Source organism: Akebia trifoliata, chromosome 9 (genome assembly GCF_017979445.1).
Source record: "Akebia trifoliata isolate Shusen 1 chromosome 9, ASM1797944v1, whole genome shotgun sequence".
Taxonomy (NCBI): Eukaryota; Viridiplantae; Streptophyta; class Magnoliopsida; order Ranunculales; family Lardizabalaceae; genus Akebia; species Akebia trifoliata.
This window is the reverse complement of record NC_141383.1, coordinates 23,925,772-24,038,989: the sequence shown is the minus strand read 5'-3', so window position 1 is coordinate 24,038,989 and position 113,218 is coordinate 23,925,772. Positions and strand designations below refer to the sequence as shown.

The 113,218-nt window shown below is 34.8% G+C and overlaps 10 protein-coding genes and 3 pseudogenes across 29 annotated transcripts in view; 7 read left to right on the top strand and 6 right to left on the bottom strand.

Annotated features, from left to right (window-relative positions):
* LOC147394872 (protein RICE SALT SENSITIVE 3-like) overlaps positions 1-2,600 on the top strand; it is a 2,955-nt gene extending 355 nt beyond the window's left edge. Inside the window, exons 1-7 of the mRNA XM_086453944.1 lie at positions 1-338; positions 497-550; positions 783-956; positions 1,036-1,141; positions 1,237-1,278; positions 1,374-1,430; positions 1,803-2,600. The exon at positions 1-338 is cut by the window's left edge and continues 355 nt beyond it. Coding sequence (XP_086310070.1) covers positions 199-338; positions 497-550; positions 783-956; positions 1,036-1,141; positions 1,237-1,278; positions 1,374-1,430; positions 1,803-2,306 — 1,077 coding nt within the window. The 5' untranslated portion in view covers positions 1-198 and the 3' untranslated portion in view covers positions 2,307-2,600. The remainder of the gene's footprint in view (positions 339-496; positions 551-782; positions 957-1,035; positions 1,142-1,236; positions 1,279-1,373; positions 1,431-1,802) is intronic.
* Positions 2,601-4,641: 2,041 nt separating this feature from the next.
* On the top strand, positions 4,642-7,377 carry LOC147394871 (putative inactive receptor kinase At2g26730). Its single transcript, XM_086454268.1, has 2 exons — positions 4,642-6,083; positions 6,735-7,377. Exons 1-2 carry the CDS (start codon positions 4,784-4,786, stop codon positions 7,289-7,291), a joined length of 1,857 nt encoding a protein of 618 aa, XP_086310394.1. The 5' UTR covers positions 4,642-4,783; the 3' UTR covers positions 7,292-7,377.
* Positions 7,378-8,062: 685 nt separating this feature from the next.
* Positions 8,063-13,050, bottom strand: LOC147394870 (uncharacterized). Its single transcript, XM_086454532.1, has 7 exons — positions 12,794-13,050; positions 12,637-12,717; positions 12,380-12,556; positions 11,277-11,447; positions 9,559-9,771; positions 9,376-9,464; positions 8,063-8,911 (listed from the first exon to the last, which is right to left on the bottom strand). Exons 1-7 carry the CDS (start codon positions 12,879-12,881, stop codon positions 8,252-8,254), a joined length of 1,479 nt encoding a protein of 492 aa, XP_086310658.1. The 5' UTR covers positions 12,882-13,050; the 3' UTR covers positions 8,063-8,251.
* A 6,786-nt stretch (positions 13,051-19,836) lies between these two features.
* Positions 19,837-26,037, bottom strand: LOC147394869 (putative alpha,alpha-trehalose-phosphate synthase [UDP-forming] 9). Of its 2 annotated transcripts, none has more exons than XM_086453603.1 (5): positions 25,780-26,037; positions 25,621-25,685; positions 21,027-23,119; positions 20,678-20,951; positions 19,837-20,591 (listed from the first exon to the last, which is right to left on the bottom strand). In XM_086453603.1, exons 3-5 carry the CDS (start codon positions 23,048-23,050, stop codon positions 20,268-20,270), a joined length of 2,622 nt encoding a protein of 873 aa, XP_086309729.1. In that variant the 5' UTR covers positions 23,051-23,119; positions 25,621-25,685; positions 25,780-26,037; the 3' UTR covers positions 19,837-20,267. The 2 variants fall into 2 exon arrangements, with proteins under 2 accessions (XP_086309729.1, XP_086309728.1); XM_086453602.1 differs by having other exon boundaries at positions 25,784-26,037.
* Positions 26,038-36,227: 10,190 nt separating this feature from the next.
* Positions 36,228-44,488, bottom strand: LOC147394868 (potassium transporter 6-like). Its single transcript, XM_086453483.1, has 8 exons — positions 43,879-44,488; positions 43,280-43,766; positions 43,128-43,181; positions 39,613-39,873; positions 39,467-39,519; positions 38,824-38,947; positions 38,326-38,580; positions 36,228-37,351 (listed from the first exon to the last, which is right to left on the bottom strand). The coding sequence occupies exons 1-8, from the start codon at positions 43,915-43,917 to the stop codon at positions 36,291-36,293; spliced, it is 2,334 nt and encodes a 777-aa protein (XP_086309609.1). The 5' UTR covers positions 43,918-44,488; the 3' UTR covers positions 36,228-36,290.
* Positions 44,489-59,093: 14,605 nt separating this feature from the next.
* LOC147394867 (serine/arginine-rich splicing factor RSZ21-like) lies at positions 59,094-63,501 on the top strand. Of its 2 annotated transcripts, XR_015181377.1 has the most exons (7): positions 59,094-59,251; positions 59,341-59,449; positions 60,538-60,626; positions 61,781-62,027; positions 62,282-62,410; positions 62,543-62,820; positions 62,957-63,501. XR_015181377.1 is itself a non-coding variant. In XM_086453535.1 (6 exons), exons 2-6 carry the CDS (start codon positions 59,361-59,363, stop codon positions 62,583-62,585), a joined length of 597 nt encoding a protein of 198 aa, XP_086309661.1. In that variant the 5' UTR covers positions 59,094-59,251; positions 59,341-59,360; the 3' UTR covers positions 62,586-63,501. The 2 variants fall into 2 exon arrangements, 1 of the variants encoding a protein (XP_086309661.1); XM_086453535.1 differs by having other exon boundaries at positions 62,543-63,501.
* A 2,738-nt stretch (positions 63,502-66,239) lies between these two features.
* On the bottom strand, positions 66,240-68,551 carry LOC147394866 (putative serine/threonine-protein kinase PBL1). The gene is made up of 7 exons (XM_086453334.1): positions 67,966-68,551; positions 67,648-67,758; positions 67,439-67,552; positions 67,098-67,316; positions 66,899-67,014; positions 66,547-66,807; positions 66,240-66,455 (listed from the first exon to the last, which is right to left on the bottom strand). Exons 1-7 carry the CDS (start codon positions 68,549-68,551, stop codon positions 66,246-66,248), a joined length of 1,617 nt encoding a protein of 538 aa, XP_086309460.1. The 3' UTR covers positions 66,240-66,245.
* A 3,128-nt stretch (positions 68,552-71,679) lies between these two features.
* On the top strand, positions 71,680-75,252 carry LOC147394865 (uncharacterized). 6 transcript variants are annotated; one of them, XM_086453640.1, is made up of 3 exons: positions 71,680-71,827; positions 72,208-72,330; positions 74,932-75,252. In XM_086453640.1, exons 2-3 carry the CDS (start codon positions 72,228-72,230, stop codon positions 75,060-75,062), a joined length of 234 nt encoding a protein of 77 aa, XP_086309766.1. In that variant the 5' UTR covers positions 71,680-71,827; positions 72,208-72,227; the 3' UTR covers positions 75,063-75,252. The 6 variants fall into 6 exon arrangements, with proteins under 6 accessions (XP_086309766.1, XP_086309762.1, XP_086309764.1 ...); XM_086453636.1 differs by having other exon boundaries at positions 71,768-71,904; XM_086453638.1 differs by lacking the exon at positions 71,680-71,827 and adding an exon at positions 71,834-71,967.
* A 2,048-nt stretch (positions 75,253-77,300) lies between these two features.
* On the bottom strand, positions 77,301-78,885 carry LOC147394864 (UDP-glycosyltransferase 90A1-like). Its single transcript, XM_086453635.1, has one exon. The coding sequence runs from the start codon at positions 78,830-78,832 to the stop codon at positions 77,447-77,449; it is 1,386 nt and encodes a 461-aa protein (XP_086309761.1). The 5' UTR covers positions 78,833-78,885; the 3' UTR covers positions 77,301-77,446.
* Positions 78,886-86,419: 7,534 nt separating this feature from the next.
* Positions 86,420-88,139, top strand: LOC147394863 (UDP-glycosyltransferase 90A1 pseudogene; annotated as a pseudogene).
* A 6,230-nt stretch (positions 88,140-94,369) lies between these two features.
* On the top strand, positions 94,370-95,845 carry LOC147394862 (UDP-glycosyltransferase 90A1 pseudogene; annotated as a pseudogene).
* A 5,437-nt stretch (positions 95,846-101,282) lies between these two features.
* On the top strand, positions 101,283-105,857 carry LOC147394861 (UDP-glycosyltransferase 90A1 pseudogene; annotated as a pseudogene). Of its 12 annotated transcripts, none has more exons than XR_015181411.1 (5): positions 101,283-103,231; positions 104,900-104,969; positions 105,068-105,133; positions 105,369-105,422; positions 105,517-105,857. The product of XR_015181411.1 is annotated as a UDP-glycosyltransferase 90A1 pseudogene, transcript variant X8 (transcript). The 12 variants fall into 12 exon arrangements; XR_015181409.1 differs by having other exon boundaries at positions 105,068-105,285; XR_015181406.1 differs by having other exon boundaries at positions 101,283-103,119; positions 105,068-105,422.
* A 4,830-nt stretch (positions 105,858-110,687) lies between these two features.
* Positions 110,688-112,434, bottom strand: LOC147394860 (UDP-glycosyltransferase 90A1-like). Its single transcript, XM_086454705.1, has 2 exons — positions 110,984-112,434; positions 110,688-110,902 (listed from the first exon to the last, which is right to left on the bottom strand). Exons 1-2 carry the CDS (start codon positions 112,373-112,375, stop codon positions 110,894-110,896), a joined length of 1,401 nt encoding a protein of 466 aa, XP_086310831.1. The 5' UTR covers positions 112,376-112,434; the 3' UTR covers positions 110,688-110,893.
* Positions 112,435-113,218: the final 784 nt, after the last annotated feature.

Here is a 113,218-nt window from a genome sequence, read left to right as displayed (position 1 = left end):
CCTTTTATCCAAGTTCAAGTAGTACTATTACTCAGAGAGAGAGAGAGAGAGAGAGGGAGGGAGGGAGAGGTATAAATATGGGGTTTTCCATGTTGGACTTACAATGAGGTTTGGATTTTGAGGTTTTTTTTTTTTTCTTCCTATAGACTTAGAAAGGGAGGAGGACAATAGATTTAAGTCTCTTTATAAGGGTTTTTGATGGATGATCAACATATGAACCCATTAGCTGTTACTCATCTCCTTCAACACACTTTGAGAAGCTTATGTGTTCATGAAAACTCTCAATGGGTTTATGCAGTCTTTTGGAGGATCTTGCCTAGAAACTACCCACCACCCAAGTGAGCTAAAAAAACATTTAAATATCCAAAGATTAATATATATTGTTTCCACCAAGTCATGTAGAAAGAAAGAACCCCACAAGTCTAATTCATGCATATATACATGTATGAGTTGTATTATTTTCTTTGTTTTCTAATATTTTATTTCCTTTTAACAGATGGGATGTTCAAGGAGGAGCTTATGACAGATCAAGAGGAAACAGGAGGAACTGGTATTGGTTCAATTATACATAATTTTTAAGTTTTATTGTTCAAAGTTTAAAATATAGTTTTGATGAAATATTTTGGTCAGGAGAAAATCTCCAAGAATCCTAACAATTCAAAATATTTTGAAATATTGAATGTTTTGTGATCAATTTTTGGACCTTAATCATGGTGTTTGTACTCTCTCTATGATATACCTACAATGCACTTGAGTGATACTTTCATGTTTCATATGTGAAGGATATTGCTTTGGGAAGATGGTTTCTGTAATTTTGCTGCTTCGACTGCCGAGGTCGAATCAGGCGATTGCGGGGGGTCGTCGGCTTACAACAACTGTGAGTTCCAACACCTTAGAGGTCTTCAACCTGAGCTCTTCTTCAAGATGTCTCATGAAATCTACAACTATGGAGAAGGGTAAGTAGAGCAAGTTATCAGTAGATATTGGTTTGATTTCAAAATTAAACAAAATATTTGCTATGGTTCTTGTTGGCAGTTTGATTGGAAAAGTGGCTGCAGATCATAATCATAAATGGATATATAAGGAACCTAGTGAACAAGATAACAACTTCTTGTCTGCATGGCATAACACAGGAGACACAGTAAGCAAGTCTTATATGAACATGAGTTCGTGGTTTTTTATGTTTCAAATTTAATTATTGAGAATCTATACTTGTTTTGTACTGTTAATTTTCAGCATCCAAGGACATGGGAAGCTCAGTTTCAGTCTGGTATAAAGGTTCATATACAAACATAACTTCTCTCTTTGCAACTATCATGCAAACTTCTAAGATTTAAGAATTCTTCCCCTCATTTGTTTGTCTAATCCTGCAGACTATAGCTTTGATTGCAGTTAGAGAAGGTGTTGTTCAATTAGGGGCAGTTCACAAGGTTCTCTCTCTCTCTCTCTCTCTCTCTCTCTCTCTCTTACACACACACATGTAATACTAATTTCATGTTTGTTGTTTATGTTAAAGGAAATGGCTTCTCTTGAATTGAATGAGACTACAAGAATCCAAAGAGGGTTTTTATTTAGAAAATTAAAATAACAAAAATTATTGAAAACCAACATAATTTGGGAAATCCTAATTAATTAATATTTTCAATTAGAAAATCATAGTTGATAGTAACATATATAAATCATTAGGATATGAGATAAACCATATAATAGAGTGCATTCATACACATTATTATAATAATGCACCTTATAACTTATCTCATTGTTTTTTTTTTTTTTTTAATGTTCCCCATTTTGTTCTCAAGGTAATGGAAGATCTTAGCTACATTGTTCTACTTCGAAAGAAGTTCAATTACCTCGAAAGCATACCCGGGGTCCTCCTCCCACACCCATCATCTCCTTCATTTCCATTCAAGGTCGATGGGTGCAGTGGACCCGACACTTGGCCCTTCCAAGCTAGTCTTCCTCCTCCGCCCATGGAATTCTACAATCACTTCAGTCAGCCAGTTAAGATTACTCCATCGATGAGTAGCCTCGAAGCACTTCTATCGAAGCTACCATCAGTTGTGCCCACACCATCACCGTCGTCGTCTGGATATTGTGAGTCACCGCCGCAATTTTTATCTTCTCAAAGGCCATTAGAACTTATGGGAATGGGGAAAGCAGCAAAAGAGGAGATAGATGAAGAGTATGGGCATGAGAGGGACATGGGTGAGAATAGTAGTTCCATGTCAATGTATCATCTTCATCATCAACATCAACATCACCAATTCAACATAACCAACAGTAGACCCAACAAGGGGTTTTGATCCAAGTTTCATTAAGAGGATTGAGATGATCAATCTTTGAGGTTTAGTTCTTACCAGTATCAGTCTCATTGTATGTCTTCTTTAGCACTATTTCAATGGAAACAAAACCTTCTAGTCTTAAATGTATAATCATGTTTCTACTTTCCACATACTCAACTACTTGTGCAGTTAGAGAGAGAGAGAGATCTGGAAGTATATATGTTATAAGTATGGTATTAGAGTATGGAGTGTAGTAAAAAAATTCTCTCCACAACTAAGAATCATGAAGGTCAATGAGGTAGAAACTATTATCTTAGAAATCAAGGATTGCCTACAATTTATAAAATTGGAACTTTTCTTTTATTAAGAAAATAAACAACAATCTTAGATTGATGTTATTTGGCTGACATTGGTATATTCGGGGACTAAAATGAAAAGAATTCCTCTGGAATGATTGGATACAAGATTCCTGTGACTTGGAGACTTGGGGTCTATCTAACCTAGACTGGGTAAAATAATAACTCTTTTGGGATTAAGTTAGCTAAAGTCATCTTTGCAACCAAACAGGCCGTACATGTCTTGAGAAGTTTGTGAAGATTAGAGGAGATACATGGGATATAATCTTTTAGATAGAGTAGAGCTGATATTTTCACATTAAAATTCTTTTACAACACCTCAAAGACTGAAATTTATTCACCAATGACACTCAATTAGATGTGATATATAAAAGAATGTTGATGTGGTAATATCAGTTCTTAGATAATGTTGGAAAGCTTATATTGCAATATAATATCCCTAATTTTACTTACTCATCCGGCCGGCTGTGGGAGCGTTGCAACTATGCAAATCACACCAACCGCAAAATAAACATAACAAGCAGGTATTTTGCTGTTTCCTTGCCATCCCAAACATGGTTTTAAAACTCATTTTTACATCTCTTCTTGTCCATGAATGAGATCGAGGTGTCCCGGACGAGATTTTAAAAAAATGCATTAGAATTAGAACAAACCATGTCTTTGAGTGGTGGACGATACCGAGACAACTCAGACAAGATTTAAAACCTTGATCCCAGATGGATTTGGACTTGGATTTGACAGAAATTTAGAGATTTGGGAAAATTATTTTCTTAAAAATAAAGACAATTTTCAATCGATGTAGATTGCATATTAATGAAAAAATAAATCATTTTACTCAAGAAAATATTCTTGGTGGAAAAATATTATTGCACCCAACTCCAAGGGTAATGAATCCATTCTCTAGGTCATGATTAGCCCTACATACAAAACTGAAAACCAACCATGGTTTTAAATCTTGTCCGAGACCGAGAAGACTCGTCCGATACGTCTCGGTATTGTCCACCAACGAGATGAATAGACAAGTCAATGTATCGGATGAGATTTAAAACCCACATTCAATTGTTGAAGGAGACGTCTCAAACATATCGAAAAACTCGTTTGAGATGACTCGGTCTCATTCAATGACAAGAAGAGGCATCAAAACGAGTTTTAAAACCATGAAACTAACACCCTTTGTGACATTTTCCTAGTTACAATCCATCATTGGCACATATTATTCTCTTATGAAATTGATTCTCTCGAAATAGTCTCCCCTATTTTATACACCCTTATGGCCTATATGATTTTATGAAATTCATTTTCAAGAGAACATAAATTCCTTGGGAGAAGGGTCATGGGATGGTGAATTTAAGGAAAATAAATTCCCGTCTGATTGCCCCAAGATCAAAAAGAGTTGATTTTTAATTTTCCTGATTTCGAGCAACAAAAATGAATCCCAACGAAATCCCACAATCATACCACATAAAAGTTGTATTTTCTAGGAAAAATACATCTTCATCCAAACACGTTCTAGTCAATGCCACCCAAACAATGGGTCCCATGTACAAGATTTCACAGATCAAATATCAATCAATTTAGATAATACTAACCATCTATTCTATTATGTTATTTCAGCCGGCCCAAGAGTCTTTAAAAAATTGCTTATAAAAATAATATTTTTATTAGATGGCTAAGATTACTCAATCAAACAAAGTTTTATTCTAGAAAGTCTTCTAAATGGGGCCCATTGATTGGTTAGTCCGAATCAATATTATATTAGTAAAATAGTACTTGAACCACCCAATAACACTTGAATCTCTTGATAGGCTGATTGAGGTGGGACATATGGCATTACAAATTCGACCGTTTCTACATGCCGGCAACTAATTTTTAAATGTTTGTTTTAAAACTTTTTTTTTTTTTTTTTTGCTCATTCAAAGGACTTCAATGGCAAAAACAGTAACAAAGATACAAAATCTCATTGAAGAAATCAGACAATTGGCATTCCCCTCGATTAAAAAACACCATCTCAACCTTGGAGTTTTCTCCTTATTTCACAATCCCAAGTAATCAAACCCACTTCATATCTTTCTCTCTATCTTTACCAATAGAGCCAAATCACAATACCCATTTGCACCAAATCACTGATCCCACATAGAAAAAATGGATAGAGTCGCCATATGGGTACTTTTCATCTCGCTCTTTCTCCTCCTCCACACAGCAATTTCAGAATCTGATGAAGTGAAGCGCTCACTAATAAAGTTCCTCGGACAACTATATCGTGGAAACGGTGAAATTGATCCCAATTGGGGTTGGAACATGAGCTCTGATCCTTGTAAGGATCAATGGAAGGGTGTGTTCTGCAATACCCAATTGACTAAAGTCAAGAGAATCGTCCTTGATGGTCTAGACCTCGTCGGAACATTCGATGGAGGGTCAGTGTGCACCGTGCAATCTCTTTCTGTTTTGAGCCTCAACAACAACAGTGTCAATGGAGAAATACCTGAAGAGATTGGTAATTGTACACAACTGACACATTTATATATAAGCGGTAACCGCTTCACGGGAAACCTTCCCGATTCTCTCTCCCAATTGAACAATTTGAAGAGGCTACATATCTCGAATAATAATTTGTCGGGCAGATTGCCTGATTTGCCAAGGATATCAGGTTTGATATCATTCGTTGCTGAAAACAATCAGCTTAGTGGGGAGATACCCAAATTCGATTTTTCCAATCTTCAAATGTTTAACGTCTCATTTAACAATTTTAGTGGACCCATTCCTGATCTCAAAGGTCGTTTCAATTTGAGTAGCTTAATGGGTAATCCTGAATTGTGTGGGAAGCCGTTGTCTAACGAATGTCCCCCTCAATCCCCACTGCAAAGAAAGAAATCTAAGCATCTTTCAATCAAATATGTTCTCATGTACACTGGCTATATTATTATAGGTTTGGGTTTTGTTAGCTTAGTTGCTTTCAAATTGATCAATAAAAACAAGAACAAAGTTGATGTTGTTAAGAAGGGAGTAGGTTTGGATGATAGTAGCAATAAGACTAGTAGAGGCCCTTCAAGTGACAATAAAAGTGGTGTGAGCAGATCGAGATCGGAATATTCGATAACGTCTACCGAAAGTGCTATGATGGCATCGCCGCTAGTCGTTCTTACTAGTCCAGTAGTGAAGGAGTTGAGGTTTGAGGATCTGCTTAGGGCACCCGCCGAGTTACTTGGGAGAGGAAGACATGGTAGCCTTTACAAGGTTACGTTGGACGACGGGACAACTCTTGCTGTGAAAAGGATTAAAGATTGGGATATTTCAAGCGAAAACTTCAATATGAGGATGAAAAAGATGGACCAAGTGAAACATCCAAATGTTTTGCCTATTGTTGCCTTTTATGTTTCTAAGCAAGAGAAGCTCTTAGTCTATGAGTACCAAAAGAATGGAAGTCTCTTCAAGCTTCTTCATGGTAACTTCATCATCTTCATACCTATGCATAGTAAAAAAAAAACTCTGTTTTTTTTTAAATCTCGTTTTAAACACATTACGTAACTAAAACAATAACAAAAAAGCTCGTTTTTTACTTTTAAAATGTGTTTTTTTTTTTACATTTTAAACATGTTTTTTTTTTTCAAAAAAGCATATGATAATTTTTTTAAGCCTTATGGTTGTTTGTAATTTGGTTTATAAATGTTGTTTAATGTGGTATTTGATGATGAAATCTTGATGTTATAATTTTAAATTTTTTCAAGTTTCTTATTCTGCTCAAAAGATACATTGATGATTAAAAAAAATTTAACATCATAAAATATATAATTATGTGTGCAAAAAATGTTATCATGCATATTTATTCAATAGTATTGTTTTTACTCAAAATTATATTAGAAACTTAGAATAAATGTCTAATGTATTATATACATTATATTTTTCATAATTTTAATATATATTTTTTATTTTTTATACTTATCATTTCATTTTCGTTTCTTTCCCATCCTTTTTGTTTTTTCCGAAGTTTTCTTGTGCCTTTCTAAATCCATATTCCAATTTGGTGACTATATGTAAATGTGTCTTTATTTGAGAATTTTTTGTTTTTGATTCTTTTTAGTTCTTAATTTTTCAGGATCCCAAAGCGAACAAATATTTGATTGGGGTGGTAGGCTAAATGTTGCAGCTAGTATTTCCGAGGCTTTGGCCTTCATGCACAAGGAGTTCCATGAAGATGAGATTATTCATGGGAACATAAAATCCTCAAATATTTTGTTGAGCAAAGACATGGAACCATGCATTAGTGAATATGGTCTAATAGTGGTAGACAACCAAGATAACTCACTATCCCATGGCAGTGGTCACAAGAACATGGAGGATCCGTTCAAGGTAGACGTATATGGTTTCGGTGTCATGCTACTTGAGCTATTAACAGGGAAGCTAGTGCAGAATAACGGGCTTGAATTGGCTAGTTGGGTACACTCGGTGGTAAGTGAAGAATGGACCGCGGAAGTCTTTGACACGACCTTGATCACCAATGGTGCGAGTGAAGAGAGGATGGTGAACTTGTTGCAAGTTGCACTCAAGTGCATAAATCCTTCCCTTGAAGCAAGGCCAAGTATGAATCAAGTTGCTTTCATGATCAATGCCATAAGGGAGGAAGAAGAGAGGTCCATAGTCTCTGAACCATGATAACTCAAAGAATTTCAAATGGGGCAACCATAACCATTTATTGTTTAAAAAAGCTAAATTATTTTTTGGAAATTTATAAATTAAGAATCGATACTGTTTATGTTTTTACCCCATTCAGTTGGGATGAAGCTTGTCGATGGAAACAATGAACATTGTAATGCGTGTATCAATATTTTGTAGGCCAATGATGTTTTTGGCAACATGACTTCTAATTTCCAACTGGTCTCATTCACATGGTATCATATTAAATTAGAAGCAGAATTAGATTGGAAAAACAAAATACCTCTCAAAATTTTCGTCGACTTCACCGTCAACACCTTCCCCAGCAGTGAAAGACTCAAGGCGCATGTTAAGGGCGCCCATATATTTAGTTGGGACACCCATTTTCGTCGGAGCACCCACGTTTTATTTCTGAGTAACTGAGTTTAGCAGGGGCACGCACAATCACACGGGCACCATTAATCAGAAAGTATTTTTTAGGCAATGTTGACATGATCCTAGCAACACCCTCAAGGCCATGTCGACACTAGCCAATTTTTTGAAAAAAATGTGCGGCTGCCCATCTGGCCCCAGTTATAAAAAAAAAAAATTGATTTTTCAAAAAAACGTGGACACCCAACCTAAATTGTTTGGTGCCTTTAACACTAACCAAGATTCAAATCCACCATTGGAGGGAAGGTTTTCTAACATGATAAGAGTTTGATTCAATTAAAGAGGCTTTGTAAAACTGAAGGGCGATTCACATTACACACATTGCTCCAACAAAATCCGGCACTGAAGCTGTTTCCCTACGATCATTACTTCACTTTTTTTCTATTTTGATAAAATTCCATACAGACATTAATATTTCCACTCGATACTTCCAAATCTTTAAAATTCGGAAGGTCAAATCACTTATAAAAAAAAATTTAAGAAAAAAACACCAAAAATATTTCAATCTTTTATATGTAGTAATGGTCATCAATAACCATGGGGGTGACCCATATAATTGCTGCGAGAGCGAATGTTGTTATTAGCATAAGCAGGACTTCCATAGTCTACGGGCTTTATCACCACTGTTTCACGCTGCCCATCTTGTTCTTGAACCGCCCCGAAGACGGTCTCATTGGTTGTCTCACTGTTCTGTTCATAGTATGTTTGTGGGCCTGACGGATAATGTCGCTGATGATGTTGCTGTTGCTGTTGTTGTTGTAAATCTCCATCCCACCCGTTATAAGCCCGACTTTGCCATAGATGGCGAGTCTTCTCTGAATCCTTAGACATGAATGGATAGGTCTTTTTTGGGGTTGGAGTCCTCGTTTCTATAGATGGAGGGTCATCTTCATCTGGTATAACAAAGCTTTCTTGCAAGGGCCAATCATTTGGACGCTTTTGTGGATATCGGTATTGGTGCTGATATTGATAAATCGGTGGCGGCTTCCTTCTAAAACCAAACAACCCTCCAACAATTTCCACCACAGATGCCCCAGCGTTCAGGAAGAGCCTCCCCATAGAACCCAAGAAGCCCTCTTCTTGCTTCTCTTGTTCATCTTCCGTTGGAATTAATGGTGATCTTACTGATGATTTCAGTGGCTTCTGATATGGACTCGATGAAATATTTTGTTTTCTAGTTATGGGATCCTAAAAGAAAAATAAAGGAAGAGCTTAATGATGCATGTTCTCATACATTACGAGAGCCCCCTATTACAAATTCTTGTGTTAGAGATTTGTTGAGTGTATATTTTCCGCCACTCTAGGGTGTGTCACACCCCAGTTAAGCCCCATGACCTCTTATATTCATAGTTCTCCCCCTCTCCAACAGATCAGTCTTTTGGAGTAGTTGGTTGCGTTGGTGAACATGGTATCAGAGTGCCAGATCCCTATAGGTCATGGGTTCGATTCTCTCCACTCTTATGGATGAGGGGGGTGTTGAGCGTATATTTTCCCCCCACTCACGGGTGTGTCACACCCCAGTTAAGTGCCATGACCCTCTTATATTCAAAGTTCTCCCCCTCTCCAACAGATTGGTCTTTTGGAATGGTTGGTTGGTCAACAAGATTAAAGATTGATTCTAAGAAAAGAAGAGTAACAAATTTAGTACTCACATTTTGGGGAGACACTATAGTACGCACTCTACGTTGCAGCAATGCAAGCATGTACCCAAAGAAGCCCGCCGCAAGAAGCACCGCAATACCTAAAACATAACAACTCAAAACCCATCTTAACCATCTCAAACAAGAACAAAGAACATAATCAAGTATAAAAGTTGGATGGCATGGCATGCTTACCAAGAGGAAAACTTGTTTCATATTGGTAGGCACAATTATCAAACTCAAGCTGGATATCTCGAATTGCTTGGTTTCCTCTGTCTATGACCAGAAGGGAGCAGCTACTTCCAATATAGACTACATCGAAATCAGTTGAAAACTTTGCATCTTCGGCTGGCCCATCAACATGACCCCCTCCTCGACTCCACTTTCCTCCGGCAATTGTTGTAACCCCTATAGAAAATTCAAAATTTAACCCGTAATAACAGTGAGAATCATACTTGTAATACTAAACTATCCCTAAAACTCATATCTAGTTTTATGCATATATCTTTGATGTACAATGTTTTCTCCTATAGGTAACTGTTTTTTAATTCTTGTCATATTGGCTACATCGATTGCCTCTTCTTCTGTTCCTTATGTTCCCATGTACCAAAAATATTCTATTCAGTTTGCCTAGACCAAAAAAAATAAAAAAAATCACCTATTGTGACATAGTCAATTACTACAAATTTAGAAAATCAAGTTTTTTTGAACTTCTTGATGGTTCTCCTATTCCTGCTGAATTTCTTCCTTCAAAAGATGATGATGATCCAATTGTTATCAATCTTTCCTCTTGTGATGAATGAAAGCACCTAAGATAATCTTCTCCTCCCCAAACCATGAGAGTATACTCTAACTTTGTCAACAGCTTCAGTTTATCAAGAAGGGATCCCAACTATTTCTAAGTATCTCAAGAAAATTAGGATTATTGCATATTCTCTTGTGGCTATCCAAAAGTCTGTTAGTGTAAGGTTGGGCACCAATCTCTCAGCTCTCACCAGTATAGAAACCACATGGATTCAATTTTTTGCCACACAATACTGGCGTTTTCACTCCTTCAACTCCGACTCTCTGAAATGATAATGGCGGCACTATATATCTCTCATCATTAATCCCATTCTCCACGTTCGAAGTAAGCATATGGAAATTTATTGTCATTTGTTTGCAAGAACAGGTGCGGGTAGCCAGGTGTTACTTGTTCCTAGAGCAGATCAGTTGGGAGACTATCTCGCAAAGGGCCTTTTTTTTCATTTATGAAGTGAGTCTTATCTTCACCTAACGGACCGTTCATCTAGAGAGGGGTAACATTTCATCTAATCGTTAACTGAGAGCTATACTTGTAATTTTAACATCCATCTCAAAAAATAAGTTAAACACACATTCAATAACTGCCTTGTGCACATTCAGAAACAACACCATGAATGAAAAAATGATAAGTCAAAGATTATTTATAAAAAGGCACGATCAAGGTGACTATACATGAAAACAACAAAAGTGGCAAGGAAACCAAAGACAAAACCCTGACTACAGAATAATACTACACACCCAATCCCAGTTTGTTACAAAATCTTCAAAGAAGACCCCATTTGATTCCTTAAATACCTTGCTCCAAAGAAAAATAAAACCAAAATGGAGAAGATGATTCCTTGTACCACTGTCTCCTTCCCCTCAAAAGTCCTAAGATTCCTCTCCTTCCAGACTAATTGTATTGTTTTTTGAGACAAGAAAGCCAAAATTACTTGGTCAAATTCTAAAGGTAATGTGAAAATCAAACTCAATTAGAAATTTGGAAAACAAGAATAGCAAACAGAGATAAATAACAAGTTCGTTCCATATATTATAAGTATGTAGCACATGGATCATCAAGACAGGTTCTCTTCTTTGGGCTCGTAATGTGCAATGGCCTACGGACTCACCTGCATCACTGATCTTTCTGATCGCCATGTTCATAGTGTCTGCAATGTAAATATTCCCTCTATCATCCAAAGTGAAACCCTTGGGGTGGTTCATCCTCGCTTCTCTCAGCTTCCCGTCAACATGACCCGAGTACCCTTCAGGTGAACCAGCAACCAGCTTTGGTCTGCTATCTGGCATTGTTCACACGCATTTTAATGGAGAAATCTTGGATTTGACTCAAAATATAAAATAAAAAAAGTAACATCAAGAGAAACTTAACTTGACCATGGCTCACAAACAGAATGGAGTTTTATTATGTGGGACTTTTAAATGGGTGATAAATTTTAGAGGAGAGTGTTTGCACAAACTAAACAAGGTCATAAGTTTGAGAAAATGAGGCAAGTGATATAAGAAGAAACTCAACAGCTAAAAAACCATTTTGTTTTGAAATTGTAGTTAAAATGCATGCACTGTAAAGTTAAACTCATGCACACTTGCACCCGTGCCATACCCACACCCATACCCTCAGACATGAAGATTAAAGATTAGAAAAAAAAAAAAGCCATTACATTTCATGTAGGATGTTTAAAGATTAAAAATATAAAAAGGGTCATAAATTGAAGAAAAATAGACAAAGTATGTTAGTCCCTCAAGAATCTTAGCTTCAAAAGAAAAATATATATAACATCACAAATTTCAAAAAATATGGAATTGGGTTTTGGAGAAATTGAACTAAATGGTACAATTTGCTCTGAAACCTGGAATTCTTCTTCTGCTAAACAAAATTAAAAATCAGATTCCCAAATTTAAAACAGGAAGCATGGACATCACAGAAACCTTTAAAATTTTAAATAAATAAAAAAGAGGAAAAAGGGGGAAATAGGACAAAATATCTGAGACACATGGAACTGGATTATTGCTCAAAATCAACGGAGACACCAAATTTCACTAAAAACTAAAGCTGGGTTTCCACCAAAACTTATAAAAAAAAACTAATCAAAACCTCAGAATGGATTCTGGGAATTTGTAACTTCTCAACAAACAAAACCAGAACAAAAATTTCCACAAAAATAAGATCCAATAAAAAGAAATACTGAGAAATTGAATCGAAATCCACAATTACAGCGAGATAGCGGAGGGATGATCTTATAAATGTTACTGTTAACAGAGTCCAAAACCAGAATCTCCCCATTTGAAGACACCTCAACCGAATACGGCTCAATGCCAAGCTTACTCCCATCAAACACTGTCTCCACAGTATATCCAACCTCGAATTTCATCATCGAACGTCCAGAAATCGCTAAAAAACAACAACCCATCCAACAATTTAGATCCCATTAACAAAGACAATGTGGGTTATGTTTGTCTTAGATTTTTTACCTGTTTTGGTGGTCGGAAAAAGCGACCAGAGCCATTTAAAAAGAGCAGAGAGGGCATTTGAGAAAAGCCCACTAACAATTCCTGCAAAACAGAGCAAAGATTGAAAGATCAAAGTAAGAGAAAAAAACAGAGAGAGAGTTTAAGCTTGTAGACTTACTTGCAGGAGGAGTAGCTGAAGCAGAAGAGAAAAAACCAAAGAAGACTATAAAGATGAGAAACAACACAAAACCATTGTTCCTCATCATTGTTAATCTCAAGAGACGAACGCAAAGTTAAGCTCAAATGAGAAAATCTAATAAGCTCTGCATTTTTGTAAGAAAAACCCTGTTAAAAACTCTCTGCTTTGTGTTCTTTTGGTTCCTTTTTGTTCCTCAATAAAACCCTTTATTGAGTGGTGAGAGAGAGAGAGATGACAGAGACAACTAGGGTAAATGTATTATATTTATATTATAGATTCTCAAAGGACACACAGAGTTCCTTGATCTGCTCAAATATATAAAAATAAAATTAAAAATAAAGGTAATTTATATTACGGAGTTTAGGACAAAATCTTCCCTCTTTAGTCCATATTTGAGATTTATAATGACATGACCCTTGACCTTGGTCTACTCGGAGAGACCAACTTAAAATGTCCTAAATTCCCTCACCCCTTCAACCTCTAGCCAATGGCCATTAATTTTTCTTCCCCCAAAATTTGTCATCTTCAAATTTTAGAGTAAATTTTTTACCCTTTTATTCAACCTGAAGATTCTTAATGTTTTAGTATTCAAAACTCAATAATAAAAATAAGATTTTTAATGATAGATTGACTCAAAAAAAAACTCAAATATATTCAATTGTAGTGGAATATGCATAGAGATATAGATTTTTCTTGTGTATCTCAAGAAAAAAAAGCTATGGTTCTATGCACATACCACATTAGTTGAATATGTTTGAGTATGACCATTTTGAGTCAATTTATCACGACTCAAGATTTTTTTTAATGAAGTAGGAGATGATGGATTTTTTTTTGTTAGAAAAAGAAAAGAAAAAAAAAATAAAGATTTTTCTATGAAGAGATTGAAAATATGAAATTAAATAAATTAAAAATATTTTATGCTAGAGATTGAGGATGAGGGTATTTAGGTTATTTTTTGAATTCTTTTAGAATAAATTGAGGTAAGAGGGGCACCTCATCAATTTGAAGAAAACTTATAACAATCTGACGCCCCCCTCTGTCATATGCCCCTCATCACAGAACCGTAGATCATTTGCCTTAGAATACATAAGAAAAAAGATTTATGGTTTTGCGTATCTTGAAGCAAATGATCTACAATTCTGTGATGGGGGCATATGTTAGAGGGGGGGCATCAGAAAATCATTATTTTTGAAGAAATAAAATTATCTTACTTATTCTCCAAAGCACGAAGGGTGTCTAAAAATAGAAAATTTAAAGAGAGAGTAGATGAAGATTGAGGGAATCTCATAGTCAAATTATGTCTTAACCCTGAGATTATGTATTTATTATATTATTTGAATTTCATTTTCAAAAATACATTTTAAAAAAATAATAATAATAACAAAACAACACACCCACACCCACACAAAAGTAAAGATAGACCTAACAAACACTTATTTGTTGTTGTTTTTTTTTATAACATAATCCGTATCTGAGCTTTGCCCTGTCCATAGACCATGGTCTTATCCAACAACTAATCTCGGGGTACATGCAACGCTCTCACATCACACACACTAGGTAAGTGAGTGTGTGCCCTCGCGGGTGACCCCTAAGGAATTAATGCTCATATTAGGTATCGGACTCACGACCTACGGACATTAACTGTTAATCCCACGGTCACACACAACACCCTCTCAAAATGTTATATGTGCAACTGGTTGAGTTGAGGATCAACTGGAGCCTAGAGGGTGATCTCAAGGATTTAATTGATTCGAATTTTGAAACTTGACCTTCCCTTCTTATGGAGCTTATCAAGGCTAGGCTTGCCAATAGGCCAATCCCCCTTAGGGTTTTTTGGGTTTTCAATATACAAATGTCACAATCTTTATGTCAACAACAACACCCGACAGTATAATTATCCTTATATGATGGATATTTTCTATCTTTTAAATATAAAAATATCTTTAATAGTGCTATACATTTATTTAACACCATTGAATATTACAATTATCATTTTGTAGGTTGTCCTTACCATTTAAAAAATTAATGATTTTGTAAAGAAAGAATTGAAAAAAAAAATGATTTGGAGAGACAGTAATCGTGCGAGAAAATGATTTTGTGAGAAAAAAAATTTAGAAAATAGAAAAAAAAAATTTAAGTTAACTAAAAAATATGTTTATATTTAGAGACTAAGAAATCCCAATTTCTCATTGGTCCACGTGTATTGAACTTTGATAGTAATTCGGAATACGGCAAAAATTCAATTGATAAAAAATTCAAGTTCTATTCGATTTTGGATTACAAAATTTGATTTAAAATCCGGCCAAAAATTCGATAAATGAAAAATATGGGGCATATGCTTCATACATGTATTATCCGTTTCATTTCAAAAATTTGACCATATGATAGTGATAATGCTAATGAAATTAGTTGTTAATGGTGATGATAATAATGATGGTAGTGATAATGAGGACATTGAGGCTATTGTTCCATTGATTTTTAAAAGAAGACCATAGTCAAGGGACAAATCATCAATTTTGAAAATTAAAGTGTAATCTCAAATAAATTTAGATAGGGCCATGTCATTATTTTTTTAAAGATAAAAATGACATTTATCACATAAAATGGTGGATTCCTCCAAAAATTTGAAGTATGGCCATACTTCAAAGTATACTTGTGTTACTCATCACAACTTAAAGTTTACAATTTGTAACATACAACAAGTTATAGAAGCATTTTTTTCCTACCAAATTTTATAAAAATTCATAAAAATTGTATAAAAAAAATGCATTTTTTTTTTCAAACTTAAAATCCGTGAATTATTCAAAATAGCTCAATAATCCGAAGAATAATACTTTCATTAAAAAAACGAAAATTTCGTGAATTTTTCAAGAATTAAACAGGAGATTGTTAACAAGGGTATTCAAGGGCATCTAAATTTATAAAAATACTCCTGTTGAGATGCACTTCAATACACGTGAACCAATGAGAGTGTGGGGTTTGCGGAGATCTCCAAAATAGAAGTCCAACCCACAAAAACTTCTTAACTTAAAAAAATTATTATTCTTTTTAAGTATATCCAAACGAGACCTAAGAGTTTAGGCAAGTTTAAAGAAAAATATTTAATACCAATATAAAAAAAGAAAAAATAGTGACATTTTCTCAATCAGATTCCAAGGTGAAACATGAGTGGATTTCCTTTTCTAACTCTTATCATGTTCTAAAGATGTTTTGCTCTTTTTTTCCTTTTGTTCTACTTATGTTGCTTGTGTGACTAAAGTTCTTACTTCTCTTCTTTATTTATTCTCTCTCTCTCTCTCTCTCACACACACACACACACAGCACATCCATCGATTCATGAAAAATACAAAATCCAACGTTGAGATTTATCTTAGAGCAACTCCAACCGAGGACTTCAAATTGGCATCCTCTTCATTTTGAAACCACCAAACCATTTTTGAATTCTAACCAGCCAAGGGCTTCAAAGCACTTTTTACATAAAAGAAGGGTAAAAATAACATTTATGAAAAATAAAGGATACAATAAGTATTATGAAAAAAGTGAACACTAATAGAGACAAGGGACATGGTTTTAAATCTCGTCCAAGACCGAGCGAGCTGTTTTGGTAGTGTCCACCAACGAGATGAGTTGACAAATCGTCTCAAAGACATGATTTGTTCTAATTTTAAGGTATTTTTTTAATTCTCGTACGAGACAACTCAAATAAATTGGATATCTTATACGAGACGTCAAATCAAGTTTTAAAACCATAGTAAATAGTGATATAGAGCCCAAATCTTCAAATAAAATCTAGTTGGAGCTTGGTTCAGAGGGTTTCATCTCCAAATATAGAGATTTTAAGCCCGACTAAAGTTGCTCTTAGGGATACATGTTTCATTCAATTTTTGGATTTCATGTGTTAAGAGTTGGGATTTCATGTTTTTTCAAGAGTCCCGACCCTTTGAACTATTTGCGAGAAAAAAATGATAACTGCATTGCAAGATGGAACATTAAGAGTGTTACTATTGCCACACCAATTAATTAAATTACATGTGTCACACCAAAAAAGGAAATGTGCACACCATTTATTGAAAAAATAAATTTACACACCATTTTGTTTTACTAAACACCAATGCTTTGAGGCAAAACAAAACAAATGAGATTGAGATTAGCATCCTAGATCCATCACCAATGAATGCATCACCCCAACATCTAGTGTTAATGTCTCACAACATCTATATGTGATTTAGGCTAAAATCTCAATTACCAATGCATCACCACAAACATTTGCCCAATACAATATCTCTCATAATTAAAATTATATAGTATTTTGACTAAAAATGCAGCAACAGTAAACAAAAAAACAACAAATAAATGTGCTAATCAGTCCATTTATGCATTTGCTTGAATTTTTCAAGTTGCATCCATTCTCTTGCACATTTCATGCCCTACTAAATCAACATAGATTAAAGTAAAAAAATTTACCCATAAAACCTTCTTTGTTGGAAATTATTCATAGATTCAAATAAGGAATTACTTGAATCTCTAATGATTGGAATGAAAATTAGAAATATAAAATAAACAATTGTACAAAAAAATCTTTTAGATCTAGATAACCCTAATCCCCAAATCGCAATAGTGCAACACACATGGAGAAAGAAAGAGAGAGAAACGAGTTCAAGAGGTATTGGTGCAGACAACTACATCAAAGGCATCGCTTGGTTGATAGAGGTTGATGTATGCAATTGTTCCACTTGTTAAAGGTGTTGAAACTTGGAAGGTGATGAGGACGGATGCATCTCAACCTAGGACCATACTTTCATGGAAGAAGAGACAAAGGTGATGAGGTTGATGATTCGTTTGTTTGTAATGGCCTCTTTGATGATTTGTTAGAGTTTTGGGTATGATTTGGTATGGTAGTTTGTGGTGAATCTTGATTAGGATGGAGAGAAATAGAGAGAACAGGTGAAGGAAAGGTGAGGTCCTGGTTGGAGAGAGAGAGGGTGTTTCTAAATCCCACCATGGTCCGAGAAGCCACTCCCCCTTGACAATGAAGAAGGTGGGGTGCTCAAACTTTTTTTGGGAGTTACTTCTCACACCCCATAATGTTTATTAAAGATTTTTAATTGGTGTGGCAATGATAGCTCTCAACATTAATAATAGCTTTATTACATGATGAAATGACATTAAATGGTGAATAGTTTTATAATCTAATGTTACATGAGTGAGAAATTGTTCTTCTAGAGTGGACTTGGCAAAATAATGGAGGAGCTCATGTTCACACTCACTTCATCAAGGGAAACTCTCAGACCCTTTCTTTAACTCTTCTTCAAGTCAACCAAACTCTCACCCGACATGGCATGTGTATCCCGAGGAAAAATCTAAGGTTCTAACCCATGCCACATCAAGGAACGTATGTAAGAGGGGGTGGCAGAAAATCACAACTCAACAAAATATAATGGAAAATGTGAATTTTCATTGTTTTCTTGCATCTCCAAAAATAAACTAATGGACACACATAGATATGAAAGCATTAACATAAATAATCGATAAAATATAAAATAGGAGTAATATAAAAGTACAAAACACATAAGTTAATACTATATCACATTAATTTCATGGTCACAAAAATACCGAGGGGATTGTGAGCGCGATACACATTCTGCTTAAGTAATGGCATAATATAAAATTTAAAAAAAAATGTTCATAGAAAATAACTGTAGAATCACATAAGATAGGATTGTCCCTCATTTAAGAGGATTTCTTTCTTTCTTGTATCAAAAATCAACTCCCATGGATGATCCCAACCATCTAAAAGAATGGTTTTCTTTTTGTATTATTGGAAATACAACATAAAGAGTTTAGATAAAGTGTTGATTTTAGAGTGGTGAAAATAAACTTATTAGTCCAAATCTCAGTCTAAGTAGGTATTATAACATCTTATCTATAATCAAGTCTTCTGTTATTATTATAAATGAGTTAATATTTGTTTTCATTGCCTTAAATGAGGGACAGATACATCCAAATCTAACTCCAACCAATCTCTATTTTAGAGAAATCGCTGATCACATCTTCAAATATAGAGATCTTGAAAAATTTTAGAGTGCCTCTCTAAATCACTATTTATGTTTTTTAAATACCTATTTTATCTCTTTTTTTAAATAAATGTCATTTTTCACATTCCCTTTTTATGAAACATGTTTTAAATCTTTTCAATTTTTTCAATTTAATGAATGGAGAAGGGACCATTGGAGTTCAAATAGATTCAGTGGTAAGCATCTTCTTCAAATTTAGAGAAGATGTCAATTTGGAGCAAAAAGTTAAAGATGTGGGTGGGCTTAGCTCTTATTCAAACTGATAATTTATCATTTGACCTTGATCTTCCCAAAGAAACTAAAAGAATATGACCTAAATACTCCCCCTTTTCAACGAGTAATCAAAAATCCCTTGATTTTTTCTGATAAAATTCCATAAACTCAAACCAGAAGGTTAGAATTTTGATGCTCTTCAACCTCAAGATTCCATCTGCTTCTATCTTCAAACCTTTAGAACGAGATAGGATTTTCGGAATAATTATTATAGAAAAATCAAAGCTTTTAAGCAAGAAGTTGAAGACGAAGTATTGAAGACAATGTGAAATATGATGTCTACATGGAACGTTTTGGTTGGAAGTTAAAACACATTGGACTGCATGCCACATAGAAAATGGCTTGTTTAGGAACCGATGTATTTTAAACACCAATCTAAACTTGCCACATAGACACTGTTCCTATTCTATAGCACTAGATCATGGTTCTTCTAGATAAATAGCAAGACTCCATCAAAACAAGGTCCTTAGGACCATAATTTTAAGAACCAGTTTTTGGAATCTGATATCATGATACCCACTAAATCCGGTTTGAACCGCCCTGATCAGATCCAAGTCGATCGAGTCAAATCTTCCAAAATCAATTCAGACCCATTCAACATCAATTGATATACAAAGAAAGGAAAAAAAAAAAATTGAGTTACGGTAAGATCAGTTATTCTACAAAAGTATTGAGTTAGCAAACAATATTTTGGTCTGTGCTTTGGACAATTTAACATGAACATGATTTTTTTGTATGAGTAAGAGTGACTATACAAATCAAAGGTTTACCTATCATGGAGATCTCCAAAAAGTATCTTATCGTCAAATTATGCTTCTCACTTGCACCCAAAAATACCAAGAACAGCATCACCCATCACTCGTGAGATTCTATAAATGTTAATTCTTCCATGCTCATCGCAGTATCCACCGTTAGCCCATTAGCAATATTATGAATAGTATGGAAGAGTTCAGTAGTGAAGGATCTTGAAATATTGTAACATATCTCACATCTCCCAACAAAACCAAAAACTAAGTTAATGTTATCTTGATTCTTGGTGGCAAACCCATTCACGAAGAAGATCAACAAAGCACAACCATTTGAGTATAAAGAACCAGTTAACCATCTCAAGCAGAACTTTCGAAGGAAAATTGAATATGGGAACTATATCTTGGCTTCAGATTTGAACCATTAGCGAGGCCTTGAAGCAATTTTACAACATCGACAGTGTCATCCAGGTAGTATTTAGCCTTGCTCGGCTTTCTCCCAACCGTGCACGCAAATATCTCTGGAACAGCTGGCAACAATGGACTAGAGATTGCACTCAATATGCTCTCAAACATATCCTCGTCAGATCTGTCATCTCCAATACACATTACGAAATCCGGTGGTTTCCCATTACTGACCATTGTTGAGAGAAGCTTCTCTGCAACCAACCCTTTACTTATTCCCTGCAAGTGATCCGATATTCGTTAGGAGCTTGAGCTAGTTAACTCTGAAAACAAATGAAACCAAAGAAGAAGAACCACATTCGTACCTGCGGCTTAATTTCAACAATATGCTGTCCCCTCTTAACTACCACCGGCTCATTTGCAAGTACATTCTCCAGATGATTCAACAGTTCCATCGCCTGACAGGATCCAAAATCGGGGTCTGCATCTTGATGGTGCCATACCAAGGCACTCTCCTTGGTTTCAATGTAGGACCCATCAGTTGTCTCAGTATATAGTTGCATTACAGGTTCTGCGATTCTTTTCCAATCAACATCAGCAGGTAATGGACTGGTTTCCCAATCGTAGTTCCTACTCCATCTGCAAAAAAGAAGAAAAACATTAATCTCAGTCTAGAAAGAAAGCATTTGAAATGCCAAGCTTTTGGAGTAATACCTTACAAAGTAACCGTGCTCAGCAGCTATTCCCAACATCTCACATGGAGCAAACCACTCATTCAGAGAATCCCTCCCTCTACCACTGATAATAAACACATTGTTGTTTGGATTGCTGCAGAGGTTGTTCAGAACAGAAATAACTTCAGTACTGGGAGTTTTAATAAGAGATGCCTGGGGCACAATGGTTCCATCATAGTCCAGAAATATCGCCCTTCTAGTAGTTCTCTTGTAAGCAGAGACAACGTGGTCAATCGACAACTTCCTAAAATTTGGCGAAAGAGAAATAACTCTGAAACCCAGACCAAAACCAATACCCCAGCACCGTTTACTGTAGTGATCCTTGCATGCCCTCTCCATGTCCAACACAAAGCTGCGTGCCCAGTAACTGACATCGTGAGAACTAACGTATCTATAGTGCTTTTCATGCCGTAATTGCTTCTCGGCTTCTGGAGTGGTAATGGCCAAATTTAAGGCGTCGGCGACAGCATCAATGTCCCAAGGGTTGACCCTAATAGCCCCACTTAGAGATGGTGAGCAACCAATGAACTCAGAGACAACAAGCATGCTTGTGCGAGCAGTACCCACACCGATACCCATAGCTTCATCCATGGTTGGAGTTCCTTGCCTGCACACAATATACTTGTATGGGACTAGATTCATCCCATCCCTCACAGCATTTACAATGCAACATTCTGCCACAGCATAAAATGCAATTTTCTCGGAAAGAGGAACGGGGCGGTCAATCAAGATAATTGGTTCGTAATCTTTAGAAGCATACATCTCATTGATCCTTTTGGCAGTCGAATATGTCTCTCTTTTTGCTTCCTGGACATCTTTTCCAGTGCTCCGGGCAGGATTCACGATTTGAACCAGGACTAGCTTTCCCTGCAACTCGGGATGTTGCTGCAAAAGATGCTCCACTGCTAGTAACTTCAGACTGATTCCTTTAAATATGTCCATGTCATCAACACCCAGAATCAACCTTTTACCCTTAAACTGTTCTTGTATCTCTTTGGTTTTGATGAATGTAGAGGGGAGATTTAATACAGATTCAAGCCGACCCATATGAACACCGACTGGCAGAATTTTAATGTACACTCTACGACCAAAGTATTCAAGTCCAATGTATCCTCGCTTACATTCATAGTCAAGTCCCAGCATTCTACTGCAACAAGATAAGAAGTGACGAGCATAATCAAATGTGTGAAAACCGATTAGATCTGAATTCAGTAATCCCCTCAGAATTTCATCTCTGACAGGTAGAGTCCGGTAGATTTCTGAAGATGGGAAGGGGCTGTGAAGGAAGAATCCTAGCTTGATTCGATTAAATCGCTTCCTTAAGAAAGTGGGGAGAACCATAAGGTGATAATCATGAACCCAAACATAATCTTCATCAGGGTTGATCACCTCCATGACCCTATCTGCAAATATTTTATTTGCGGAAACGTAGGCTTGCCATAGTGTTCGCTCAAAGCGATTGCCATGATCTGGGTAAATGGGCAGCATGTAATGGAAAGTAGGCCACAACTGCTGTTTACAGAATCCATGGTAGAATTTTTTCTGAAGTTCAGGAGGTAGAAATGTTGGCACACAGCTAAAATCCTCCAACAGTTTCTGTGAAACTTCTTCCTGTTCAGTGGTATCTATATCAGCTTTCAGAGAGCCCACATAAATAACATCTGTTTCAGATGACAAACCATCCTTCATTTGTAAGAGAAGTGAATCCTCATCCAAACTGAAGCGCCATCCACCAGTTTTTGTATCTCTTTGAGCATGAAGTGGGAGAAAATTTGCTACCATAATAATCCGCTTACGGCAAACAGTCAAAAGAACGTCAGCATGTCCATCATTATTACCGTCACCATCCAAGTCAGATATAATTCCAGGGACAGTCATCACCCGTGGAAGGGTTCGAGGAGTTGGAGGGAAATCCAATTGGTCTCCAGAAATCAAGTCCAAAAAGCTTGTGCACGATCTTGAAAACATGTTTTCCAGCAAGAGTTTTGTTGTCTTGATACTCATACAAGTGCAGTTCAATTAATTTATGACCAACACTCCACTTTCCACCAGAAGTACCTTGTTTTCAAAATCCTGCAAAATGAAATGCCCACATGACTAAATGTCAGCCCACTCACAACCCTGAATAACTCATGCACTTGAGATCTGTACAAAACATTAACATACTTCAAAGGCAATGTAAGTATTGTATTGCAAGAACAAACACGGAGTAAATAGAAGCTATGTCAACTACATGGAGAATATTGTACTAACTAGGGGTGCAACTTTGTCTGGTTCAAACCGATAGCTTTGGTCTGGTTTGGAACAAGTTGGGGTTAAGAAAATGTAGAACCGATCAATTAGGTCCAGTTCCCGGTTCAAGGCTTGTATAGAACCAAACCAAACTGAGAACCGAAGCCTTATAAAATAAATAAATATATATTAAGTTATTATGGATTGAAGTATGAAGATAGGTGGAGAATGATTGGTTTTTTTATATTGTTCTTACTTGTTAGGAGGAGTTAGGACATAGATTAATGACTTATTAAATGAAATATTTCATATTTATTATATAATTGTTTTGTTTTTCTTTAAAATATATATTACTTCCAAGCAGGTTTAGACGATAATATTGACAACCTATAGAGGTTAGTTTGGTTTGGTTCGGTTCAGTTCTATGGGCAATTCGATTTGGTTCTGGTTCTTGTTTAGTGGAACTGACCTAGGCCAGTTTGGTTTTGATTTGGCCTCAAACCGAACGAATTTGTACCTCTAGTACTAAGACAGACTGTTGTAGCTAGAATCTTTTGTTTCTGGTGCCACTATTGCATCGAGATCTAAAGATTTCCAGGCATCATATAGAGCACATTTTCTGCTCTTTGTTACGCTCCCACACTACAACATTACCTGCCTTTGAGTACCGTTGATAACAGTGATAAATGCATAATACATCCAACGCAATCAGCCCTTAACACTGAACAAAGGGCATAAACTAGATAACAAAAACAAAAACTTAATGGCTTTAAAATTAAAATTATGAAGATGGAGGAATTGAAAAAAGGCACATGGTTGTAAACTTCACAAAAGTTTGAATTGTTATTGAAGAGGAATTTCACAGATAGGGGAAGGCCCCTATAAGCAAGGCAAGTCATGAAGCGGGAAAATCCAAGGCAAGCAAGCAATATCAAATGAAAGACACGACAATCATAGGATGTTCTATGCTGAAAGCCAGTAAAACATGCTATTAATATCAAAGATATCCATTTTTATCATTTGGAACAATAATCCAAATGAACTAAAATGGCATCAAAACTGATATTTTGACTAATATTGTTAGATACATACATGGAATTATCTTTTATAGATGACAACCTTCCACTTGTAAATGACCCATGGAATTATCTTTTATGATGACAACCTTCCACATGTAAATAAACCACGTATGACCAACTGAAATAGCTTATAAACAGTTTTCTTTTCTATAAATATCTGATTTCATAATGCTAATTATAACCATCATGATAAAATTCCCCGATTTATTTTTTAAAATATCGTGATAATTCAATATTCTTTCAATCGGCAAATTTAACACGACTTGTCACTATGATCTACATAAACCATTAATCCTGACAAACAAATCAACAGCTCTATCGTAATTGAGTCGTACTATAAAAAAAATTAAATCAAAAATCAAAACGAAAGAAAATACGAAAGAAAATCGCACTAATCAGATTACCCCAATAATTCTTATCAATCATCAGATATCAACAATAGACAAAATTGTGACCCACTGATCCTAGAAAAGGGACATAGATTGGAATTGGATGGTTGAAGACCATCTGATCGGTGGGTACCCCAATCCAAAAGGCCCCATCATCAACATTTTTTTAATCCAAGGAGGGAACAATATTCAGTCCAAGAAAAGAAAGAATCTAATACTTTACCCATGTATACAGTTGGATTTGTCTGGTTCAGATGAATTTGATCCAAAACTACAGATTTTTTTACTCGGATGTAACATGTAAATATGTAATCTAATATTATCGTGCAAACAATCATATCTAACACCCATCAAAAATATAATAATATCTTACTCCAATAAGATATTAGAGCATCATCAAATCAAAACGCCAAAGAAACAGAGGTATCTGTTCTACTCGAATCCCAGAGTAATAAAATCCCATAAAACTCTTTAAAAAATCCTCAAAATCGTTAAAAAAATAAGTACTCGCCTTTTTTCTATTAGTAGAAAAGTTCGTTCTGTAGTATCTCAATAAAGAGGGAAAATCATAACTTTTATTTTTTAAAGGATAGAATCTTTCAAAAAATTACAAAAATGCTCTTTTCCTCCATTTTCTCTGTTTTGGTCTTCAAATATCCGTTTAAAACCTTTTTTTTTCTCTAAAATTTCCTTCTAAGACGTCATTTCTTTGATATTTATCTAAATCGCAGATAGAGATCTGATACTAAACTCGAATTCTTATCGAATGCTCCACCAAAAACCAGACTTTCGGATCTCAACAGAAACACGAATATATATAATAAAAAATTTAAGAAAATAAAAAAAAATAAAAACCTATATACAAAGATCTCACCTGAAACGAAATCAAACAGAAGATCACTGTACTTCTACCAAGCTACGCTGACTCCTAGAGATTTCCTGTGAAATTAAGATGAGTTGAGACGAAGAAATCAAGCCTAGAATTTCAGCATATAGAACGAAAACAAGAGTATTAAACAGGATTCAAGCGTACCTACCGATAAAAAAGCGATCAAGAACTAAATAAACCAGAGAAATGGATCGCTTCACGAGCAGAAATCAAATTTCAAAGTTTCTGGTGAGAATCCGGAGACTTTCAACTGAAATTTGGACGAAATCTGTCCAAAATGTAAGGGTTTTGAGAGTTCAAAACGATCGAAATCGCGAAAAAATGGAGATTTTTCGTTCAAAAGAGGAGCGAAGTTAGACGGATCAAAATAAAGGCAGAAAATATGAACTTTTAGAGAGAGAGAGAAAGAGAGACAGATAGGGGTCTTACTGTAAATATAAACCAACCTAGAAGTTGTTTTTTAACCCTGGTTTGGATAACGTTTCAGTCCTTATCTTTCATCATTAAATGCCCTTGCTTTACCCATTTATTACATAAATATCCTTCTCTCGTTTTTTATTTAAATGTTTTTCTTTAAAATAATGTCGTTATGGATAATGCTGCGTTCACTCCCGATTCTTGACCTACCGTATAATGGAATATTCGATGATACCACACCCTATGATGACACGTGGCATTATTCTTTTGGGTCATGTAATGTATGAGTTCATGCCCATATGTGTGAGATCAAAGCGACATATATCGATTCCACTAAATAAAAACCATGATCGAGTTGCCCATCAAATCAAATTGATTTAAGGTCAATTTGGCTTGATTTGATTCTAATGAAGAAAATAAAAATAAATAAATAAATAATGAACATGAAATTCCATACGACAAGTCATTAATCCATTTATTAAAAAAATTATTTTATTTATCTATTATAAAAAAACATTAATATATATCATAAATCCTTAGAAGGTAGTAAGTCATCAAGAGTTCGATTCTCGATTTGGTTTGATTATATACAAGTCTTGAATTAAGAATTTAATCAAATTGATCAGTTCTCCATTTTCTTAACCCGAATTGCAACTTATTCCAAACCAATCCCAATCCATCGATTTGTAATGATCACGATTTGCTAGAAAAAAAAATATTTTTTATGGGACAAAACAAGTGATCGAGGAGTGACTCAAAGACAAAGTTATATAATTTTCTCTATTAAAAAATGCATTGTTATATTAAAATTATGACTAACTTAATCTTCAAAATATAATCCTAAGATCAACAAGGATGATATAAACGATCGTAACGACTGAGAAACGAATACTTATACGTAATTATTTGTTGAGGGCAATGCCTAAAACTTACTTGTTAGGAAATAACATTTTGGATAAGTTAATAATTATATGAAAAAATTTAGATCATCTGGCCTCTAGTCATTGAGTGAGGGCATTTTCTCCTAAAAAAATCACAACTTTAAGTTCAGTCGATTTTTTGTAAAAAAAAAAAAAAAAAAAGTTGATCTGAACAATTTCTATTTCTCGCATAGTTTCTACTTTTCTACTTGATAAACTAAAATTTAAACACCCTAAGCAAGCCTAAATGATACCAAAATTGTAGTGGAAACACACACCCTAGAGGAGTGGGTTATAAAGGTGAAATTATGAATGTTATTAGGTAAATTGAACAACCAAATTAGAAAGTAAAAGTAGTTTAACAAGACTAGGAAAATCAGGTAAAATCTCAATTTGGGGGTCCATGAATAGTTTGGTTCACCTAAACACCTAATAATTTAGGTACAAAAAAGAAATATTCATTAGCCCACTAAACAACATTATCCTCCAATGGCATGCTTCTTTATATAAGAATTTTTTTTTTTTCTAAAAAATATTTTTAAAATTTCAAGATCCCTACATAACTTAATTTAAAATGATTTTGTGTGCTTTGTTTTAGTGAATCAAGGTGCTTAGGTCAAATGTTGATAAGATATAATTAGTGATTAGATTTGCTGAGTTTTTAAATTTTATTTGGATTATGTTTCAATTAGCATATTTTAGTAACCAAATGAACAACAAAAAACCATCATTAATTATCATAATAAAAATTAAAAAGAAAATCTAGCATAACAAAGAACTAGATTTATACACGTCGGTAACGTAATTCTAAACGTCATCTAGCTCATTAATTACTAACCATGAAAAAGGGCAATACAATCGGATTTCTTTGTTTATAATGAAATTAAACAAATTCATCACATATTTTTAACAAGGTATCCCTGCAAACAACAAACCGACTTTGCCCGATCCATAAATCATGGTCTTGTCCAAGGACTAGTCTCGCGGTACATGCAATGCTCAAGTTAACTATATCTCAAAAGAACTGTAGAAATACTAAAAATGAAAGTAGATGAAAAAGAGTTAAACATATATATATATATATATATATATATATATATATATATTTTTGCTTAGCAAACAAGGGATATAGTGGTTAATGGAGGTGAAGATGGGTTCAATAAGATTTGAACCTAGGTCATGAGATTAACTCTCCTCAAGCCTTCACAAGTACTTAACCAAGTGGCACCTGGAGGAACACAAACGTTTCTATTTAGCCAACTCTAAATATTTAGGCTTTATTGTTGTTGTTATTAGGACATAAAATGAGTTCAATTATATCTTAAATCTGAATTTAGTGGGTTTGGGTTCTTGGGATAGATCCGAATTAAAAAAAAAAAAAAAAGGTTGAACATGATTTCATTTCCTATGATCTGAGTCAAATACAAATCCATTCATATATCCACCTAGATCTGAATTATACCTTGCATTAAAAATTATATTTTTAGATTTTTTAAAATATCATTTTCTACTACTTTAATATAACATAAATTCTTATAAATAAAATGATTATAATGATAAAATAGAATAGTATTGATTAGAAAAAATGTTGAATTATTTGAAATTATTTGACTCGATCTGACTTGAATCAAGTAATTCAATCGAGTTGGATCTAAATTAAATGAAATCAAAATTATTTAGATATGATTTATCTAATAGATTCAAGTCAGATTTGAATACGGGTCCAGATTCAAATAAAGAAATTTGGATCTGAATCTAGATATACTCAAAATCGAGTCGAATCCAACCTATTTTAAGCCCTAATTGTTTATCATACTTTATTGTTGTTCTTATCCTAATTTATCACATTTAAATTAAAATATAATCTTAAAATTATTGCTTGACCCAGGCTTTTTCAAGATGGGAACTTGGGATTAGTTGACTATTCTATCAAATAAATTATCAATTGTGAGGAGTTAGGTAGATTATTAGAAACTAAAATTTGGAGGACACTTGGATTGGTGAGGGGCTTTTGATTGTAAATTTATGCTTAAGCAAAGGGTTTTTTGAAAATGGGGGGGAAATAAATTAAGAAAAAATATGATTAAAAGGGAAAGAGAGTTGGGATCAGCTGTTTATTAATAAATGACAGCTGGGGACAGAGGTGGAAATAACAGGTTTACTGACGCTTTTAACGGCACAATGGATTTACGGACTCGGCAAGCGTGACTCTGACTGCACGCGCCAGCCGACCATGTTTCTTCCTAGCTGTCATTGGATAAGCACGTACTGCTCACCTCATTCCTCTTTCGAATTTACAATATTGCCCCTATTTCCCTAACAATAATTATATTACCTATTTATGATTTACCTCTTTAAAAAAAAATATAATTAATTGAAGAGCTTTTTTGTCAATATAACTTTTATTTATATTTATAATGGATCAATTATTGAAATTAAATATTATACATCAAGAAAAAATAATAATAAAAATCAAATATTTATTTTTAATCTTTTTTCTACCTAAGATTTTTTAGAAAATTATATATAAAAAAAGGGCAATGTTAAAAGTAACGATGAAATTGACATCGTTTCACACATTACTAGCCTGGATGTGTATATAGATCCCTAGATGTTTTTCATCGAGATACAAGGGAAAAGCATTTATGGTTCTCTGCACGCCAATATGCAAAACAATGTCAATTTCAATGTTACTGCATCACGACGTAAGAAAAAAATATTGAAAGAAAGAAAATAAAGAGAGAGAGAGAGGGAAAAAAAGCATCAGAGTATACCATAGAGAGAGAAAGAGATCACAAAATGCTTAATAAACGACTCAATATGATAATAAATCATGATAGATTATTATAATCTAATTTAAGGCTAGATGATCGTTCTTACCTTCGATTCCAGATTCATTTGATGTGAAAATCAATCGCTCCCTCCCACCAATCAAAGCGTTCCTTCAAATATCAAATGTTGATGGAAGATGTTATGTAGATTTGCATCTATAAGAAAGTAGATTTAGTTCGAAGATGGTACCTATATAGGAGTTCTCTTAATCTCAATATTCAAGCATTCTAAAACAGGACATAAAATGGGTCTAAATTGTACACAATCCAAGTATATTCATATTCAAATCTGAATAAAAATTTGGATCTAGACTCAGATCATACTATTAAGACCATATTTGAATTCATTGGATTAGTCGGTCTAGTCGAATCAAGTAGAGTTGCATTTCATGTTAGAAACATCACAAGATTCCAAGAAATCATCCATATATTTGGGTCAACCGACATAAAATCATATTTGACCAATTTTTTATATACAACTATTCCAAGGATCCAAACTAAATTCGATTTTCAATCACTTTGATTTCGGGTCAAGTCTGACCCATTTTCTTCCCTATTTTAAAATCTAGAATGTCCGATCGATTGTGACCATTGAATGATCTGGACTACTTAACAAAGGGTCTAGAATAAAGAGAGTGCCTAGCCTTACTAAGTTGGTAAGGATTTCACCCTCACTAAGGGCCATGTCAGCCCACCTTGTGGCATCATAAACACGATCGAATGCTTCAAGGTTCTAAAGGACAAAATTCTATGAATTTTGAAAAATAAATTCTAAAAAAGTTATTTTTTATCGTTGAATTTCAATTTTAAGTTTGGGAGTTATGTGGAAGTTCGGTAACAATCAATTTTCAAAACCTTGGATCAATCCCAAACGATTTTTTTATTTTTATTTTTTATCTGAGTTTTTTTGAGAAACTCAGAGGGCCGTGGTGTTAGATTGCTGATGTAGTAATCCATTTGAACAAAACAACCCTTAGTAAGGATGAAATTCTTAGTAATCCATTTGAACAAAACAACCCTTAGTAAGGATGAAATTCTTAGTAATCCATTTGAACAAAACAACCCTTAGTAAGGATGAAATTCTTACTAATTTAGTAAGGAAATGTTTTCTCTAAAATAAAAGGACAGATATCCAAACAAACCCCCCCCCCCTCCTCTCCTCTCCTCTCCTCTCCTCTCCTAAGTGTCCCTAATCCAATTTTATGTTGGGGTGTTAGAAGTAAAATATTGGTGTGCAAATAGATGTCTTTTAAATTTGAGTCAGTCCATACTTCCCATCATTCTTACTTTATATTTGTATTATGTTTATAATATTAATTATGAGATTAAATGTTTAATGAGAAAGTATTTATTAACTCAAAGAAAAAGCATTATACATTTTTATCAAAAATAGCCAATTATAAGAGTTTTTTTTTTTTTTCCTCTATATGGATGATTTTTTTAGCATAAAAGATAGAGTTGTGATAAATCAACATGGTTTGTACGTAGATGACATGGCAAGGGCACAAAACCATAAATCTTTTTCTTCGGGATACACAAAGAAAAGAACTATGATTATGTGCCTTTGCCATGTCATCCATGTATAGACCGCGTAATTTGATGTATGTAAATTTTTTAAAATAAGACAATGTTCTAAAAATTGGATCGAAACCATGGTCCAATCAAGTATATTTGAACTCTGTAACAAAGTTAGATTATTTCAATTAGAATTGGGTAGCAATTAAATATAATTGAACTAGAATTGAAAATCTCAAGTCTAGATCCCTTGTAATCAAATTGGCTAGGGTTGTGTCTCTTGGAACCGAATAGATTGAGAACTAAAAAAATATTGGAACCATTAAGAATGTAAAAAAAATCGAAATTGTTCAAAGAGAAAATGTTTTGTAATTCCAATTCTGATTCCATTAATTTGAAAATGGAAAGCAAAATCAATTAAAAATCAAAATCGATAAAATTTAATGATATTAAGTTTGATTCGTAGATGATTTGAATTGAAACTGACCCATTGACACCCTATCACGATCATTGAAAGGACTATTACCTTTTACAAAATTGATTGCTCAACTCTTCAACCAATTGAATTGACAAATTTGTGACCAATTCAAAATTTAAATTTAAATATTTCATTTTTCAAGATTTTTTTCTTTTTTTGAAGAGGTTATGATTTCTCTTATAGAAATGTTATAATTAACACATAATATTATCTATATATATGGAAATAAAAGAATTAATTTTTTTAATAATTTAGATCGATTCAATCAAATCAAAGATCACAAAATAATAAATTAAGATGTAGGGTCCATAACTTTTTAGAATATTCTCTTGTGATATAAGGTATATTCTAACTCACATTCTAATATATGGGTGATAAGTGTCTTAAAATTTGAGAAGATATTAAATTTTCCTAATAATTATGGTGGGCCATTGCACCATAATATCATCCTCGTAATTTCTTTTTAAAATATAGGCATAAAGGGTAAAATCGCAATTAGGAAGAAAGCAAAGGGCACAAGTAAAGTTGCATTATTAAAAGTGGATAATTTCGTGTGGACAAGGATTTAGGATTCTGTCAACTTTTATTTTCTTCTCTCGACTCTTTCCGTTTTCCTCATCTTCCTCCACTACCATGTACGACGTTTCACACGTGGACCGAATCTTCGTATGCCACGTATGTCAAATCAAAACACGTCATCATAATAATAGATTATGGTTGGTCGTTGGGGAATCACGTGGCACCAAGTTGTAGGAATAGTGGTGAGGGTAGGAGAAAAGATGGTAGTGGGACCCACTTTATCTAGTCGCCGCGTTTCTCGGCAGTATCTTGATGGCGTGATGAGTGGTAAAAGCGGTTGGGGCTCGTCCCTATCCAAAACATTAAAAAAAAAAAAAGGTAGGGGTGGGGGTGGGGGTGGTGGGTCCCACATTGATGGAATGTTCTAAACGTATCTTTCACGTTCAGAAATACTTCTTCTTAATTTAATATTTAATTACCACTATTAATATTATTTTAATTTCACGTGTGTCTTCAAGTTTCTTCTTGAACCGGGGATGGCTGAATGGTAGTAACTTAGGGTCAAGGAATTTGCTCTTTTTATGGTCTCAAGTTCAAATCCCACTACCCATAAAAAACCTTGGTGGCCACGCACCGCTCCATGTAGTAGGGTATAGCCTGAGTGCGGAGCGTAGGGACTAGTCTGGTGCGCGCAAGCTGGCCCGGATAACCTTTGTTATCAAAAAAAAAAAAAAAAATTTCTTCTTGAAATATATTTTTTTTTCACATAAAAGGGGATTTGCGTAATCTGGATCAAATCTACACCGTACATCCTGTCATCCATCCAGACAGGCAATATCACAATCATTGATCATGATTAGATAGACTAATGTTGAGAAAGAGGTGAGTTAATCTTAAGAGTTTGGTGGGCTAACTAGAAGGCATTCGATGTAATTTACAAATATTATTGTCATGTTAATCACATAATAATAATAATAATAATAATAATAATAATAATAATAATAATAATAATAAGAGAGATTAGTATTATCATGGATAGCATCCTGGTCAATTTTTTGATCTTTAAGTGAAACATGAATAGAAAAATTGATCCATTTAAGATATTGTTGAAGTTAAAGCATCATTTTAAAGATATGGTAGCGTGTAGATCGCCTTTAGTGTTGTGGTTTGTAGAATCTGATAGTACTGATCAACCCTAGTTAAGTTTCTTGGAGTATTTATATTTCTTGATTTTTGGTGAAAGGGTATAATCTGTAACTCTGAGTTTTTTCTTTATGGTGAAATCAATGTGATTCATGGACATACCTCAATCTTAAGGGAACCATATAAAAATATGTCTTTCTGAGTGATTTGTGTTTTATTTTAATTCAGTTCTTGGTTCATATTGTCCTTGTTTTATCAATATTTAGTGTGTCATGTTCAATTACAAGATCTACAGTCATCCTATTTTCTTGATATTGTACGATTTTCCCATACCTTTTTAGGATAGAACTAATCCCTACTGTACCATGCCCCAATCCCATAGAAGTTTCACAATGTGTGCAACAAAGCAAGTCAAGAGACCACCATGATTAAAACACATGGCTAATTAAAGGGAGCAGAGTAGTAACCCTCGTTGCAAGTTTACTACCATCAAGCCAACCACCGAGAGATTCTCCCACCTTGGTTATTGCTTGAATGGTATAGCCGATATATATATATAATCTATAAATATCATAATTTCCAATTACGTACCACCAAACTATTTTTGAGTATATTAATATTTGTTAGTAATAATGTCTAATATATTTTTAGCATTTGAGAATTTTCTTGTACTTAAATGGTTTTAATAAATTTTGTAGTTTTTTAAATATTTTAGTTCCTTACACTATCATACCATTGTTATCTCATAATTTCAATAATTATTAATATTTCATTATAATTATTGCTTCTAAGTATATAAATAATAAATATTTTAAAAATAAAAGAAGTTAACAAGGTGGATGGAACAATTTTTTTTTTTTTTTAAGAACAAGTTTCCAACATATAGGGGTGAAAATCCAATTTTTAATAAATTATTTATTTAAAAAATAAAAGAAGTTAACAAGGTGATATAAAGTCCATTTATTCTTGGAATAATGGTGCAAATAGGGTTTGAACAAGAGGTAGAACATGAAGATGAAAATTAGTTTCTTTGACTTTAAGATAAAGAGTTGTTATTTGACCTAAAATTTCAAAAGAGGCGCTCTGTTTGTTTTTTGTTGTTCTTCTTCAATAAAAGTCTCTTGACCATATAGTATAGTATAGTATAAAAAATAATAATATAATACAAATATATGTTTCTTTGCACTAATACAAATGTATTTTACCAACTTAGGGAGACAAATGAAGCTTTGAATTATATGTATAAAAGAAACATATTAATGTGATGTTGACCAAATATAATATTTTAATTATAAGATGGAGATAAGGGCATAATTGGTAGTGGTTTGAATAGGTAGGAATGGGTGATGGTCTTCTTATATCTATATTCTTTTAAGAATTTGATGGCTCTATCTCTTATCCAATCTTTGTGCATGTCTCTCTCAGGGTTGTAAATGGATCGGAGCTTACCCGAAATCCAATTCGATAATCGTGATTCCGAATTTTGGATACAGTATTTGGGTTTTTTTAATAAGGAAATGTTTGGATCTAATAAGAATCCATTCCACTAAGGACCCAATCCAAAAAAGTATTATATTGATTTTGGGTCGGGTATAGGGTTGGCAATCAGATCCCTCCTAATACAATCCGAACCCGAACCTGATCCTGATCCATTGATCTCTCTCTCAAAAGCCCATTTCAAGATCTAGAAAAGTCAACCCAGTTCCCATAGGAGCTACAACTCATAGACCAAGCCCAATTGGGTTAGGTAGAAGGTATGCCACGTGGAAGGTTTTGGACCCCAAGTGGTAATTGTCAATTTAGTGATCCCATTTTGGGTAGGTGGGTGTTGAAGCAAAAAAGCACTATAGGGACGTTTAGATGTTTGGGTTATTTTATTTTATATTTTCCAAAGGAGATCTTGAAATCTACTAATGATCTCACAATTGAATGCCACGTGGAAATTCTTGTGGGTCCATTGACCTATGATTCTTTGACTCACCTCATGCCCCCACAAGTATCAATGGGTTTGTTTTAGTTCGATTCTTATGAAACTTAGAATCATAACCATTATGTTTAGTTCAATTTCTGGTCTGATTCCAAAATAAATGAAATAGAAATCAGAATTAGAACTAGAATTGTAAAAAATCACAGGTATCCATTGATTTCGATTCTCAAGAATTGAATTAGAAAAAAAAAAGTATTTCGAATCATTATAAAAAATTTTAAAAAAAGAAATAACATATTATCAATAAAATTATTAACTTATTTATAATTTGTTATACTAAAGATACAAATTAATGATTTCTTTTTCAAAAATAAAAATTTATCTTAGTTAAAAGTAATAAATTATTAGAAGAGATCGATAATTTATATGAAAAATTAAAGAATTTTATAGAACATGTATTTATTTTTAAATTTTAAAAATACCTTAAATCACCTATAGTATGAAAAGAAATGACAAAACAAATTAATTCCAGGTACCCATTGGATAGAACCTAATGGTTCCGATTCCTATCGGTTCAATTCCATTTTAGACCCGGCTCTAACGTGTTCCAATAAAAAGGAACCAGAACCGGGGTTTTTTATTTCAATCCCAATTCAATTTCGGTTAAATAGGTACCCAAGTTGATTGTGATTTCAAAGATAGTAACCAAGTTCGCATTCGGTAATTATTTGACAAGGGTTCCTCAAAATTATGTTAAATGGGAAATATTTTAGGATTTCTACCAGTTGGATCCACGAATTGTTTATCATGGGCTTGGGATCCGGCCCAATGGCCAATGACTATTTCAGAAATCAACTCTATCTATATATGATTAGAATTCATGATCATACAATATACAACAAAAATTAAACATAGTAAATCATCCCCACCTCTAGAGTAGAGGCATGAGGGACATTCAATGCATAGGTGGGCCCTCTACAGTTCCTCCTCAAGAAATCGTACCCAACGTCGATCACCAACTTCTTCATGAAACTTGATCCTCGTTTCGATCTTACATACGAGTGCCCCAATATGTATGCCATCCCCGCTTCCCTTGCTTCCATCAGCTCGTGCAACTCTTCTCGTGCACCCACGTTTATTTCCGGACTCTCAGGCACCACAAACCTCACTCTTTTCCTTGGGCCCACCGGAGACTGTATCTCTCTCAGCTCTGATGTGCCCGCAATTTCAGTCGGATCCTCATCATCATCGTCATCACACATATGGATACCTTCCGTATGTGTTGAAGATGTACCAACAACCGTCATTTTCTCGTCCTCAGTCTCCAAGTCTACTACTCTTCCATTTGGTTCCTCTCTTCCTGACCGTATAAATTCTGCTATACTACAAACTAGGTCCTTTTCGAACTCCGAGTCGTCTTTATGGATGTCATGGTACCCGTATCGTACAATGCACCTATACATCCTATATTCTTTCGGACCAATACGACCTACAAGGAATCTTTCCTCGGGCTGAACGTATGGCACAGGGACAGACTTGATGCAAAGGAAGACTAAGACTTGGTGGAAGGCTGGGAGGTTAGTAACAAAGTGGGAGAAAATTGCGGGGATGCCGGAGACGAGTTCGGCATGAATTAGACCGATTCCTCGTACTCGGACAATGCCTAAGCTGGGGCCAAGGCTGAGGAGCCAATTTATGGAAACCTTGTTTTGGACATCGAACTCGTATTTCTTGAGAGTGCCATAGTGCCAGACATACATGACAACCATGAATATGAAGGAAAGGACAATCGGAACCCATGCCCCTTCGAGGAATTTGATGAGGGAGGCCGAGAAGTAGAGCGCCTCGATGGAACCAAAGAAGAGTATGAAGCAAATGGCAAGGAAGATGCTTCGGTGCCAGCAGAGGACCATAACCAGGGACATCAGGCAGGTGGTGACCAGCATGACAGTTATAACTGCCAACCCTGTTACAGAAGGAGCGATGTTAAAAAGTCGTTAAGCCTAAAATCATGACTACCCAAATCCTTCTATTTGGAGAATTGCTATTGGCACCCCAACTTTTACTTATTACACCCCGATTAAAATTATAAGTCAACGGTTGAGAAACAGCAAAAGTTGGGGTGCAAAAAGCAACTCTTTTATAGAGCTGCTATTAGCACCCCAACTTTTACAAATTACACCCCCAACTAAAAATATAAAATTAAGTGAAGAGTTGAGAATAAGTAAAAGTTAGGGTGCCAATAGAAGCACTCTTTTTTTTTTAGCTTTAGGATTTTATGAGCCTAATCCTAATCCTAAATGTAAACAACTACTGAAATTGTTTGAATGAGTCATATAATGTTTTGTAATGCTGAGACAATAATTTGAGTCAAACCTTTATAAAGTTTGAATAGTTTGTTTTAATCTTTAACATACATCTGATAAATAGTTTAAGAAATTGGGATGTAACAAGTAAAATTTGGGGTGTCAATAGCATCTCTATTTACTTTTACTTTTTTGGTGTAAATTTCTCTTTGTAAGATTTAGGATTTTAAATATAGCCTACTATTCTTAATTGTAAACAATGGCTGAAGTTGTTTGAATGTGTTATAATTCTTTATAATGTTGAGGCAAGTAGGTAACAACATGAATCAAACACTTGTAATGTTTGAATGGTGTGCTTTAATCTTTAATTAGGATGTGATAAATAATTTAAGAAATTGGGTGTAACAAGTAAGTTGGGGTGCCCGTATCAGTTCTCTTATTTTGTTTCATACATGAAGTTTAGATATTCTGACTAAGATACCCAAAGAGTAGAGTTAAACCAGTCTCAAGTAACTCGAACTGTTCCGTGGATTCCGAGCCCACAGAAAAATCAAAAGCAGTAGATAAGATTGAAATCGAAGATAAAATTGAGTTAAAAATGATATTTTTTTTCTTCTTCTAATTACGTTCATACCTGACGCATTACCCATGCGTTTTGTGTCTCTGAAACCAATTGTAACAGCCAAGCACAACAGCATTAAAGTCCAGTTGATCTCGGGGATGTAAATCTGGCCGTGAATCTTAGACGACGTGTGGATTATTTTGACCCTCGGAAAGCACCCTAAAGCCGAACATTGTTTGATGATAGAAAAAGTTCCCGTGATGATAGCTTGGCTTCCCACAACTGCTGCAAGTATAGCAATTGCTAGAACTGGCCATCTTATCCGCTCTGACACGTAGAAATCAGTTATTTCAATTAGCTAAACTCACTCGGCAACTTACAATGTCTACGTGTCTCATTTTGGTTGGATATTAAATACATTGGGCTGTGTGTCATGTAGAAAACAGCTTATTTAGAAGCCCAAAGTGTTTTAAACTCAAACCAAAACATGACACATACACACCATTCCCATCCTATAGAAACAGGACACCTTACAAGTGCTCAAAAATAGAGAAGTCCATGGGTAACAACCTGGTACAGATACATAGAAACCAATGTGGTAATTGCTTTCGACAATGTGATGCTTAGATAGATATGCGGCTTGTCCCATATATGCAAGAACCAAAGACGGATAAACCACGGAGGTGAAAGCAATCTGCAATAGTGTAATAGCCTATTAGAAAAAGTTTCAACTTTCAATACCCATTAATTCCAAGATGAAATAGACGAGATTATGTGATAGATATGCCGTGTCAGAATTAGAACTCAATCTGAAATTTTATGTCGCAAATTCTTTCTTTTCCAAATCAGAAACAATTGGATTGATAAAGTAAGAGAGCTTCTATTGGCACCCTGACGTTTATTTATTACACCCCAATTTCTTAAATTATTTGTCACATCCCAATTAAAACATAACTCTTCAGATTATAATCCCTACATTACAAAACATAATAACACTCCATTCAAACAATTTCAGTAATTGCTTACAATTATGATTAGGCTCACATAAAATCCTAAACCCAAAAATAGAAATCTAGCAAAAAAAAACAAACGAGAGAGCTTCTACTGGCACCCCAACTTTTACTTATTTATTTATATTAATTGGGGTGTAATAAGTAAAAGTTGGGGTGCCAATAGCAGCTCTCTAAAGTAATCCAGAAAAAATATTCCATACCTTGATTGATAACTGTGAGAAGTGTCCAAGGTCAGCAAACATAGCTTCTGAGCCTGCAAGGATGGAAAAAATAAAACACATGCACAAAGAAGTTTAAGGGTAAATGGCATGTAAACCACATTCATTTTTAAAAAAAAAATACGTACCCGTTATACACAATAGTATTCCACCTAATGACATCCAGCCTCCCCTTTGGGTCTTCTTTAAAAACTTGTACATATAATAGGGAGATAGTGCTTGATATACTTGGGGATTCCAGTGGACAATATTATATACACCGATTACACTGATGCATAGAAGCCATGTTATGACGATTGGTGCAAATAAGAATCCAACTCGGTGGGTGCCGTAGTGTTGGAGGGCAAACAAACATACCAGTATGATACAGGCAACAGGAACTTCTACATCTGCAAAATTGCTGAGTTTTTTTAGGACCCAAATGAATAAACTAGAACTAAAGAACATAAATTTTATGCATAAAATATGAGTAGATGAATGACAACATTACAATGCAAATGCATTTACATGATAAAAGTTTTTGAGATGAAGTTCTTAGTAAGGGTTCTTCTCAACGTTCCACGGTTTCTTCCTTTTCAGTTTTCACTTTCTCCTTTCTTTAAAATTCCTTTTTCTCATCTAGAATTTGCTTCTCATGGACGCTTTTTTCTTGCATCCACTTCAAATAAATTATTATTTGTCATATAACATCAAAAGGGGCACTCGAGTTCCTCCAAACCTTCTGGTTCCTCACACAGTCATGGTAATTGAAGCCTTATTCCAAAGATTTGGGGAGTTTCTTTGATAGCTTTAAACAATTTAATACATTCTAGAGTCTCTGCATATGAAAAGGAACTCACAACAGTATGAAAGTACATTATTTTCTTTACCACATTTTTCTTCTCTCTAAACATTAGTCTCTCACATCCTATCCAAAGTACCTTGAAATTCCACTTCAAGAACTGTTTCAGTTTTTTTTTTTTTTTTTGTCGCTCATTTATCCATGTTGGCTTCTTATGAGAAAGCAGGTTTGAAAAATGTCCACAGAAATCTAATAGGTATTTCATCCCCCATACATCCACCTTACTCTCACAAATAAATTTGTAGCTATCTCATGCATCGACTGCTTCTTTTCCATAATGTATTAAAAGAAAAGTTCACGTATAGAAACAGGAGAGCAAAAATTAGTGTATTAGGCCAATTGTGACCAATACGAAACAGAACCAACTCAACCAAGCCATAGCCACATTTTATATAAACAACTCAGATCGACAAACTGGAACTGAGATGGAAGAGAAAGGGCCTACACTCTACTATCTCCTTGAGGGAAACTTATTACAATAACCAATGTACCCTTCATAAACAGATGGTTTGTAAACAAACAAAATGTTTTTTAAAAAATAAGAAGAAAAAACCTCGAAACCTATACTTCATAAACTATGTCAGTGCAGCTCACATAGAGATCATGCTGAACAATCCAACCATACATTGACCCATCCTCACTATTATGATCATCCTTGTAAATGTCCATTCCAATGTTATAAGCCATATGAAAAATTGACCTTAAGTAACAATACAATGAATAGTTTGGATTTTTAAGCTCAAAGTAAATATAAGGTGATGATTGTCAGAATAGGCTCTCTTTTCTTATTTTTCTGAAAATTGTCTCTACAATATGGAAAATTCTGTGTGGTTGGATTGTCCAACATGATCTTAATGTGGGCACCACTACCGGTTGTAAGAATTTGGTATAGATTTGTCCTAACTTCTTTCAAAATACATATTCTAAAACTTGTGATATGTACCAACCCCACCAGTGTCTTGAATTTTGGAAAACCAAATACAAGATGAGAGAGATTAGGCTTTTTTAATTTTATTTCATGACTATTTGACTAATTAGTGATGATATGGTCACTCTTTGTTTTGGATGTTAATATACTGTTGGGACATATAGCCATAAGCTACACATGAAATAGAGTTTTATGTTGAACCTTCCTGATTGATAAAAAGTACATAGTCACTACCGCATTAAAGTAACTATTTGAGGGGTTTGACATGTTTAGACAAAGTTACCAGGTGAGGTGATAAAGTGCCAAATTGCAAGTATGTAACAAAAAAATAAAATAAGAGCAGCCATCCTTAAGGGAAAAAACAAACAAACAAAAAAAGTCACTAGCAAGCTTGTCAAAATTGCTGAAGAGATTTCCAATGAATGACGTTCCAGTATCAAGGCATACAAAGATTGTACCCAGAAGACAAATGCGTCATAAGAAACAATTTTTTGAAGTTTCCGGATCCATAATAATATTCATTCAGAATATCTATTGGTGGGAAACGATGCTGAAGAAACGGTGAAATTTCAAAGCTTAGCGACTTGGTTATGCTATCCATACCAACCATGCCACCATTTCTTCTCATTTTGAGTGGTGGATCTAGAAGTATAATCACTTTTCACATTAGTTTAGTACCACCACAACAAAGCCTAGTCCCAAAGATTTGGAGTTAGTGAGTTCATATCTACTTGTAGTCTTCTACTACCTCCATCCACATCATTTTGGGTATTCCGCTCATTCTCTTAGGACCTTCAACTTGAGCACTTCTTCTAACTAGCGACTGGCATTCTAATCGGTTTTCATTGAACATGCCCACACCATCTCAATTGACTTTCTCTTAAGTTATTGCCATTAGGAGCTATTTCTACATTTTCTCAAATGTGTTCATTTTTAATTTTATTTTTTTTAGTCTTTTCACTCATCCATCTCAACATCTTTATCTCTGCTACACTCAATTTATTAACATTATATTTCTCGATTGCTTAACACTCAAGTCCATAAAGTAAAATTTTTCTTTTACGCATTTGTTTAGCACTGACCATGTAAAATAGGAGAGAAAAAGAACAAGCAAACATGCTATATGAAAAGATCTAGAAAGTAGTTCAAAATTTATGGGAAGTCCGCAAACATGCTATATGAAAAGATCTAGAAAGTAGTTCAAAATTTATGGGAAGTCCGCAAACATGCTATATGAAAAGATCTAGAAAGTAGTTCAAAATTTATGGGAAGTCCACTTGATCATCCTCTTTATAGGTGTGTGCTACGGTAATCGTAACTTCCATTTATTGACGGATTCTGTACCAATTAAATTGTTGTAGATTGATATGCCAATGCAATGTTTGCAAGCTATCTATGAACCTTATGTACCAGCACAATTAAAGGTTATGTACCAGCACAATTAAACGTGGGACGAACAACCAGCATCACGCATAGTTTGAAAGAGTACTCCAATGGTTGGTGCCAAGTGAAACAAAGCAGATCAAAGCAATAAGACAGGTAAACAATTTAAAAGACACTTATGAGGATTTGGAAGTGTTTCTCAACTACATTACTTACTAATCTCACACCTTCTGATCTATGTTAAATCATATCAACCCTTGTCAAGAACAAAATTTGGTTTCTACACACTGAGAATTTTATAGATTTTCTGCACTATTGAGTGTTAGGATTCTACAAATATAAGGTTGTTAATGGTATGTGATGTAGTGATGCCACTCTTAATTGATATCTGCCAACTCATGACATTGGAGTACAACTCTAGAAGCCCTGTGGCGCAATTGATTAACAATAAAAACATTTATGGATTAAAGGAACAAGGATAAGGATCTTACATTTGTGATGCTCTTTAGACATTGAAAGTTCGAGGCCTGAAACCGCAGAAAAAACTGCACAAATGATCACAAACCAATAATCCAGTAAGTAAAATAAAGTCCCAATTCTTAATTTTAGACTAATACCAATAACAACAGATCATCCAAAGTACCCGAAATTGCCGGGGTGAGGACTCCATCACCAATAACCATACAAGTCCCAATTAAAGCCAATATAAGCAACATCCTCTGCAACACCCTATGCTTCTCTAATGCCGATTTCAGCCTCGACCCAATACTTGTATTCGGTGTGCCATTGTTATCTGCTTTGTACGCTGATATCGACTCATCCGCGACTTGACAATTTGGCAAGAAGCTCACCTTGGCGTGCCGGCACAGCAACGAATACAGAGCAAACGTCCCGCCTTCACCATTATCGTCGGCACGAAGCACAATAAATACGTATTTCAGCAATGGAATCAGTGTAAGAGTCCAGAATACAAAAGACAACACCCCATAAATCTCCTCATTTGTTTCTGAATGTTGGATATCTTCGGCAAAAGTGCTTTTGTAAACATAGAGAGGTGAAGTACTCAAATCTCCATAAACAACACCCAAGCTTTGATAAGCTAAGGTCAAAACAGTTCTCCAAGATTCCTTCTGCAACAACAAAGAACAACAACACTAATCAGAAACTTAGAAGGGGAGACCAAGACAACATGAGAACGCTCTACAACACCTAGAGGCGCATATTAGTGGAGACCCATCTTACCTTCACAGAATTCCTGTAAACCCCAACTTCAAGATCCATGCCAGGATGACTCAGAATCCCCAAACGACCATTTTTACTGCAAATTAAAGAGAAACGAATGTGACCAAGATAGAGAAATCCTCTCCCCAAGAAGAATTTCTCAAAAAGACTGAATCTTCATACGTGTATAAAACAGTAGCTCAACAATCATCCATGCCAGGATGACTCAAAATCCCCAAACAACCATTTTTACTGCAAATTAAAGAGAAACGAATGTGACCCAGATAGAGAAAACCCCTCCACAATAAGAATTTCTCAAAAAAAATTATTCTTTTTACGAGTACAAAACAGTAGCTCAACAACCATAAATGGTGGCAACTGAAGAACAAACACGAAACGCCAAATACGAATATAGAAAGCCAGAAAGGTTCGAAACGTGAAGAGTGGAGAGTTGGTTGTGTAGTTGGGTGGATTTTTCTATTCTCTCTCTCTCTTCTCTCTTCTCTGTTTTGTGGAGCTCTTTGTGTGGGCAATCTTCTCCACTTGTCTGTCTGCAAATAAAAAGGTTGAAAGTGGGGGAATTTCTCTGAAAACGAGCAGACAAAACGGAAACTGGGTTACAAGTTACAACTAACGCAGAATGTTACTTTAGCGGAACATTTTGTAAGACTTGATAGTGGGATGAGGGATGGACTCAGTGATTCAAACGATTTGACTCAGAGAGTTTACATGAGGTTTATCACTCGGTGTAAATAATTTAAGAGATATGTTATCGCAAAATGAACTTTTACTAATGTCACACCAATTCCTAAGTAAATCACCAAAGAACTGTACATAGTTGGTGGTGTGGCAATAGTAACCCTCTTATTTAAACTTAATATATTTTATTGAGATGAACGTGGATGAAACTCTTTCCATTTTCCCTAAATAAGTGGCTAAGAACGAGGGCATTGCATTTTCTTTTCTAATTATAGGATTATCCACATTTCATTTCGACAATCAAGTCAATTTTTATATGATTAGAATGATATTCAAAAAAATAATTATCTTTATTTTTAATAATTATCTAAAACAATGGGTAAATTCGATACTAAAGTCCAACGAATTTAACCAGATTTTGCTAAATTCGACAGACTTTGACATCAAATTTATCATATTTTCACATAGTGAATGGTGTCAATTCTAAGTTTCAAAAGTTTTAGGAGGATTATTTCCCAGAAAGCCTTTCTTACCAACTCTATGCATGCTCGATCTCTCTATAAAGAGACCCTCCTTTTGTGGGGCTTATGTAACCACCATTCTGACTTGTGGGAGTTGAGAATCTTATTTGATGTCGGTTGACGAACATTTGGATGATCATGTTTGTCGAGATGGTCCCAACTTATCTCCTCCATGGATCGGTCGGGAATGCATTGATCATCCTCTCTTGAGTGTATTTAACACAAGAGCCTGTAATCGAAGGTGATTTTCCAACTCAAATCTCAATGGGCCATGTGTTAGCTTAGATGCTTGTTATTTGACCCCTATAATATTAATCTTCAAATTTTTTTATTTTTATTTTCTAATAGATTGCATTTTTTAGATTAAAATTTTGACATTTTCAATTCATTAGGATAATTTGTATTTCGAGACATAAGAAATGAGAAAATAAATTATCAATAAGGATGATTAGGAAATTTTACCCGATGAAAAGAGAAGATGCAATAAGTTAGATTTAATCGAGGAACTTGCATCAATAAAATAATATTAATTTCTTATTTTATTTTCAAATTCATAATAAGAAATTGTTTGCTTAAATTTTTTATTTAAAAACATATAAATTATAAAAACTTTTTAAATAAACAAATTATAACTAACTTAGAAGAACTTCGAGTTCATAATTTATAAAGGGAATTAAAGATCAACCAAATCTACTCAATCTTGTTTTTTAATGATTTATTGACATTGAGGCAGAGTGCTGGATCTTTAAACTATGTTTAAGGCATCCACAAAAATGGTGAGAAAGACATGTTTAAAGGACCTCATCTTTCCAATATATCGATCTTTTGATGGAAAAAAAAAATTTAAACCATCGTGTAGGGTAATCAGTTGGAAAACGATTTTCTTAGAAAAATATGATTTTCGGGTTCTAACTGTGCAGTTTCATAACTCCATGTCTCCCCCTCATAGTGTTTCCTATATGTAACATTGCTAATCACCTCGTAGTGGTGATAATATGACTCCCTTACGTGACATACTCAATCTACTCTCCTGACATGGGGTGTGTCAGAACCATAGATTTCCTTTCATGGGGATGTACAGTTGTGGCACAGCCCCACATTAGGGGAATTGATTGAGTATGCCACGTGAGAGCGTTAGATTATCATGACTTCATTTTTATTTCCTTCCTAGTGGGAGAATATTCTCCCACCAAACGTTATAGGAAAATGAATTTCTTGTAAGACGGGAAATCGTAATGTTATATATCCTTACCCGCTACCCCTACATCCAAAATTAAAAACCAAACAATGGTAAATATTTTCTATTAAAAAATTTCATTTTCACCCTAAGAAAAGAATATGTATCGGTCAAAATTGGGCCAAAGACCTACCTAAAATGACTGGATCAACCACAAGAAAATGAGCATCACTAATGACTTCTAATTGTTTAATGAGTCATGTTGGAGTGACATTAAAACCGATATTGATTCACACATTTCTCATGTGGACGTGCGCCCAGAACTGTAGATGCTTTTCACTCATATCTCGATGAAAAGCATCTATGGCTCCATACACAACAATGTGTCAATCGATGTAAATTTTAATGTCACTTTAGCATTTTTAGTGTTTAATTCGATCATTTTTGTCATTGAAGTGGAAAAGGATCTCACCCCATCATTAGCCCTAGTGCTTGAGACCTACAATGATCCAAAAGACAATTAGAACCCTTGTCTTAGATACGGGAGATAAGACTATTGATTTGAATCTTCGTAAGGACAATGGGTTCAACTCAAAGAAAAATGAACATTGGAGTACAAAAAGGAACAACAACAACAACAACATTGATAATAATAATAATAATAAGAGTTGTACTAGAATGAGCTCAGTCGATGACACACAAGGGACACCTTGATGTGTTGACGTGCACATGTCTATAGATGCATTTTACTCGTATCTTGGAGAAAATGCATCTAGGGGCATGCGCGCGCCACCGTTTCAAAATTTCCCCTGTGTGTTCCCTATTGAGGTCACTCCGACATTAATATAATATAATAAATAATGATAATAGTAGTAGTAGTAGTAGTAGTAATAATAATAACAACAATATGCATACCTCAAGACATATATGATGCATGTTGATGTAACAAAACAACACATTCTCAAGAAAATTTGGTGTAACTGAGATCCTAATGTCAATATCTAACACGTTCCCATCATGCACATGAAAATCTCCACTGAATCAAATCTTAGAAGGGACACCACCATGCATTGTTTTCAATTAGTCAATTTAAATTTTTTTTACCACTGTTGTAGGATCAGGATTTCACATGCAACCATTCTAAAAATAAAAATTTATCTTAGTATAACATTTTTGTTTCTAATACTATTATTTTAAACAAATTAACTAACTTGATCGTCGAAATATGATCAAGACCTACAAGATAAAAGCTGATTTATAAAAAAAAAATTCAAGAATTAGGTGATAAATTCTATCATTGCAAAGCAACTTTGAGGTCATTGGTTCAAGTCGGCTTACCCATAAAGGAAAAACCTACACTTAACATTTTTACCAATAATTGTAATTGAATATAAACATTTTAGGAAACTTAGGTCCAACATCATACATATTCTTCAATGTGAGGTCGTTGGTTCAAGTCGGCTTACCCATAAAGATAAAACCTACACTCACCATTTTTATCAATGATTGTAATTGAACCTAAACATTTTAGGAAACTTAGGTCCAACATCGTATGTATTCTTCAATGTAAAGGCCAATCATTTATAATTGTAGCCGGCTAAGAATGTGAAATGTGGCATGTGTGATTACAACATAATCATAAAAAAAAAATAGAATTTCATTTGTTTTTGTAAAACATTGAGTATTATTTCCATTCGTCATTCATAATCAAAGATCGTTGAAAATGATCGTAATCTCCATTAAAAAATAAATCTTACTATGTGAAGAAGGTGAGAAAATGATAGTTTGGGTATTTTAAATACATTATAAGCGTGAGATGAGGGAAGTCAGGCATTATTAAGAAAATAATTATTTTTTAAATGAATTATTAAGAGATCGCCCAAAACTTTGAGACTATTTAGAAAAAAGTCCCTCCGTGAGGGTACTTCAAGTAATTTTTCCTTTATTTATTTATTTAATTGATATAGATATATAAGTTTATATGAAAACCGAGTTGACCCAGTTTAATTTGAGTTGACTCATCTAACCAGAAGTCCTTTTCTAGTCGACTCTGAAAGAGTCTCACAAAGGCAGCTTTACGGAATCATATTGAGAAATGCAATCGTGCAAAAAGAGGCCTCACGAAATAGATAAGAAAGTTTGCTGACGTGTATTTTAAATTAATATTAAATAAATAATAATATTTTAAAATAAAATTAAACAAATAAATATCTAAAATAATGTGTAAGATAGTGACGGAGAGGCAGAAAACCATCACTCTCGCCTTAATGTAGAGAGAGGAGTAAGAGAGCTGATCCTCTACTCCAGGCGTTGATTAACTTACTTAACTCCACATGTTTCATTCCCAGCCACGTGTAAATCTGTGAAAAGTTGAAAATGCTGAACTGCCATCTTTGAAACTCTATCAACACTGCGCTGATGTGGAGTTGGATAGAGAACCGTAGATTTCTTTACTGATATCTTGATGAAAGATATCTATGGTTATCTATGCACTGCCACGTCATCGTAGTGTTGGACACAGTGTCCAATGAAGGCAGTGTAGCACGAGTCGAGTCCAAAACCTAGAAAGCTCTTCAAGGTTTATAAAAATATAATAAAAAAGCTGACTGAGTCATGAAACTTGTACAAGTTGCTTGTCTTAGTGGGTTTCCACTGGCGTCCACGTCTCTCCCTCTCGTCTGTCTTGTCTCCTTTCCTCTTTGAGTGAGATTGCGAAAGCAAACCAAGTCAAATCCATGGAATATTGGATTCTTAAAAAGAGAGTTGTTATTGGCACCCAAATTTTTATTTATTACACTCCAATTTTTTAAATTATTGAGAATTTTACCCTAAACAAGTTCAACTTTTCTACAAATTCTGATTTTCGAAGACTGTTAATTTTAATTCCCAAAACAATTTTTTTCAATGAATTTATCATTTTTATAATTAATAAATTCATTGATAAATTATCAATCAGATAATTAATAAAGCAAATTCACGGGTAAAAACATGTTTTGGGAATTAAAATGAATTGTGTATCGGAATTTCATCATATTCAATGCACGAAATGAAAACTCCGTCCTAGATTATTTATCACGCCTCAATTAAAGATTAAAACACACTCTTCAAACGTTATCCAACTTTGGTTCAGATTATAATCTCAACATTTCAAAATATTATAACACTTATTCAAACAATTTCAGTAGTTGTGTATAATTATAATAAGTTAGGGTTCCAGGAGTAGCTCTCTTTTTAAACAAGAAAATAATACTCCAAATAATGGTGTTTGTGAAGAAATTGTGAAGAAATCTTGGGTTTTGAATGGATCCACACTTCGTCTCAACTTTGTGTTTTATTTATACATATTTAATTAAGGATCAAGACTTGGGCAGAGCCAGAATTTAGTACACGAAAGAAATTAAGACACATAAAAATTTTAAAATTTCTCTGGGGATAATAACAACAAATTTTATTTTACGTCAGTATTGTCGATTGAAATAACATATAAATCTTGTAAATTTTAAAAATTCTTACGAGGGCAAATACCTCTCCATTGCTCTAATTGTAAATTCGCTACTGTTCAAGAACTAAATTTTCTTATAATTTGAATTGATTGATTTTATTTTAAAGCTAATTCTAATATTCACTTCAACTCATTTGAAATCTTAAGAACCCAATCTTAAAATGGAAACTTTTCCTTTAAGCAAGTGGAAAGATTGAGAATCTATTCCCATAAATCTAGTTTTCAATCAACTCATAATTTTCCTAGTGGTGCATATTTTAGGATACACCGAATAAGTTCATAAATTTTATTTAAGTACTTTTGATCATTTCGTGGTAAAATCTTCTTAACCAACTCATCTACTAAATATAGGCTAAATCCTAGGAACTCACCTACTAAATATAGACTAAATCCTAGGAGTGATGTGCAGACGAATTTAGACATCTTTCTTGTATAAATAACTAAAGAAAATATGTGAGAGAACCTATACAATTTAAAGAATAGACATTTTTTTTAAGAAAAATTACTTAAAAGACCTTAGTGATTTGGAATTTTTTTTTTTTTAAATGATCCTTAAATTTTGGAACAGTCTCTTAATAGTCCATTTAGTAAATTTTTATTTTTTTAATAATCCTTGGACCTCATCTTCTACATTTTTTATGATTGAATACTCTAACCATTCAAATTTATCATTTTCATCCAAAAATTTGATTTTTTTGACATCTCAATTGAGTTTCAGAAAATTCATTATGTTGAAAAGGATTTAAGAAGGAAGGTGAAGTCATTTCAAATATTTTGAAGATGTATGTAAAAAAAATTAGGTTTTTTCACTTTTTTCTTGGGTCTTTTTATTACAAATTCTAATTTATGCTTCAAGATTCTACGTATAGGAGAAGTAGAAACTCGAAGTCTGGGAAGTTATTTTTAGGAGAATCTTGTTTGTTATAGAAATTGAAAAAAAAAAAAAAAAAGTAGAGAGAGGTCGAATTAATTTTATTATTTTACTCCCATACGTTTTTTGGTGTTGGCTTATATAAGTGTCTCTTGTCGGAAAACAATCACAACAAGGCTTCTCAAAAATGCGGTTTAGGACTTCCCACAAAAGCAATTGAAATATAAGTTGTTTCCAACAAATGTATTTTTTTGATTTTTTCAACTCAAAACCCAAAAAATCGTCAAAAAAAGGCGTAATAAACATACCCTTAGGTTTTTTTTTAATGAAAATCAGTCAAGAATGATTCTTTTGAATTGAAATTATTTAAAAAGTTGTTGTCTTAAATTTTTAGTTGATCTTTCTATATATTTTAGTAAAAAAAAAGTCTTGAAAATTAAAAATGGGTGGGTTTTACCAATGTCGAGTTCACCAATAAATAAAAAATGGTGAACTAGACAATAAATAGTGATGAGTTCGATAGTAAAAATTGTGAACTCGATACTAAATAAAAAGGCTTCGAGTTTGACAATAAATAAAAGGTGGTGAGCTCGACAATAAATAAATAAAAATGATGAGTTCACCAATAATACAGGACCATTAAAAATAATGGGGGACCATGCACAAAATTTAAGGACTATTTAGAAATAAATCCCTTCAAAGAGTCCTTCTAAGTAATTTTTCCTTATTTTTATGATAAGACACTACAAAGATATGGCCCATAACTTATCAAAAAATTTATTTAATCCAAGATATAACAATTACTAATATTTTGATTTTATAAATTATCATAATAAAATATATTTTTATTTATTTTAAATATAAATTATTCAAAAAAGTATTTTCAAAATTAAAAGCACTAAAAACAAGACACACTTTAGTCAAAAGTCTGAATATGTAAAACGACAGCACCTTAAATACCAGTAAGATAATTGATCCAACCGAATATTCTCATGAGACATAAAAGTTATGAGAGTTACTATTGCCACACCAACTTTTACATAAGAATTGGTGTGGCATAAAAGTTGATGTGGCATTAGTAAAAGTTAGTGTGGCAATAGCAGCTCTCACAAAGAAAATCTGAAAAAAAATAAAATAAAAAAGGGAAAATCTCCTACGCAGCCACGCTGGAGTTTGATCTCCATCATCCAGAAGATGACTAGTGAGGCATTATCGTTTGGCCCACTTAAAAATTAGATGATTTCTGATTGGTGATTTCTGTTCGGCACAATCACCAATCAGATTAAGTTTAGATGGGTTGGTTTACTAGGGCATTGATGGAACATTTTCAAATGATGAACGACACGTGGCGAGTTTTTTACACACCAACATAACAGTTGAAGTAATTTAGTTGATATCCAGAGAATGTTGCGTAATTGGCGCCGATACTGAGTCGACTCAAATTTCACGTTAACCACGTGGGTGGCTGGTAGGCCCACATGGGGAATAATCTACACATGTTTACTATGATTTTAAAACTGGCCGGATACTGAGTTGACTCAACGAGTCATACTGGTCTCATAGCTAAGTGGGCAAGGTAGATAATGTGGATCGATCACCACAATGATTTGTTTGATATTTAAAAGAATCACAGCTGAGGTTTTTCATTAATTATCTTTAATATTTATTATGTAAATAATTAATTTTTTAAATTTAAATGTTTGTGATCTCATATTTTAATATTTATTATATACACTTAGAAGATTTTTTTTTCTTTTTCTTATTGTGGGTATCCCCACCCTTCGTATGAGACTAATCTCACAGTCACACGCATTGTCCCCTCGAAAATCCTATGTGCAATTGGTTGAGTCGAGGGTCAACCAGACCCTCAAGTATGACCCCTAGGAATTCATTGAATCGCAGGGTTTTAAACACTTGAACTATGTGGGGGCAATTAACCGTAAAAAAAAATTTTGTGGGGAAAACAAAGAGGGGGAATTTTTGTGGGGGCAATAATAGTGGATTTATTTTTATCTGTCATTGTAATCTGTTGCAATAGCTCATAAATCCTTATAGAATTTGAAAATTTTTGTGGGGGAAAGTACATCTTTTACATGTGGAGATGAGATGCGATATTGAGTTGAATTGTCCATTATCTTTTGTTAAATCTCTAAGTCATTGGATTGTCTGACAAGTTATTAAAACGCTGGACAATTCAACATTTTAAATTGTATTTAGTAATTTTTGAAAAAATAATATTTTTCGTAATTAGTAAATATTTTTATCCTCTTTAGGTAATTTTATTTTTATATTTTTCTTTTTATTCTATGATAGAATGTAATCACGGAATCAGTGTAGATTTGTGGATGTACCTTAATCTCGAGGTACCACACAAATCTCTGTATTTCTTTATGCATTTGCATCTTTATTTAATAATTTTTCTTTATTGTTCATCATAATAATAAAAAAAATCACTTAGAAATTGTAAATGAAGTCATTCTTGCAATTTTATTTTTGTTTCATTTTTTTTATTTATTGTTAAAGTGACATTTTTACACCTAGATATGTAACATTTCATATCCCAACTATAGGAACATGTCAACAATTTGTTGATGATACGCTTTCAATAGAAGCGATTCTCTTTGTTTCCAGAACGTATCTTTCAATTTTTTGGTACTTTGTAAAGAAAAGTGACTTTTTTATATCTTTTAAGCGCACCCACACCTTTTCTAAGATGAGTCGTGATTTCCTGACTAGAAAATTTTCGCTCAATTTCTACTCGTCTGACATGGCAAGAGCATAGAACTATAGATATTTCTTCGGGATACGTAAGGAAACGATCAACGATTCTATGCACTTGCTACGTCAATCGAGTACAGACCGAGTGCAAATTTTCGATTCAAAAAATTATTAGCATTTTTAAGATTTGATCGAGAGATTATTAATATTATAATTAATTTATAAGTTGAAAGTTATAGCTTTTTTGAAAAATTAAAAATTTATTACTTCCATTAGTATATGATTTGTGATTTTAGGTATTTAAAGATTAATTTATATTATCTTATCAAACAATAATCTACAATGCATTACTAAATTATCTTAAATAATATAATTAATTAGATTCTTCTCTATCTTTGATGCCACTTGATATAATATCAAAAGAGACACCAAGAAACTTAAATATACTCCATTTTCGACCACACAAAAGGTGGAGTTCCCAAAGAATCTGGATTTTATTCTGATTCAGTTGGACCACATAGACAAAATCAGTACCTAATTTTATTTTGTTTTATTTATTTATTTTGGAATTAAAAAAGAAAAGATGATTTCAAAGTGCTTCCAGACTGTTTCCCACTTTAAACCTAAAATCATATCAAAAGATTGGATGGTTGAGATTAACCAATCAAATGATTTTTGAATTAGGTAAGCTATTGTTTAAGATGATTTAACTGATTTTAAATATAGTCCGAGTTGGCTCGAGTGAATCATCTTCGTCGAGGCGGTAAATGGGTGAGAAAGTCAATATGAATCGTCCATCACATCGATTTGGCCAAGATCTGAGATGACTTACACAATATTTAAAATCTTGGCCGTGTCAATTAGATTAGATTTTTTATTTATTTATTATTTTATGTAAGATAATCATTTTTATTGATTTAAATATCTTTCTCTTTCTCTAAGTGCCTTCCAATTTTTTAAAGCACCTCTAAAAATTAGAATTTTTTTTAGGGCACCTCTCTTTACTTTTAAAATTTTAAGTTTGAACTGTCGTCATCTTCTCATTTGAAATAGTTACAACGATTTTTGTGACTTTGACTCCATTTATTTTGGGCATGGTCCAAGGTTTTGGAAATGGATGGCTATCAAACTTCCACCTAACTCCAAAATTTGAAATTAAAATTCAAAGGTGAAAAATAATTTTTTTTTGTTTCAAAGTTCATAGAGTTTTTTCCTCGACAACCTTGAAGCATCTTATCATGTTTTTTGATGACACAAGGTGAGCCCAAGGACTCTTAGTAAGGTTAGTCAGACTCCTTTAGATTTTATCGAACAAAAAAAAGAGAGGAAAGAAAGAGACAATCTATACTATCTTATTAGATGAAGTTGTAGAGTTTGTCTTTTTTCCGGAATACATTCGTATTTAAGATTTTTTATTTTATTTTAAATCAAGTTGATTTTTCGTCCTTACTTATTTTTGTTAAAAATCACCTCATTTGCTAATCCCATTTTTCAAAAATACGAAATAGGGTTTTGAAAAATTTTGATTAAAGAATAGACTAAAAGATCAATAAATGAAATAGGGTTTTCGTTCATTTTGATGAGAGAGAGAGAGAGAGACACAATGTGAAAAAAACCCAAATTTGACGGCCTTGGACTGTCAAATTTCATAAAATTCGACGGACCAAGAGGTCAAATTGGTGTCGAATTTTTCATTGTCGAATTTTTTTTTTCAACGGTCTGAAACTGTCAAATTAATGAAGGATGAGAGAAATTCGACAGTTCTAAGTCGTCAAATCTGGGAACATCAAGAATTTCGACGGTTCTAGACCGTCAAAATTCAATTTCTAAAATTCGTGGGCCTTGGCCCGTCAAATTTTTATGTCGAATTTTCCAATTTTCACGTAGTGAGAGAGAGAGAGAGAGAGAGAGGAGAGAGAGAGAGAGAGAGATTTATGTTAATTTTTGATGAAAAACAAGGTGTTTCTATTAGTTTTCATTTAAGTATTAGAGTCATGATAATATGACTCGCCAGGTGGCATACTCAATCAACTCCATAACATGGACAAGTTCTGGAATCGTAGATCTATACATCTCGGGATACACGACTCCCTTGAGATACACTTTTTTAATGGAGAAGTACAATCGTGTATCTTGAAGCATACAGATCTTGAAACGTACAGATCTATGATTCTGAACTTATCACGTCAGGGAGTTGATTGAGTATGCCACCTGGGGAGCTAATTGATTTTAACAAATTTGACTTTATTTGTGAGTAGGATGTTTTGGCCAATTCAACAAAGCATAGTTTTGAAAATGATATTCATAGTTAGATAATTAGAGAGCATTTTTTCTACCTTATATGTGGTGGTCATTCGAACACCATTTCATCGGTTTGCCCACAATACACGCAGACTTGTTTTATATTAGAATCTTGATAATTTGACTATCCCACGAAGCAAACTCAATCGACTACCCTGATGTGATATGTTTGGGAATTGTAGATCTATGCTCCTAGGATACAAGGCCGCACTTCCCCATAAAAAGTGTATCTTGACAGAATCGTGTATCCCGAGGAACGTAGATCTACGATTCCCAAACTTGTCACGTTAGGTAGTCGATTGAGTATGCCACATGAGGTAATCAGATTATCACGACTCTATATATTATTATATTATTTTGGGGTCTGTATAATACATCTAAATATCCAAATGCTAATGATTTTCTGACTCGAAAATGTGTGCTCGATTTGTACTCGGCTGATGTGGCAAGGGCACAAACCGTTGATCTTTTCCTTGTGTAGCCCAAAGAAAAAGATGTTCCCTTGCCACGTTAGCCGAGTACAGACTGAGTGAAAATTTTGAGTCAGAAAATCATGACTCATATCCCATATGGGCCATCACCTTATAAGACTCATCGATTGACTTACTAGAGCTGTTTTTAACTCCATACGTCTACGATAAATCTTACATCTTTCGGGGTTAGAATGATTTTTATCTCACAGAATTCTTACTCAAAGTGCTCACAAACTCTCCGGTGCGTGCCACGTCAAGCCTAACAAAGGTAGTTTTGTACAATTATTAGAGACATAAATTTCTATTTATGGATTAGTCCAATCATGGGCCAACCCATTTATTTGATTTGTCCTTGTGTCAAGTCTGGTTCACTCAGACGCATTTGGATTATAGTTTTCATCCCCTAAGTCCAAGATTCGATGGTCTCATAAGGCTGAATCCTTAACTCGGGCCCGAATAAAGCTAGCTGTCAAGACGAAGAATAATGAAGGATTGGATCTTCTTCTGTATACGCCTAATAGGGCCCCTCAAAGAAAGGACTCCATCGTTGTCGATCGAAACTCACTCGCACCCCTAAAACCAAAGTGGAGGTCGAACTGGCATAAAACGACGGGGACAGCCTTGGGGAAAGGAACTAGACGTTCCGTGGCTTTGTGGGTGCGTTAGCCGATTGCGTTGTATGATATGAACCCTTGTTACTAGATTAGCTCCTACTACTACTAACCTTGGTTCACACTGGATTAGTGGACCACAAAACCAAATTTGAGCCCTTATCACGGTAAAAATCCAGTCTAAAATTCGATAAATGACAAATATACGGCATATGTTTCATATGTGTATTATCCATTTCAGTTTAAAAATTCGGCCATATGATAATGATGGTGATGATGAAATTGGCGACGTTAAGGGTGATGGGGTAATAAGGACGGTGGTGATAATGAGGACATTGAGGTCATTGTTCCATTGATTTTTAAAAGAAGACCAAAGTCAAGGGATAAATCAACAATTTGACAAATTAATGTATAATCTCAAATAAATGTAGAGGGCCATGTCATTATTTTTTTTTTAAAGAAAAAAGAGATATTTGTCACGTAAAAATGTGGATTCCTCACAATTTTGAAACATGGCCGCTTGAAAGTCGACTTGTGTTGCACGTCACAACTTACAAGTTTACACTTTGTAACATACAACAAGTTATAATAACATTTTTTTTTCCACCGAGTTTTATAATAATTCGTAAAAGTCGTAAAAAAAATGTGTTTTATTCTTTTCAAACTTAAAATCCGTGAATTATTCATAATAGTTCAATAATCCAGAGAATAACACTTTCATTGTAAAAATGAAAATTTTGTGAATTTTTCAAGAATTGAACAGGAGATTGCTAACAAGGATTCGAGCTAGATAACATAGGTACGAAGAACTATATAATTTTTATCGTCTTGCCTAAAGATCATTAACACAGGTATGAATTGGGTAATTTTTATGACCTTTCGTGGAATCATCCTTGTAAGGAGGGTATGACAAAGATTTTCTCATTGGGGCAAGAGTAAAAATTTCCACAAAACAAAAAGAATGAAATCTTCGCAAATGATAAAACAAACAAAGTCATAATCTCAATTTCTTGAAAACTAAATTTCCCAATAATCAAACAAATACTTCAAGTGGTCTTCACGACGAAAAGCTTTCTCTCTTTGATTTATAACCAACAGGCAAATTTTAGGGCCTATTCATTTTTGTGTAACTTTCAAGGGTGAAACTAATGCCACGGTCACACACACCTCCCTCTCTGAAAATCCTACGTGCAATTGGTTGAGTCGAGGATCAATTGAATCCTGAAATGTGGTCCCAAGGAATTCATTATTTCGTGGGGTTTCGAACACTTGACCTACCTTTTTTGAGGAGCTTATCAAGTTTGGCTTTCCACTGGGCCAAACCCTTGGGGGCGAAACCGTTGGTGTTAAAAAAAAAGAAAAACCTTTATAATCTGAAGTCAATTGGAAACTTTATCTATTATCTCAAATCTCTACACAACAGACATTTCTTTAATTCCTAATTTTCGTACTTAAATTTCATTTGTTTACTAACTCGATATTAAATTAAAAAAAAAAAAATTTGTAAAACTTTTGGAGTTGAAAATATAATAAATATAATAAAATAATAAAAACAAAAGCCCATGTCTTTTCCAGTGTGTCTATAAAGAGAGTCCAACGCAAAATAGTGGGGTGAAAAAGCCCATTGGGCCACGCAGCTAATCAAAACCCGTTTGGCCTATTATCACATTTTAAGAAAGGGTAAATTTGAGGTGCTCCTCCTGGTTTAGTAACAATTGGAAATATCCCCTAGTTTTCAAACGGATAACATACCCTTTACTTTGGTCTTCCATGAGAGATTACTAAAATAGCAGAAATACCCTCGCCTTTAACTCTTGCAACAATCGTTGATGAGTCGTGCATGAGTGACCTCAAGTTGGAACCTCATATCGCACTTCTTGATGTGAAAGTGGATAGGAATCATAGATGCTTTTTCACTCGCATCTTGATGAAAAGCATTTATGATTCCCATACACGCTCATGTCAAGAAGTGTGATATGAGGTTTTAGCTTAACGTCACTTCAGCATTATTTTAATTTATATGGTAATTCACATAAAATACATGAAATTTTGGGGCGCCATGTAAAAGTTATTATTGTTAATTTTTTGAAAATAAAGCAACAATTTTCTAATAATACATGATTTTTACCCTAAAATGTTGAACACCATGTTCACAATAGACTTTTAGATGAGTAAGAGATTGAAGATGAGGGTACTTTTGTCATTTTATTACTACATCATGGAAGACTTCAGTCAAAGGGTATTTCTAATTTTCACAAAAACTCCGAGTGGAATCTCAAAATTACCCTTTGAATTTTGAAAAAGGGGGTGCGTACTACGCACCACGGGCATTGTAGTGCCCATTGTTTTCTGAGTCTTCTATTCTATTTGTACCCCTACATTCCACAAGAAGAAAACGCGTTGTTAGGGTTTTGAGGTCCGCGAGCTTTAGGTTTTCAAAGTGCAAAAGCTCTTACAGACCTACTTTCAGCTTCGATCCGATTTTTAGGGTTTGTTGAAAACCCTAGTTTTTCACTTGAAGGTATGTTCTAATCCCTTTGATAAACCCTAGTTCATATTTTTCTTCGAAGGTGGAGATTGTATGGAATTATTACTAATTCTTTTGATTAGGTTGAAATCGGAGTTTAAAAATGTCTCGAGTTTATGTTGGGAACTTGGATCCACGAGTTTCAGAGAGAGAACTCGAAGATGAATTTAGAACGTACGGTGTGCTTCGGAGGTATAATTTTTTCATTCTATCTTCTATTCTCGTTACGTTGTTGATTTTGATGTTATTGTTATGTTGATTCAAGCTCCACAGTGCGATTTAGGGTTAACTGGTTCAATCCATCATTGTTGTTGATAGTTGTTTGAAAAAAATGTAATTTTTAATTGTAAATTTCATTTGTTATACTTTAAAAATAGCTTTTTTATACTTATATCTGAATAAAAATTAAAATTTAATGATTGGAAATGAATGTTTTCGGTTCAATTATGTGAAAAATGGATTGATACGAGATTTTAAACTTTGGGTATAGGGGTGTGGTTTTCTTTAGGTGATAGATTTACATTTTCCAATGAAACTTTTAAGAATTCTTAAAATTTCTGCATCGCATATGAAATATGTGATCATGGTTGAATGATGTCCTGCACAAACGATAAATGTCATATTGTGTTGGTATGGGTGATCCAGGAGGATTCAAAGTATCTGGGTATCTTAGATCCATCTAACTTGGCCCTTTTGAGGGGTATCAGTAACTGAATGGCTGACATTTATAATCTTATGAAAAATTCAAGAAAAAAGAAAAAAGAAAAGAAAAAAAAGGCTGACACTCTAGTTCATCCACCTAAGGTCAGAGCTCCTTGATGGGTTAGTGAGCTTCACTTCATAGCAATCCTGAAGAATATATAATGCTTGTATGTTGATTATTCTCTTACTCTCTTTTCTTCTTCATAAGGAATACTAATCTACTAGTGGAAATCTACAATATTATTTATTTTTAAAGGGTGCGTGCACAAAGATTATCTTTAGCTAAAGTTATGTGATATGTTGCAGAGTTTGGTCTTATGATGTTAACCAAAGTACCAAACTGAAATTGATATAATAATAAGAATTAAATGTACAAGGAATGTCTCGATTCTCTATATATTAACCTTTCTCTAACTTCTTGCCCACTTGTCCTTGGTGTCTTTGTTTGATTTGTTTGGGTTCTTATTTTTTCTGTGGTTATATATATATTTTTGCTCTTTTGATGAAGGTATTTGTTGAATTTTGCTTCAGTCATCATATGTTGTTGATATCTTACATTTTCTGTGAATTAAATGCAGTGTCTGGGTTGCTCGAAAGCCACCAGGTTATGCATTTGTTGAGTTTGATGATCGCAGAGATGCGCTAGATGCAATCCGTGCATTGGATGGTAAGTGAAAAATGTATTTTAGATCTATAAATTGTCAGGTAAGTTGATAAAAAAATGGCAGGTAAGGACTTGTAAAATATGCAGGTATGTCAATTTGTTGCATATTTAAAAAGATTACCTCTGCTTTCCATGGTCTTTTTATCTTGTTTTGTTAATTTAGTACACTTTCAAACTTAGCAAAAAAAAAAAAAAATTAGTACACTTTCAACTATTTCTGACAGTTCTAGTTAGTTTTCCGTAATTCCATTAATGCGCTCGCTGTTACTATCCTGCTCATGTTTGATTCTCTTATTGTTTTCTTATTTTCTTAACTCTTAGGGAGCTGTCTTTCATTAAGGATGGATTTTGTATATTATATGCATGTTGATTCCACAAACTGCTAACTGATATTAATGTCTTCATTTTACCTTAAGAATACATCCATTTAATTTCCCATTTATAAGCTTGGTTTATGCCATGCAAATTATTTTGGGTGAAGCATAAGTTTCCCTTGAGAAAGAGAAGGGGCTTAGATTTTGGAGCATTTGTATTGTTTTTCATACTACTACAAGATATCATTCCCAATATGGCTATGAAGATGGATAAATGAAGTCTGTCTCCTTCCATCAGGTTTGTCTCATTTATGGAGGGTTCCCAATATGGAGTGAGATCAATGGCCGATTTTGGTTGCACTAGGGAGGGAAGTAGGTAGATGTGTGTGTGGAGTGGGAGGTACTTTTGCCACTTGGCTGTGATCATTTAGGCTCTTTTGTAATTGAAATGGAGGTTTTGGGAACCTATGTACATGCATATATCCATGTTTTAGTATAACAAACCATGAAAGAATTACATGACAAATAATCTTATCTTGTGTAGAATGTAAGCTTCTTTTAATTGTACTTAGATCTATGGTATCATCACCCATAGAAGACTTTACAAACAAGGCTAGCTGGCACCTTCACAGAACTTTAGCATCAAACATCATAATTTTGAAGGTGTGTAAGTTACAAATATAATTTTTAATTTTTTTTATTATATAAAGTTTTTTGGTAGGGTTGATTGGAGACTACTGAGGGACGACTTGCTTTCCAAAAATCAATTTTTGAAGGGAAAGCTGTTTGTATGCTGTGTTAAGTAGACCCCAAGAGCTTTTCATTCATGATTTGGTTTAACAGGGAAGAATGGATGGCGTGTGGAGCTTTCTCATAATTCTAAGGGCGGGAGTGGGGGTGGAGGTCGGGGTGGGGGTGGTGGAGGTGGACGTGGACGTGGTGGCGGTGAGGACTTGAAGTGTTACGAGTGTGGTGAACCTGGTCATTTTGCTCGAGAATGCCGCTTACGCATTGGCTCGCGAGGCATGGGAAGTGGACGGCGTCGAAGCCCAAGCCCTCGGCGCCGTAGGAGCCCCAGTTATGGACGCAGGTGTGTTTAAGTTTAGCCCTTGATATATATCTTGCTTTGTATAAAGATCTTTGGAACTTATATGTTGTGCATTATATGTTCCTATTTAAATTTAATCGTGAGTTTCCTCCAATATATCAGTAGCTGATTTTTGCGTCCAAATAGTATTTAACCATCTTGGGTGTGTATTTTTTGTAAATTGTGTATGTATGTGAATGCGTGTGACATTTGGTTCATGGGTTGTGCATCATCACTAAATGTACATATTGTGACAGGAGTTACAGTCCCCATGGGAAAAAGTCTCCTCCTAGACGTCGCAGCATAACACCTCGCCGTGGTCGTAGCTATAGCCGATCTCCTCCACCATATCGTCATGCTCCTCATGATTCACCTTATGCAAATGGGTGTGTTTCTGGTTCTTTTCAGTTGCTCCACATTTATTCAAATCCAAGTGGCCCTAAATTGCTCAAAACTCTCACATGATTCTGCTCTTCATGAACTTGCATACATGCTCATGGTGTAGTTTCTGTTGCCAGGGATCAACGCCGGAGCCGTAGCAGGAGCCGGAGTAGGAGCTGAAGCAGACTCTGTCCTTGCAACTGATGAAATTTCCGCAATATTGTAGTACTTTTAGGACTGGTTCGACATACAAATCTTGTTATTTCTGTTCGATGCATGAATTGGGTTTGTTAGACCATTGAAAACTTTGGATCCGTAATTGGCTTCTACAAAGTGATTTTGCTAGCCAAAGGAGGTGCTTTGGACTTCTTGATTTTGCTCGAGTACTCTCCTCAGCTAACTGGATCTTGGAGAGGTCACTTTCCTACTTTATGTTTAATTGTTTATGCTTATCGCCATTTATAAATATATATATTTAGTAACTTTTTTGCTATAATAATCACTATGAGTGGTTTTGGATCAGAGGTTTCTAAAAAATCTTACTTAGACAGGTACACCTTCATGTTTGTTTTGAGGTGAGATTCTACTAAAATGGCACCCTTCGCGTTTCTCTGCACCTCTGCTTCACTCCATCTATGTGTCGCTCTCCTTGTTCTTTCTCAGCTAGAATCACATGTCGAAACTTCATTGTGGTTTCTCTGCATATCTGCTTCACACCATCAATCGCTCCTTGTGCTTTATCAGCTTGAGTAACTTGTCGAAACTGCAAAAGGTCATCAGCTTGGTTGTGTGACATTGTGAGATGTGCACCCTTCTACAACAAAACCCCTTAAAAGAGTTTTTTTTTTCACCGGCTGGTTCAACAAGAAGCAGCTGTTTACGGCTCTTCGGATACTTCATATTTCTAGTTTTTAATGGCACAGGATCCTTCGTCAAAATTGCCTTCTGCATTTTTCCAACTTAAATAGTTATTCTTTAAAGAAAAAAAACACGAGTGACAAATGAGGCTGATGGGTATTGTATGCTGCATATGTTACTGAATTTTAGTAGTTATTTTTAGGTTATAATTTAATGAGTTTCATAATGGAGTTGCTAATTGCCTCATCGTCTTTCTGTTACTTTTCAGTTAAAAGAATAATGCTGAAGTGACCTCAAGATTGTACCTCATACCGCACATCCTGATGTGAAAGTGTGTAGGAACCATAGATGTTTTTCATCGACTTACTAGTCAAAACAGCTATGGTTCCTACACACTTTCACGTCAGGATGTGGGATATGAAGTACAATCTTGAGGTCACTCCAGCACGACTCTTTGTAAAATGGAAATGATAATTTGACATCTTACTCTGCTCGATGGCCACCCTCAATGTCATGCCATATGATCCTTAAGAACCCTGCAACCCTTTTCTTTTGCCACCCAGAAACCATTTTAGTTACAAAAAGAACATATAAGACCCAAAATCCATCGTTTTCATCCATTGCAGGAACACCCTTGCATTTGTCATGTTTGTTGGTTGGCAATTTTTGTACAAGTTTTGACAGTGTTGGGTAGAACTGAAGAAAACAGTTGACTTGTCTGACCGGCATGTCATCCTTCTCATCGTCTTTTCTAGCTATTTGGATTGACATGGATTGGATTACATGATTTGCTCCTTATTTCATGTTTTCTTTCAAAGATTTGATTTGGATCTCATTTATTATAAGTTTGAAATGCTTTTCTTGCTCTAATAAAGATTTCTAATTTTTTACTTATCAAAAAAAAAAAAAGATTTCTAATTTTTTAAAGGATCAAGTGGTAGAACTTGTTAAATACCATCTATGTGATTCTAGTGGTGGTGCAATTTTATATGTGGAATATGCAACAGGGTGGTGTTTTGATTTTGGCTGAGAAACATGGATTTAAAAATATGGGCGTCTTGGCACTTTTGGTTCAAAACAAAGAAAAAGAGAATATGGATTTAAAACCATCTTGATCTCTCGCCAACCTTAGGCAATTGGTGAGCAACGAAGTGGTAAGAGCAATTGGTGAGTTCAGTTTTTTGGCTTTGAGGAAGCTGGGGTCTTGGACTCTTTTGTCATACTGGTTTATGTAAAATTGGCAAAACTTCAACTACTGAAAAAAAGCTCTAGTATTTCATAACTTTGGTTTTAATATGGAAAAAAATGATAAAAAAGATGACATTGAAATTTTGATGGGTGAATGGTTTTGTTGCCTTGCTACAGATTTAATTTTTAATGTAAGAATTATACTTCTAGAGGTCATTTCATCTACTAGCTGGCATCATATTTAATAACCACTTCACGGGACTGAAGGAAGGGAATTCGATCCATTTATTCATTCCATGGAGGCAGGCGGATCTCCCACCACTTTCTTATCCTTGTCTCGGTTCCATACTTGATTTGTGTAAAAGCTACTTCATCACGACAGACGGCCAACGAATGGTTGAATTGTCATACACCGGGACTAGAAACTTCCCTATCTTGGCACAGGTAGATTTACTTGGAGTAGGAGCCGTAAGGATCCAAGGAAAATTGGGAGAATTGTCATTCCAATGCTGGTCGGACATAAAGGATGGGGCTCGCTTCAGCTCATATTACATTGACCCTCGTCTCCTTGGGTAGGGTCCTTATCCAGATGCTTCTGGAAGTGTTCTTTGAGGAGTTTGTAGTTGGCTTGGGCCTACGACTTCTCCTTCTGGAGCGCTAACTCGGCCTCCAACCTCACCTCCTTCGGACCCTCCATGCTCGTCGGCTTCCTTCTCAAACTGGTCAGCTCTGGCAACAGCTCGAGTGAGTTTGCTGTTCGCCTCGGCCAACTTCTCTTCCAACGATCGGATAGTGGCCTCATGCTTCTCAGTCTGTCTCCTCAGCGAGAAGATCTGAGCCGCCTACTCAACAAAGTGGTTTTGCACCTGCCAAATGGAGAGAGAGGGGACCTTCACTTTAGTATCAGGGTTTCTTCCAGAAGTATTAAGGTTTCAGTTTCAGGTGTTTCAGAGGTTTTATTTAAAAGGTTTTTCTCAAGGAGTCAAGTTATTAGGATGAATCCTATTCGTCTTTTGGGACGAAGGACCAAGCGCAAGCAAGACGGTAGCGTCAAGCAACCAACCCCCGGACTACCCACTCGCTTGGGGACCTAAACAACAAAAGTCGTGATTAAAATAAAAGGTCTTTGTTGGGTTTGGCTTTTGCTCCCGAAAGTGCTGGTTCGAGTCCAGCTCGTGACAAGGTCTTGGTCATATCGATGGATAGGCGCCTCCATTTGATCGTTGGACTGATGACTCTCCCGTTCCGGAAATACGGAGTAGGATTCAGCCGCGTGGTGAATGAAACAATATTCATGGAATGAGTTGACGCTGACTCGCTTTCTTATGGAAATCTTCCTGAGGGCTTACTTGATGTGATGGAAGGCTGGGTGGCTTACAAGTGAGGAGGTCAGGTCGGGACAGGAAAGTTTCGATCAAAGGCTTGTAGTCGGGTCTGGTGGAAGGCTTTCGAGCAGAGACGATTCTACACCAGATTTTGCTAAATCCACCCCAGGATGACTATCTAATTATTGCTTGGCTGAAACACCTTCCTTTCACTTGGTGATAAAAAATAGCAAAATCAGATTTAGCTCTGTTTTTCTATTGAGAGCCAAAAATTGAGTCAGCTTCTGATTGTGATATGCACACTTTCTTGATTGTTTTTGAATAATTAAAATAAAATGTTACATTGCAGTAAACCCAACCAAATTCTGTGTAAAGTATTATCTTTTATTTAATTTTATATTTATATTGTATATAAATAAATAAAAAAGGATGTTATCTAGTACATAGCTCGAATCATGGTTGGTGTAGCTCAAGGAGTATGTTTGTTCTCCCTGGTCGATATGTCGAGAGCGTTTTCTAGTCCCCTAACGATTTGCTCCATTGATGGTCGCTGTTGTTTATGTGTGGTGCATGAGAGTGCTAACTTGAGTATAAGGTCGAAAGCTTCCAAGGAGTATTCCCCATTTAGTTTAGGATCGGCGAATTCTGTTATATTGCCACCTTTAGTGAGGATTTTGGCCTGAGCAAGAAATTACATATTATGAAAGAAAGTGGCATCAATGCTAAGAACTTATCATCTCCAAAGAAGAATGTATGGTAAAGTTTCTCACCATTTTATTGAGAGGCATAGGATTCCTTATATTCAGATTAATAACTCTCTTTCCCGAAAGAATCTGTAGGAGAACGATCCCAAAACTGTATACATCGCCAGATGAATTCACGTGGTGGTTACGTTGGTATTCGGGGTCGACATAGCCGAAGGTTCCTCTCACTTCCGAGCTCATGTATGACTTACCCAAATCAATAACCTTGGACAAACCAAAGTCCGAAAGTTTGGCTTCGAAGTTCTTCCCAATAAGAATGTTGGTTGGCTACAAAAGCAAATGACAAAAAATATAAGAACCAAAGATCACAAATTGATCGTTAAGCTCTAGGAACAAGAGAACTGTTACTGAAATCTACCTTGACATCACGATGAACAATGCAACCTTCGGGATACGTGTGGAGGAACCAAAGACCTCGAGCACTATCAATTGCGATCTCAAGTCTTTGAATCCATGACAGAATTTTGTCTTTGCCTGTTATGTACCAACTTATTTAGGCACTATAGATAAAATGAAATTCAAGAGTAAAGTACTTTTATAAATGTTAAGAGGAATACAATATAGCCACTCTGAGAGGTTCCCATTAGGACACAAGTCGTAGACGAGGAAACACTCATCTTCTTCCTCATAATACCCGAGCAAAGCCACAAGGTTTGGATGTCTAACATGCGAAAGGCTTGTAACCTCTCTGACAAATGTTTCCATGTGACCATCACTGATAATGTGCTTAACTGCAACATGTCGTCCACTTGATAATACACCTTTATACACCTTTCCTGGCATAATGAAAGAATGTTGCATAAGAACCCATAAATTTTCTTGAAAGAACTAAGAGCCCATATGATAAGGCTACCCATATGGGTCGAGACACAACGTGTCGATCAACATAGATGCTCACCAGCTATGCCTTGGCCAATAAAGTTCGTCATGTTTAGATTGTTTGTGGCACTATATATCTCCTTAATTGGGATTTTCTGACAATTAGGATCCTCGGGTAGAAACTCCTTCGATGCTTTCAAAGTAAACAAATCCGAAATCTATATAAAACTGTTGGCATATTGGAATTGCAGTGTATGATTATGAGGAAAAAAGATCAAAGAGAAATACCATCCTTTCTTGGTGCAAAAGTTGATTTAATTCTCCTTTTCAAAAACATCCATGTTACATTGATTGCCACTACCGCAGTCCCTATAAGGCCTCCAATTATAATCCACAAACCTATTGAGACAAAGAACGTAAAAATCGAAATTCAATAAATGTACGAATTTTGAGAACGAACATGGTGATATGTAGAGGTGCATCACCTGTGCCTATTTTCTTCTTTTTGTTATTGGATTCTTCTCCCCCTGAAACAAAAAAAATGTTTATTTGGAGATGAACTAATTCAAATAATTAAAATGAGTAAATCTTGAATGACCCATTTACCTTGATTGAGGCTTTGATCTCCGAGGCATCCGAAAACTGCTTGAGCCCATTTTTCATCTTCAATTCTATTACTTATTAATGACACCAACACTGCAAATCTACAAACATTGGGTTCACTCTTGGCAAATTCCTTACTATTTGTTAAGAAACCTTTCATCTCTTCCCACCTATTCAAACAACTACTACGAACCTTATTTGATTCTTGATCAGACCCCAAAAGCTTGCAATCTTCCTGCAAATTTCTCAACTCATCTCCCAATTGACTAACAACATCAGCAACAGAAAAGTCGGAGCAACCACCAGCCCCGCTCATAAGTTTCTCAATTCCACAACTAAAAACATTTCCTTCTAAACTCTTCAATGATGTCAAACAGTTCCTCTGCTCAGTTGCATTTAAGTATATTTTTCCCGTATAATTTGTCCTCTTTGCTAATGCATGAAGGTAGACACCGAAAGCTGTACCACAGCACTTCGTGCGCAAAAACCCATCCCAATCCCCTCCACAGTGGAAAATTTTCTGAAAATAAGAATATTGAAAATCAAGACTACAATTGGTCAAAGAAGGCTGAGAAGCTGAGACACTCATGGTAATGATGAAGACGAAGACGAAGATCAAAATGGGTGGTGGTTTCGGGTATCCTATTACGTGCCAATTACAGAAAAACAAGATCATGTTTGCCATGAAAAGGGTTGTGGCCTTGTGGTACAATTTTATTTAGTCTAGTATTCTTGAAACCAAGCAAGGTTCTTCATGCTGGATGCAGAAGAGTTCTTGGGTGTCAATTATATTATTCTAAGCGATTTCGGATATAAAAGAGATTGAAAATGTTGGTTTGGTTTGGATGTATCGAAAAAAGAAACAAAATAATATAAGTTGTTTGTGATGTAAATAAGATACGGTTTTGTGCCGGCCATTGTGGATTTCTAATTTATTTACAAACATTTGAGAAAGAAAGACCTTCCAAGTATTATAGACAATCAAGAGAGAAATTTTAATATTAGCTGCTTTTCTTGTTTATTGGTTGCTTCTTACTACATAGTATCTCACCTTTATGAGTAAATTATCATATTTGATGTGCATATGATCACAATTGATTGGCCAAAAAACACACGGGACCTATATGTGGACCCACTGTAAAATCATTATCGTAAAACGAGTATGATTGATTGATCTAAACAATCGAAGATGATCAAATGTAGTAGTATCTGATATTGTTGACCATGGCACCCTTAGATGATAACTCATCTAAACTACCATCCTATTTTCAAATTTGTTTGACCATATTCTAGAGAGGAGGATGGTTTTATGATGAATGATCCCACGAAGAACACCCTTCAATGGATCTATTCAACATCACCAAAAACAGTTTGATTGATGATTTTTAACCATTGGATTTGATTGTTTCTTCATAATGAACAAGAAATATACTTAAAAAAATAACTAAATAAATCAGGGTCGAACACTTCATGAAAGAAGCTTAGGACAACCACAAAGAAGGATCCATTTTCATTGTCACTGTGCTCGCTGTTAAAATTAGATCACGTTGCCTAGGACTCGAGCTTGATACCAAATTATAATGATCAAAATTGAATCAAGAGCCTATTAAGGAAGCAATTAGGACTTGTAATGATTTGAAAAATACCCAATGTCCAAACCGATCCGAAAATAGGAAAAATCAGATTTTCGGGACGGATTGAAATCTTAAGGTCTGATACAATTTTGGACCGGATTCGGATGTACTGCAATTCGCTCTGAAAAAATCCGATAAATTCAATTTAAAACACAAAAAATTATGATATCAAGAATCTTAATATTCAGAAATCAGAAGTTCTAGAATCAATTTTTATTTCGAATTATATTCTTAATTCTTGAACAATATCAATCACTACAAAATGCACACATGGAGGTTTTATTTAAAAAATCAATTTTTATTTCGAATTATATTCTCAAAATTTTGTCTTCACTGTTTATCCTTATTCTCATTGGGTTCTTAACTTGACACATGGCACAACCTCAATTGAAATGGGAGTGTTTTGGTCATAAAATATTGGTGTGATTAACCCTTACATAATTCGTTGAATAATGATTTTCTTGACACCACCCATTGACATATGCTCTCTAGCTTGCTTGGCATGTGTTAGAATCATATATTTTCTCGGGATACATAATTGCACATGTTTACAGGGATGTATAATTGTGTATCTAAAAGAAAAATCTATGGTTTTAGCCCATGCCATGTCAAGAAGAATATGCTTGAGGGGTGTCAGAAAATCATGATCCTAATTTGTTTCTAAGTTCCCTTGGTCCTTGGTTCGTTCATTTGGTCTGCTTATATGTAAATGTCAAGCATGTAAGCAACTTACAATTGCTAATTTTTTTTCTTCAAGAAATTAATTATATATGAAGATTAAAATTTGAATATAAGATATATCAATAACCATTAAAAATATAATATTTCATTAATGAAATAATAAAATGAAAAATACACACTTAAGAGGTGGTTTTTACCTCTGATGATCACATATACCTCAAGATCACTCTTTGGGAATTAAATTTGTTTTCATTCCTTACTAGCTTGCTACATCCAACCTAGGGCATCAGTGTGGTACTTGTCAAAGAGCCTCTAATGTACAAGTTAGGATTTTGACAAAAAAAAGAATTTTCGTATATCTTCTCTTTTACGTTCAGAATCCAAAAGCTCTTTACACCTACTCGTCCATCTCTTTTATAGGGATCTCTTCCCAAATGTACATATTAACTTTTAAACCTTAACATTTAAAAAAAATAAATAAAAATCAATTCAATCGATCGTCCAAAAAGAAAAAAAAAACATGTTGATGTGACTAGTTAAAAAGTTGGTCACAATTAACATGAATTTGAACTTCTGACATGTTTAATGCAAATTTTATTAAGTTCATTAAGATATTTAACTGGCTAAAGTTAGTTGGTCTGACACTAACAAATCCACTTACGTGAATACTACGGATACTCTAACTCGTGTTCTTCTTTCTATGATTACAAAGACTTTTTCTGTGATCATAGATATTTTTTCGCTATCAAATCCTTGGATCTTCGTTGGGGTTACGTCTTTACACTGTCTCTCATCATGAGCACATCTTCCATAGACGAGAGTAGCTCTCATCTAGGATCTAGTCCTTAATAAAGACCCCAAGCGTGCTATTGAGTGGGCAAATGGCCATTGCCTAGTCTCACGACTTTTGACACACCATAGTTTGCGCATTAATGCGGTGAAATACTCACCCCATGCACCTCAACCCAGGCACATGTAAGGCTTAAATTAACTTCACGTTTTATCACATTTAAAAATCATTGTTAAGTATTATTCAAATTATATTTACTAAGTATTTATATTTCAAAAATCATGTAAAGGAGTAAATGTTCATTTAACGATGGTTAGAAGACGAATATAAAAGTCAATAACATTTTTCTTCACTAATGATTCTTAGTTTAAAGAGAACAAAGTTTTGTGCAAATTAAAGATGTTTTTGAAGAAAAAGAAATCATATAGACATAATTTAAGGTTTTTTAAATATGTATATATATGGTTAGGACCAGAAGACAACCTTATTTTGACAATCTCCTTCCCAACCAGATAAAAAAAAAAAAAGAAAAGAGTTTTTATTGTCGCACTCGCACCAACTTTAGCTAAGATCACCGGATGCTCTTAGCAAAAGTTGGTGCGGCAATACAGTCTCTCACGGATTTGCTTCTAAGGGCACGTGGCGACGCCTTTGAGAATCACAGATCCACATACATCTAGCATCTTCGAGAATCTCTAGATTATTGGAAGAAGAAACTTAAAAGGTCTCCCTCTCTGCAAGTTTGCTCCACTTTTGTCAGGTTTACACTTACACGCCATCTTAAGGATTCTGCAAATTCGATCGCTTTTTGAGTTTTTATCTTTGATTTCGATTGAGGTTTGGTTACATTTTTTCTTTCTCGATCCACTAAGTCAAGGGCTTAGCTTTTTAAGATCAAAGGTTGCCAGTGTTTCAGATTTAACAGTTTATACGGTTAGGGTTTTTGATTTTGGAGGTTTAATAAATCTAGGGTTCGGAGTAGAACATTGTTTCTCTTCAAGATTGGTGTTGGGTTCTCTTCCTCTCTAACAAAATTCTGATATTTAAAGTTTAGGTTTGTGGTTTGTTTGCACGAATTCTTTCTTTCTTTCTACAGTTTATCTCTTCTAAGAATTTGGGGTTTTGGATTTTTTGGTGTAGGTTTCTGCGAACTTTTCGAAATGGCGACGGAGTCGAAAGTAGCTACTGAAGATGCTAAGATTGATGCCAAGATTGATCTTTTTGAAGATGACGATGAGTTTGAGGAATTTGAAATCGATGAAGGTAACTTTTGATCTTTTCCTCTTTAAATTTGGGCACTCGTTTGGCGAAATTCAGTGTTTTTTATTTTTTGATGTTGCGGAAAGCTAAGACCTTTATCTCTTTGGGGTTGTAACACACCACCACACTCCGTAGCGAATGTCCTCACTCTGGAAATTTTCACCCTTGGTACCCAAGATGTAGTTCTGGGCTGCTAGCTATGATACCACTTGAGAAGAATCTAACCAATTCATCAAAAGCACTTAGGGGGTTAATGGTGTATAAAGTTAAGCCCTTATCTCTTTGTAGTCGTGACAATGTTGTGGATTTGGTAGGAGAGATAAAAAAAAATGTGGGAAAAATATACCTTGTTGCAAAAAAGGGCATTGCGTTTCAAAGAGTGGAAGCAGGATTTGGGCTTGAGAGAGTGATTAGGAAAATGAGCAATAATCGGATGACAAGATGTGGATACAATAATACAACTTGATGGTAATGAAAAGATGCAATTATGATGGGTAGGAAGGAGAGCTTGGGCATTATTGGTAAAATCCATAGTATTAGATAAAAACCCTTTGGATTAAAAAACAACTGTACGTTAGTAGATATCAAAGTACATGACACCATACGTAGTTAGAAATTATTGTGGACACGAGCAATGTAGGAGTGGAATGCAAAGTATCAATTAGGCCATCAAATGTTATTGTTGTATGGTTTCTGCGAGAGCCAGAGCTATATGCAAGAGATGGATCGGAGACAATATACGGTCCTCAGGCCACTCCTAGTTGTTGAAATTGAAGGCGGTGGTGACATAGTAGACCTTCAATTGATACTAAATTGGGAAAAATGGTCTTATCAAATGCTACATGCCGGGAATTATAGATTTACAAACTTAGATTCGAAACAATGATACTTTTATGAGGCCTCTTGTACTCAATAAAGGCACAATGCAGATATTTCAGGCTAAGGTTGTTTCTCTGATAAATAAGTGCCAAGAAAGGGTAAAATGAACACCTAACACTCTAGGAGGACCGTCATAAGGTGAGTGAACAAACAATTGCGAAGTGGAAAATAATCCTAGAAGAGTAGGAAGTTGGTTTATTAGAAAAGAGCAGTACTGTAAGCCTCAATCTGTAACTATCAGTGATTCCATCGTTAAAATGTAAAACCGGGCCAATCTTAGAAATATCACAGTGCTTATTCTTTGAAATTCCATTTTATTTGGGATTTTTAGACACGAAGTGCACTGAGTTATTCTTTTTTTTTTGTGGGTAGTCCACTGAGTTATTCTTCTAGTATGCAAATTACTATCAAACAGTTTGCCAATAAATTAGCCACCATTGCCACATTGTAGAAATTAGAAATTTAATCAAGCAAGAAAAGAGATATTCAATCATAGCATTAATTAACTAAAGCTATGCTGCCCAACAGATTTATTCCTCCTAGGTTTGAGTGAATTGACTAAAACCATCAACAATCTGGCACATTCATCAATAACAAGAGTCAGCATTGTAATTACACAAATAAAGTGGACGTATCACATGCTTAGTTGAGTTCTAATACTTTTAAGTGTCAATTCTTGTTAAGTTGACAATCTGAGCACTATTGGTGCCATCATGGATGAGATCCTATTAGTTCTCTTTTATAAAGAATGGTTTGTCTTATTTGCCTCTTACAATTCTTCTTTTAAGTTGATTTTGATGTGCCTTTCACACAGAACTCTAAAAGCATTTATCCACTTAAACCATCTAGCTCTAATTTGATGCTCAATCTCTCCATTCTTATGGATAATAAAATCAAGACAATGAAAATAGATACTTTGGGGTATTTTCTTGCCATAAGTTTTTACTGAATCTTCTTCTTAGCTTGTGTCCTTATCTAAATTGTACTCCCTATGCTGTGTCTTGGACCTACCTACTCAAAAGCCCCTAGACTTCAAAGCAGCTATCCAGAGTTATAGTTTTATGTTGTGTTGTATTCCTCTTTAGTCTCATCAACTAGCACTACATCATTAGCAATAACCTAATGTCATAAACCAAGGGGCCAGCATGGTTGTCTGGTTTTTTTGGTGAGGACAATTTGTGAAAATCATCATGTTCGGAACTTCTTGAGCAATATGCCAATATCTTTGTACCACTTGAGGTGCTACTAAGGCACATTATGTGACATTTCAGTAATCTTAGATTTTTTTTCTTCTGTCTATTTATTTTCCTTTCATCTGAACTATAAGTACATGTGAAATAGGATGAACTCCATGTTACACTTGTATTCCCATCTTACATAAAAAGTCTTCGAGGAAGACCCCCTTAAGCTCTTTAAACAACTTACACCATAAAATCAATAAATTAAAAAACTTGGTTTTTCCTGTCCTTCCAAAGACCCCAACATATCCTGTCATCCTCTTGGGTCTGTAATTGCCAACATTCAAACAGTAAGAATTGAAAAAGAGACATCCAAAGTTATGAAATAATGACATGAAATGAGTCCACACAACCCATGCCATGCAAAACTACAATGAATATGATTTTGCTTGCTTTCGGTCAATTGAATTGAGAATGTAGAAGCATTTTATGTTCCTCTTTTGTATGACTTGTTCTTTGCTCCTTCCGGTTTTTATTGGCTTCACAGAGTGGGATGACAAGGAGGATGGGAAAGAAGCAATGCCGCAGTGGGAAGATGACTGGGATGATGATGATGTTAGTGACGACTTCTCTCTGCAGCTGAGGAAGGAGTTGGAGAGCAACTCGACGAAGAGTTAAATCCACCATCCTCTCCTGGAATATCATCTTATTCGTATTGGCGAACATGTGGTGGAAAGTTGTGTTGGTACAATTTAGGTTATTTTAATCAGCTGCGAAAAACTTATACTTTTGGTATCGAAAGCTAAAACTCTGCTTTTTGTTATAAATTTAAAGTTTAAAATAAAAAGACTGCGTGGCCGTTTTTCCATGATAATGGTGCCCCAATCACCAATATTAGTAAAAAAATGTGTTTTGAATCACAAAATAAATCTTGTGTCGGTTGATACAATTAGAACTGGATCGAATCTTGGGTATTGTAGAGCTTGGTAGTTTTTATGGAAAAATGTCATCTAGAATGGTAGTGAAAAAGGACCTAACATTGTTCAGCTCAGTCCAGCCCGATTTTATCAGCTGTCCCTCTTTACATAAAAGCTTGATGTTCTCCTCTTCAATGCCTTGATCCAGAAACTATAACAAGGCAAGTTTGGTCCACTTGAGGATATTTCCCCCCAGAGTCCACTCCTTGGTGTCATCAGAAATTAGTAGGAGGGGACACTTGACAGAGACTCTTGAGCACTTGATTCAGGGTTATATCAGTTTGATGTTGGTTTCATAGGTAATTTTGTATATCTCCCCATCACAAAAAGTTTGATGTTAACAATCAGTAAGAAAAGCAAAAATTAGTGGAATGGGGAGTGGAATGTGTGTGGTGGTGGCACAAAACAGCTCGGTGGGTGATCTTTAGCCATGCAGTTGAACTTTTTTGTGGATGATTTCTAGCCACTGCAGTGGGGAACCCCCTATAGGGGTGAAATGCACTAAGGGTATGTTTGATTGCACATGGAAAATAAGGTGGAAAATCAATTTCCATGGAAAATGACATTTTTCAAGTGTTTGATTGCACATGGAAATGGAATTCATTTTCCACCCCATTCAAAAAGTCCACTAAATCATGGATTTCACTTTCCCACCCATATGGGTGGGAAAATGAAATCCACCCATGTTTTCCATCATCAATTATTCCCTATCACCACCACTACCACCACCACCACCATTACACTAACCTTGCCGTCGTCGTCATCGCCGTCGTCACCATCGTCGTCGTCGTCAGCTCCGTCTCCGACCACCTTCTCTCTCTCTCTTCTTATTTTTCTTCTTCTCCATCCCTCACCTCCTCCGCCACCACCACCACCAAGTTCTCCCCCCATTTTCCTCACTTACCTTCATCGTCGTCGCCGCCACCGCCTCCAACATCGTCGTCGTAGCAGTCACCGCCATCGTCGCCGTTGTCGCCACATCCTCCTTCTCCTCTTCTTATTTTTTCTCATATTTTTTCCATGATTTTATCCAAGTGAAATCAAACAATGGAATTTGATTTTCCAACCCTACCTATTTTCCACAACTAATTTTCCATGGATTTCAAATTCCATGGAAAGTGACTTTCCATGCAATCAAACATACCCTAAATCGAAAATGCATACTCCATAGGGGCATTCTTGTGCACGTAGGCCAGAACATGACTACAGGAAACCCGTGTAGAAGTATGAAATAAGTGTGTGTGTAATTTGATGGTTTAAGAGGACAAAAAAAAAAAAAATCTATATGTATAATTTGATGGCTTCCTGAAGAGAGCAAATTTTGTACCGGATTTTGTAACTTCAGATTCTCATATGGTTCACAATAAACACTTTGATGATTGTCTGTAAGTTGATAGAATTGAGAATTGAGAGTTGATATTGTATCTCTTTATCATTTTGACGTCATGCTTGAAGCTCATTTGACCACATTACGGGTTTTACGAAATTGACTCACGATCATAGGTGAGTATTACAACCATTATAAGATAATAACACACGATTATCAATAATTACCACATGAACAATGATCAGAGACAACATTTCAAATTCAATGAACAATGGATCACATTTGATCTCGTTAATTTTGTAAAAAATCATTTTGAACATTGACTTGATCTTCAAAGTTGTTTGTACAACCATCCCAATGAGATTGGGATTGAGATTTGCACATTACAAGGATCAAGTCAAGGAAAAGAACCACACTTAATCATATCGTTTTTCTTAGTGTGTGCTATAGTATATTACGTGTCAAATTAGTCATATTGGTTCATGCGTATTGTTGCTATCGTTTATTCTTGCGTGTGCTTTTCGTCGAGAAGTTGACGTTTCATGAGTTTGCTGGAGATATTATCTTGATTCACCTCCAAAGTTATAGGAGTTCTCCACTTAATTAAAGAAGTGACACAAAATTAGTAGTGAACTTTTATTTCAATACCCACTCAAACCATGGGCCATAGACCCTTATTTATACATGTTTAAATACTATTACACATTACACTACAAGATGAGACCCTACGATAAAAACTGACCATACTTTGCCCCCTTTTACCATGCTTTACCACATATCTCCTCAAGGAGCATGTCTAACGTGCGCCAGGATGAACCACCTTCCTTCATTGCCTTTCTAGCCAACCCCCCAACTTCCTTAACCTTCCTTCTCACCTCCTTCCCCTTCTCTCCCTCCATCAATTCCCTCACTTTACTTTCTACACCCTCCCAACTTACAAAACCTCTAACAGACCCATTTTTTGCTAAAACTCTTACTCCAATACCCAACTCCTCCGTCACCATCCTCGCATTCAAGTGTTGCTCCGCTATCATTGGCCACGCCAATATAGGTACCAATGCACATATGCTCTCCATCATCGAGTTCAAGCCACAATGACTCATAAACCCATTAACACACTCATGACTCAGTATCTCAACCTGGTCAACCCAGTCCCTCACTATTAGTCCTCTATCTTTCACCCTCTCTTCAAACCCTTCCACAACTTCCAATCCCTTCGATCTCACAACCCACAAAAAATTCACCTCGGATTTCTCCAACCCAATCGCTATCTCTATCAATTGTTCGGCGGTGATCTCAGCCTGCGAACCAAATGCCACGTATAAAACGGACCGTCTGTTTGCCGATTTCTCATCAAGCCATTTCACCCAAACGGGCTTCTCTTTGGGCTGGACCTTTTGTGGTTCGGCTAAGCACAAAGGCCCAACACACCAAGCTTTGGGCCCACACTCTCGGTTCCAGAAATCTAAGAAACCTGGCTCGAGTTCGTAGAAACTATTAACAACATAGCCTTTGCTCTGTATATTTGCCATGATTTGCTCTATAGCGAATTCGAACAATGGACCCTTTGGTTCAGGATCATTAAAAGGAAGCTCGAAATCGTTCCGAGTGAGTTTGATCCAAGGGAAACTCGGCAGGATGAAGGGTTCGTCATCCGAGTCAAGACCCACCTGTGGACGATCCCGATTCAGGACATGGTTAATACACATGACATAGTTGCTCATACCATAGAAAACGAGTCTGGGTACACCGAGTTTCGAGGCGGATTGTTGAGTCCACCAGAGGAAGCCATCAGTGATCATGCAGGTGACACTTGGCAGATACTGGAGCGCTTGATCAAAGTGGGGTTGGATGAGTTTGGTGGATTTAGCAAATTGGACAAAGAGAGACATGGATGGGAGCTTGTCGGTGGTTTCGATTTGTGGAGGAAGTTGTGGGATGTTTTGGGGGAAGGGGAGGTCTATGATAGAGGCTTTTGTGTTTTTGAGAAATTGACATACAAATGGAGAATTCGAAGGGGTGGTGAAGATCGTAACATTGACATCGCGAAGAAGAAGAAGGCGAGCGAGATGGAGAATTGGGATAGTGTGGCCTTTGGACACGAAAGGAAATAGAACAATATGAGGAGATGCAACAGAAGCCATTTTCTTCTTTCTTAGGAAAAAGTTTGGAAAATTGGGTATTAAAAAGTCCAATTTTTTTTTAATATTTTAAAATAAGTGTACTACGAGGGTTCAGTAGTCATCCATTTTCAATCATGATTTTTAAACTCGGTATTGCCTCGCGTCTCGTCTCGTTTAGCTCCGATACGAAGTCGTTTCGAACAAGTTTTTCGATACATTTGAGATGTCTTGTGAGATAACTCAAAAAATTGAACTGTGAGACATAAGACTCGGTCAAAAAATGACTTTGTGAGTTGGTCTCGTTCAGCTCTGATACAGAGTTAACTCGGGCGTTACGTCTCGGTCTTGGATGAGTTTAAAAACCATGTTTTCAATACCTTTGATCAAGCTCAATTTTTTTTTTTTCTTTTGAGTTTTTTACATGAAATCCAGGAGGTTCATAATGTCAAAAAGGCCAAATTTGACAAATCAAGGGATTGAATTTTTCATTGTCAAATTCTTTTTTTCGACGGGTCAAAACTGTCAAATTAATGAAGGATGGAAGAAATTCGATAGCTCTAAGTTGTCAAATCTAGGAACATTAAGAATTTCATCGGTCCTAGATCGTCAAAATTCAGTTTCTAAATTTTTTGGGCCTTGACCCGTCAATTTTTTCTGTTGAATTTTTCAATTTTCACATAATGATTGTGGTGTTGGATTGTTAGTTTGATAATCATGTGGGCTCAATGACCCTTGGTAAGATATGAAATCTTACTAAGTTAGTCACGGGTGGAGTCAGTAAGGAGTTGGTGGGGGTAATTGCCCCCATAGAACTTTGAGACACTCCTATAGTTTCAACTAATTACATGTCCCATTTGTCCCCACCCCTCATCTCCCTCCAATTTTTGCCCCCACACCCTCACCTCCCTCCATTCAAGTTCTTCAACTGTATAACTAATCATTGTTTGCCCCCATTACAAGAAAATCTTGGCTCCGCCCCTGAAGTTAGTCATGCTATCGCTAGTATGATTGATAAAGTATGATTTGTCCAATAAAGTAAGGGATTTAAAAAAATAAAATTACGTTTTATTAGCACACCAAATTTTGTTTGCATCACACCAATCCTTTTGAAATTAAGCAATTGTCTACTATAGATTATCATTGATTTGTTGATGAATCTGATTGCCAATTGCATGTCAAGAAAAATAAATAATATACCCATGTGTGTAAAAAGATGAGGAGCATCTTGCTCAACTCAGATAAGTCTCAATTGGATCAAGATCAATTTAGACTAGACTGTAACCAAATGGATGTTAATCGAAGCATAATGAGAGAGAGACAGAGAGTAGAGACGAGAAGCGATACACTCAACTTAGATGGGCCTTGAGAGAATGCACCGCAATGGGCTAGAGGTTGGTTTCAACCAATTGCATTCTTATAATTTTTTATTCTATTTCTGAATTTACAAAAATGTTTTATTGCCTCACAATTTTTCTTTTAGAAAGTACATCCTTATCACATGATTGAAATCATCTACAAGAAGAATGGAATAAGTGCATCCACGTGAACAAATTATTTCTTGCATATAGTGTTATTGATTAGGTTTTCTTAATTCTTGGAACACCTCTAACAACCTTGTAACGTGGTAATTTCAGCATGTTTTTGAAGTTAACATGTCCTAACCTTTTATGCCAAAGCCAAATTTCAAATTTTATGAAATTTGACAGTCTTGGACTGCTGAATATGAGTTTTTTCACGTTGTGATTAAGATGTAATAAAATAAGATGTACAATAGTAGACCAAATTATTCTTAAGGATTGGATCAATCAATTAAAAATTAAGATTAGATCATAAAAGTAAATATCCATTGATGATTGGATCACTCAAGAGTGGATTTCATTGTAGTTGTTTTTCTCTACTCAATTTGACTATCGAAAGAAGGTAATATTCGAAGGTGCCAACTTAGCCAAATTGGTTATAAACTTTTTTTTTGATAACGAAGGGTATCCGGGCCAGCTTGCGCGCACCAGACTAGTACCTACGCCCCGCACTCAGGCTATACCCCACGACGTGGAGCGGTGCGTGGCCACCAAGGTTTTTTATGGGTAGTGGAATTTGAACTTGAGACCATAGAAAGAGCAGATTCCTTAGCCCCAAGTTACAACCATTCAGCCACCCCCTTGGTGGTTAAATTGGTTATAAACTTTCTTTCTTGTTTTGACATGTTAACTTTAAAATATTTTAAAAGTTTGCTTTTAAAGATTGTCCTCCTTCCACGAGGACTTTTACCTGCCATAAGAACTTCAACGTGTCTCAAGCCCCTCAAGGCTCAAAAAAGAGGTCGTTGATTTATGGAAATGGTGGTCCTTTTTCTTGTCGGCCTCAATAGGTACTTGTAATTTTTTCTCAACCATTCCACATGCATGGATTTTTCAAATAGATTCAAATGGTGTGTTATATGTAAAAAACCTACTCCCACAATTCAAATCTTGCCATGTGGAACTTTTATTAGAAGAAATGATCTTCTTCTTTGATTGTATTAATTGAGAGATCTATATAAATGACGAGATTTGAGGTGCAATAGTAGTTGTGGAGGTCAAATTTGTGATTAATCTCGTGATGTGGTTCGAAGCAAGATTATTCACCAATAAATTGCATGAATAATAAAACATGAACGAAAAAGAGAAATAACACAAAAATATTTTTTACATGATTCGATAAATGTGCCTACATCCATGAGCTCGAGGAGTCGTTCCACTATAGATATGATTTACATGACCTCCTCCCCCCTCCCCCTCCCCCTCCCCCTCCCCCTCCCCCTTACAATGACCTTACCCTCTTAAAATAGAAAACCCTAACCCTAATTCTAATTATATTGGAAATATTTTTTTTATCCCTATCAAATAAAATAATTACCTATTAGGGAGGAATCCTCTCAAATTAGGATTCTTCAATAATTACATAGAATCCTACTAAAACTCTATCACAAACTTGCATAGAGATACGTGTTGATGGTGCGAATGAATGTTTTAGATAGGAGATGATTTTATCCCTCCACAATAACCTCTTCTCGAAAGTGAAGATTGGTATACCAAGATCTGACTTCGAGAAATATTTCTGACTTGAATGAGCACCATTCCTAGTATTCAAGCTAATCAGGTTAATGATCCCCCGAACTTATTTTCTTCCTTATTTTTTTATACAGATCTGATTTTCAACTTGATCGAGCTCTCATAATAAGTAGATGCTTCAATAACAGAATTGACCGCAAGTCGGGCTTGGTTTCCTTAATAAATCAAAACTTTGGCAAATGATAGAAGAATCGAATGAAATCCCAAGTCAAGCTTGGATCCCAAAACAATAAAAGACTTTAATAAATAATAGATGAACCAACTGAAGTCCCAGATCGAACTTGGATCCCAAAACAATTTGAGACTTTGATAAATAATAGAAGAACCGACAGAAGTCCCAGATCAGGCTTGGATCCCAAAATGATCTAAGACTTTGAAATAATAAAATAACCGACCGAAGTCCCAAATAGGACTTGGATCCTAAAACGATCAAAGACTTTAATAAATAATAAATGAATCGACCAAAATCCTAGATAGGACTTGGATCCTAGAATGATTTAAAACTTTGATAAATAGAAGAACTAATGCCCTTGCTTTGTTAATTCGTTGAATTGAAAAGTAAAGTCTAGTTCATTAAACTGACCTTACCCTACCTTTGCTTCGTTAATTCGTTGAATTGAAGAGTAAAGTCTAATTCGTTGAGCCGATCCTACCCTAACCTTTGCCTCGTCGATTTGTTGAATCGAAGGGTAAGGCCTAGTACGACAAACCGACTTTACCCTACCCTCTGCCTTGTTGATTCGTTGAATTGAAGGATAAGGACTGGTTCGATAAACATATCTTATCCTAACCTCTGCCTTTCCGATTTGTTGAATCAACCTGAAAAACTTGAACAAACAAAGATCACAATGTTCATAAAATATAATCCTTTCAATAACAGAGATTCATAAAATAATATTTTTTTTATTATAAAATTGGAAGGAAACCAAGTACACTTTTCTTATTTTACTGAAGGCTTTAAAGAAAATAATTTTTACTACCATTCTTTTGAAAGTATTTTTTTATGCAATCCCATGTCTAAGTCTTTGATTATACTTCGATCGAGCCCCCAAGTAAATATTAACTATTTTACTCTATTGGCCAGGCTTACAATGAGACCCCATGCCATGCACATATTTTATCTCGATGGGTCAAAATAATGGGCTGAACCTCTTACCTCAACAAAGTCCCTAAACCCAATCGATTTGAGCATGAGGTTGGCCCCCAAATTTTCCTTTTGTCGGGTCATCCAAACAAACGAATTGGATTACATAGGAACCATTCTATGGGTCCAAACTAGACTCCCAAATATTAGCCCCCACGTTAATTTCATGATGAGTTAACTTAAGTCATAAATTGGGCCACTATCCACCCTATTATGGATGTGACTTACGCTTTCGAGTAATATAATCGCTCGACAATATAGTTGGTCTTCTATCCTTATTTGTAAAGTCAACCCAAATAACAAATTGTGTTGGCAGGATTAAGCTTTCAAGCAATTAAAAATTATACCTCATAGTTCAAGCTTAAATCAGGCCCCCAAGTATAGTAATCAACCATATTTCTTGACAAATTGGGCTTAAACTAAGCCCCCAAGTATACCTTTTTGTCTTGAAAATTATCCAAACTCGAATCCACAAGCATTCAATATTTAATTGGAAGACTATTTTGTCTTGAATTCGAAGGTTGTTTAATTATAGTCGAAAGTTAGTTCATAAATACATTTCTCTCACGTAGAGTTTGGATTCATCCTGATTATCAAATATGAAAGATGTTATGATTTTTGAGAAATACATGATATGATTAACGATACGAACACCTAACTAATCAATAATATTACATCATTTATATTCTTAATTGTAACTTCTGTTTTCAAGTAGGATGGGGATGGGATCCAAGCTTAGTTTGAGCCTGCTATATTCATATATAGCTTATAAAAATATTAATGGCTCGATTTTTTTTTGAATCAGAACCCATTGTTTGAGCATACTTCGAACCTAGGAATAATCGTCTGATCTTGTTAGGGATGTCTGAACGTTCAAGATGGAGTGCAATAGAGAGGGTCCTGAGAGGTGCTCTTACGAAACCCATTAATCAAATTCGGAAGCAAGATTAATGAAAGCTATATACAATCAGCCTTTGGATGAGGGCAAGGGACTACAAAAGAAGTAAAGAAAGTTTGAGATTTGCACATGAAAGACCAAATAAGCTAAAATCACAAACATGGGAAAAGAAATCAAGGAAAAAGATTAATATCTCATCCAAATAAAAAAAGGAATCATGATAGAGTTCTAAAGGGGAGAAAAAAAATTTACGATAGAATCATAATGGAAGACATTCAAAGAAACAGGAAGGAAAGATGTTGAAGAAGGAGTAAAACCACTCACAAGTATAAATAAAGGTAAATTGGTTTATTTATTTATTTTACTCTGATTCAATTTTAGTTGTGAATTTGACTTAACATCACAGTTTCTTTGAAAGGTACTACATAGATGATTAGATGAGTACTCCTTGAAAATTACATCTAGTGGTGCTGTGAATCTCAAGATGGAAGTGAGATTTTTTCACTATAGCTATCATTCGATATTCAAATTGACAACCTTAGTTTTTTTCCACTAGGTAAAGTGTGATGGTTCCTTACCTCAAGCTTATGGTTAGAAAAAGAAAAGAAAATTGCCTACCAAAAGTTGAAAGGCATAACAAATAATTTATAATTTTAACATATGGTTACTAAAAGTTGGAAGGCTTATGTCAGCCAAATGATCTAATCTACTTTAAGGAATATATCTAACACTTGGTTATCATGCAAGAGACTCTTCCTTGAGGTCATAGTTGGATTGAAACCCTCCTCCCACACAATAAAGGAGCCAAGATTTTATTATAGTGGGGGCAAACTATGATTAATAGTATAGTTGAAGATGAATGATTTTGAAGAAAAATTAGTAGATTTTTTTATTGAAAATTAAAGAAAATAATATTTAGGTCTTTTTCAATTAATTATTGAGAGAAGACTTAGGGGGTGTTTGTTTAACGTTGATTTCAACATTTAATGCTGAATGCAATTCAACTTCAGCAATCAACACGTTTGTTTACTCCACATTTTCAACACTTATTGCTGAAAAATAAGTGAAAAGCATTAACTGAAGTTGGATTAGTTAATTTTTTTGTTGAAGCGGTAAGCTCCGATCTTTTTCAACACGGACAAGTATACCCTTATACTTGAAATGATATTACCTCTTATGTCCTAAGGATAATGATATAAGCACCCCACACCAATATTATCTCTCCTATTTTCTCTCTCATCTACGTATTTAAATAATATTAATTCAAATTAAAGAGAGAGAAAATTTCGATCTTTAAAGGGTCGAAATTTTCTCTCTCCTCCACGCATTTAAATAATATTAAATATTAAATATTTTGAAAAAATAAAAGAGGAGAGAGAAATTTTCTCTTTCCTTTTTTATTTTTTTTGGAATATTTAATATTTAACGAAATATTTATATTCAATATTCTCTCTTTTTAATTTGAATTAATATTATTTTTTAATTTGAATTAAAAAAATTTAAAAATTACTTTTTAAATGATTTTTTAAATGATGTGGATGAGAGAATTTGTTCGGCTAGGTTCCCAAAACGAATTTCATTAAATTTAGTATTTTTTTAATAAATAATTTTTATTTTTGAATGTTATTAATAATTTCCCCTTAAACATACAACTGTTGAAAATGGTAATATAGTCAATTTATTAGTTTTCAGCATTAAGTAAGAAACAGATTTATGTGATTACAACGCTTAATTTGAATTAGTTCAGCAATTCAAATAGGTAAACAGACAATAATTTTAGCACTTAAATTCAGCACTTATACAATTTCAGCAATTATAATCATTCAGCACTTATTTGTTCAGTTTAACAAACAGCACCTTAGTCAAAAGGCAATGTCATTTTCGAAAATTGATGGGATTGAGATGAGGGGTGAGGGTTTGTGAGAAGGAGGTGAGGGAAAAAGCAACTTGGATAGGCTGGTTGATGGGATGGGATGGGATTTGGGGGAATGAGAGCAAAAGCACCTTGGGTGGACTAGTCCAAATTCAACCCGTGCTCAACCCGATTGATGGGTGAGATTAGGCTGAGTTATGTCCTAAACGAGTTAAGGTTTGGGTTAGCATATGTCAACTCAAACTCAATTTAGGTTGGGTTGAGGGATGAAGCAAGCCTATTCAATCGGAACTCAATGTCTAATATTCAGTGGGTCAACCCGTCCAATATGTCCAAAATTATCTAACTCGGACTTGACCTGATTTTAAAAGATTAAGCTAGGGTTGAGCTGGGGTTAGTGAGCTCAGGACCGATGGTCAGGTTGAGGGTTCTAGATAACATGGGTTGAGCCTGGTTTCACCCTCCAAACCCGCCTAGTTTGCAGCCTACAATCGAATATTGACACGGAGTCTCGTCATGAATGAAAGTGCGAAATGACGTCAATTTGGACGTCACTGCAACACAACTTCTATAAATATGCCAAACATTTGTTCATAGATTACAAAGAAACAAAGAAACAAGGAAAGAAGAAAATGGCTTCTGTTGCATCTCATCATATTGTTCTCTTTCCTTTCATGGCCAAAGGCCACACTATCCCAATTCTCAACCTCGCTCACATTCTCCTAACTCGCAACATCTCTGTCACGATTTTCACCACTCCTTCCAATTCCCCATTTATACGTCAATCTCTCACAAACACACAAGCCTCCATCATAGAACTTCCCTTCCCCCAAAACATCCCACAACTTCCTCCACATATCGAAAGCACCGACAAACTACCATCCATGTCTCTCTTCGTTCCATTTGCCAAATCCACCAAACTCATGCAACCCCACTTTGATCAAGCGCTCCAGGATCTGCCAAGTGTCACCTGCTTAATCACCGATGGCTTCCTCGGGTGGACTCAACAATCCGCGTCGAAACTCGGTGTACCCAGACTCGTTTTCGATGGTATTAGTAATTATGTCATGACTATTTACAATGTCCTGACTCGGGATCGTCCACATGTGGATCTTGATTCAGATGATGAGCCCTTCAATCTACCGAGTTTCCCTTGGATCAAACTCACTCGGAACGATTTCGAACCTCCTTTTAATAATCCTGAACCAAAGGGTCCATTCTTCGATTTCATTGTAGAGCAACTCATGACAAATATACAGAGCAAGGGCTATATCGTAAATAGCTTCTATGAACTCGAGCCAGGTTTCTTAGATTACTGGAACCGAGAGTGTGGGCTCAAAGCTTGGTGTGTTGGGCCTTTGTGCTTAGCCGAACCACCAAAGATCCGGCCGAAAGAAAAGCCCATTTGGGTGAACTGGCTTGATGAGAAATCGGCAAATGGACAGACCGTTTTATACGTGGCGTTTGGTTCACAGGCTGAGATCACGAGCGAGCAATTGGTAGAGATAGCGATTGGGCTGGAGAAATCTGAGGTGAATTTTTTGTGGGTTGTGAGATCGAATGGATTGGAAGTTTTGGAGGGATTTGAAGAGAAGGTGAAAGATAGAGGACTAATAGTGAGGGAATGGGTTGACCAGGTTGAGATACTGAGTCACGAATGTGTTAATGGGTTTATGAGTCACTGTGGTTGGAACTCGGTGATGGAGAGCATATGTGCATCGGTACCTATATTGGCGTTTCCAATCATGATGGATCAACCCTTGAATGCGAGAATGGTGACGGAGGAGTTGGGTATTGGTGTAAGAGTTTTAGCAAAAAATGGGTCTGTGCGTGGTTTTATAAGTTGGGAGGATGTAGAAAGAAAAGTGAGGGAATTAATGGAGGGAGAGAAGGCGAAGGAGGTGAGGAAGAAAGTTAAGGAAGTTGGAGAGCTGGCAAGGAAGGCCATGGAGGAAGGTGGGTCGTCCTGGCGCACGTTAGACAAGATCCTTGAAGAGATGTGCTATATAGATAAGGAGATGAGCGTGACCACCGAAAAAGAACCCGTTAGAGCTTCTCCTTGATTTCATGATGAGTTAACTCAAGTCATAAATTGGGCCATTATCTATCTTATTATGGACGTGACTTAAGTTTTCCAGCAATATAATCGCTCGACAATATAGTTGGTCTTTTATCCTTATTTGTAAAGTCGACTCAAATAACAAATAGAGTTGGCAGGGAGTGTTTGTTTGTGCTATTTTTCAGCGTTTGTTGCTGAAAAAAATTAAATTCAGTATTTTTTGTCAAAATAGCACGTTTGTTTACTCTATATTCTCAACGTTTATTGCTGAAAATAAGTGAAAAATATTCAGCATTATTTTAATGCTGAAAAAAAGTGCGGAAGCGGTAAACACTTTGTTTTTTTCGATACGGACAAGTATTCCCTTCGTTTTTTTGAACATGGACAAGTATGCCTTTATTCTTAAAAGGATATTACCTTTTATATCCCATGGATAAGTATATAAACACCTCACAAATTAATAAACCCACACCATGGCTAAATTATTTTGTCTTATATGACTTAAATGTTTTGGAATGAGTTGATTTTTGGTAAAGATGATCTCCTCATTAATATATAAGCACCCTACAAATTAATAAACCCACATCATGGCTAAATTATTTTGTTTTATATGGGTTAAAAGTTTTGGAATCAGTTGATTTTTTATGAGGATGATCTCTACAATGAGGCGATCATCCTCACCAAAAATCAACACATCCTGAAACTTCTAACCCTATCAAAACAAGTTCAAGAATCATAAATTGTCCATTTTTTTTTTTATAACTATTTTTGACGAGTTAGAAATTTTCAAAATGGACTGATTTTTGGTGGGGATGATCTCTAGACCATATAGACCATCCTCACTAAAAATTTGCTCATTCCAAAAACTTTCACTTATATAAAACAAAAAAACAAAAAAAATTTGGCTATGGTGTGGGTTGCCTTTATTAATTTATAAGGTACTTTTATAATTACACATCCTTCATTTCCATTGCAAATTATTCATTCAAAATTAAGTTATTTTAATGTTGATTTCAAATTTTGGTGACTTGTATGACATTATTATTTTTAATTTGAAATTTGTGGGTTTTTATAAATAGAAATTATTATTTATAAATTGAAGATTTAGTATTATTTATTATTTAAAAATGAATTGTATTTTAATTTCATAAGAAATAATATATTTTATTGTGTTTGACAAGAAATACGCATTTGAAATATGCAAACAATGTATAATATGATAGTAAGAGTAACAAAGACAATTTACTAGTTTCAGCAATGTGTAACAAGCATGATTCAACATCTAAACAAACAACTTTTTCAGCATTTAAATTCAGCGCTTATAAGTTTCAGTGCTTAATGCTATTTAGCACTTATTTTTTTTCAGTTTAACAAACAGCACCTAAGCCTCCAAACAATTAAAAATTATACCTCACAATTCAAGCTTAAACCAAGCCCCCAAGTATAATAATCAACCATATTTCCTGACGAATTGGACTTAAACTAAGCCCCCAAGTATACCTTTTTTACTCGGTCAAGCTTCTAATAAATTTGAGGCTTGCGCTTGGTCCTCAAGTTACTTTTATGCCGAGTTAACTTGCATAATAAATAGGGTCACGTAAGACCCTTAATTATGGGTATAACCCGAGCCCTCGAACCATATAATCACTCGACACTATTTATTGGTTGACTCGGTTGAGTCAACAATTAGGCATCTCGATGTGATTTGGTGGGTATTGAGGTCTCCCGATAAATTGAGTTGGACTGACTAATTATGAGCATGGATTGGGCCCCTGACCCATTAATTGGTTCGGCACAATATATTGTTTAACACTATTGAATCAATAGTTAAATAAAATGATACATATTTTTAGATTTGTGAGTCCTGAAGAATAATTGTTTACAATTATGATTAGGATCATTTAAAATCCTAAATTCAAACAAAGAAATCAAACAAAAAAATAAAATAAAATTAAGAGAGCTTCAATTGGTACCCCAACTTTTACGTATTCCAATCATTCACTTATTTTGTTTATTTTTAATTGGAGTGTAATCAATAAAAGTTAGGGTGTTAATAACAACTCTCTAAATAATGGTAGTTACAATTTAAATGAACTTTTCCACTCGGGCGTGTTCCATTGTGAAGTGTGAATAGTTTTTATTGAGTAATTATGTGGTATTTGTCGCTCTCAAGGGTAGTTTTTAGTATTTCTTGATTCATTTATGGACAAATTGTATCTTGATATGCAAAAGGATAATGGAAGGAAGTTATGAAAAGTCCTTAAAAGGAAAACATTTGGAAAATTGGGTCTTAAAAAGTCCAGATTTTTTAACATGGAACTTTTTAGTAAATATTTTCAAATAGAGTACTATGTGGTCATTTCCCCTAAATTTTCGAAGGGATAAATGATTGGTGTATTTCTGGAGAGTTACATCTTTTTGATTTTCTATGTATTGACATATTTTTTAGGGGTGTCAATTGAGCTGTGGCTCACTAGCCCGTCCCCCAAAACAAGGGTTAGAGCCTTTATATTCAGCCCACCCTATAAGGGCATGGCCTGGCTCAATAAATTTTAACCCGTCAAATCCGGGTTGGGCTAGGGTCTTGTAGTGCCCAACCCGACCCCCATTCACTATTATATATTTGAAAAATATTAATTAGATTAATACTTTTCTAATAAAAATAAAATATGTTGTACAATTGAGATTTAACTCTCATTTACAACAATTATGTATCACTAAGACAGTAATTGCAAATCGATACGATAATCTTCAAACACATAAAAAGGTATTGTAAAAATAACACATTTTTTTCCAATATATATATTATTATTTTTGTAATAAAAAAGTCGAATTCTATATATTTTATTTGACCCGAGCCTAGTATGAATCAAGCTCAAGGCCGTTAGGGATGGGCTAGGGCTTTGTCAACTTAGGCCCGATAGGACTGGTTTAGGTAGAGCCCTCCACTTTTTGGTCAGATTAGAACTCAATCAAGCCCAGCCTGAGCTTGTCCGTTGACAATCCTAATATTTTTTTTTTTCACGAATGGATATACCCTTTTGATTATTCATGAAAAGGCCTACTTTTTCTATTCATAAATAGACACACCTTTTGTTTAAGTGTTTTTATGGAGAGAGACTTGAGGATCCCTTAAATCTCTGGCATTTAGGCAAAATCACTCTTGTTTCGAGAACTCAACTCAAGTTTTTCAACAACTCAATCATGTGTTTGGATTTTCTTAAATTATTAAGCAGGAGATTACATACTGTTTCGTAGGAGAGTTCTTAGAATTATTGCTTGCAAATTCTTACAGTGCTTTTGTTGTATCCTAGAGATTAATTTGTTGGTAATCCATCAACAAATTCTTCTACGAGTGGGGACAAATAACGTCTTAAAGAAAGCATATTTTCGTGTCTAAAAGTCTCAAAGATTCTAACTTTCTTATTTTTTTAAGACTCCATTTTTCCAATAATTATTATACGCAAGGTACTAATGTACATGAGATGCACTGTATCAATGCTACGGTGTCATCACATATTTTAAAGATCTAGATTTGAAAATTCTAACTTTCTTAGTGAATCTTTTAAATCTATATAAACCCAACGGACTAATGTAATCACCATCCAAGAATTTTCAATAAATCCAAGCTCTACGCTTGACACTAGATTTGTTTCCTTTTTCGACTTACACCTTCATTTAATATAACATATATTAGATGTGTATTCTTGAATTCAAGAGATAGGACTTAGGAATGGCCTTTCCTGACTTCTTTTAGGCGTTGGAACAATACATTTTGATCTAAGTTGGACATATGTGCTACATAAGTTAAACCCAATGGCAAAGCAACATGACCTATTAATATTGAAAGACCCAGGTCGACTCAATTGAGATTCATACTATAAACTGTTCGCATTGGTAAAATTAGATATAGTTCGTTACTAAGTCAGAAAATTATCCAGACTCGAATCCACAAGCATTCAATTTTTAATTGGAAGACTATTTTGTCTTGAATTCGAAGATTGTTTAATTATAGTCAAAAGTTAGTTCATAAATACATTTCTCTCACGTGAAGTTTGGATTCATCCTGACTATCATATATGAAAGATGTTATGGTTTTTGAGAAAGACATGATATGATTAACGATACGAACACCCAACTAATCAATACTATTACATCATTTATATTCTTAATTGTAACATCTGTTTTCAAGTAGGAAGGGGATGGGATCCAAGCTTTAGTTCGAACCTGTTATATTCATATATAGCTTATAAAAATATTGATGGCTCGATTTTTTTTGAATCAGAACCTATAGTTTGAGCATACTTCGAACCTAGGAATAATCGTCTGATTTTGTTAGGGATGTCCATACGTTCAAAATGAAGTGCAATAGAGAGGGTCCTGAGAGGTGCTCTTACGAAACCCATTAATCAAATTCGGAAGCAAGATTAGTGAAAGCTGTTTATAATCAACCTTTGGATGAGGGCAAGGGACTACAAAAGAAGTAGAAAGAAGTAAAGAAAGTTTGAGATTTGCACATGAGAGAACAAATAGGGGAAAAAAAATCAAGGGAAAAGATTAATATCTCATCCAAATAAAAAAGGAATCATGATAGAGTTTTAAAGGGGAGAAAAAAAAATTACGATAGAATCTTGATGAAAGACAATCAAAGAAACATGAAAGAAAGATGTCAAAGAAGGAGTAAAACCACCCACAAGCATAAATAAAGGTAAATTGGTTTAGTTATTTATTTTTACTCTGATTTAATTTTAATTGTGAATTTGACTTAAACATCACAGTGTTTCTTGAAAAGGTACTACATAGATGATTAGATGAATACTCTTTGAAAATTACATCTAGTGGTACTATGAATCTCAAGATGGAAGTGAGATTTTTCCACTATATCTATCACTCGATATTCAAATTGACAACCTTAGTTTTTTTGCACTAGGTAAAGTGTGATGGTACCTTACCTCAAGCTTATGGTTAGAAAAAGAAAAGAAAATTGCCCACCAAAAGTTGAAAGGCATAACAAATAATTTATAATTTTAACATATGGCTACCAAAAGTTGGAAGCCTTATGTCAGCCAAATGATCTAATCTACTTTAAGGAATATATCTAACACTTGGTTATCATGCAAGGCACTCTTCCATAAGGTCGCAGTTGGATTGAAACCCTACTCCCACACAATGAAGGAGCCAAGATTTTATTGTAAATGGGGGCAAATTATGGTTAATGGTACAGTTGTTTGAAGTGAAATTCATAAATTATTTTTATTGAAAATTAAAGAAAATAATATTTAGGTCTTTTCCAATTAATTATTGAGAGAAGGCTTAGTCAAGAGGCAATGTCATTTTGAAAAATTGATGGGATGGGTGTGGGGCATCAGTAGGAGGTGAGGAAAAAAGCAACTTGGACGGACTGGTTGATGGGATTGGGGGGAGGGGGGAGGGGGGGGGGGTGGTTGAGGGTAAAAACAACTTGGGCGGGCTGGTTGATGGGATGGGATTGGAGGGGGAGGGGTGTAGAAGGAGGTGAGGGAAAAAGCAATTAAGGCAGGCTAGTCCAAATTCAACCTGTGCTCAACCCGATTGATGGGTTGAGATTGGGCTGAGTTATGTGCTAAACGAGTTCAGCTTGGGTTAGCATATGTCAATCCAAACTCAATTTGGGTTGGGTTGAGGGATGAAGCAATCCTATTCAATCCGAACTCAATGTCTATATATTAATATACAAATATTTTTAATTTCAATAATTGAATATTATTAATATGGATTTTAATTAAGTATGATTTGTCTAAATATTCTCTCAATGATGGATTTGGAGGTTGCATGTGATTTTATTTACTAGTGATTTTGTTATTAATATTATATATTTTTATAAGATGTAAAATTTATGAGTTGTACGACCTGGAAGTGCGGAGATAATCATAGATTTATTTCTTCAAAATACAAGTAAAAAATTTAATGGTTCTGTATGTTTTGTTAGATCAATTTAGTGTTGGACCAGTGTCACTGTAGTCAATAAAGCAACTTTTAAAACTTATTGATTCAAATGAAATTATGGATATTCAATGAGTCAACCCGTCCAATTTATCTAAAATTACCTCACTCAAGCTGATCCGAGTTTGACCTGATTTTAGAAGATTAAGCTTGGGTTGAGATCAGGTTAGTGTGCTCAGGACCGATGGTCAGGTTGAGGGTTCTAGATAACTTGGGTTGAGCCTGGGTTCACCCTTCAAACCCGTCCAGGTTGCAGCTCCACAACCGACACATAGTCACGTCATAAAAGTGTGTTAGGAGTGTTAGAATAGTCTCACATCGCATAGGTACTATTGGGAGGTGCAAATGTATAAAGCGGGGGCAACCCTCTCTTAGTAAGCCGGTTTTATGAGGATGAGTCAGGCTCATGCAATCTAGACGTCACTCCAACACAACTCCAATAAATATACCCAACCTTTGTACAAAGATTATAGAACCACCCAACAAACAAGGAGGAAGAAAATGGCTTCTGTTGCATCTCATCATATTGTTCTCTTTCCTCTCATGGCCAAAGGCCACACTATCCCAGTTCTCAACCTCGCTCACATTCTCCTAACTCGCAACATCTCTGTCACGATCTTCACCACTCCTTCCAACTCCCCATTTATACGTCAATCTCTCACAAACACACAAGCCTCCATCATAGAACTTCCCTTCCCCCAAAACATCCCACAACTTCCTCTACAAATCGAAAACACCGAAAAACTACCATTCATGTCTCTCTTCGTTTCATTTGTCAAATCCACGAAACTCATGCAACCACTTTGATCAAGCGCTCCAGGATCTGCCAAGTGTCACCTGCTTAATCACTGATGTCTTCCTTGGGTGGACTCAACTATCCGCATCGAAACTCGGTGTACCCAGGCTCGTTTTCTATGGTATGAGCAACTATGGCATGACAATTAACCATGTCCTGACTCGGGATCGTCCACATGTGGATGTTGACTCGGATGAGGAGCCCTTCAGTCTGCCGAGTTTCCCTTGGATCGAACTCACTCGGAACGATTTCGAACTTCCTTTTAATAATCCTAAACCAAAGGGACCATTGTTCGATTTCGTTGTAGAGCAAATCATGGCAAATATGCAGAGCAAGGGCTATATCGTAAATAGCTTCTATGAACTCGAACCAGGTTTCGTAGATTACTTGAACCAAGAGTGTAGGCTCAAAGCTTGGTGTGTTGGGCCTTTGTGCTTAGCCGAACCACCAAAGGTCCAGCCAAAAGAAAAGCCCATTTGGGTGAAATGGCTTGATGAGAAATCGGCAAATGGACGGTCCGTTTTATACGTGGCGTTTGGTTCACTGGCTGAGATCACGAGCGAGCAATTGGTAGAGATAGCGATTGGGTTGGAGAGATCTGAGGTGAATTTTTTGTGGGTTGTGAGATCGAATGGATTGGAAGTTTTGGAGGGATTTGAAGAGAAGGTGAAAGATAGAGGACTAATAGTGAGGGAATGGGTTGACCAGGTTGAGATACTGAGTCACGAATGTGTTAATGGGTTTATGAGTCACTGTGGTTGGAACTCGGTGATGGAGAGCATATGTGCATCGGTACCCATATTGGCGTTTCCAATAATGGTGGATCAACACTTGAATGCGAGAATGGTGACAGAGGAGTTGGGTATCGGTGTGAGAGTTTTAGCGAAAAATGGGTCAGTTAAGTTGGGAGTGTATAGAAAGAAAAGTGAGGGAATTAATGGAGGGAGAGAAGGGGAAGGAAGTGAAGAAGAAGGTTAAGGAAGTTGCAGAGCTAGGTAGGAAGGCCATGGAGGAAGGTGGGTCGTCCTGGCGCACGTTAGACAAGATCCTTGAAGAGATATGCATCTATAGAGATATGGAGATGAGCGTTACCACCGAAAAAGAACACGTTAGAACTTCTCCTTGAAAGGATGCTTTACCTGTTAACTCCCCAGATATATGTTATTACCTAAAATGCCCTTAAACTCTATTTATTTCTTTTTCATTTAAAATTGTTAATGATTTAGGTGCTTTTTGTTCAATTGAAAAAAATAAGTGCTGAATAGCATTAAGCGTTGAATTTAAGTGTTAAAAAAGTTATTTGTTTAGATGTTGAATCATGTTTATTACACATTGCTGAATCTGGTAAATTGTCTTTGATACCTTTACAATCATATTATACATTGTTTGCATGTTTCAAATGTCTATTTCTTATCAAACATAATAAAATATATTATTTCTTATAAAATTAAAATATAATGCATTTTTAAATAATAAATAATACTCAAATCTTCAATTTATAAGTAATAATTTCTATTTAAAAAAGCCCATAAATTTCAAATTACAAGTAATAATGTCATACAAGTCACCAAAATTTGAAATCAACATTAGAAGAACTTAATTTTGGATGAATAATTTTCGATGAAAATAAATGATGTGTAATTATAAAAGCACTCTATGAATTAATAAAGACAACCCATACCATAGCCAATTTTTTTGTTTTATATGGGTTAAAGTTTTTGGAATGAGTAAATTTTTAGTGAGGATGGTCTCTATAATCTAAAGATCATCCTCACCAAAAATCAGTCCATTTTGAAATTTTTAACTCGTCAAAAATAATTTTCAAAAAAACAAAAGGACGATTTACGGTTCTTGAACTTGTTTTGATAGGGTTAGAAGTTTCAGGATGTGTTGATTTTTGGTAAGGATGATCTCCTCATTGTAGAGATCATTCTTATCAAAAATCAACTTATTCCAAAACTTTTAACTCATATAAGACAAAATAATTTAGTCATGGTGTGGGTTTATTAATTTGTGGGGTGCTTATATACTAATGAGGAAATCATCCTCACTAAAAACTAACTCATTCCAAAAAATTTAACCCATATAGGATAAAATAATTTAGTCATGGTATGGGTTTATTAATTTGTGGGGTGCTTATATACTTATCTATAGGATATAAGAGGTAATATCATTTTAAGAATAAGGGCATACTTGTCCATGCTCAAAAAAACGAAGGGCATATTTGTCCGTGTCGAAAAAAGCGAAGTGCTTACCGCTTCAGCACTTTTTTTCAACATCAAAATAGTGCTGAATTTTTTCACTTATTTTCAGCAATAAGCGCTGAAAATATAGAGTAAACAAACGCACTATTTTAATAAAAAGTGCTGAATTTAATTTTTTCCAGCAATAACCTTAGTCTATCTAAGTTTTTATTTTATTTTTAAAAAAATTCTCTCGAAATTCTAACAATTGTAAATTTCAAAATAATAACAAAAGTTTTCACTATTTTTAATATTTTGTTAATGTTTACATAATTATCACATAATGTTGACAAAATATCATCAATTTGTCAATATTAATAATATTTCAAAAATATCAATAAATTTTTATAATTATTTGAAAATTTACCTTTCCAACAAAAGGAACCTTATTTTATGAATTTCAAGAAACCTTGGAATGGGGATTTATGTCATAAAATTCAAATTAATGCAATAAATTTTGTTACTTTACATATCTTGGAGTGAATTCTAATCGCATCAATTTGTGACACCAAGATCTACTGGCACTAGTTTATGAAAGTCAAAAGTCTAATAATTTTGAAGCAAAAATAATTTTTACTATAAAATTTGAGGGTTCAGTAGTCATCCATTTTAATTACCTTCGATCAAGTTCAAATTTATTATTATTATTATTTTGAATTTGAGTTTTTTATATGAAATCCAAAAGATTGTAGTGTTGGATTGCCAATTTGATAATCATGTGGGCTCAATGACCTTTAGTAAGATATAATATCTTACTTAATTAGTCATGCTATTGCTAGTATGATTGATAAAGTACGGTTTGTTCAATAAAGTAAGGGATTATTAAAAAATAAAAATGCAACACATAGGTCTACTCCATAAATCTCTCTTTCTATTAAAAAAAAAAAAAAACATGAATTAGAATTATGTTAAAATAGAGAAATTTTATTAGCACACAAGATTTTGCTTAAATCACACCAATCCTTATGAAATTAAGCAGTTGTCTACTAAAAATTGATGTGTCACAAGTAAAAGTTGGTGTTAATAAATGTTCTCTAAAAATATATAAATGAATAAATAAAAGGGTCTTGCTAACAGGTTCCTAAAAGGGCACTAGTTAAGATGCATTAAATATGTTTCAAAAAATTTTACTATTTAAAATGTCCTAAAAAATATTTCTTTTCTATCAAAATTACCCTCAAATGCTTATTTGCAATGTGCATTTAATGCATCTTAAGTCTAAGGGTACACGTTAACAAAATATAATTTTGGGATAATGATGGTAAAGACCTATTTTTTGAAAATATGGACCACAAATTCCTTTCTGAAAAATATGGACACTTTAATATATTTTTTTTATCATATCAAATCTTAGTTAAAAAGGGTTTTTAAAACAAAAATATTGTAACTATCCTTTCAACAATTTTTGAGATTTAAAGAAATATATTTATTTCAAAATATTTTAAGTACTCCTATGTAAATTAGGTTTATTAAAATATTTAAATAATTTTCAATACTTAGAACATAATTTTAAAACTCAACTTGAATGTGTGTCGAAAATACCTTTAATTTTTTATTTGTTTTTTTTATGTGGTAAATTCCCCTCACATTCCAATTTCGAAAGTGTTTTTATTGCACTTTGACGTGACCCTTGTTTATTAGGTGATTATTTGATACATATTTTCAACAAAGAGTCTTTCACGGTCATTGTCCTTATAATATGGTTTTACTTCCATATATAATGGTTTTACTTTCATATGATAAAGACCTGTGATGTTCTTTGTTTGCTAGATTATAGACCTTTCAGTATCACATGTAGATTTCGTGTGGTACCCATTTGTTATTGTCTTTTCGTCTTCTAGTGTGACATACATTCAATCATATATTTTGAAGTTGAGCTATAATACATCTTCTGCACAATAAAATGCGATCAAATCATCTCTGTATCGTTCAATAATGATTCAGATATACAAGTTGTCTCAACAATCACATCATTTTGCGAGATAAACAAGATGTTTTGGATGATATTTTAGAATTTATATACTTATTATTATGTATATAAAATATAATGTTATGACTAAATAACTTCTAATCTATCTTATTTTATTAAATTTTTTAAATTTAATTATATGTCAATCAATCATTTTTAATCGAGTTAAATAGTTTGTCTCGTTTGAAACTAGTTGACTTGTTCGAGACAACTCGGTCTTGTCCATGGATGAGACGAGATGAGAAACCAAGTTTTGAAACCATGGATCAATACCCCCCATCAGTGTAAGTCAATTAAATCCAAGCTTAGTTTGAACCTACTCATATTCATACTTCACTACAATATTGATGGATATTGTTTGAGCATAATTCCATGCTTAGGAACGGCCGTCCGATCTTCCTAGGGATGTGCATACCTTCAAGAAGGAGTAAAGTAGAGAGGGGTCCCGAGATGTGCTCTTGGGATTCCCAAAAATCGAATCCCAAAGCAATATTAGTGAAAAGAAGTAGAGAAAGCCTCCCTTCCTTAGGAGTAGTGATCGGGATTCACAAACAAAGGAATAGATAAGCCCAAATCACAAGCATTGGAAAGAAAATCAGGGGAAAAGATGATATCTCATCCAAAAAAGGAAAGGAATCATGATAGAGTTTAAAATGGAAATAAAAAGATCAGTATATAAGCCTAATGGAAGACAATCACAGAAACATGAAGGAGAGATGTCGAAAATGAAGTAAAACCACCCACAAGTATGTAATGGACTTACTTGAAAAAACAAACAAACAATCATGCCAAAGTGACCTCAAGATAATACCTCATATCTCACTTTCCTGACGTGAAAGTGTGTAGAAACCATGGATATTTTTCATACGAGTGAAAAAGCATTTATGGTTCCTACACACTTCCATGTCATAAAAGTGAGATATGAGGTACAAACTTGAGGTCACTTTAGCATTATTAAAAAAAATAAAGATTCTGGATCAACTTTAGATGTGAATCTGACTTTGGCATTTGAGTTTCTTTGACAGGCATCATATCGAATATCGATACTTACATAAGTACTCATTGAAAGGTAGATCTAGTAGTGTTATGAATCTCGAGGTGGAGGTGGGATTTTTCCACTATAGCTATCACTATATTTTACATATTCAGATGGATGGGCTTGGACCCATAGCTCAACTGGTTAGACACATTGCAAAGAAACTTTGACGTCATGGGTGGAAATTGGTTGGAAAATTGGAACAAGTTAGAGATTGGGAAATCGGCTTTAGAAGGAGCTTAAGTGTTATAATGGGCCAAGAAGATGATTGGTCCTAGAGTTGGGTATAAGAATGTGTTAGGGAAGGTTTTTTTTTTTTTTTTTTTAAAAGTGGTGAATTTTGCACATTTGGGCTTTTGATCCTTTTTGTCAACAATTTGATAAAAAAAAATGAACTTGACGTGTTTTTTGGAGTGGGATCCGTACAAATTGAAATGTCTACAAGATCTATTTTGGATCAACCATATTCCAATCTAATAAGACTCATAACCAATAAAAGTAAGTAAATCATATTAGATATGGGTCAGGTTCAAGGGCCATATGAGAAAACATATGTAAAAACTTTCGTTTTTAATAAAATTTTAAAATATGGGTTAGAAATTTTGGATTGAGCTGATTTTTTGTGAGGATGATCTCTATGATGGGAAGATCATCCAAAAAAAAAAATCAGCCCAATCTGAAACTTCTAACCCCATTAAAAGTGATTTAGAATGTGGACCGTCGATTTTTTACCAAATTTTATCACTAATTTGTAAATCACTTTTGATGGATTTAGAAGTTTCTGATTGAGCTGATTTTTTGTGAGGATGATCTTTTCATCATAGTGACCATCCTTGCAAAAAAATCAGCTCAATCCAAAACCTCTAACTCTTATTTTGAAAAATGAAAAATTTTTCATATGTTTTCTCATATGGCCCTTGAACCGCCCCATTAGATATTTTATTTTATTTAAAATTAGACACTGAGTCCAATATTAAATTGACCTGGAAGTATCATAGATTTATTTTCTCAAAATACAAGTAAAAAATTCGACGGTTCTCCATGAACTGTCAGATCAATTTAGTGTTGAACCCAGTGTCGATGGAGGCAATAAAACAATTTTTAAGATGTATTATTAATTAAAACGAAATTATGGATATTCAACGAGTCAACCCGTCCAACCTATCTAAAATTACCTAAGTTGGACTAATCCAAGCACGACCTGATTTTAGAAGATTGAGCTCGGGTTAAACTCGGGTTAGCGAGTTCGGGACCGATGGTCAGCCCAACAACCGACACGGAGTCACGTAATGACAGTGCAAAATGACTTCACTATGCACGTCACTCCAGCACAACACCACCTAGGAATAAATATGCCAAACATTTGTTCATAGATTACAAAACCACCAAACAAAGAAACAAAGAAACAAGGAAAGAAGAAAATGGCTTCTGTTGCATCTCATCATATTGTTCTCTTTCCTTTCATGGCCAAAGGCCACACTATCCCAATTCTCAACCTCGCTCACATTCTCCTAACTCGCAACATCTCTGTCACGATTTTCACCACTCCTTCCAATTCCCCATTTATACGTCAATCTCTCACAAACACACAAGCCTCCATCATAGAACTTCCCTTCCCCCAAAACATCCCACAACTTCCTCCACATATCGAAAGCACCGACAAACTACCATCCATGTCTCTCTTCGTTCCATTTGCCAAATCCACCAAACTCATGCAACCCCACTTTGATCAAGCGCTCCAGGATCTGCCAAGTGTCACCTGCTTAATCACCGATGGCTTCCTCGGGTGGACTCAACAATCCGCGTCAAAACTCGGTGTACCCAGACTCGTTTTCGATGGTATGAGTAATTATGTCATGACTATTAACTATGTCCTGACTCGGGATCGTCCACATGTGGATCTTGATTCAGATGATGAGCCCTTCAATCTACCGAGTTTCCCTTGGATCAAACTCACTCGGAACGATTTCGAACCTCCTCTTAATAATCCTGAACCAAAGGGTCCATTCTTCGATTTCATTGTAGAGCAACTCATGACAAATATACAGAGCAAGGGCTATATCGTAAATAGCTTCTATGAACTCGAGCCAGGTTTCTTAGATTACTGGAACCGAGAGTGTGGGCGCAAAGCTTGGTGTGTTGGACCTTTGTGCTTAGCCGAACCACCAAAGATCCAGCCAAAAGAAAAGCCCATTTGGGTGAAATGGCTTGATGAGAAATCGGCAAATGGACAGTCCGTTTTATACGTGGCGTTTGGTTCACAGGCTGAGATCACGAGCGAGCAATTGGTAGAGATAGCGATTGGGTTGGAGAAATCTGAGGTGAATTTTTTGTGGGTTGTGAGATCGAATGGATTGGAAGTTTTGGAGGGATTTGAAGAGAAGGTGAAAGATAGAGGACTAATAGTGAGGGAATGGGTTGACCAGGTTGAGATACTGAGTCACGAATGTGTTAATGGGTTTATGAGTCACTGTGGTTGGAACTCGGTGATGGAGAGCATATGTGCATCGGTACCTATATTGGCGTTTCCAATCATGATGGATCAACCATTGAATGCGAGAATGGTGACGGAGGAGTTGGGTATTGGTGTAAGAGTTTTAGCAAAAAATGGGTCTGTGCGTGGTTTTGTAAGTTGGGAGTGTGTAGAAAGAAAAGTGAGGGAATTAATGGAGGGAGAGAAGGCGAAGGAGGTAAGGAAGAAAGTTAAGGAAGTTGGAGAGCTGGCAAGGAAGGCCATGGAGGAAGGTGGGTCGTCCTGGCGCACGTTAGACAAGATCCTTGAAGAGATATGTTATAGAGATAAGGAGATGAGCGTGACCACCGACAAAGAACACTTTAACACTGTGTTTGGATTGAGGGAAAGGGAGGGAAGGGAAGAGAAAATATGCTATTTTCTCTTCCTTTCTCCTGTTTGGATTGTTAAGTAAGGAGGGAAGAGAAGAAAAACGGAGGGAAGGGAAGGGAAAAAGTGCCGAATTTTGTTCCCTCCAAAAGTGGAGAGACGAGGAGGGAAGGGAAGAGACCAAATTTTTACATTCCAATTTTGTCCTCCTCATTCTCCAAATTTCCAAAGTTAAGTAATATTGACAGATCAGCTATTGCTACTTACACACCAACTAAGCTAACAAATTTAGGCCGATTTCAGAAACCCTAGAGAGTGAAACGAAGGAGACGACCTCGAATCGGAGATGACCCGAGGTATTATCACTCTCTCTCTCATTCTTCTGGTGTTTCTCATTTGGTTCCATGAACCCTAGAAACTTTGTTCAACTCAGATTTGATGTAGGGTTTAGTGGAAGAAATCGTTAAGGTAAGAAGCTCTCTCCTTTACCTCTTTGTTTCTGGTGTTGGTGGGTAAGCTACTACCTTCTCAACTTTTTTATTTTTATTTTTATATTTTTCATTTTTGGTCTCTCTCTCTCTCTCTCTCTCTCTCTCTCTCTCTTGTCATTAGGTTCTTAAACCTGATTTGGGTATGATTCAGATACAGAAATTAAGAATTTTTTAGATTGGGTATTAATATTTGATGCCTTCTGTAACTCTGAGAACTGTGAAAAATCAAAGAAGGATAATAAATAAATAAATAAATATATTAAAAAATCATTGTTTTAGGTGATTTACTTACATGGAACACGAGTTCATGAGATGCGTATGATATGTTTGAGCATTTGCAACCCTAATTTATAAGGAAAGATTTGAAGATATAGTTCTAGATGGAGTTGAACAGGGAAATGATTCATGTTTCCGACCCCAACATTTGAACTAGAACTTAGAATATGAGCAACATAGTCGAACTTTAATGGGAATTTTTCACTGTTTCGATTTTACTTGAATCTAGCTTCGAAGATGAGTTTTTTTTATTATTGTGATATGTGCCCAAGGAGTGGGATGGAATAAAATATGTAGTTTCTGTCTTAGTTCTATTTAGGATTCAGTTTCTAGTTTGTTTTGTTTAATTGCTTCTGTTTTTGGGTTTAGTTTCAATTTCTGTTAGTTGCTGTTTTTCGCTTATTAAGAAGTCTATATAAGTAGGAAGTCATCCATGTCTGGAGGTAACAAGAACAATCAGTCTATGATTTAATAAATTGAAGGTTTCCCCCTTGATGTGGGAGTTAATTTTCTGCATCTTCTTCCTAGTTTTTATCACATTGGTTTGTATCCTAGGGTTTCATTTGTTCTTGATATTAACTATACCATATTATATAAGTTTTGAAATCATCCATGGTTATGGTTTCCTGTAATTGAGAATTTTTATGTGATTGAAGTTTTTATCACAAAAAAAAAAAATTCAAATATCTCTTATTGGATTGTAGTTCTAAGTCTTCACATATATATTTTTTTCTCTTTTCCGTAGGTCTGTAATGCAAATTATGAATCATATTGTTCTTTGATGTATAAATTTGGGTTTATATATATAGCTTTCAGTTTTTATAAAAGATTTCAGTTTGATTTATTAATTCTATTTTGCTTGGTTTGGCATCTAAGTAGCAAATTTGTTAAAATTGTCTTATTGTTCATATTTCTTCAATTCTGCTTTGTTTCATGTTGTATGTAAAATGGGTTTTCTATTAGCTCAATGCTGTCCTCATACTAAAAAAAAAAAAATTGGCATGTTTCTGCATAAGCAGCTTTCCATTCATGTTGCCCCAAATTTTGGGTATGAGGCATTGATGATGATGGGTTCATGTATTGGTTAAGTATTTTAATCTTCTTATAAGGATAAGCTATTATCTATTATATAGGGCTTCTGAGATGGTATAGCTGGGTTTCTATTTGGAGTGATTAATTTAAGTGTTTAGGACTTTTTTTAGAGTAAATCATAGGTTCAAGGGTGCCGGTTTAGGTTATAGAGTTAATAAACTAGTAAATTGGTTGTTATTTCCACTCCTATTCTTACTAATGTGTGTAATATATCATGCTGTTTGGAAGTTTTGATTTTAATTCAATAATTTTTTCCATTAATGTCTTCTTTATGCAGCTATGATTTTGCATTTGTTGATACTGAGAAGAAAATGTATCATGAATATTATGAGTTGCTGTTATAATTGGTAAAAATAGAATTTATGGTTTCGACATTCAGTTATAGAATTATACTATTTGATCCAGATTGCTTAATCTGATGTGTCATTTTGATATCCTTTTGTAGGTAAGGGTTGGGGGTGTAATTGTGATGGATAATGTCCTCTGGCATGGGAAAGTTGGTGATCCAATGGTACACCAATATATAATCTTGAAACTTTACCTATTGTGAAACTAAGTTTTATGCAGTAGTATTTTGTTGAGTAGGTAAATGACCCAAAGATTATCAGCATAAGAAATTTCAATAAAAGTATAATGGAGGTCACACGTGTTAGCATTAGTATGGTGGGTATATATACTTTTTTGTTGAGTTCTTCACTTTGTTTTCATCAACAAGTTCTACTCGTAAAACTTGGGAAAAAATTTAGTTACCCATTGGAGATGGCATGACAATATGCCGACAAAGGTGACATATTAACAAGGTCTGTTGGTTTGCTCATGCTTTTGTGACCACTTTCTTAAAGAATTTCTCGAACCCATTTGGTTGATGATACTTTTTTTTTTCCTTGGTGACAGAATATACAGCACTCCCAGTTTTGACATCATGCAACAAGAACAGTGCATCAAAAGCAATTTAGTTCTAACAGTTGCCCATGATATTGGGTGAAACTCAAATTGTGGATTAGCATTCTGTTTAGCAGACGTGAAGATTCATTGAAAGGATGGATATCGTACTTTTGAAAATGCAAAGATTGTCTGAAATAGAAATGGGAGTTGAGTTATTTGATTGTAAGATAAAATTTCATCCAGCTCAGTAAACAAACGTTAGTCCTATAGTCTTGGTATAGAGTTCATTATTGAAATCGGATATGGATTTTTATTTTATTTTATTTTATAGACTCAGTTTGTTGAGTGTATTATTATTTTATTTTTTATTTTTTTGTGGGGATGGGGAGTGGTTAGAGTGCCCTCCCCAAAATTCTTTATGTAATAGAGATATAATTTATCAAACATTCTTCAATATAGAGTTTTATGAGGCATGTTTAATAAAATCATTTGCTATACTTTTTATATCATGACATCATGATTGAATGCCTTAACCGTTCGAATTCAACATTTTCATCTAAAAATTGGATTTTTGACATCTCAATTGAGTTTCGGAGACTTCATTCAATCAGAAAGGATTTAAGAAAAAATAAGTCATTTTCGAGGGTGTTTCTCAACCATTTTGTAGATGTATGTAAAAAATTAGGATTTTTTTCACTTTTTTTTTTCTTAGTTTTTGAATGAAAATCGATCAATAATGGTTCTTTTTTAGGTTGAAATCATTTAAATAAATCGTTATCTCAAGTTTTAAGTCGATATTTCCATGTATTTTAATCGAAAAAACTCAAAAATTGGAAATGGGTGGGTTTTATCAGTGTTGAGTTCACAATTTTTTATTTGAAAAAACGGTGTATTTGATAGTTATTAAAAAAGCGTTGAGTTCGACAGTAAATAAAAAGTGAACTCGTCAATAAATAGTAGTGAGCTCAACAGTAAAATGCAAACTCGATACTAAATAACAAACCATCAAGTTCAATAGTAAAAATTATGAATTCATCAGTACAAGAGACCGTTAAGAAAGAAAAAAGTTTACTAATAAATGTCCTATCAAGCTAACACGCAAAACTTAGGGATAATGTAGAAAGAAATCCTTCTACGTGGGTCCCTTAAGTAATTTTCCCTAAATAAATAAAGTTGCTATTAATTTAAGTGTAATGGTTATTTGTAGACTATGAAGGGTATAATAGTCATTTGGACTAAAAATAATTTCTTGTATGATATTTGGTTGGAAGATGAATATTTATCACGTTCTTTATAAATAAATTTAGGTGTCTATATTTTGTATCATTGTACAAGTAGAATTTTGTTCTTTAGATTATGAATGGTATAATAGTCATTTGGATTAAAAAATAATTTCTTGATATGGAATTTGGTTGGAAAATGAATATTTATCATGTTATTTACAAATGAGTTTAGGTGTTTATATTTTGTATCATTGTATAAATAGAACTTTATTTTTTAGACTATGAAGGGTATAATAGTCATTTGACAAGAATAATTTCTCTTCTCTTCTCTTATGAATCATAACCAAACAGGAGAAACTTAGTTATTTCTCTTCTCTTCTCTTTCAATCCAAACAAGGTCAGGAGAAACTAGTCTTCTCTTCTCTTCTCTTCCCTTCTCTTAATGAGTTTCTCTTCCCTCCGCTTCTCTCAATCCAAACAGAGTGTAAAGCTTCTCCTTGAAGGGAAACTATAAAGACCTGTTAACTCCGCAGATATAGGTTATTACCTAAAATGCCCTTAAACTTTATTTATTTCCTTTCCATTTAAAATTGTGAATGGTTTAGTCGATCTTAGTTTTTATTTTTTTTTATAAAAAAAATTTTCCTTGAAATTTCTAACAAGGTAAATTCCAAAATAATTACAAAAATTTCCAGTATTTTCAAAATTTTATTAATGTTTATACAACTATCACATAATGTTGATAAAATATTATCAAATTGTCACGTAACGACTTTGTCAACATTAATAACATTTTGAAAATATCAATAAATTTTTGTAATTATTTGAAAATTTACCTTTCTAACAAGCAGAGTCTTACTTTATGAATTTTAGGAAATCTTGAATTGGAGATCTACATCATAAAATTCCAATTAATGCAATGAATCTTGTTACTTTACATATCTTAGAGTGGATCTAATTGCATCAATTTGTGACACTAAGATCTGATGCCACAAGATTATGTAGGTCAAAATTCTAATAATTTTGAAACAAAAAATAAATTTTACAATTAAATTTGAGAGTTCAGTAGTTATCCATTTTCAATACCTTTGATCAAGTTCAAATTTTTTTTTTTTTTTTCCTTTTTAGTTTTTTATATGAAATCCAGAAGATTGTGATGTTGGATTTGCCAATTTGATAATTAGATGGGATCAATGACTCTTGGTAAGATATGAAATCTTACTGTAGAAGATAATAACAGTAAGTTATCCAAATTATACATGTGTCTAAGTCGATTAAGTTGTATTGCGTTAAGAGGCCAATTGTCTTACTCCTGCTAGTTGGACTTACGTGTCTAGAATTTTGTTATAAAAAACAAAAATTCATATTTTATAAAATATCGAGAACAATGTGTCTTGAAGATTAATATTCTTCTTCTTCAATCATGCCTAATTTCACATTATTTCTACACTTTTTATTTCAATATTTTTTAGGGAAAATGGGATAAGATTCCTAGAGAATCCTAAGCAAAATATCCTCCCATGTCAATTGTATTAAGGATTCACCGCCTCAAAATGTGGTTTTGACTTTGAGGTCCTTGGTCCATTCGTTGTGGAACGATAACAACGTTGTACCACAAGGAATTGGTACCTTGTGATATAATTCAAATTTCTAAATATTTAAGATATAATTTTAATATAAATAAAAATATTTATTTTGTATTCTTCACAAAAATGTTACATATAACTGAAAGCTTGATCGAGTTTTTTATTTGACTCGATGAATTTTCAAGGTAACAAGGAGCCAATGGGTACCCAATTACGCTCTTTGTGCCACTTGAATCTCGTATCATTGCAATCTCCGATAAAATAAAGAGTCGTGATAATGATGCCACCGTTTGACACATGTCCCTGTCACATAATCATATATCATTTGCCTCGGGATACAAAAGAAAAAAAATTAATGATTATACATATCTCGAGGCAAATGATTTACAAGGGCGTCAGAGAATCATTACTTCTATTGTAATTATTAATTAGATATAAACAATTGTAATACAATATACTGTGATATATCAAATTCATGATTAAATTAATTAAAATTCAAAAGAATTAAGTACTTCATCAAGAGTTGAAGAATTCAAACTTAGAGTCGTGATAATGATGCCTCGAGATACAAAAGAAAAAAATTAATGATTATACATATCTCAAGGCAAATGATTTACAAGGGTGTCAGAGAATCATTACGTTTATTGTAATTATTAGATATAAACAATTGTAATACAATATACTATGATATATCAAATTCATGATTAAATTAATTAAAATTCAAAAGAATTAAATACTTCATCGACAGTTGAAGAATCCAAACTGAAGAATCATATAAATCTTTGTGTGCTTGTTTCTTTCTTTGTTATTTCATTTTTTTCACACCATTCGTTTGCTAAATTTTTATTTTTATTTTATTAAAAGTGGTATCTAACCATTCACATCTATAACATTTCTCAAACCAAATGCACATACTTAAGATTTCCTTTTTATTTAAAAAGGTTCTATTGCCACATTAACTTTTGTTAATGTCACCCCAATCCATATATAAATCACCAAAGATTAGTCTACATCATATGGCGTTAGCAAAAGTTAGTGTGGTAATAGATAACATTGAGAGCTTCACGATAAGTGATAACCAATCTTGAGAGACCACTAAAAAAGAACACATTAGACTTCACATTAAATGGTGTATTTTAATAGTTGGTTACCACTTATTTAGGGGTGTTAATGGATAGTCGAAATCTGAATTCAAATTCGAAAAATCGGATATTATCTAAAATTTTCGGATATCGAATTTGGATTTTGATGTTATTTTAACATTCGAATGAGTTTCGGATACGAATTCGGATGTTACGAAATTCGATTCGATAATATTCGCTCCGAATTGAATATTTGTGTTACGTATTCGTGTTACACAACAATACTTTTATATATATATATATGTGTGGATGGTGTTATTACGACCCTTATTACGACGCACATTGCAACATACCGTTTGTCTTATATGGGCAAAAATGTTAGGAATGGGCTGATTTTTTGTGAGGATAATTTCTGTGATGAGGGGATCATCCTGACAAAAAATCAGCCCATTCCAAAACTTCTAACCCCATCAAAATTGATTTACAAAAATTGGATGGTCTAAAATTTTTCAACTTGTAAACATGGGGCTAGAAGTTTCATAATGAGCTGATTTTTAGATGATCTCCTCACCATAGAGATCATCCTCACAAAAATTCAACCCATTCCAAACATTTTTGCCCATATAAGACAAAACGGTGTGTCGCAATGTGAGTCGTACTAGGGGTACACGGAACCTGACCCTATATATATATAGATCTTATTGTGTATTCATGTTACACAACCAAGTTTAATTTTTAAAGTTATCTTCTCTCTCAACATAAACTCAAGAACCAGCAGCAGCCAGCAAGTGGGTTTTGTCGTGTCGACTGTGCAAACTCCGCAGCCACCCTCTTCTTCGACGACCAACGAGCATCAAGCTAAGTACTCTCTCACACACATACACACACACATACAGTAAAACCCTTTTTTTCATCTTCAAAATCAATCGGCTTTAACTTCAATTAAAATAATCATGATTTATTTTTTGAAAATCTATTTCTTCGAGTTGATGTAAAAAATACTTAATATTTTAATCGAATTTTTCATCATTTTTTTTTTCAAAAATTAAAGTTTATTTGATTTTAAGATTTTTTTTTTCAAAAAATCAAAGTTTATTTGAAAAAATATAGGAAAATTGATTTGATTTTTACAAATTTATAGGATTTTTATCGAATCGGATACCCGATATATTTTTCGAATTCAAATTTGGATATCAATATTTTTTTTGAATTCGGATTCGGATAGAACACTATCCGATCGAATATCTAGCCGTTGACAGCCCTACACTTATTGTGAAATCTCTCGATGTTAGAGATTAGCGAGATCACCGAAAAAAGACACATTGGACTCCTAACGCAGCCCAAAGTAAACATTTACATGTGCCACGTAGACACCATCTTTTGATATAGAAACTGGACAACGTTCTGGATTGCAACTCAAAAATTATTGGGATCAAATAAAAATTCACAAATTTAGTTGCACATAAAAGTAAAATAAGGTAGGACAAAGGGCATTTTAGGTAACCTAAATATGTGATGGTAACAAATAAGTATCACTTCAAGAAGGACGAGCAGCAGCTGTGACGTGTAATTTTTCGGTGGTCACGTTCATCGCCTTATCTCTATAGCATATCTCTTCAAGGATCTTGTCTAACGTGCGCCAGGACGACCCACCTTTCTCCATAGCCTTCCTACCCAGCTCTGCAACTTCCTTAACCTTCTTCTTCACTTCCTTCCCCTTCTCTCCCTCCATTAATTCCCTCACTTTTCTTTCTATAGCCTCCCAACTTACAAAACCTCTAACTGACCCATTTTTCGCTAAAACTCTCACACCGATACCCAACTCCTCCGTCACCATCCTCGCATTCAAGTGTTGCTCCGCCATCATCGGCCACGCCAATATCGGTACCGATGCACATATGCTCTCCATCACCGAGTTCCAACCACAGTGACTCATAAACCCATTAACACACTCATGACTCAGTATCTGAACCTGGTCAACCCATTCCTTCACTATTAGTCCTCTATCTCTCACCCTCTCTTCAAACCCTTCTAAAACTTCCAAAGCCTTCGATCTCACAACCCATAAGAAGTTCACTTCAGATTTCTCTAACCCAATCGCTATCTCCTCCAATTGTTGGGTTGTAATCTCCGCTTGTGAACCAAACGCCACGTATAATACGGACCGTCCATTTGCCCGTTTCTCGTCAAGCCAATTAACCCACAAGGGCTTTTCTTTAAGCTGGATTCTTGGTGGTTGGGCTAAACATAAAGGCCCAATACACCATGATTTTGTCCCACTCTTTAGGTTCCAGTAATCCAAAAATCTTGGCTCCAACTCATAGAAACTATCGACAATACAACCCTTACTTTGCATATTTGCAATTACTCCCTCTATAATAAATTCATAGTGTGGACCCTTTGGTTCAGGATCATTAAAAGGAGGCTCAAAATCGTTCTTAGTGAGTTGAATCCATGGGAAATTTGGCACGATGAAGGGCTCATCGTTCGAGTCTAGACCCGCGTGAGGACGTTCCACGGCCAAGATGAAGTGAATAGTCATGGAATAGTTGTTCATACCTTGGAATACGAGTCTGGGTACACCAAGTTTTGAAGCAGATTGTTGAGTCCACGCTAAGAAGTCATCGGTGATCATGCAGCTGACACTTGGCAGATTATGGAGCGCTTGATCAAAGTCGGGTTGCATGAGTTTGGTGGAAAAGAGAAATGGGTGGAAGAGAGACATGGATGGTAATTTATCAGTGCTTTCGATACCAGCAGGAAGTTGTGGTATGTTTTGAGGGAAGGGGATGTCTATGACTGAGGCTTCTGTGTCTGCGAGGGATTGACGTATAAATGGGGAATTTAAAGGTGTGGTGAAGATGGTAACAGTGATGTTTCGATGGAGAAGAAGGCGAGCGAGATGGAGAATTGGGATAGTATGGCCTTTGGACATGAAAGGGAAGAGAAGAATATGAGGAGATGGAATACAAGTCATTTCTTTCGTTCTTTGCTGCTTCTTTCTTTAGAGATCGTTTTTTATTTCCTTTTATTTATAAACTTCAACTACTAGTGTCAAACAACGTTTGAGTATATCTTTGTCCATCAAACGATTTATTCGGTAGTGGGATGAGTAAATACGATTTTACCCTTCTTTTTACTGAACCATATTAGCTGAGTTGGACCATTGGCAAGCCGAGTCTTGATAAGCTGTTCCAGTAGAGAAGAGTAGGTCAAGTGTTCCAATCTCCCTCACTCAACCAGTTGCATGTGATTTTCAGAGGGCGGTGATAATTTTTTTGACTCAACCTGACAGCCAGAACCGTATATTCTTTACAGTGACTCTAATGTTTGACTGTGTTTCGCACTGCACTGATGTGATGACCATAGATGCGTTTCCTCGAGATATGAGTGAAAAGCTTTTATGGTTATGTGAGGCACCTCCTCGTGGGGCGTAGTACTACGAAACGCAATGAAAAACAGTCCCCCGACACGACTCCTATATTTTTGTTTGTTTTTGAGAGTTTCTATTGCCACACCAACTGATGCTAACACCACCCTAATTCATAGGTAAATCACCAAATAATTATACACATCTTGGAGTGGCGTTAGCAAAAGCTGGTGTGGCAATAGAAGCCCTTTTTTCTTTCAATATTCTTAAAGCATGGTCCTAGCCATTTCTTGAATGGTTATATTTTTTCTTTCTACTACACCAATTTTGTTCGAGAGTTTTAACAACTGAGAACTCCCTCTTGATTTCATGATGAATAAAATATTCCTGAAATTTATCTTACTGAACTCTCCACCAAAATCTAATCGCAACCTTATACGTTTCAATAAC

Bases quoted from the DNA above. Each gene is read 5' to 3' on its own strand.
- LOC147394871 (XM_086454268.1), top strand. From the start codon at position 4,784: ATGGATAGAGTCGCCATATGGGTACTTTTCATCTCGCTCTTTCTCCTC. The intron at 6,084-6,734 runs GTAACTTCATCA...TTAATTTTTCAG, and splicing joins TCTCTTCAAGCTTCTTCATG to GATCCCAAAGCGAACAAATA.
- LOC147394870 (XM_086454532.1), bottom strand. From the start codon at position 12,881: ATGATGAGGAACAATGGTTTTGTGTTGTTTCTCATCTTTATAGTCTTC. The intron at 12,557-12,636 runs GTAAAAAATCTA...GTTGTTTTTTAG, and splicing joins TTTTCCGACCACCAAAACAG to CGATTTCTGGACGTTCGATG. The intron at 9,772-11,276 runs GTGAGTCCGTAG...AATTTTCTATAG, and splicing joins CAGAAAGATCAGTGATGCAG to GGGTTACAACAATTGCCGGA.
- LOC147394869 (XM_086453603.1), bottom strand. From the start codon at position 23,050: ATGAGTATCAAGACAACAAAACTCTTGCTGGAAAACATGTTTTCAAGA. The intron at 20,952-21,026 runs GTATTACTCCAA...TCTTTTTTGCAG, and splicing joins GAGCACGGTTACTTTGTAAG to ATGGAGTAGGAACTACGATT. The intron at 20,592-20,677 runs GTACGAATGTGG...GATCACTTGCAG, and splicing joins TTGTTGAAATTAAGCCGCAG to GGAATAAGTAAAGGGTTGGT.
- LOC147394868 (XM_086453483.1), bottom strand. From the start codon at position 43,917: ATGGATCTTGAAGTTGGGGTTTACAGGAATTCTGTGAAG. The intron at 39,874-43,127 runs GTAAGATCCTTA...GCAATTTTGCAG, and splicing joins GTCTAAAGAGCATCACAAAT to ATGTAGAAGTTCCTGTTGCC. The intron at 38,948-39,466 runs GTATGGAATATT...ACACTATTGCAG, and splicing joins TCTCACAGTTATCAATCAAG to ATTGCTTTCACCTCCGTGGT.
- LOC147394867 (XM_086453535.1), top strand. From the start codon at position 59,361: ATGTCTCGAGTTTATGTTGGGAACTTGGATCCACGAGTTTCAGAGAGA. The intron at 60,627-61,780 runs GTAAGTGAAAAA...TTGGTTTAACAG, and splicing joins TGCAATCCGTGCATTGGATG to GGAAGAATGGATGGCGTGTG. The intron at 62,028-62,281 runs GTGTGTTTAAGT...ATATTGTGACAG, and splicing joins AGCCCCAGTTATGGACGCAG to GAGTTACAGTCCCCATGGGA.
- LOC147394866 (XM_086453334.1), bottom strand. From the start codon at position 68,551: ATGAGTGTCTCAGCTTCTCAGCCTTCTTTGACCAATTGTAGTCTTGAT. The intron at 67,317-67,438 runs GTGAGCATCTAT...TCATTATGCCAG, and splicing joins TATTGGCCAAGGCATAGCTG to GAAAGGTGTATAAAGGTGTA. The intron at 66,456-66,546 runs GTGAGAAACTTT...TTTCTTGCTCAG, and splicing joins CTATGCCTCTCAATAAAATG to GCCAAAATCCTCACTAAAGG.
- LOC147394865 (XM_086453640.1), top strand. From the start codon at position 72,228: ATGGCGACGGAGTCGAAAGTAGCTACTGAAGATGCTAAGATTGATGCC. The intron at 72,331-74,931 runs GTAACTTTTGAT...TTGGCTTCACAG, and splicing joins GGAATTTGAAATCGATGAAG to AGTGGGATGACAAGGAGGAT.
- LOC147394864 (XM_086453635.1), bottom strand. From the start codon at position 78,832: ATGGCTTCTGTTGCATCTCCTCATATTGTTCTATTTCCTTTCGTGTCC.
- LOC147394860 (XM_086454705.1), bottom strand. From the start codon at position 112,375: ATGACTTGTATTCCATCTCCTCATATTCTTCTCTTCCCTTTCATGTCC.